The sequence below is a fragment of the Thermobia domestica genome, chromosome 11 (assembly GCF_964235325.1).
Source record: "Thermobia domestica chromosome 11, izTheDome1.hap1.1, whole genome shotgun sequence".
NCBI lineage: Eukaryota > Metazoa > Arthropoda > Insecta > Zygentoma > Lepismatidae > Thermobia > Thermobia domestica.
Window position 1 is genome coordinate 78,624,616 of NC_137464.1, and position 144,179 is coordinate 78,768,794.

Below are 144,179 nucleotides of genomic sequence, written 5' to 3' on the forward strand. Positions count from 1 at the left end.
ATAGTTCATCTGATTTTTTTTTTCAAGCACTTCAAAGCAGAACTTTATATTTAAAGAAATGTTTCCATATGTTGAAAAAAATCAAAACTGCCGGGAGGCAGATTCGAACTGCCGCCCTAGGATGTTAGACTTTCAAAAACACTACTAAACACGCTTGACCACCGAGACAATTCATGAAAGAATGTGCTGTAATAATGCTCATATATCGCTCCAAGCGCACGTTCACACCTGAAGTTTTAAATAGTAATTTTCTCCCTATATCAGTAATTTCAACTGAAGATATTGACTGATTTTGCATATTGGAACTGTGCATGAAGTGTGAATTGCATATTAAACGCAGAAATACGTAGTTGACTCTTCAGTTCATGTTTCTGTTCAATAGCTTCACATGTTAGTGAGTGTTTCCTAATACCTGTGTCATTTTCCCTCTTTTTTCCCACGGGATATTCTTCGTGTAATTATTTGACACACTAAGGTTTCATAAGATTAAAGGTTTTTTGCTTATAATTTTCTTATTTTGCTTTATTTTTTCTCTAAAATAATAAATAATTATGCATTATTACACTGCTTTGTTAAGGAAAGCACAAAGAAGCGATAATATAGTCAGAAAAGCGAGTTATTAATGAAAATGTGGAAGTTACAGTATATGCGAACTTTTTTTTGCGGATGAGGATACAAACATACCCCCATAAAACTGAATGTTTCCATTTTTTCTAAAACGAAATCAATTAAGTTGAAACGAGGCTACAAATATTCAACGTATGTTTGCAAGAGCGTCATTTCACAATTGCCTTGGAAGGAGGAGGGTACGATCCTCCACTGGCATATGAGTTTTACGTTTTTTCCATAGTATATTAGTAGACATTTGATTAAAATATATTTATTTCTCGAATTCAGATGGGCAATTGCCCCCTGAATCCCCAATGACACCCTTGTGTGTTTGGGTTTTAAAGGGTGAAAAGGAAAATATAATTGCTTACTCAGGTGTTATGCATAGCCCCCCGAAACAAAAGCCTAAATACGCCACTGAGCAAAAGGCTTTTAACTCGAAGAAAGTAATCAGTAAAATCACATAAATAAAATTCCAGTTCAACGTACAGAAAGCAGAAAAATAATTCTCCGTATGGCCTAAACCAATAGGTCAAAAATAAAGATGGCGTCGACATTCAATAGCGCCAACTTCAAATATTTTATTCACTAACTTTAAATATCAGAGGGACTCCTCCTTGTTTCTGGTTTTATGTTGCATAAGTCACTTACTATTTTTATTACTACAAGCGTCCTATTCACATGAACTTTAAAGTTTGTTTAGGCTGAGAGGCTGAGATATATTCACCTTTACAACAATTAAAAAAAAAAAAAAATGTGTAATTATCATCATACTTGCGTCTTTCTCTTCTATTATAAAGGATGGACTTCGTGGCACGACGAGCGTTTACCCTACTTCAAGGTTATGCCAGTTTTCTCAGACGGAGGAAAAACTGCTAATGATAATATCACTGTCCATGACATTGTTAACACAATGAATAAAAATCTTTGGCGCCCAGCAAATGATTGGTCATCGTCGTGTAAGCATTCTGGTAACAAAGAAGTTATTTGTCCTCAAGATAGACACGTAAAGAGCACAGGCTATTTACATGTGTTATTATTTTTGAATTTGTCGTTTTTATACATCGGTTATACATCGGTAATTTTCTTTGAAGTTCTATTATTACTATATTATTATGAAAGTACTATTCAGATAAACTATTTGAATATCTTTTCTAGAAATTAGCAAATAAAAATTTTTATCGCACAAAATGAAAACTTTCACCTTAAATTTGTCAGTGTCGACGTCACAAATTCAACTCTGGAACGATTCTTACATAAGCAAAAATAAAAAATATTAATACTGGTACTACTACTACTAATGATTATTATCATTATTATTATTGCAGGGTCCCTATTCGATTCCAGCTCGTATCAAATGGTCTGTTTTCGACAAATATCGTGTGTTTTGATTTTCTCTGGGATTTCCCGTTTCATCCCACTTTCTTCATTCCACCATTTCTTTCATTGTCATCATCATTGTCTCTCTTAATCTCGGGACGTTAAAATAATAATAATAATAATAATAATAATAATAATAATAATAATAATAATAATAATAATAATAATAATAATAATAATAATAATAATAATAATAACCCGTTTTCTAGTTGTTTAAATTCTCTGCCGGGTTATGCTTCTGTATTGATTTTACTTGTAATAGAAGTAAATTTATATAATCCATATAATTTTCTATTTCAGATATCTATAATTAAATAAACTCATATTTTTAAATGTTTCATCCGAGTTTTATTAATGTATTTCAACTTACGTTTCAAACGCACAGACTGCATTTGTCACCATACTTCTACTAAAGGAGGAATTGTTCTATAAGACTAGCCAACAAAATTTTACTTTTTTCTGTAACTGGCATGAAAACAGCTAATCTTTATGTTTTCGGGTATGCTGATAACGAAAATATTAATGAAAATGCAAGATAAGTTCTCGTTTTGAAGTTATGATAACTGTATGTTATTGCTTATATTAGCTTTTGCATGTGTTTACCTTGTTGTTATCCCTAGAAGGAAGGTAACTGAAGGCGCAAATGTTTTGCCTAGCGTTTGTAGTTTTCAGTTGGTGATTCCCTGATTAGTGTCCAGCAGTAATCGGCTAACATTGACGCACTCCACTTTCCCTGGTGTCTTATTTCCATGTTTGAAATTTTCTGGTGGAAGCACTCCCCATGCTCTTCGCTTACAGCATCACAGTTGTCAGGAAAGAAGACCAAGTGGAAATCTAAGAAGTGTAATTTTAAGGACATGTTGCACACCAGTCTGTCGTAGCAGTGCAGAAGCTTTACCACAAGATCCTTATAGTTTTCTATCTTCTTATTTCCTAGAAGTTTGTTGAAACTTGAACAAAGACATCCCAAGCTAACTTTTCATCACAAGTCAGGGTGATTTTGAAATGCTCATCCTTGTACAGTTTGCGTATCTAGAGACCCACAAAAATCTTCTTTTATTTTCGCCTCACTAATACGTGGAAATTTCCAGAGAAATGCTGCAAATAGAAAAATGCTTCCAGAATTTTGTCCATGGCCTTAACAAACTTTTTCATTAGGCAAAATTTTACATGAAGAGTAGGGAGAATTATGTTCTTGAATTCGACAAGTGCTTCGTACATAACATTTTAAGGTCTTGATTCAAGTGATTGAAACTTAGGCCCATCTTTCTGTTTATAATGAAGTGATTTGGCGCGGCTATCTTAGAGGCACAATAAGCAACAGAAGTTGGTGTAGCCTTATTGTAGCTCCTCCGATAATCTGACATTTAAACTTGTCAGTTCAATCGCAATAACAATTGTTTCATGTTATCATATGTTTCTTTCATGTAAGGTGCACACCCAATTGTAATCGATGGTAACACGTTGGCTTTATGCAGTAGTACATACTTGAGACTTATTTTGGAGGAGTGGGGCCGCGGTGGCTCAGTGGTAGAGCGTTCACCTCTGGTGCTTGGGGTCCCGGGTTCGATCCCAGCCCCCGCCAAGTGAACTTTGTGGTGGACAAACACCGTGTGCGTGGGTTTTCTCGGGGTTCTCCCGTTTCCTCCCACTTTCTTCATTCCACCATTTCATTCATTACTCATCATCACCGTCTCCTTTAGCCTAACCGGCATAACCGTGGGACGTAAAACTTAAAGATTTCATTTCATTTTTTTCATTTTTTATTTTGGAGGAACCGTTGAAAAACTTCCACTCATCACTTTTATAGTCAATGCCCATAGCTGCCATAAGTCCCTCTACATCACAAAAAACCCTTTTTTTTTTCACTTTCGAAAAATGGGAAGATGGCATATAGCGGTCACGGAAAGCAGTCACATTTTCGGTCTTATCAAGACAATTCCATTGTTCTAGTCTTGACGGCAATAGTTCAGCTTTACCTTTCGTCAGTTCCAAATCTCTCACTAGGGCATCATGTTCACACTGTGTTATTTTGTGATTCTCTGTACGCTCATCGTTACACACAATTCGGGATCTTTCAAAGGACTTGGTTTTGAAGGTGATGGTGTAGCACTAGTTTCACTACAACACTCTTCACTATCACAATCAGGTGGGACAGAAATAGGCAGTCCGTCTGGATGAGTTACTGGTCACATGGCGTAAGATATGTTAGGATATGTCAGGGAAAGCTTTTTCTTCTAGGAAATACTTTGTGTTAATGGAGTTGTCATACAAAAGTAACAATCATTCACATGGTTTGATGGTTGTCGCCAGATCATGGGCATAGCAAAGCCTTTGGAAGATCTTTCAGGATTCACCCACGAATGAAGATTTGAAACACAAGATATGCAACATACATGAAAAACCCAGGACTTGTCCTGGTCCCTGATTTCACAACCAAAGTAGAGTCTGTACCCTTTCCCAATATATGGCGCTATTGGCCAGCTTTGCAATTTCAATGTAGCCTACCCGCAAATGTAGCAAAAATTGTCAGCACTGTAAGCATTTGTAAGGCATACTGAACCACAGCAATTACAAAGACCACTTCAGTAGCACGTTCTTTAAGCCACGAATACAATACAGCTTGTAAAAAATTGAAACTATGCTTAAATGAAACATATTGCGCTCCTCCCTTCCTCTTACGTTTCCCCTTTCCTTCCCCCTGTTTACTATGAGCCCGGTCTAAATATAGCGACAAAATATATTCAGCTATTGTTGCCTGCAGGAAACTTTATCACTCCGTTTACCATGAGCGTAATTTCGTAGCCTATATGGGAAGGGATTGGCAATGAATGCTAATAATATACAGGGTGTCCGAGAAGTCCTTCCCTGATTACAGAAATTGATAACTCAGGCTAGAAATAAGATAGAAATATGAAACTGGTGTTGAATTGTTTACAAACTATAAAAGTTTTTGTCTGTGTTAGGTTTGTTCTGTTTTACCAAGTCTCAATTTTTTTTGTTTTAGGTTTGTAGTACGTAAGTAAGAAGCCCAAGAAGCCATGCCAACCAACCAGGAGAAGGCACAGTGTGTCCTGTGGTACCATGAGACACGATCACCAACCACGGTGCAGAGACAGTTCCAGACAACATTTGGGAGGACTCCACCTGATGTCAAGAGCATTAAAGCCTGGTATGAGAAGTTCAAGAACACAGGGTCGGTTGCTGACCTTCCGAGGTCTGGTCGACCAAGAATCTCAGCAGACACGGTGGAGGCTGTGCAGCAGTCTTTTCTGAGAAGTCCTAAGAAATCGGTGCGCAGGGCCTCACGTGAATTACAGATGCCAAAAAGCTCTATCCATGACATTTTACACAAACGTTTATTGTTTCGTGCCGCACCACCTCATTGGGGTTTGGACGTCCGTGCCTATCTCGATAGGACATTTCCTGGGCGATGGATTGGTCGTGATGGACCAACAGCTTGGCCTCCACGCTCTCCTGACATAACCCCATTAGACTTATTTTATGGGGTTATGTCAAGGATGAGGTCTACCGAACACGTGTGTGTACCAGATCTTGAAACCCTGCAGCAACGAATAACCACAGTCGTTGCATCGATCCCTCCAGTGATGTTGGCTAATGTGTGGATGGAAATTGAATATCGCCTAGATGTGCTACGTGCTACCAAGGGTGCTCATGTGGAAGTGTACTGATGTGACCAAAACTTTTATAGTTTGTAAACAATTCAACACCAGTTTCATATTTCTATCTTATTTCTAGCCTGAGTTATCAATTTCTGTAATCAGGGAAGGACTTCTCGGACACCCTGTATAATAATTATAATTAAATGCATCCCCTTTAACTTTAAACGAGAGCTAATTCGACTTTTTCATTATCATTTTCGTTATCAGCGTGGTCAATATAGTTAAGAAACATTTATTTCATTCCAGTTACATTTTCCCTGTTGGTTATGTAATCATTGTAGTATAATTTAAATTGCTATATTTTTATATTATATTTCAATATGAAATAACTAAATATTATTACAATACGGTTTTACGGTTTAATTCTAATTTATAATATTAACAGTTTTCTTAATAATAATAATAATAATAATAATAATAATAATAATAATAATAATAATAATAATAATAATAATAATAATAATAATAATAATAATAATTATTATTATTATTATTATTATTATTATTTTTAGGGTTGCCATATTTCTCCACTGTAAAAACAAGACTTGCCTTGCAAAAATATTACCATATTTGTAGTACGGATATACCGGTATCAAAATAGGTTTTTATAAAAACCGGAAACCGGTTTCTAGAGAAAAACGAGATCCGAAAAACCGACATTTCAGTTTTCTCCAAAACCGGTTCGGTTTTTCACCGAACCCGGTTTCGGTTTACTCCAAAAATCGGTTCGATTTTACACCGAAACCGGTTTCGGTTTTCTGCAAAACCGGTTCTGTTTTCATTGAAACTGGTTTCGGTGAAAACTTTTGGAAAACATAAAAAAACTAGTTCTGTGGAAACGAAATATTTTTCCAAAGAACAACGAAGCACTATTCTGGTCAGAAATAGAACGTTTTGGAAAAACTGAAACCAGTTTGGGAGAAAACTAAACCAGATTCGGTGAAAAACCGAACCGGTTACAGAGAAAAACCGGCTTTTTAAAAAATTCAGAAACCGGTTTCGGTTTTTCTAAAAACCGGAAACCGAAAAACCGGTTTTTGAGCCCACCATTAATTTGTAGTCGTATGCCATGAAAACATTATCACGCATGAAAATATGCCTTTCTGTTATTCAATATCGGAAATGTTTCATATCTGCAACATACACTATCACAAAAAACTGAACCACTGAAACCTCTAAAGAGTAAATTAAATCTTTAAGTTTTACGTCCCACGGTTATGCCGGTTAGGCTAAAGGAGACGGTGATGATGAGAGATGAGTGAAATGGTGGAATGAAGAAGGTGGGAGAAAACGGGAGAACCCGAGAAAACCCACGAGCACGGTGTTTGTCCACCACAAAGTTCACTTGGCGGGGGCTGGGATCGAACACGGGACCCCAAGCTTAACATCTAGTGATAAGCGAGTTCAGATTTGTATTGCCTAACTCTGTTGCTATATGTTCTAGCATTTGAGTAGTTTTTGGTTCGATTCTATTGCTATTTGCTGAGTGGTGTTTCGTCAGGAGTGGACGAATTTGCCGCGCTATGTCTGTTTGTGGTAGTGTGTGCTATGCATCTGGGTTTCAAGAAAGTGCTGAATAAACGTTTAGCTACATGCAGTGGAGTACAATGTCCCGTGTGTGTAAAAATAAAAATTACTTATTTTGTTGTTTGTGTGGTAAACATATTTAAAAGTCAAAAAACAGCCTTACACCTTTAGTTAAAAATATTTATGAATTATTCTTTGGCTATAGAGTTGGAGACCAGGATAAACTTTGGGTCCCACAAATATGTTGCCTTACCTGTTCCAAGAATTTGAGAAACTGGCTACAAGGAAATGGTAGTTCTATGAAATTTGCTGTTCCTATGATTTGGCGTGAACAAATAGATGATGTAACTAACTGTTACTTTTGTTTGACAGATGTAAAGGGCTTCTTCTCTAAATCTAAACATCAGATTCATTACCCTAATATAAAGTTGGCTATTCGACCATTTCACCATAGTGAAGATCTTGTAGTACCTAAAGCTCCAAAACATTACACTATTGATTCTGAAAAAGATACCTCAGACGTTCTAAGAACGGTAGAGGCAGAATTTCAGTCATCTACATCCCAGTCAACATCACCTCATTTGATCACACAAGAAAAGCGGAATTGCTGGGTCACCCATCTGTTCCTGTAGCATATGCGGCTCATAGAAATAAGATGTATGACGTTATGAGTGCGATATTGGATTTCATTGAGAATGTAAAAAAATCAAATTTGTGCGGGAACTTGGTATTAATTATTGGTATTCTCACAGGAATGGAACAAGGATACACCAAGTATTGTCTTTTACGTGAGTGAGATAAATGTGACAAAGCAAACCATTACGTCCGTAAATACTCGCCTCAAAGACAGGATTTCATTCCTGGCACCAAGAAAATATCTCGTACACCAATTGTGAACCCTCAAAATGTATTTGTGCAACTATTACATATCAAGTCTGGGCTACTTAAAATTTTTGTTAAAGTACTAGATAGAGAAGGTATTGCTTTCACGCACCTTAAGGAGAAAATCCCAAACTTAAGTGAGGCAAAAATTAAAGGAGGAGTTTGTTGGTCCACAGATTAAAATAGTCAAGTAGGATGAAGACTTTGAAATTAAACTCTCTGAAATTGAGAAATTAGCTTAGATGTAATTTAAATCGGTATGTATAAGTTTTCTTGGAAATGTAAAGGCGGAAAATTATGAAGCTATTGTTAGTGACATGGTGTGCGGTTTTCAGCTCATGGAATGCAACATGTCATTAAAATTACACCTTTTGCACTCACATTTTCACTTTCCCCCTCAAAATCTCGGTGCAGTAAGAGATGAACACGGATAACAGTTTAATAAGGACATTGCCACATTTGAAGAGAATTACAATGGAAAATGGACTGAGAATATGCTTGCTGAATATTGCTGGTTCATCATCACAGAGACTCCAGAAGATGTCTACAAGCGTGAGCGACCAAAGAAACTATTTTAGAGGGTAAGTCAATAAAATGTAATATTAGTAAACTGCTCCATCTGAGCTTACATTGGATAGTAAATATATATAAATAAGTGCATTTCGTATAATGTATTGTGGTCTGTCCAACAAAAACGTGACGTGATGGAACATTTTGGTGTCCACCAATGAATTCAGCACCTGCCATTTAGTTAAAATCACATAATTTCATTTGAAGGAAGAAAAAAGTTTAAATTTGTTACACAGTAAATCAGAATGGAATAGGTATTACAATGTCCGGGGAGTATGGCATATGCAATAGTGTGTCCCATCCAAAACGTAGAATGGAGTCCCTGGTTGTGTTTTGAAGGCCTGAAGAAAAAAACAGGAAATTTTGTGTAAAAATCAGTTTTTTTACAGTTTTTCCCGACTTTGGAAAAGAACGTAAAGTTTGGGAAAAAATGAAATTTTCGAATATTTTACTATAGGCCTATTATACTTTTAAAATGAAAACCGTTTTATATTTACTAGTTTACACTTAAGATCATTGAGTACCTACGTTTCTTGTATTAGTATAGGGAAATTTTGTTTCAACAGTGCACCACTCATCCAAACACTTTAAAGTTAGAATCGTGATAAAATGGAGTTATGACTACAAAATAAACTAAAATATAATCCTGGTTAGCTTACACATTTGAATTAGGGATGGCTACAAAATTCCTGTTCCGGAACCGGTTCCAGACCTTGATCCGAAAACTTGGTTCCGGAAGTGGGCTTTAAGAACCGCTTCCAGACCTGGATCCAAAATACCCCCCCCCCAAAAAGACCCATCTTGTAGTGCTTCCCAAGTTGAAGGAGGTGCTGCCGAATGTTTTCTCCACTCACACTGAGTTGTAGTCCCAGTTCTTCACATGTCTGGCCACCGTTCGCCTCAATTGCTGCCTGAAGATCGTTTCGTACATGAGTTGATTTTCCAGCACATGGTACGTCTTTGAGTGTTTCGTCACCGTCCTTAAACTTGTTAAACCACCACTGTACAGTCTACGTACTTACGACACCCTCACCAAAGGCCTGGCATATCTTCAGTCCCGCTGCAGCGGCGTTTGACCCCAGTTTGAACTCGTACAGCATACACGCTCTTATGACGCTGTGTGCAGGCCGTATGTTCACTCTGTCAGACCCATGTCTGTGCAAGTTCACGGTGTTACAGAACTGACACAGCCAGGAAGTATGTTAGATATACTCACACCAACAACTGACCTTCGCGTTATCTCCATTGGCATTCAACTCCTGGTGTGAGGGGCCAATTGAACACAGACCTCCACAAAAAAAAAAAAAAAAAAAAAACAGAACTATCTTGGTTACCTTTAAATACAGTAACTTTGTAAGGAAACAAAACATACAAGGTAGGCACCAGCAATTTTTTTTTACTGGTAACCACAAGTGACAAGTAGAGATCTACAAGTGACAAGTAGAGACATCCTAATACAAGGGTGTCACGAAATTAGGTAGCAGTGCGAATATCTTGGAAACGAATTATCGAATATAGATTCTTGTCAAAAAGTATTGGAAAAACCTTAATCTAGCAATGAATGCCTAGTTGTTGATAATGGTATGTATGCATTTCAAACATAACTGTCACTTCTACATTTATGTGATACCAGTTCTCATTCTCGATATCTGAGCATTTGAGATTAAGAAATCAACGCTTAGACCTATACCTTGTTCTGAGAGATCGTATGTTTAACCCTGTAGCTGTATTAATTTCTAAAAACAAAGATAGTTAAATTATAATTTACTATTCCTGGGTACAACTGCGTAAAATTTACTGCTTTGTCTGGGCATGACAAACTGTTCTGTGAACTTGAAATATTTTAACACTGGTTTGAAGGTTGCTCGCGAATATATAGTTAACAAATGCATATTCGGGATGGGATAATAGTATAGGTCTACATCTTGGTGCTGAAAGGGGCTGTCGAATGAATTACTCATTTATTTTAAGGTTGATTTCGAATTTAGCACTTCTATCAGCAGAGAACAGCAATATATTGCTATCATTTTTGGAGGTGTTCGCTGGATCGTTTTCAGAAGCATAGCTTATATCCACCCTTACACCTTCCATTACACCCCTGATTTAAAGTGAGTATATGCAAACTAAAAAAAAAAAAAAATATTAGGTGGATATACGCCGTATACCTTTCATTACATTCCTGGCACCAAGACTATGTGAAATGTAGCTTAACGTGAGATCGAAATCACATATATTCCCACCGGGTATAGAACCCGGGTCTCCTGTGCCGAAGGTTCGTGAGCTAACTATACAGGGTGAAAGGTAACTCCACCGAAAAGCTTTGGGAGGTGATTTCTAATATGAAATGAAAGAAAAATCTAATAAAAATAAATTGAAAAACGTTTCCTTTCAGAGTTGTAAACCGTCGAAAATTCGTAACATCACGTTTCAAAACGTCCTGACTTGAAAACTATAAAATCTATACCAAACGATTCAAGGAATTACACAAGAACTAGAACGCACTCTATACTTAAATGTAAATATCTCAGAATCCTGTAGTACCAACAAAACGAATGCAACATTAGTACTTAATGGAATATTCCCATACCCCAACTATTATGCAGTTCGTTTAGCAGATAACGGAGGATGGTAAAACGTGGATATTTAGATAGAGAGCACATACTAGTTCCTATGTAATACCTTAAACCGCTTCGATAGATGTATATTATAGTTTTAAATTTTCGACAGTTATTAACTCTGAAAGGAGGTGTTTTCCGAACTATGTTGTTAGATTTTTCTCTTTCATTTCAAATATCAATAACTTCCAGAAATTTTCCGGTGGTACCTTCGTTTGAAGGACTTTCATAATCGAATACATTCTTCAATATCAACGCATCATGAAGATATTATCGTTTCTTTATTTAGAACTTAATAAATAAACTAAGAATATGAGAAAAGAAAATAATTAACTTTTCACAATCACTTAGTGTTTGGTATTCGTTTCAACTTACACTGTTAATATAAGTATGTAAGTTAATGGTATGTAACCAAAGATTTTTAAAGAATCAACTGAAAAATCAATAGGAAGATATAAGATGAGCAATGTTTGGAATATAAATTCTTTTGCATTCCTTGAACAGTTTGCATTCTTAGTGCTGAATATAGAATTTGAAATTAAGTTCAGCAATTTCGTATGTAAGATATAATATTGAATATATGAGTATGCAATAGCAAATTCGTTGTCGTTTTTCCTGTAATATTTTTCTCTTCTTCAGAATTTAAATAATGCCTTCAAAGTGAAAAATTACCGGAGGCCCCAAAAGTGAAAGAGGAAAGCCGGTTTTACCACAACTGTCGATGTACCTTCCTAATTGCAGAGCTCTGGAGCTGCCACTGCTTTAACCCTTCATAAGATTTCAGTGAATTAGCTACCATTACATTTTGTGTTCTATCTTCTAGAGCTCTTTCTCGTTAGCATTAAAGTTTACTAATGGACGATCGGGAATTGTTTTCATATTGCTGAGCTCCTGCATAACCGTATTCTAAGTTCAAGTTACTTCTGTTTGCTTGGTCCCTTGTTGTATTCCTAATGTTAGTATTGAATTTTTTCGGAGTTAGCCTAGCATTATGAGGCAATTGAAGTATATAATTGAACTAAATAATTTACCATATAATTAAACTAAAATGAATTCTATGAATTAAATTTCCCCAAATTTGGATGTATTTAACGATTATATATCCATTCGCTTTGAACTCATCTTGTTTTTAACACTTCTAGTGTCAAGTTTTCTGTCTCCATGTTTCTTAAGTCTTTCTTCATCGTATTATTTTAATCCTAAAAGAAACTTTTTCGTATCGTTAGTATAAAGAGATTTAGGAAACCCGAGAAATATGGCACGCGATGTTTTGGATATTGAGATTATAGCCACATGAGATTTTGTTCATAAATCTAATATGACAAGTTGCATTTTATTGAGATGTTTCCATCATTATATTTACATGTACAAATGTACAGCACACTACAAAGGCAGATTTAGCCAGGCAACAAAAAAACTGAAGTTCTACTCCGACTTTGGTTTCAACTATCTATGTTTTAAACTCTGATTTACCTTTGAAATACTTATTTTTACTTTAAGTTATGAACAAAAACTAAGCTCGATTTCATCATGTAACTTAAAACATTTGAAGGGCCAGGGGGAAGAACGCTTTCAGTCCAAAAAAAAATCGATACCTCCAACACCAATTTTCTAATTTGTTGTAAAAATAAGTTTTTCTTTACATATATACAACATTTACCATGATATAAACTTAAAACTATTTTTCTAACAATGTAATTACAATGGTTATTTAATGAATAACTTGTTTTTTTACTCTCCTGAAAAATTTCATTAAATGGACTGAAAGCGTTCTTCCCCTTGACCCTTCATTTGTGTTGATGCCTTCAATTTTATTCGCGCTTCCCTTATCCTTAGGTTGTAAAGGTGAAGGACAAGGACAGTGTGTAAGGGAATGATGTATTGACAAGAAATATATATATATATTTTTTCAAAAGAACAAAATAAAGAGTGAATGCTAACTGGGTTTTGTGCAAGTATAAACTTACCGTTAAAAAAAGTGCAGAAGGTTTTAGAGATGCAGGTATATTAAGAGGAAAAAAAACAAACAAGAAATTACTAGATTGACAAAAAGTGACAAAGAAGCGAAAGAATATAAAGATTATAATAATCTCTTTGTTTTGTGCAAAGCTCCCTTGGTCGTTGCTCTTGGGGTCAACTGTTAACCTTCAGACAGAGGGTTAGCTACCTTTCTGTGCATTAAGAGAAGCATCTTTGTGTCACGCAGATTGTAGCTTAAATGTGGCGTCACTTCTCCCCAACGATGCAGTCTTGTTTCTAAGCTTCAGTTGGTTCCAAGCTCGAGAGACAGCCTCTATTCTAAAGTATATACGGTACGTATGTATACGGTATGTAGAATCAATGTTAAAACAGTTTTATAACTTATTATTGCAAGTGACGTTTCTCGAGAATAATCCCGTCAGTTTACAAGAAACATATTGTTAGAAGTTAAGAGGGAAACGCTTTCCTTATATCTAATTCTATTGTGCAAATTTATAAACTTGAGCGAAGTTTTCTTAGCTTATCATCATCATTCGGTATTCTGCCTAATTCGTTATTGGTCATTTGCTGCAACTGAGAAGCTTCCATGCTCTACGGTCTTCCGCTAACCTCTTGGTCTTCACATACGACATTTCTGTTTTAATATTGTCCATTAATTGTAGTCTCCTTCGCCCCCCTCTCTTTAATGTCCCCCGTTTCCTCTAAAACGTCCCTCATGATACAGTTCCTTCTCATCCAATGTCCCAACCAGTTTCTCTTCCTCTAATAACAATATCTAAAATTGTTATTTTCTACCCTACCATTTCTAACACTCTCTCATTCGTTTTTTGCTCGACCCAGCTAATTCGCTCCATTCTTTTCCACACCCACATTTCGAAAACTTCCAGTTGTTTCTCATCCTTTTTGCGTAATGTCCATGTTTCTGAAACATACAATGCAATACTTCACACGAAGCATTTTATAAGTCTTTTCTCAACTTTTTATTCAAGGTCTCATAAAATAGTACTTTCTCCCTCCTAAAGGCTTCTTTAGCCATTCCTATCCTTGCTTTTATTTCACATTTCACATCATTACTAATAATACTACCCAGGTATCGAAAACTAGTCACCTGTTCTATTTTCTCCTCTCCTATTTCTATATTTGACACCAATCGTACTTTTGTATTAGCTTATAGCGATAGTATTTACACTTTTACCAAAGTGATTTCCCTTAAGAACCGCCACTCAGAATTGTACAATTAAATGAGAAGTAATTCTGTTGAGTCTAAGTTTTAGTTTTTCGTGTGCATGATTCGAATTACTATTCTCAGTGGATTTTGAACCTACATCGTAAAACCCTTGGCAAGCTAAAAAAAAAAAAAAAAAAAGTTTCAAAATGTGAATGATGAAAGCTTTAAAATAGTCCTATTAGAAGTCGATGCGCTGACCACACATTACCTTCTTGTAATTTTACGACTTGGTTTGTCACAACTCGTCAAGACTTGTAGCACCAACGATTGTTAATACCACCGTGAAATAGGGAATACTTTTCAAGTAAAGTTTCTTAATATGAGAAAGGTACACGCTTAGCATTTATTTGCACCATGTATGTCAAACTCAGTACTACAGGACGGGGTGCAAATAGTCATCAGAATAGTGTGGGCCGCAAAAAAGTCAATGTTCATACTTAACAACATATTTAAAAAGTGAGTGAATGCATAAAATCTTATTTAATATTGTGGTTCTTTCAAAACAGAAGACCATTAAGAAATCTAGAAAGCAGATAGATAACTTTTGTTGATTTTTTGATATCTGTGTATCTTTTGGAGTTGATTCCCATCTTGCATATCTCTTCGTAAGCACCTATGGCTACCTCGGTATCAGTAGCGTATTTAAGGTTGGGACTTCCGGGCTTAAGCCCTCCGAAATTTTATTTACTATATTAAAGTAAATGAAATATCTTGCAGAATTTTCACATTTCCAGGAATAAAATTAGCAAATCTCCCCGAAACAAAATCATAAATACACCACTGCTCAGTACTTAAATATATTAGTAACGATTCAATGAATACGGAAATTGTTGGATTTCTCTTTATTGAAGCGAGTGTATCATTCAACTTAACCAGGATTTGTGTGTCTGTCTGTCCATTCGTCTGTCTGTTCCATGATAACTCTTGTAAACCGTTAATGCCTATCTGAATTTGGCAAAACTTGGTATGTGGCTTTATTCAACTTTTCGAAATAAAGCTATTGTTTGAGATTAAAATCCATTAAAAATAAGCGGTAAAAGAGAAAGAATTATTCCGATGTTGCAAGTTTGTACTTATGCACATAAAATAGTATAAATTATGTACAAATTATTCGACATTCATAAAGTACAGTGTGTATTTTCTTTGAGATACCGTTCTCTTGATTATCTCCATTGGTTGTGGTTGAAATAGATCAAAGATGGGAAAGGGAAGCAAGCTCTCCCAAAGTCTAAAATTTCCTTATTTAAATAATATGATAAGAAAATAATTTTTCTCGATAACTTTCACAAAAATTATTCAAATAATGGAGCTTTTTTCTTTGAGTGTTCCCAATCGTTCCCACTACTTGCGATTAAAAGTCTGTCAAAAACGAATGGGTGAATTTTACCATCTTTCCATTAAAAAAAAATTACGATAATTTAAGTAACAATATTTTAATATATTTAAGCAACATGATGCATATATTTTGAGACGTCCCATAATCTCCATTGCATAGAGTTCAAATTATTAAAGAAATAAGGAATTATTAACGGTGTCATCCCACCTCACCTAAGGTTCACCAGCCACAGACTTCTCCAAGAGAGGAAAATCCGCCATTTTTATGCGAGGTGGGAATTCCCATATTGTCTACTTTCACTTGCCTAAAATTGTGACTAGAAAATTTCTGTACTAAAGAAAAAAACTGTACTATCTTATTAACGATCAGCATTACGAAATTGTGAAATTATAGAGCAAAATTATAATCATTTACTGTTCTTTTCTTGAAGGTCTTGAAATATTGTATACTGACAATAAATAAATATTCCAAATAAAGGGCGTAACCCTTTGGGAAGTTAGCCTCCGTGCTAGCATTACACGGAGTAAAAATGAGTGCATGCATTACATTCATAATCTACATAATGCAACTGTTTGATTAGCCAGAAGAAACATATTTTAAATCACAGTTCAAAGTTAATTACAGTTTCAGGGACTAAATACAATTGGACCTATATTAAGTGTTTCTTAGCTACTTAATACCAATTTACGCTATTAGAAGCTTATTTGCTGCGGTTGAAATTAGTCCAAGATAAGCAGATACAAAGGGGTTAGTTTTCCCAAATTTGGAGGTTTCCTTATTTGAATTATATAAGACAATAGTATTTTCCATCAATAACTTCCATCAAAGTTATTCTACCCAGGTGTTTTGACGCAACATTGCGCACATTTACTCTGTGGCTTGCCAATCGTTCCCACTGCTTTGTTTTAGAATTTTCCAAGAATGAAAGGGTGAATGAAACCCTCCCCGACATTTAACAATACATTACACTTCAATTGTCGTTTATATATATATATATATATATATATATATATATATATATATATATATATATATATATATATATATATATATATATAATATTTATATAATATATATAATATATATAATATATAATAATTATATATAATATATATATATAATATTTCATTTGAGACTTTACAATCGTGCCTACTGCTAGACAGTGACAGAATAATTAACCTTCGCCACCTCGCAATCTAGGGAATATATCCCTAGGTAGTTTTCGTAATATATAGTAATAATCTGTAGGTAGAGTCAAATGACATAAACGGAAATCTTTTAGCCCTTCACCTTTTTATTATAAAGAATGTCATATAATTTTCGTACATTATTTTGTATCCTTTTATTATAAAAATGTCTTATATAAGTGTTTCTCAAAGTCTTTAAATACTCTAATACGTTTTCAATGTAGGTTATGATTAGTTCCCTTCGTTATACAATGTTGACTCAGGTAGGAAAGAAGTTTGTCTTAGCCCAGAGTGGCCTCACTCGGACGGAATACGTTATAAAGCTCATGGCAGCTTATGACAACCTTGGAAGTAGGTATTATAGGTTTATACTCCGTAGCCCATGGCGGCCTCGAAAGTAGGTACGAGTATTGTAGGTGATCGATCAGGACTGGCATTGATTATTTCTTGATCTCATCGTTCGCTTTTATACCCGTCCTTTTGGAGGGAAAACTTGTGGAGGAGTTGTCGGATTTCTTCGTGGTTCTCCGTGTTCTCTTCGTTTACTCCTGAAAGTGCATTTCCTTCTGTCGTCTGCCACTATTTGTTTATAAGTCATGAAACCACGTGTTTAAAGCAAAAACATGTGGCTTAAAGTACGTGTGGTTGCACGGATCCTTGCAATACATATCCGATTCTCGTAGAATATAGTGTAAGAGTTTTATGAGGCTTTCCCACATCCCTACTGTTTGGAGATAAAATCAGTCAATAATAAGCGATTGAATTCAACCTTCTCTTCACATTGAAGGATTTGCTCCGCGAAACATTCATAAAAATTTTATGAAATACAGTGAAAAAGATGAAAGATAAAGCGGTGAAAATCGCCAATAGTAATAAGAAAACTTTTCTATGCACCGAATTACTAGTAGTAATACAAACATAAAAAAATCGTAAGGTACTCAAAAAATTGGTCTGTCCTAAAAGGTAGACAAATGTTTTGAATGGTTTGTTCATAGTCTCCGTTATAACTCGCAAAATTTGTTAAATATCAATCAGTATATATTGCAAAATATCCCAGTCGTTCCTTCTGAACTAGAAGAGAAGGATTGATAGTGAGCAAAATTGAATTTGATATGTCAACCGACATAATTGTATCACAGTCTATATATTGAAAAGGTTTCTTATGTCTGACTGTCTGCTCGTTAGACATATTTTTGCAGCAATCCATTAGTATGTAAAGTTTTAATGGTCAAATTTTTAAGAGCTTCATGAGTTTCTATAGAGTGATTTCTCGAATTTTAGCTCTTTCTCCAAGAATAAGGGTAATATACTGTAAACTGATCATCTAAATTCGATTTACTCGAACACAATTCTAAAAACTTTATTTACATTTTTCAAATCAATCTCTCATGTTGATACTGTAGCTGATAGAAACTACCAATACAAACTACTATATCAATTTGAAATCATTTATTTTCCTTTACGATCTCCAATAGAGATTAATCATTAGACCATGACTAGTTCGCTCTAAACATTTTGTCATTGACACCTTTACAGGAAATTCTATTCTATGTTACTTCTTCTAATCTCCTACAAAGATTGATCCTACAAAATAGACTTCTTCCCCCTAAAGGCTTCTTTCGCCATTCCTATCCTTGCTTTTATTTCACGTCCACATTTCACATGATTACTAATAATACTATAAAGGTAACGAAAACTAGTCACATGTTCTATTTTCTTCCTTCCTACTTCTATATTTAAACACTGATCCGCTTCGTTTCAATTACAATGGCTTTTGTCTTTCTAACATTTATCTCCATGCCATATTCTTCACAGATCGTCTTCAAATTTTCTAACATCAAATTAATTTTCTTTTTATAATTCATTAAATTACCGTACGTAATTTGTAACTGTTAATAATTAGAGAAAATTGATCATGATCCCTTTAAGTACGTTTTAAACTTCCACTGTATAGCAACTCGGGCCTATTTAGTCATTATTTTATAACACAGTTTGTTTGAAGGATACGATTAATTAAAAAAACACTTCAAATAAAATTATTGCTGTGCGATTTACAATTTATTTATCACTCTTGGATTTTGGTTGATGCTCTACTGTAATTTGTATTTATTAAGAAGCTTTGATATAATTATTCGCTTAATTTGGAGTAATGTTATATGTTCTGATAGTACAGGTGTAAATTATAAGGCACTTAGTTCCCTTAAAACTTTGTTCATGGGCGCCCAAGTTTGGTCTTTCTCATTTTTCTTAAATGCAGTCTTTGGTGCTAGTCTCATTATCGCTAGTCGTCTGACATGAGATTCTGGGCACAGTAAAACCAAACAACAAGAGTAAGTGTTAGTTAAATACAATATCCGTGTATCTTCCTTTGGAACTTACCTGGAGCACGTAGAATTCCAATAAATTGTAACGCTGTGTAAAAGGCGACAGAAAATTCAATTCTATGAATTGTTACAAGGGTAAAACTTCAGTGTCTTAATTAATTTGGCAATTATTTGATTCATTTACGATAGCTCATTATTAGATTCTGTGAAATCCTATGAAAAAAACTCTTGTGCCTAAGACAGCAGGGGAACTAAAAGTGAAGTAACAAAATATATTAATGTTCTTCTTAAACTAAAGCAAAAGTAGTATTGAATTTTGGTAATCCTGTACACTATCATATCAATCTCACATGAAGATGAACAACATTACATTTAAAAAACATATTTCTGTTAATATTGAGATATTAAGATAATCAGTGATACATGTACCTATTATAATCTCTTTTATCCCGTCTAAAATTTACCTATGAAAAGTATGAGATTTCTTTAAAAAAGTTTTAAGACTCTACCAACCAAAACCAAGATCGAGTGTGCAATTGCAAGATCGAGATCAAGATCAGCGGCTCCAGTTCAAGACCAAGAATAATACTGCATGTGTAAGACCATTATCACCCGGATATTGGTGTTCGTCTTGCATTTGCTTATCATTAATGAAAATGTAACTCTGTAACAAATTGAAAAGATAAATAAGAAAATTTATCATTCATTTACTTTTCCAAAGGTAGATTTCTGGAATATTTCTTTGTTTCTTATGTGATTTAACTTTTGTCACAACACACCCATAAGATCGCACTTTATGAAAGGCCTCAAGCGGTCTTAAGTAAATTTTCTACTCCTGCCCTAAATGAACATTTCTGTTTCCATGATCATACAAGCTTATTTTTCATCCTCAAAATTATATCACCAATGACAGTGACATTTCTACCTTAACTTAGAGTAAGATACTAAAACGGTTGGCCTGAATCGTAAAAGTAAATAAAGTAAAAAAAAAAAACTTTGAATGGGTTCAAACTATGGTCCTCCATACTTGTAGTCGGTTATCTTAACTACTAGACCACAACCATTTCATCCTAAATACATTGTCATTGATACTATCGAATTCTATGCACCCTTCGGATCTTCAATTATATATATCTTTGTTTCATATTTGGTCTAGGAATTAATTCGTGCGGGTGGACAAGAGATGGCGCAACGAACGGAGCGTCCCACAGTTCCGTGTATCCACACATGTGTTGCAAACCCCTGTCATCGCGTATCGTTCGTAGTATAGGGCAGTGGATTAAAGCGTCAACAACACCAGTTTGTAGTTAAGTGAACATGGCGCAATTTGTGCCTGATAAAGTGTTTTTGCGGGGTGTCCTGCTGCATTACTTTAACATGCAGAAAAGTGCGACTGAAAGTCATCGTATTTTGGTGGAAGTGTATGGTGACCATGCTCTAGCTGAGCGAACGTGTCAGAAGTGGTTTGCACGGTTTAGAAGTGGTGATTTCGGCTTGGCAGACCAAGAGCGAGCTGGACAGCCAAAAAAATTCAAGACGAAGAATTGACAGCATTGCTCGAGCAGGATTCGTGTCAAACGCAGGAACAACTTGCAGCAGCATTAGGCGTTGATCAAACAACAGTCTCCAAACGCTTGAAAGCCTTGGGAATGATTCAAAAGATGTCACATTGGGTTCCACATGAATTGAAAGACAGAGACGTTGAAAGACGAAAAACCATTTGCGAATTGCTGCTTCAACGACAGCGCAGAAAGGGGTTTCTGCATCGAATTATTACGGGTGATGAGAAGTGGATCCATTACGAGAACCCTAAACGAAAAAAGGCCTGGGTGAAACCAGGTGAACCAGGTCCATCACAACCAAAACGAGATATTCACTGTGCAAAGGTTATGCTGTGCATATGGTGGGATATGAAAGGTGTGGTGTACTATGAGCTGCTGCAACCGGGTGAAACTATGAATGGAGAACGTTATCGATGACAATTAATGCGTTTGAAGCAAGCTCTGGCCAGAACACGACCAGAATGGGAGAACAGACATGATAAACTTATTGTTCAACATGATAACGCTCGCCCACATGTCGCAAAACCGGTCAAAACCTATTTAGAAAATGTCGGATGGGAAGTTTTACCCCACCCGCCGTATTCACCAGACGTTGCTCCTTCGGACTACTACTTGTTCGATTGCATGAACAACGATTTGATTGGACAGCGGTTTACTTCTTCAGAAGATATCGAAACATGGGTCTCTGACTGGATCACTTCAAAGGATGAGGACTTCTTTCGCCACGGAATCCGTACATTGCCTGACAGATGGGCGAAAGTGGTGGCTAGCGATGGACAATATTTTTCTTAATGTATTTATGTATTTTGTGTTTGTACTACAGCTTCAATGTGTGCGTACCAACCGCACGAATTCCTAGACCAAATATATTATTTCGTATATCTTTTATGTTGTCACTTATCTACACTGTGCATTATCTGTATTTACAACTTCTGTCCTCTTACATAATGTGTTTCAGAGTTTCTTTTGTCTCCCCTACAAAATTATAGTTTTGCTTAATTTAGTTTTTGCATTCGCCATTCTAGTCGGTGCAGGAATGCCGGACACAGATTTTAGAGAGCTTTTTAAAACTTACTAATTGGTATACCGTTAACTTTTTTTTTAAAAAAAAGAAAAAGGAATGAAGAATAATATCCATTCTTCTTGAAACAGGCTATACAGTATATTTCCTTTAATTTTGTTCTATTCTATATAATATATTCACGGAGCTCTGCTGTGGCTTGGCTCAGTGCTTGAGTAATAACATACTGATTACATTTTATATTTACAGGTGAGATTAACATTGAGACAATGAGATTACTGTTTCCTCTTCTCGCCCTTCTTGTCAACTTTAGACATCAAGTACAGGCTTTGGAGAGGTTGCGGATACTGCCTGAACCTTACAAGTAAGATTATTATTATTTAACTCCTGACGATTTTTTTTTATCAAGCGAAAACGGTTTCAGACCGTGTACTGACTTACTCTCATTGCCATATATATACCTTTCTTGAATGTATTATGTTTAATTATCTATATGCCGTTAGGGAGATTCGGTGGTTAATTCAGGTGGTAATCTCTAATGTGCAAGGTACCTGGTTTGGTCTCAAGTTGTGCGGTTTTATGGTGGACAATACGAGGGTATTTCCAAAAGTTTCTGTCCTAACACTAAGTATCACGACACTGGTAAAGCCGTTCGTGACATATACTGCCATCTATGGAAGAAATAATGTCAATGTCAACTGTCTAACTCCGTCAGTTCGTATCAGGCACTGTATGTAGGGCTCGCGTACAGCATGGCAACGCTCCAGTTTACATGACTGTTATTGCAAAGGATTCAGTGAAAGACTGTGGCTTCGATTTAGAACGCACTCTACAACATAGATTTAATTTAGACAGTTGAAACTGATACATTGTTTCTTCCATAGGTGGCACTATCATTACTAGTGACACGATATTTCGGTGTCAGACCGGGAATTTTTTGGATATATCATCGTATCATGTATATAATTTTTAAAAATAGACTTTCAGTTTCATTCCAGCACCATCAATTCACAGCCCTTTCATAGTCATTCAGCTACATTGGCCCTTAGTCTATATGGCATAAATTAAAGGTTTCTTTTAACCTCCTTTATTAGAACTAGATTTTTCAGAGGAATCCAAAAGAAGAAGAACAACATGGAGGACTTTCTCCGCAGAGAAGAAGTGGACATAGCCCTATTGTCAGAGACCCACCTAAAACCACACCTTACCCTAAAAATCCGCAACTACTCCACCATCCGTACCGACCGTCCCGACCGACCCCTTGGAGGAACATCAATTCTAATCAAAGACAGTATCCCGTACGACCCTCTCCCTCTACCACCTCTACAATCCCTGGAAGCTACAGGGATCACCCTCCACTCAGCTAATGGACCGATAATAATAATAGCAGCCTACAAGCCTCACAACAACAACCTCAACGCAACAGATCTGCAAGCCCTGCGACAGCTAGGACACCGGATTCTACTAGGGGGAGACCTCAACAGTAAACATCCGGCGTGGAACTCCAATGTGTCAAACGCAAACGGAAGGATCCTCCACCACGCTCTCACCACCATAGACTTCACTCCCACGGCTCCAACGGAACCCACGCATTATCCAAGAAACGGCGGGATGCCTGATGTACTGGACATGGTACTGACAGCGAACCTGGCAATCCTAGGTGTACCTCAGGTTATCCACGGCCTCGACTCGGATCATCTACCCGTTCTACAAACGATCGCAATCAGCTACCACTTCACAACTCGAACCCTTCCAACTCTGCGCACAACAGACTGGGACCACTACAGATCCTTGCTCAGCGACATGTTAGATCCACGCCGGATAATTGAAACAACGGAAGACATAGAGGCCACCACTGCGTCCCTGACCGCAGCCATCAACTCAGCCATAGCCATCGCCTCAACCACCTCAACAACGACTCATCCATCACACCAGACCACTCCAGAAGAACGACGCACCTCAGCCTTGATCCACTTGAAGCGTTGGGCCCGGAAGCAGTGGCAACGTACCAGAATTCCCCAGTTCAAAACACTTTGGAACCACCTAGTATCCAGAGTCAGGAAAAGGCTCCTTCGAATCAAAATCAGAAACTGGAACCTCCACCTCCAGGAGCTAGATGCACCCAGCAGGCAATTCTGGAAGTTAGTGAAAAACATCACAAGACCAGAAGCAAACTCCAGAACACTCACACTTCAAACTCCACAAGGAACAATACACGAACCGGAAGAACAGGCAGAACTTTTCGCCCAGACCCTGGAAACCACCTTCCAGATCAACGCTACCAGCACGCCAGCAACCACCACTGCAGCAGTACATAGATCCTACCACCTCTCCCGAATAGAAGACCCACCTCCTCCAGAAGCCCTCACAACACCACGGGAGATACAAGCAATCATCAAGAGGATCAATGCACACCGGGCTCCAGGTCAAGACCGAGTGACGCCGCAAGCACTGAAGCACCTCCCGAGAAAGGCCCTGGTCCTACTCTGTAAGTTGTGCAACGCCATTATGAGAACCGGACACTACCCAGAAGCCTGGAAAGAAGCAAAAGTCATAATGCTGGCCAAACCAGGAAAGAAAAGATCAAACCCGGCCAACTACCGCCCTATCAGCCTGCTCTCGCATACCAGCAAGGTGTTTGAAAGAGTACTGCAGAGCAGACTTCAGCAATTCATAGAAGATCATGACATCATCCCGGACCACCAGTTCGGCTTCAGGAAAGGACACTGCGCGGATCAGCAGCTGGTACGGGTGGTAGAGAAGATATGTGACAGATTCAACGAGGGAGGCCACACCTTGGGGCTTTTTCTCGACATAGAAAAAGCATTCGACAAGGTGTGGCACGAAGGTCTCTTTCACAAGATGATGCTCCAGGGCACTCCGCACTACCTTCTGAGAATCATCAAATCCTTTCTTCAAGGAAGAACCTTTCGTGTTGCCCATGCAGGACACCTAACACCCTCCAGACCTATCCTAGCAGGAGTCCCCCAAGGATCCTGCCTATCCCCAACCCTCTACGCCATGTACACGGCGGACATTCCCACAACCCCCAACACAGCGGTAGCAACATTCGCAGACGACACGGCAATCTTTGCCAGCCATGGAAACATCAGATACGCTGAACTATACCTCAGACGACACGCCGAACTTCTCCACCGATGGTCTGAAGAGTGGAAGATCAAAGTCAGCGAACAGAAGACCTCAGTAGTAAACTTCACAAGAAACAGAAGAAGGGTTCACGTCAGGATCACCATGGCTGGAACACCCCTCCAGAACCGAGATGATGCCAAATACCTCGGAATAATACTGGACAGGAAACTTACATTTGCTCACCACATACATTCCATCGCCAAGAAAGCCAGTCAACGCCATCAAGCCTTGCTACCGCTACTCCTCTCCCCATCCCTCACCCTGAAAACCAAACGCCATATATATCAGATGAGCATTCGTCCCATCCTGATGTATGCCCACCCTGCATGGCAACACGCAGCAAAAACGCACCTCAGCCAACTACAAGTCATCCAGAACAGAGTAGCCAGGGCTATCACTGGACACTCGAGAGACACTCGCCTCGAGCAAATACATGAAGATTTGGAACTCCCATTTCTACATGACTACAGAATTCACAGATCAGCCAACTTCTGGAGGACAATCAGAGCCTCACCACACCAACACATAGCCACCATAGGAACGGCCAACCCAAGAAGACGAACTTACAAGATGCCGCACCCCTAAAACGCACAACCACTAAACTGACATAGGAACAGCAAAAGAGGAGCGCGACAGTTGCGTCCTCTCTCACAACAAATACGCACGCAAAACAAACGACAGTCAACAACACAAATGGAAGGCAAGGGCCCAAGCCCGGTACTTAAATCAACCACAAAAACCGCCAAGAAATCTCTGCTCTCTGCTCTGCTCTGCTCTGCTCTTTTTCGGTTTAACATTCATGCTTATGTCCTTTAGGTTAATGAGATAAAAGATTAATGAAAGTGAATATTATTAATTAAGTTTTTGTGCTCTCCCACCGTGAATTGAACCCGGGATCACGTATACCAAAGTTACACGCGTTACCCACTGTACCAAAGTGGAGGATCTTATTGCGACTAGAGTAAGGGTTTTCTATAGAATAAAAGGTTTAACTCAGACGTCTCCCTTAGTTCCTGCCTTTCCAACTCCTTAAATTTTAAACCTTTTTGTTTCCATCTCTTCATTTATTACAGTATCAGTAAGTAAATTAACAGCTTTTTTTGAGATGGTGAGTACACCGTAAGTCAGAGATAGGCATTCTCACTCAGTTGCTCTCGTGAGTGCCTAAATATTATTTGAGGGTAATGATTAGTTTAGGAAAGTTAAGTGTGGATGAAAACATCAGTATTATTTCAGGACGAATTAAGTGAGTGTGAGGATGAGGGTAAATGAAGATTAGGAAAAAAAATTTCCATCTCTCCTATTATTGCGCCGGTATTTGAAGTCTCTTTTGGGAACTTCAGTGAAAGCAGTAGTGGGTCCAGAAGGATCATTTGGAGGAGGCGGATCGCCTCTTGGATAATGGACGTATTCTCGAAATACGGAATTTTACGGAATGAATACAAATATGCTCAGATTTAAAATGTTTTATTATACAAAAAAAGATAACAAAATGACTGTAGAGTATTCAGAGATCGTGGAAAACCTTAAGATTTTTTTTATCTTTTAAAAAGAATATTTATGTTTTAGAAAAAATATGTTAGAAAAAATAAAATCAAAATGAACATTAAGGATTGAGAATTTATCTGGATTTTCATCGTTGATGTTCCATTTTTATAAAAAACTAGCAGCGTTCACCCCGCTTCGCTGCGGTCACCCCGGAACGCAATAAACTTTGTTACTTAGATAATTTTTACTTTTTCGCTTTCAAATTGCAGTAAATGTTAAAATTATAGCGCCTGTCATTTATGTTAACCCGCCGAGTCACATGGTCATGCGGGTTGCATATAAATACGTTTATTTTTACCTATGATGAACTAATAACAAAGGATTTGTACGTATGGACACTTGAATGGTCAATTATCTCAAGACACTGGTAATTAAAAATTAAAGTGATATGATAAAAACCATCTAGGGTCCAAATCCTAATAACCCCCCAAAAATGAAAGAAATTGGTTCAGCCGTATTAGCGTGATGAGTTCACAAAGGATTTGTGCGTTCTCTTTTATATATATAGATATGGGAGAGATGTGAGCTCCTCGGAGACAGAAGAAAGTTTAAAAATTGTGTCAAATAGAGGAGCTCATTATATTGGAATCTCGGCAACCCTAGCATAACTATTCATGGTAAAAGTTATAATTAAATACATAAAAATATAAAATATAGCATCCATTCTACTGAATAAGAAAAATAACTTGTTGACAGTAGATTTGTTTGATTTGTTTATAATTTATTTAATTGTTTACTATAGCTTAGAACGATATTATGATTTTAAAAAAAAATCTAAATGAAACTATTACATTAAATCGTGTGGCTAAGTGATTATCACATTAAATTTATAAAGTCAAAAATATATGGGCATGGCCTAGATAGGGCCTAGATGGTGCAATCATAATATAGATGAAATATCTTTTTCTTTCTTTTTTCGATTTATTGTTTCTTCAGCTTATGAATTGTATTACCTATAATTGGAAAATGGATAAGTATGATAATTTTATTATCAGTAATTTATGATTTTTCGTTTCTAAGCTATATTTAAGAAACATTATGACAACACGATGTTAGTTTCTCCATGTAATAAAAACTTAGCTGACGTGTGTAAAATTAAGTATATATATATCAAATAAAACTCCCGTGATCATTAAAAATGATTTTACAATTTAGTTCCAATGTTGCTAAAAGTTAATATGATACTCTTCTCACTTACGAACAAAAGGCAGAATTCTCAAACAGCAATTGACAGGTATTTGGAATTAAAGTTTAATAGTTTTAAGTAATTATACCTCATGCATGAACTACAGAGTGTACTGTAATCTTACTAGTGTCAGGATTAAATGCTTGATGGGGTATGTTGTAGTTAGTTTCACTTTATTAGTATCGTATTATTGAGCTTGTTGTCGTTGACCAACAACAGAGACGTCCACAGAAATATATTTCGTCGGGGTCCAAAGTTTTTCGGGGTATCTACATACAATATGAGGATAAATTATAGTAAAATGTGTAAACTTACCCTTAAAATTAGACTAAATATACAGAAAAGTTAGGATTTTGGGAGGGATCTGGACCCCAGGTACCACCCCCTGCGTGCGTACGTCACTGGTTAGAAACATATAGATCTATGTTTGAGCGCCACAAAATTAGTTTCATGAGTATTTTTCATAAAACTACTGGTGTTGATTTACCTTCACATATATAGTTCGTTCAGTTCAATCAGAGCAATCGATTAGTGTATGTCTGATTTTTGGATATTTATTATTATTATTTCTCTTCCGTATTGACTATTATGAACATTTGAAGTTATTAAATAAAATAAAATTTACAATTTTTTTAAATATATAAATATAACGTCAAAAGAAAAACTATTGTCTAGGAACTATTATATATAAAACAATTCTTCTCAGAGTAGAAACACTTCGTCCAGTTCATTATTATTATTATTATTGTTATTATTATTATTATTATTATTATTATTATTATTATTATTATTATTATTATTATTATTATTATTATTATTATTATTATTATTATTATTATTACAAAAGGAAATACTATTTTGAAAAGTAACAGCTACACATTTTCAATACCAATACATTTCTATTTGCATGTAGAAATTTTAACTTCAACACTTTGCTCCTTTTTATTTTTCCTAAATCCCTTTCTTGAAACAAAATTAATTACAATCATGTATGTTCCTTGTCTGTACTTAGCTTAATTCATTCATTAGATCAGAATATTTATCTACTTTCATTCTATACAACAATATTGATAAATTTGTTTAATGAAATAAACACCTTAAAAACTTGTTAATTATTATTTTTTTTTCTTTAAAGAATGAAGAGTCCTAAATCAATGGAAGGTCCTCTGAGGAAAAATTATAATTTATGCTTAGCTGATCACTTATTTGAGGGTCTCCTTCATGGACCTGAAACCCTGGCTGTTAAAAATGGTGTCATATACACGGGAGTACAAGGTGGACTTATTGTTAAAATAGAAGGCGAAAAAATTGCTCCCATCGCAAAGATTGGTAAAGAATGTGGTAAGTGAAATGAATCTTATTGCTTGCCTGATAGCGGAAATTTTGAAAGTATAAATTTTATTTTGTACTTAATACAGAAAATTTGGAAGAAAATGCGTGTAAAAATTTTTAGTAAGTTTTCTTTTCAGAAATGTTCATTTTTTGAAGATAACGTTCCTAGTTCAGTGCACAAGAGAATCAAGTCCATCTTTTGATTATCCTGAACATATCTCATCTTTGAGATATCAATCTGCAGCTTCTCTCAGTCTTAAAAGATTCATGTCCAGATATTGTAAATAACTTTTATGATGTAAAATATAATGTCAACTTTACATGTACTTAAGTATAACGTACAAACTTTATATATATCTTTTCCTTACAACTTTGCTAACTGGAGTTGATTCCGTAGTGGTCTGAACGTCTCATACGTTGATACAATTAGTAACGAAACTCAATAACGCCCATAAAAAATTAATATATTCGAAATATGTCAAACAGTACAGCAAAAGACGGTGCCAATGTTTCACAAAATCAATCGCATAATTCAGGAATCGACAACTTGCTATCCACGAACCACATGATATCCAGAAAAGTTTTTTGTGTAACTCATAGAACGTTCTGTAACAATTATTCCAGACTTGAGGTATGCATATTTGCGAATCTGAAACTTTTTCGGAATTAAAAGAAAGCGAAACCAAGCTATGAGCTAGGGAGTGCAAAAACAGGTAGTTCGAAGAATGTTTCAATTTGATCTAGAGCTCATAGGAAAATCTTTTTTCTTCTGTCTGCACCAGTGATCGAAGTGAGACGGTATGTGGTGATATGCCATACCGCCTCTGGTTTTTCAGTAATGAGGACATACCGTCTCTGGTTTTTCAGTGATCAAGACAATATTTAAATAACAGGTATGTTGAGTCAAAATCATAATAAAACATACCGCCTCTGCTTTTTTTTTCCACTTTGAACACTGGTCTGCACTAAATCTCTGTAGAATTTCCATTTCTATTGTTTTTTCTCCTTACTGTTAAACCAGGCTTTGCTGTACACCCACGGATTTAATTGGATTAGAACCTTGATGAGATGGTAACATTGTACCTGCAAAACTTAGCAACGATGTTGCAGGTCTTGGTGTCCTGACCTAACTAATGGGTGTAATGAAGAGTTTGCAGGTTTGATTTGGTTTTTGAATATACTAAAATAATATGTAGTTATTGCTAGAGACTCACTTTGAATTCAAACGCTATAAATACTGTAAAAATTGCAATCCAGAACGTTTACATTTAACTCTTTTTGGCCCTCCAACACCACTATTAATAGTCTTAAATACCTGGGTGTAACCGTCGACAAACATTTTACTAGGAAACCTCATCTCATACATATGAAAGCTAATATCCGTCGCTGTTTGAACCTATTACGAAACCTTAAAGACACCACGTGGGGTTTCAATACAAAACTTCTATTGCTTACACATAAAATCCTTGTACGCCCAGCAATTATATACGTTAATTTCGCGTGGTTATCAGCAGCCCTAACTTTCTATGAGTGCTTCAAAGGTTTTGAAGGACATACCTTACGTCTGGCCTATTCTCTTCCTCTCGATATTTCCACTGCTGAAATACATCATTGTGCGCAATTTCCAACCCTTTTGCTGCACCTCTACCATCTACGCCAACCCCAATCCAAACATGCATTAATCTGGCACATCCAATAGTATATGAGTTCCTAGACCAGAATCCGGCTTTACCACGCTATGCCTACCCACCACTGGATCATTTTCTAGCTATATACGAATGCACTGATGCGGATCGATATAATCTAGACTGCTGTATCTACAACTGCAATCACATATACTCACATAACTTCAGTTCATTACTGCAGACATCATGCACTAAGGCAGCTCTAACAAATTATCATCATATTGTCCTCCAGTACACCTACTTCCTCACCTTATACGTTCTACGACTTCATCTCATAATCTCATATAGCCTGCAATACTACTACTACTACTACTACTACTACTACTACTACTACTACTACTACTACTACTACTACTACTACTACTACTACTAATAATAATAATAATAATAATAATAATAATAATAATAATAATAATAATAATAATAATAGCGGTGTCTGTAAACAAAAAACTTCAGATCCAACTTGAAAATGACTATGTTTGTGAGTTAATAATAACTCTTGAACCACTCAATCGATCTCAATCAAATTTTCAACATAGTTGAAGTTCAAACCTGAGAAGTTTTTTTGTTATTTCATTTTGATGGTAGAACTTAGGGAAGGGGAAGGGAGGAGGGTAATTATATGAAAATGAATTAAACTTAATAACTCTTGAACTACCCGACCGATCTCGATCAAGCTTTCAACATAGATAAGGTTTGGATCTGGAATGTTTTCATCAACTTATTTTGACGGTACAATGTAGGGGAGGAAAACGGTGGAAAAAATAAAAATAAAAGTGACAGTCTTTGTGACTTCATTACGCTTAAACCACCAAACCAATCTTAATCAAATTATCAACGTAGATGAAGTTCGGACCTGGAGTGTTTTTTGTCATATCCCTTTGACGGTAGAACTTACGGTAGGAGGAGGGGAGGGGAGATATCTATAAAAATAAATAACTCTTGAACCACTTGATATATAAATAACTTAATAACTCTTGAACCACCTGACCGATCTCGATCAAATTTTAAACATAGGTGACGTTGGAGTCTGGGGAGTTTTTTTTTTTAATATTTTCACTTTGACGGTAGAACCTAGAGGAGGGGAAGGGGAGATTAATATATAAAAAATAAATAGAACTTAACTCTTGAACCACCCAACCGATCTCGATCAAATTTTCAACATACATGACATTTGGGACTGATAATTTTTATCATGCCTTGCCCCGCAATATGGGGAGGGGAGAGGGATATGTAAAAATCACTGATAATGTCCAATATCAAAGAGCGCTGTCGTAATAGTGAAAACGGAACATATTACTATTTTTCCTTAATTTAACCCAGCGAAATCGATGTGCGTCTTAGATTCGAGGACGAGTAATTATCGAAAAATTCTTAATTAAAAATGTTATTAACGTGTTATTAAAACTACTTTGCTAGCCATAAATATTTTTAATTTTGTATCATATGCGATCATCCATTCAACAATAGTGTTCTGCGCTTGAGCAGTAAGTGGGTTTGCTAGTTATTATTATTATTATTATTATTATTATTATTATTATTATTATTATTATTATTATTATTATTATTAGTAGTAGTAGTAGTAGTAGTAGTAGTAGTAGTAGTAGTAGTAGTAGTAGTAGTAGTAGTAGTAGTAGTAGTAGTAGTAGTAGTAGTAGTAGTAATAGAAATTTCAACTATGAAATATTATATTCCAAGTGCTAACAAGTACAGATATTCTTGTTAGTTGCTGCTTAAACAAAGGGTTATGAAAATAATAAAAACAAGACAGCCGAGGTAAGGCATTGGAGTGGAAACGATAGAAAATTGCAGCTGATATTTAAGCGCAAAAGATTAATGTTCTGTGTATTTTCCTGCTTGTACAAAGTATAATGTGTTCTAAAGAAACACGCAAACAAGTATAACTTTTTTTTCTTTTTATGTGTATAGAAGGACCATGGGAGGAAGAAATTTGCGGACGACCATTAGGATTGGATTTCGATAAGGAAGGAAATTTAATAGTAGCTGACGCTTATTATGGACTGTACAAAGTTAATGCAGAGACTGGTAAGTAATATTTTTATATAGAATACAGCTAGGGATAATTACTAGAATGAAAACATAATACTAAAGTGAATAATAAAGTTAACTAATAAGTGCACTTTCATTTTTTAACCGACTTATAAAAGGGAGGTTCTCAGTTTGACCTCTGTGTGTATGTATATTTGTAGGATTTTTTGTGATTATATTGAGAATTGCTGACCACGTTTCGATGTGGTTCTCACTAGTCGATAAGCTATTTCCACGGAAGGTTTTTACGTATATTTTTTAAATAGTAATTAATTATTTTTTTAAAAAAAAAATCATAATTCACTAAACTCCTGAGAAAAATAATTTAGCCTGCAATATGCTGCAACCAGAAATTCATCAATGTAAAATGGGTTACATATAACCAAGGGGTTGAGAACCCATTTTAGCAAGCTTTTTGCAAATAGTTTAACATTGTTTGGTGATGGATGTTTATGTCAATAGAGATATCATGACGGGTTACATGCCTGTCTTGTTCAACATTTGTCAGAATATTATCTACTTTTTCTGAAATCGGTCGGCACTGCGAGGAGTATCTTGGACATCGAATCTTCAAGAGCGAAAGTGCATAAACGCTTTCGGCTGTTGCTTTTGACAACATATCTTCCCCCTAAATAGGACAACTTTTTAATGAGCCCACGCAGCGTTTGCACCTATATCTCAGTGGCGTATTTAGGGGGCTTCCGGGCTTAAGCCCCCCCCCGAAATCTTACTTACTATAGTACAGTATATGAAATATCTTGCAAAATTTTCACATTTTCAGGCAAAGCCCCCTCCCCGAAAGTTAGCAAAGCCCCTTCCGAAACAAAATGGTAAATACGCCACTGCTAAATATAAAAATTAAGTGTAGACAATAAAAAATTACAGGAAAATAACCTACTTCAAAAACGTACTTAAGAACCAAAAATTAAATCCTTAAAAAATCATGAAGACTTCAAAAAAAAATAATAAAAATAAAAATAAAAGATAAAAGAACAAATAAAAGAAAGAAGGAATTAAAGGGCAGAAAATGTCACAAGTGCTAGAAAGCAGACAATAATAATAATAAAGCGCTTGAAAGAAGAAACATTATGAATTACTATTATCCATAATATTTTATTGAAGTCGTGCCAAGCCAAACATATTAATGTCTCACAAAATTACCATCGAAATAATTTATATTAGGGTCATTTATGGACATTTCGACGCATTAAGAAACAACTCGACATTATTCGGAAAGTTACTATAATTTTATTCTGCAAAAGCGATATTATTTGACAATAATCCTTGCCCTAGCTATAAAACACAAAATCTTGCCCGTGAATGCAGTACTTAAAAATGCAAGAGCACGCAAAAGGAATGGTGCGGATCAGTAGATTATGGAAGACTTGCGGGAGAACTCGACACTTACTATGGAAGATGTCACACTATATAAACAATGAAATCCTTCACATCTTTGAAAACAGTGTCCCTTACAACAAACATAAAACGCAATGAAATACTAGATGTAAGGTTTTTACTATCAACACATGACCTGCTTGCAAATTTTGCTGCAATTCATTACAACTAAGTTGAAATACAATAATACTGAAACAATGTAACAAATTTTGTTTTCAATCTGTTTTGCAACATATTGTATTTCAATATTTCAAAACGTCTAGTAATCAATAATCGAAAATGACAAGTTAACACAATCTTTTTTGGAATCCATATGCGAAGAATCCAACAGCGGCTGATTTCTTCCAGCTGAAACTGACTTTCTCATAGTCTTCTTTCACAACATTTTGCCACGGTTTCCACAAAGAAAATTGTAAGATAAGTTGAAATTGTATTTCAAACTGCGGGAGAAAGATACATTAAGAATTGACAATTTTGAGTACTATGTAGTGGAAGCATTAGAAGCTTTCTTTAATATAGCAGGATCTTTGATACATGTTCTGTGCTAATCTAAAACCAAAGGTACTTTACCATTAGGTTTATACCGGTATAAATGACTCAGAAGCTGAAAAAGCGTTTTTTATGTAACATAAACCTATGATGTAAACACTAAGATAAACCAGACGATGGTTCTTTTGTCTGATGACTTATCTTACAACAAAGGAACTACATGTTGAAATCTTCCTACAATACTATCGATTTATCCCCTAAATGCTTTGATCAACAAAAGCTTTCACGAGTTGTCACTGTAACAAGCCATGTGTCAGCCTGACACACATGCAAAGGGAATACTCTATCATAATACCAATCCTTTGCCTCCTTTCATCAACATATTTTACCGCTATACCTTATTTTTGACTTACTGAAACTTATAACATGGATATTTGTTTTCTTAAATATCCTTTATGTATGCACGACTCCAAAAGTGCATTACCACCTACAATTCTCCTTTTCTTGCAATAGTAGGTAACCCAGAAAGCTCGGCCGTTCTGTTGGTTGAGAATTCGAAAGGCGTTGGAACAAACCACAATTCTCTTAGAAATACATCAGTGTGGCAAACTGCCAAAAAGGAAATAAAGTAAATTGTTAAGAATGACGGTTTTATTATGGTGAGGGAAACAGATAACACAAAAAGTTACAAAATGATCTTACTTAAGCAGTCGAAACAAGGTGAGTGGTAAGAAATAGATATAAGAGGAAAGCAGTTTCTTTACTTTAAAAAAAACTCGGAAATAAGAAAATAGGTTACATAATGTAAAGGTTTAATATAAACGCCTAACAGCACAGGAAACGGAGAGACAAACACAGACTAATGGACACCGTTAGCGTAGTAGATTTGCGGGCCTCCCATGCAAGATAAACAGACGGGACCCTCTTGTAAACCCAATTGTTATATTATTATTATTATTATTATTATTATTATTATTATTATTATTATTATTATTATTATTATTATTATTATTATTATTATTATTATTATTCGCATTCGTACTAGTATTATTGAAAACACGTTTCCTTTCCCAATCTCTGATTCTGCCTAAGAGCATGTCTGCATATAGCGGTCACGTATGGACTTTCTGTCAATGAGCGGTCTCAAGGGTCAAATTGGATGATAATCTCCCAGAGAGCGGAACAAAAACACATTCTTATGATAAATTCTAAGTCAAAGTTCGAAGCATTTGTTTTTGACAGGTGCTTTTTTCTTTCTTTCTTTTTCGGGAAAGGAAAAGTTTTGGCGCCTAAGAAATTACAGTATATAATATTGCACATTTGCAAGTGGATTTATTTACATTGCTATTTGTGGTAATAAAGAAATTGTTATTGGAAGACATTATTGTAAAAATTAAGTTTTGTTTCGTCACCCATCGCAAGTCTTAGGAGCCCCTTATAGCTCGCCTCCCAAAGATTTATATCGAAAATATAGGATATGGATATTTCGATGTTGATATATTTACGATATCCAATGTTCATATGTGTCAATATCAACATCGACGATATCGATATGTCGACATATCGCACAGGCCTAGATCCGAGAAATGATGCTTGAAATATACTGGAATCAATAAGCAAAATTTAAATATGTTCTTGCATTCCGTATCCAACATTGAGGGGGAAGATGTGAATCCGAACAAATATTTTAAGCCAAAAAATAGTTAAAATTAAAGTAGTTGTACTTCTCCCTTAATAGAAAATTATTACTGTAAATTATCTTTTACTTCTGTTTTTGATTGTCATCAGAAATCAGCGACAGTACACATACTTTGCATAGTATAGTAATATACTCTATAATTTTTCACAACTAAGCAAACCGGAAGATGAAATTCTTGTGATAATAAAGCGGAATGTTCTGCAAAGTAATTATAATTCATTGTCCTGATTTCTGTCACTAATTTTGACACAAACTCAGAACTACAAAATTAATTCAACTAGAAATGAAAGATTTAATTCCTTTTTTCTCTCTCATCAAAAGACATCTGCATTTTGTTGAGATTCTCATTTTTTAATATATAAGTCCCCTATCCTGGGCTAATTCTGGCTACCGGGGTTTCGAGGTAATGGGTACCGGAAAGTGTAAAGTTTGTTGACTCTTCAGACTATTAACGAAAACTGAACAACAAAAAAGATAAAAAGAAAATACAAAAAATACAGAAAGAAAAATTGAATGAGTTCTATTTTACTGCTAAATTTCTATCAGAAAGAGTCTACATTAAAAGTCCAAATTTTATCATTATGTAGTTACAAATATTTAAAAGGAAAATTGGTTCCTTGTAGACGTAGCAAATATTGATAGCGTTGCATATTTCGCATTTCATACGTGGATGAAACAAATTGAAGAATTATAGGATGGAAACGAATTTTGTGTGAAATTAATATAAATAAAATCTCTCTTGAAATAACCCAAAAGGGGGCCATTTTCTAGTCATTTCTGAGCATTTGTCTGTTTCGAATATCTACTATCGATTCCACCTATTGCGGATATAACATTGTAATTCGCATTGGTAGAATGAACACGCTAGAGCTGAAACGGGTGATCGGGGAGACACAGTGATGCGATTGAGACACGTTAACCCACAGAAAAAAGAGACTTTGCGAATTTCCTTGACATAGATTGTTTATTTGTTGTGTGAGAGACGGAGATAGAAGAGAAAGATACAAGACATGATAAGGAAACGTCAAGAAAGATGGGTAGAGAGAGATATGTACGTATGCTATATATTGTATGTGCAATTTGTAAATTATGCAATAACAAAGTTATTTCTTTCAGTTATGGTCAATAAAAAAGAAGAAAATAGAAATGAGGTAGTTAGCCAGAACTCAGGTCCAATAAAACCCACCCCTACCTAAATAGGGAAGGATAATACTGCAAGGGAGAGAGATCTGGAAAATAGGAGAGAGATTATTCAGAATGGGCAGTTGCGTCTGCCGATAAGACCAAAATATTTGGCAAAGGCAGGGTTAGTGGATTGAAACAATAGAGAGAGAAAGAGGGACGAATATAAATATGAAAACTACTTAGAATTCTCGCCTTGTAACTTCTCTAACCAAAGTTGGTAGCGAATGTTTTATGAGAAAAGCATAGTACCTGATGGGATTCAAACCGACATTTTCCGTTTGAAAGTCTAGAACGGTACTAATACATGAACGGTTACTCTACCCGAAGCATACTTAACCAAAGGTATAGTGTTTCTTTCTAAGAACAATAACATGGAAAGTGGATACTACAGACCAATTAAGTGTTTCGGATTGTCCTAGAGCCCCCATAGGTATTATTTGCCCTTTCCCACCTAACATTTGTAATTCGTCTCTATCATGATATAGCTGTTTGCTTCCACATTCGTACGGATTGCTCGTTTAGTATCAGAAGTTACACTTCGATTCTTTATGATCACTTTGTGAAAAAAGATGACCTTTGTCTTGACCAGGATTCGAACCTGTACTTTGAACCTATACTATTTGTGAGTACATTGCGGTACCTCTACCCTATGCTGCGACCTAAAACTATAAGTCAAATCTCTACTAAGTTCAGTTCTGCTGTTTGGAATCAACCGGCTTCTTCCTCTAAGGTTATCTATACCAAAGTGCGAACCGAAATTCATTCATTCGAGGACCTGGAGACAAATTAGTGCCCAATAATAAGCGAAATAACATAAAATCCTTGGAAAATTACAGAAATAATAACGTACTATGCAGTAATTACGCCGTGCAAATTCAAACTCCATGCCGTAAACGTCGCCACCACCTAGTGGCCCATTTGCTGGTAAATGTCGATCGTTGTTTTAGCGACGTGTCGAAGGTTTGCCGCTAGTGTACCACTGGCGGAAGGGTTTCGTCGGGTCGGAAGAGATATCTAGAGTCGAGGTATTAAAGTTACCACCGCGTAGCAGCGAAGACTTAATTTTAGTCCGCATTCCTTCGATTCGTTGCGGAGAATCGAAAAGGTACCAACACGAACTATCACCAGTCATATGCATGCGTTATTATGATATAATAGCTGAATATACTCATTCTTCGCACGGGGGCAGTATTTGGAAGTCAACTCCTTTGGGAGTGTCACCATTCATTTCAGCGACCGCGAAAAGTATAGATTTGACACTAATATCGATCATTTTGCTCTCTTTTTACATGTCTCAGTATCCTCCCCTCATTGCCAACGACCAGCATACAATGTTAGGTGAATTTGCAAGTCATCGCTAATGGAAGTGTCACCATTGATCTCTGCGACCGCGAAAATTATGGATTTGACACTTAATATCAGTCATTTTGGATTACTTTTACATGTCCAGCCCGCAGCCAAATAGGGTGAATTTGGAAGTTAATACAATCGGAGATTCGTCATTGATTTCAGCGACCGAGAAAATTATGAATTTGACAGTAATATCGGTCATTTTCTACTACTTTTACATATCCCGATAAACGTCACCCCTCAGACCCCCGTGTTTCGAATTTTAACAAAAGTACTTCGCCTTATTCTGGGGCTTGGACTAAGGTATCCGTGACCGAAATTTGGTAAATCTAGTTCAACTGTCTCGTCCCCAGATCGGTCCCGGTAAACGCCCCCCGTGAGGCCTCTCTGGTTCGGATTTTGATAAAAAATGCTTCGCATTGGTCTTGGGCCTGGACCAAGGTATGCGTTTTGAAAATCTCTGGTCAACTCTCGGTCAACTTGTATGGTTCCCAGGACGGTCCCGGTAAACGCCTACCTCCCCTGAATCCCTTTTTTAACCCTTTGCATCTCTGGTTCCCCCCCTGTTTTGACACTGACATCGGAACAAAAAATCTGGCAAATACTACTCGGTGGACTGAATGTGCAAAATTTCAATCTTCTACGTGAAAAAATAGGCCCGCCAGAAAAAATTTCCCTACCATGCCCCACTTTTACCCTATACAGAAGTATATTTGGATAAAAATTCACTGAGACGGCCCTAATTACCCTAGAGTAATAATTCGACCGTCGTTCTCTTCAGAATGGAACTGCCTTTCAGACGGTATGACTCACGTGGTTCTATCATGTATGTAAGGCGGGAAAATGACGAAAAACGGGATTTTGGGGGTAAAAATCCCTTTTTTACCCCTTTGCCCCCTCTGGTCCCCCCCCTGTTTTAGCACTGACATCGGAACAAAAAATCTGGTAAATACTACTCGGTGGACTGAATGTTTGTGCAAAATTTCAATCTTCTACGTAGAAAAATAAGCCCGCCAAAAAATATTGAACATAGGCTTAGAAAATGAGAAAAGAAATTTTTGACTTATGACGTCATCACCTCCTATGTCTGGACGCAGGACGGTTTGAAACCATACTTAATGTCTTTTACAAGGCCTCTGGACTTGGAAAACAAACAAAAACCCGGACGAAAAAGCTCAAATAGAAGAGAAATAACGCAATGTACCATGAAAAACGCGTATGGTACAAATTGTACCATAGGATCCCCAAAGGCCTAATCTTCAAAGAACGTTCGTTAGATTGACTCCGTATATTGATATTATTTCTTAGAAACGACAACTACACAGTGAAGCTGAACATTTATTATTATTATTATTATTATTATTATTATTATTATTATTATTATTATTATTATTATTATTATTATTATTATTATTATAATAAGCGTACTTTCCACATGCCGTAAGCGTCGGTGGACCACCGATGGGCAACTAGCGACATCTCGTCAAAATTGTCGGCCCCGCAGCGACGATCCGTCGTGGACCCACTTCCGTTTTGAAAATTATACCACCAGCGGCAGAGATGCCATGAAACGCTAATGAACAACAAAAAAAATCTCCCCAAGATATGTTAAATCCCATATGTGCATAATTTGTTTACATTAAAGTGAGTAAAAAACACTTTTAAAAAGTAAAAAAAAATCCTACGGTAGGCGCGAACCACCAGTCCTTTGATTGCAAGGCGAGCCTTTCGACTTGGCCACTGTTCGCGCTCTAGCGTGTAAATTGAAGGAAGGAAAAATTTGGCGAAAAGTGATTTTCTGAATTTTTTAAAGTACAAGGTCCCACTTCCCCTGGAAAATGACATTTAAATAAAAATTAATGAAGTAAAAACTATAAATAAAAAATTGTCATAAAAGATGTGTGGTGGCAGAGAGATTCAAACCGGGCCTACCACTCACCGCGCTGGCGTTTTACCCCTGGGTACGGATTTCTGCTTGGAAATAGCGTTCTTTGGATTGTATTATAGGGGTGCAGCCTGTATACCGCCTCGCTTTATTAAGTATTTTTGTCATAATAAAACGTTGCGGGTCACTTTTTCATTCTATTATGCAACAACTATTCACAATAAGACAAAATCAAGTTATCACCTCTAGCAGTAAGCCAGAGCTCTTAATCTAAAAATTACCCAAACTAATTTAACCTAAATTTAGGGAATTATTGCTGTATCGCAGGGCCAATTTGAAAATCAAAAAAAAAAATGTACCAAAACGTACTCCAATCGGTTATATTTGGTTGGATTAGATTAAGTTACATTTGATTACGTTACATTAGGTTAGGTTAGGGGCGTAAAAACTACAGTGCAAAAAACACAAACCAACCTGTGCTATTTGGCCACTAAAAAGCACGAATGCTATATAACTCAGTCAGGGCAGGGTGACGCTGGTGGTCCCGCGTGGTAGCGCGGGGATGTGTTCGAAGGGAGCAGGTGCGTCAGCGACGGCGGGTATATGCGTAAGCGAGGGTAGTGAAAACATGTAGGCTTTGGTAATCATACATATTTCAATAGGGATGCATTCGAGTCGAGTCGAGTCGAGATTTAAGCCTGTCTCGACTCGTCTCGAGAAAATGTTGTCTCAACTCGTGTCTCGACTCGAAAATATGTTTCTGTCTCGACTCGTGTCTCGACTCGACAGTCTCTGTCTCGACTCGACTCGAATTCGAGTCGAGACGTCTCGAAATTCGAGTCGAGACAAAATGTACGAGTTAAAATATACGCACACATCAGCCAGACCATCATGACTACCTACCTAATTGTCAGTATGTCGACTTTTGGCATGGATAAAAACGGCGACACGTCTTGGCATACACGCAATGATCCTTGATAGGTCGCTGGAGAGAGCTGGCACCACATGTGCTCACTCAGGTCACCTAATTCCCGTAAATTCCGGGAAGGGGGGCGATGTGTTCTGACGTCACGTTCAATCACATCCCACAAGGGACATCACTCAAATGTACGGCTCCAATTTCAATGAAACTTTTTTTGCTGATAGAAGGCATGTATGCATCATTACTTGTGATGACAAATTTTTGCCATGGTGCATGTTTTCTATTTTTTTAAATAACTTTTAAGAGTTGTGATGTGGTTATTAGAGATTACTACAGAAGTCCCTTACTACCCTTTGTAAACGGAGCGTTAATGAAGAAAAGTGAAGAAAAACCATGTGGATACATATAAGTCCTGGGGGAAGTCGTATGGTAGATATGACCTTGATGACAGCCATCTTGAAATCCGCCATTTTGAATTAAGGTCAAGTTTTCAAAATGGGAATAGGGTAATATGATACATAATTTCGGGCTAGAATTTAATTAGAAAAATAATGGTGAGGTTAGTTTTAAGATACACCCATTTGGGGGAAAGTTACAGGCATATTAATTGTTTTTACTTACTGTGTGCGTAAGTCCCTTCTTACTTTCGTCTCAAGACCTGTAAATCGATCGCAACGGCAGAGCCCGGTTTCGCACTAGTGTTTAAAAATCTCTAAACTCACTTGAGGCAATATTTGTTGATTATTGTATTGTATTTTGCCTTTAATTAAATTTGAACCCACTTCATGATCTTGTGTAAAGTATCATTAAAAGAGAATTTCTGTTTTTATGGAGAACGTAAGCATAGCAATTATAAAAGGTGAGTAAGGTGCGTATGTATTTATAAGAAAGTTTATTTTACGAGTCTTTTGTGGTTCCGCCAACCTATTCTTTAGTTGTTTTTTTTTTAAATACTCATATCTCATAAATAAAAGAGCTATTATAAAATCTCTTACCACTATTCTTTAATACTTATAAAATTTTATTTATTGTAAAAGCACTGGCGAAATATTTCTTATCGCCCACTAAAATTATGGTGGAGCTCCTTCGTGGCTAACGGTTAGTATACTTGCCTTTGGCGTGGGAAACCTGGGCTTGATTCCCGGTGGGAGTTCATGTGGTTCGGATTCCACGTTAATCAGTAGGTCCACGTCTCACATAGCCTCGCTGCTGAACGGGACGTTACATTGACTACATTATAAAATTGTAATTTGTGACGACTAAAATATCAGAAATTAAAGATTATTCTTTGGGTTTTGGAACATTTTGAAAAACGTGAAAAACTGGTACTGCACCGATACAACACACCTTTTGGATTTGTCATTGTGTAAAGTGATACAAACTAAAGAAGAATTACAACTTTATGAAATTGTATTAGGACTTATTTAGAAATAAACACCAAATAAGTGTAATAGTTCATATCCGTATCAAATACCAAGTTTATGATGAATCAACTACACAACGTAGGATCCAAAAACGCTCATTGCAATTTGTTCCATCCTTCAGTCGAACCAGGAACTGAAACATAAAGAGTGACATTTTCTTTTTAAAGATACTTTGTCCAGCTAAGTATTGTGAAGGTTTATGTCAGTAGAAGGAATTGCATTCCATTATACAAGCGCAATTTCACAACTTTATGTACACATTACTAAATATCGAACACCCTTGTCCATATGATTAGCGTACGCATCTTTGGTGCGGGAGACCTAGGTTCGATTTCCGATGGGAACTCCTATGGTTCTGAACCCACGTTAATTTGTAAGTTCACGTCTCATATAGCCTTGATGCTGAAAGGGACACTAAACTCTAATCTAATACTAAATACAAATATTTAAAGAAAAATGATGACGAACCAAGATGACGTGAATTTGGCTATCAAATCCATTTTGTGTTTTCAGTTATTTTCTAGTAGTATTTTTTCTAGGCATCCTTTCAAAAGACAGTGATGCAAATTTCGTAACTGCGAATTCCTTTTAGAAGCCATGAAATTATCCGATTAGATGCAAAATTTCCCGTCCACTAAAATAGATACCGTAAATTTACAATATCTAACAATAAATAATTTTGAAAGATATCGCTTTCGAGGGAAAAAATGAAGTGAAATCTTTGAGTTTTACGTCCCACGATTATGCCGGTTAGGCTAAAGGAGAGGGGTGATGATGAGAAATTAGTGAAATCGTGGAATGAAGAAAGTGGGAGGAACGGAAGAACCCCGAGGAAACCCATGCACACGGTGTTTGTCCACCACAAAGTTCACTTGGTGCGAGCTGGGATCGAACCAGGGTCCCCAAGCACCAGAGGTGAACGATCTACCACTGAGCCACCGCGGCCCCGCTTTAGAGGGGCCATGACGTATAGTTGAACTCATTCTCGTAGTATGAAAGGCATTATTTATAATTATGCATGATAGGATCACAAACAAAATTTAAAAATATTATGTGCACTTTCTTTTAACAAACATTATATTGTCTTTTATGGTGTGGAAGGGAATGTTATGTTCGAAAAAAAAAGTCCTTAACACGATTCTTGTTGCTACACACTGCATGTTCCTAGCCACAGAAAAGATGCAGCGATAGGTAGGCTATTTTTCAATTGCTTTACATTAGTTTGATGTTTCAAGTCTTTTGTGTGTTTCTGAAGTTCACTTTTACCACAAAAGAGCTCAATATTGACATGTCTTACATAGCTTTGGTTCAATTCTCAACATGGACTGCAACTACCCGTTAAATTGTGCATCCGAAAGGCACTCTTTGTTAAACCTCGCTTATCACCGCTCATCTTAATAATATATATATAACTTCACCGCGAAGCAAATGTTGCATTTCTCTCTTTCATCCTAACACAAAACAAAACTAACCACAGCTGTGACACGAAGGAGCTATTTCGAAAAGAAACAAGCTGTGCTTCATAGAGATGTGTACCAAATGATAGAAGTATAAAGTATTGTTTTCTTTCCTGTTTATTGATATCAGTTGGTGTTCTTAATGAGTTTACTCATTAGTTTAGAAATAGTATATATGGAATTTGGACATATGTTGTACGTATTTTCCTGAGAAATTGATGAGACCAGAAAAATTATAAGGACAGATGGAATACGTTTAAGCCCATCTACGTGACTTTATCAAATATTTATTCTCCATAATGGTACCACGCGGAAAACTTGGTATACTATAATCTTTGCCTCCCTCTGTTAGCTGTTTCGTATCATATATATTGGATGGTTTTGATATTTCTTCTGATCATTAAAATATAGCAATGGTACCTGTGTGCGTGCAGAAATGCAAAAGCACAAGATAACTTCCTATTTGTTTTGGAAACAACAACACCCATTTCACGTGTGCGAGAGAAATTGAGCACAGCGAGATCGGGTGTTTATGTTTACTCACGGTCAGTTCGCAGCAGGAGTCCATGGTAAAAGATTTGGCGAATTATCTCTTCATATTGACGTGAAAACACTCGCAAAACCCTACAAATACAAAAGAATGCGCTTCAAAGAAAGTTTAGACACAGATGTTTCAATTTTCTCTTAGCATCTTTCTTCAGCAAAAGAGTCGGTTCATTGTATTCGAAAAAGGGAAGGGAGAAAGGGTGAATTTATATTTTATGGGGGGGGGTAACATTGTAAGTAGTATAAACAATACATACCGCTTCCGACTCGACCCTCATCCTACCTCAAGTTGTAAAGTAGAAACTACTAGAAAGGGACAGAAGTATTCAACATGACTGCGACTTGAGTTTCAGTTCACAATACTAAAACCAGTGAGCAAGTAAACAGTCTTTTGTGGGATCGTGTTTTACTTCTTGAATTTATTTTTGAACATTTCTGTGAATTCAACAACAGAACGCAGTAGAAATACGGACTAGTTTTTACTTCAACCATTACTTTCGCTCCAACCCAGGGATGCCACATTTATGATTTCGTATAATACTAGATTTAGTGATTTTACTATTGAACTAGTGATCTAGTACGTACTTTGGGTAAATAGGCACATTCTAGTGATTTTTTTGCATTTTCTTCTGATGCAGACAAATGACAAGGAAATGGTTCTTAAAATAAAAGGAAGAAGTATATTGCAGTTCAAAACAAATGTAGAAACTTTAAATTATTTTTTTTTTCTCTCTGACTGAGTGAAACCCCTGCTGTGTAACGACCTTAGGTAAACAACGGCTATCTTTGGTCCGCTACCTCCTTTTGTTAGCCGACATGAGATGGGTTACTTTTTTTTTTTTTTTTTGAAGAAAGTGAAGAAATAATTATCCAGGACATTTACGTTTTGTCAGGCACACAGGCGCAGTCTGTTCTTGTTTCCTAACGAATTTTAGCAACATAACATAAATGAAACATATGTACCAGAAAATAGAGGCAGTACAAACGGAAATTTTCATCTGTGACACATTTGATGAGAAATATAGTTAGATGTCACGTGCAAGCACTCTAAACATGTCCTATCCTTTAATTCTATTCGTATGTTTATGTAGGTGAGACTGAGAAGTCAAGAAACAATAATAACTGGTTTTCTTCCAGGGCAAAAATCTAAATGTGAAGGGGTGTTACACTGGGACTTTAATTGCGTCCTTTGTACAAGATTGACAAGTAATCGCAATTTTACAAGATTAACAAGTAATCGCAATTTTTTAATTTATTAGTTCTTGGGGAGAGGAAAATGGAAGCGAACCCTCGTAAGGACCTCTGCAAGAAAACATGAATACTATCCGCCACTGTTTATTACATTACACAAAATAGTTATATATATACAGGGGCGGATCCAGGATATGATCAAGGGAGGGGCTAAACCATATTTTTCCGTTTTATCCAGTGTAAAGCAGGATTGAAGTCCATTTTATCCAGTGTATACCCGAGCGTCAAGGGGGGGGGCTATAGCCCCTATAGCCCCCCTTAGATCCGCCACTATATATATATATATATATATATATATATATATATATATATATATATATATATAATATTGAGTTTTAGTCAGGGTTTTCATTCTGCAGGAGAGGGGAGGATAGTAATACCTGGCGAACATTTTCTATTCTCAGAGTGTTGCAAATGATAGCATTTCCTTCATTATAGCTTGGCCAAGCTAGTTGCATTATATATAAGGATTAAGTTAGCCTAAAAAGCTTAAATTTTTATGGCAGTTTTACTCTGTAGCCATGTTTCTCATTTTCGGTCTACGGGACTCTGTGTCCGGAAATTTTCGATGGCTTCCAAGTCGGAAAATAAGTGTATCAAAGGCATATATATTATATGTATGGTTATATGAGGCATGGATCTACAGTTTAAAGTGGAATACCGGTAACAACTTCATGAGCTTCCACCGTAAATCGAACCAGAGTCTCCCGCGATCAAGGTGTATGTGTTAACCATACAGCCACGAGGAAATTCACATAAGCACACACACATATATATTGTTGAGTTGATTTTGACTTTACCGTCTCTTTCAGCAGCGAGGATATATGAAGTGTAGACCTACTGATTAACGTGGAATCCGAACTACATGAGCTCGCGCCGGGAATTGAACCCGAGTCTTCCACGACAAAGACGCGTACACTAGCCACGGAGTTCACACACACACACACACAGAATCAGAGTCCTCACACACCAAGGGTGAAAGCTGTGCCACTGAGTCACAGCAGCCACGAGGCTAGGTCGAGTCCACTTTACGTTCATAGTTTCTTAGTACATAAATGTTACGATTATGAAATAGATTTTCCTTAATGAGCTGCATATAAACAAAAGCTTTCGAAATGTATTAAACAATTAGCTCGATTTGAGTGTGAACTTAAAGTTATATCAGAGTGTAAATACGGATACGCACCAAAGCTCGAAAACTTAATACACTATTTCTCCTATATAGTCAGCATGTACAAAGCAATCGTTCAGCTTTCATTTGAGAGGATGGAAATCGAAGGCTTCTGAACAACTATGTTACTAATGTGCGGAATGTATTTATCTTACAGTGAACTGCTTCGATGCCAAGTGGCCTAACTCCAAAATTGAAATTTTCCAGGAGTGAAAGTTAAAGTTCAATATCTCATGAACAATTCATATTTCTTTTATGTTGGGAACCAAAACCATAACTACTGTATGTAGTTCATTGTTTTATAATTTAGTGTTTACAAAAATCCTTTTAAAAAATACCTATTCACAGAAGTGAAAGGTACTTATCTGTACTAGTTCTTGGCATCCAAGCAGTCCATTTACTGTAATACTAGCTTAATATACCCATTCTTAGCATGGGGGCTGTATTTGGAAGTCAACACCTGTGGAAGTATCACCATTCATTTCAGCGACCGCGAAAACTATGGATTTGACACTAGTATCAATCAATATGGGCTATTTATACATGTCTCGGTATTCCTCACCCGCTGACACCCGGCCCGCGTACAGTGGTAGCTGAATTTGCAAGTCATCGCTGATGGAAGTGTCACCATTGATCTCAGCGACCGTGAAAACTATGGATTTGACACTAATGTCGATCAATTTGGATACTTTTACTACATGTCTCGGTAAACGCGCCCCTGAGACCCCCCTGGTTACAATTTTGACAAAAACGCTTTGCTTTAGACTGGGACCTGGACCAAGGTATCCGTGACCAAAATTTGGTAACTCTCGGTCAACTTGTCTGGTCCTCAGGTCGGTCCCAGTAAACGTCCCCTCCGAGACCCCCCTGGTTCGAAATTTAAAAATAAACGCTTCGTCTTGATCTGGGGCATGGACCAAGGTACCCGTGACCAAATTTTGGGAACTCTCGGTCCACTCGTCTGGTCCCCAGGTCGCACACAAACAGAGAGACAAACTCACAAACAAACTCTTTATTTTATTTATATTAGATAAGATATACTATGTAAAATAGTCTCGTATCACAATATGTGATGTACAACAAATGTTTCATTATATATTATCCGTAGCTCTTGATATGCTGCAACATATTAAAGCCTGAGAATAGTTGGGCAAGCGAATAATCCAGAAGTTACGTAACCCTATTGCGTTCATGGGAACGAAAACAATAATTATAACTATGCTAAATTACTATAGACTATCAACTGCTCATTCAGAGAATTTATGAAGTCCACTTTATCGCAATAGTTTTATACAAACTAGATTTAAACTACGGATAATCGTTTTATACAAACTAGATAATCAATTATTATTATTATCATTATATTTGCAGTACAACCAAATGCAACAACATTAACTATTAGTTCTAATTAACTGAATTGAGCTGAAAATTAAATCTTGATCTTTAAAGATTAATTATTAATTTTATGCGTTCTGTACCTTTCTGAAGGAATAAAAGCTGGAATTGGTTTCAAGGCTGTTTCTGAGTGAATACTTTCTTCAAAATAATATTAAAAATTATAGAAAAATTTTCGAGACATTCGAGTCGAGTCGAGATTTTTAAGAGCCGTCTCGACTCGACTCGTGTCTCGACTCGAAAATTCGAGTCGAGAAATACGTTTGTCTCGACTCGTCTCGAATTTTACAAAGTGTGTCTCGACTCGAATCTCGACTCGAATTCGAGTCGAGTCGAGTCGAGATTCGAGACATGTCTCGAGTCGAGCGCATCCCTAAATTTCAATATCACTTGTTATGGTTTCATACTAGTAACGCTTCAGTTGTAAACATAAAATACAGCTTTCGTACACTGTGCAGAAATACATTGCCGTTGAGTTAGAAGCCACTTACCTCCAAAACTAAGGCTTGTAAACTTTTGCAATTTCAAGAAGAAAATCGTGTACTACAATTTCTTAACTGTCGCTCGTTATTTTTTAATAAAAAATAAAATGAAATGTTTACGTTTCACGTCCCCTGCTTATGCTAAAGGAGACGGTTAGGTTAAATTAGACGGTGATGATGAGAAATGAATGAAATGGTGAAATGAAGAAAGTGGGAGGAAACGGGAGAACCCCGAGAAAACCCTGGAGCACGGTGTTTGTTCACCACAAAGTCCACACGGCGCGAGGTGGGATCGAACTAGGGACCCCAAGTACCGAAAGTGAACGCTCTACCACTGAGTCGCCGCGCCCCTATTTTTTAATAGTTCTATATATAACACACATAATATGTCATTCCCTTGACATACACGCACCATTTCCACACTGCCTTTCGCGCCACTATATCGTAACAGGTTTACCTCTTCGCGAAATAGTATCCTCCTCCACATATAGTGAAGCTTACATCGAAAACAACCACTTTCTTAACTTACAATTCCCATTACCTGACTTTCAATCATTCTTCCTCACAAACTTAAACAATATTCTCCAATTGACCCGGAGAATTTCCTAAAATTTGTCCGGCGATACAGCAATTAACCCAAACTTTGTACCTTGGGTCACCGTCTTACCCACTTATTCTTATTGCGTGTCTTGTTCGGGCGTAGAATCAACAACACTCTTTGTTTGAAGCTGTCCCTCCGCACTGCATCACCATGTGACAAATGAAAAACGCGAATCTTGACACCGCCTGTGTTGGCGGCCTGGCCGCTGAAGTAGGAGCATATACGAGCATTAACTGCCGCAGTCGTTTCGTTCACTGTCTGCCGACCCTTTTCGGACTCCTTTTGAAAGGATCATCAGCTTACTGTATTAGCTGTGAAACTTACTTTCCATATATTGTTCCACTTGCAGGTCCTATAGTACAAAAGTTCTCTTACTAGTCGGCGAACCGCCAGCGTTTTGGCGCTTGTCCGAGCATCTTTGCCGTGGTCGGTCCTACAGCTGTATGCCGACTTTCTGCCGACTCTGTTTTCACAAGACATATTTAATAGAATTAGTGTCCACCCACATGAAAAACCTTCGGACGGTTTCAATTTTTGCTTAATCATTAAAGAAGACGTCGTTTTTTTAGAAACTGCCGGGTCTGCCGCCTGTTTCGAGAAAGCATTATACGAGGGAAATATAAGAACTAATTCGTATTTTACAGCAATAATTTAAATTCCACCTCTCTTTGTTTTCTTTTGGTGAACGACTCCGTTTTTGCTCGTCGCGGTCGACAATCGCGCGGAAAGACCCCGGTGCCCGACGCCGGCAATCCGACCGCGGCATCTGGTCTGCATGGACAAATTGTCCGACTGTCAGCAGCAGGATCCTGATGGGGCCGATAGTTCGTGTTGGTACCATCGCGACACTCCGCGACGAATCAAAGGAATGAGGACTAAAATTAAGTCTTCGCTACTACGCGGTGGTAACTTTAATATCCCGACTCTAAATATCTCTTTCGATTCGACGAAATCTTTCCGTCAGTGGCACGCTAGCGCCAATCCTTCGACGCGTCGCTAAAGCAACGATCGACATTTACCAGCAAGTGGGTCACTAAGTATTGGCGACGTTTACGGCGTGGGGTCAGAACTTGCAGTATGTTAGTATGTTATTATTTCTGTAATTTTTCCCGGATTTTATGTTATTTCGTTTACTATTGGGCACTAACTTGTCTCCAGGTTCTTGAATAAATTAATTTCGGCTCGCACTCCGGTGTAAATAACTTTACAGAAAGAAGCAAGTTCGTTTCAAAGAGCAGAACTGAACTTAGTAAGATTTGAGTTAAAGTTTCAGGTGGCAGCGTAGGGCACTGGTAGGGTAATGGACTCACTCAAAGCGTAGGTTCGAATCCTGGTCAAGACAATGATTTTTATTCACAAAGTGATCGTGAAGAATCGAAGAGTAACTTCTGATACTAAACGAGCAATCCGTAAGAATGTGGAAGCAAACACCTGTATGATTTTGGTTGGGAAAGGGCAAATAACTATGGGGGCTCTAGGGCAATCCGAAACACTTAATTGATCTGTAGTATCCACTTTTCATGTTAATGTTCTTAGGAAGAAACACTATACTTTTTGTTAAATATGTTTCGGATAGAGTAACCGTTGATGTATTGGTACCGTTCTAGACTTTCAAACGGAAAATGTCGGTTTGAATCCCATCAGGTACTATATTTTTTCTCATAAAACATTCGCTACCAACTTTGGTTGGAGAAGTTACAAGGCGAGAATCCGAATAAACCATGTATGCAGTCTTCATCATACAGAGTAATGATAAGTAGTTTTCATATGTATATTCGTCCCTCTTTCTCTCTCTCTATTTTTTCAATCCACTACCCCTGTCTTTGCCAAATATTTGGTCTTATCGGCAGACGCAACTGCCCATTCTGAATAATCTCTCTCCTATTTTCCAGATCTCTCTCCCTTGCAGTATTATCCTTCCCTATTTAGGTAGCGGTGGGTTTTATTGGACCTGAGTTTTGGCTAACTACCTCATTTCTATTTTCTTCTTTTTTATTGACCATAACTGAAAGAAATAACTTTGTTATTGCATGATTTACAAATCATACATACAATACATAACATACATACGTACATATCTCTCTCTATCCATCTTTCTTGACGTTTCCTTATCATGTCTTGTATCTTTCTCTTCTATCTCTCTCTCACACACAACAAATAAACAATTTATGTCAAGGAAATTCGCAAAGTCTCTTTTTTCTGTGGGTTAACGTGTCTCAATCGAATCACTGTGTCACCCCTGCTCACTGTGCCTCATTCGAATCACGAAAAGCATAACTTATAATATGTATATAGCACAATTCTTGGAAAATTCTGTTTAACTGCAAGTTTAACGTACTGTATTAACAGTGGCGTATTTAGGATTTTGTTTCGAAAGGCGCTATGCAGAACATGTGAATAAGCTTATATCTTTCCTTTAGTGTGCCGACAAATTTTAATGAAGTTGCTCATATTTAAAAATAATATTTCGGGGGGGGGGTTGAGCCCGATATCCACCCCCCCTGATACGCCACTGTGTATTGATATTTTTTAAAACCAATATTTACATTGCAAAATCATTCAGAACATAACAATGCAACAATGAAAAGCATATTTTTATTTCTGTAAACATTTCGGTATAATCCTTTGATATGGAGAAAAAAAAAGAAGAGAAGAAGAAAACTTTACGCCAACAATGACTAGAACAGAACTTAACACTATATTGTTATGTTTACCTCTTGAACTTGAGCACCTTCTGTACTTTTTGGTGGCATCTTTTACTTTCCCTTTCTGTACATATGCACCTAGTAAATACTATACGTTATACAGGTAAAACAATGATTGAAATTAGAAATAATGCATAATTTGAAAAAAATAAAGCATAATTACACAAAAAATAAAGCATAATGTGGGTTGCTCTAGTTATTATGATTAGCATGACTATTTGTTATTATGATTAATGTGACTATTTGTTATTATGATTAGCGTGAGTATTTGTTATTATGATTAGCGTGAGTATTTGCTATTATGAGTAGTATGACTATTTGTTATTATGATTAACGTGACTATTTGTTATTATGCTTAGCGTGACGTAGAGACCGACATGTTTTCCACTTATTATTAGGACTAACAAGTGAAGAATGGAAAACAATCAAATTATTTTTCATTAATACCACAGAAAAGGAAAACAATAAGCTTACATAAGTATATTAAAAGGTGAATAATATTAGCTATAATTTTTATTTAGTGAATGTAATGTCTAATGGTTTGACTAATTCTAGAACCCAACAATTATTGACGACATACAGTTAAAGTCATAAGTATTCGTACACCGGCTGCAAGCTGTGAATAAATGCCTGTAGCTCCGACTTTGTTGGAGATAGAGCATTGGAACAAACGGTACTGCATTCTCCATTAAGTTTTTTTTATTATTTACAAAACTAACTTTCCGTGAGTGCGAAAACATAGACAAATAATGGCAAAAGAAACGAAAATGAACATGGTTTTGATCTGTCAAAAGTATTCGTACACTGAAATTAAAGACAAAAACGTCCAGCTGTTCGAGCTGTTGTTGACATAAAATGCCCTCTGGAGGTTTGCAAAGCTAAATACAATTACAGGAGAGCGAAAATCATTCAAGTTCAAAGAGTTATTCAAGACGGAAGACGTAATGGGTCAAAAAGGGACGGAGACAACCAGGCCCGCAACTAGGGTTTCTGTCACCCGGGGCAAACACATAATTCGGCGCCCCCCGCAAGGTTTAGTCGAAAAGTATCACTTATGGATTGCAACTGTAAATAACATTCTTAATGAAACCAGTTATATCGATTTTTAAGTACTTTAACCCTCCAATACGCGCGCGGGCTACAATTGTAGCCCAGCGTTTTTATTTTCCTTGCCGCAAAGTAATTCAAGATGATAACTCAAAGAGTGTCTGTGTACCTTTCTATCAACTATCATTCTGCGTGTTTAGGGTGTGGTCAAACGTAAAATCGAAAGGATCTCATTGTTATTCTGCTTTAAAGTTTCATGGGCTACATCTGTAACCCGCGCGACTATTGATGTCACGGGTGTTCCAAAGCGTCAAAGTTTTTTCATTATAGTTTGGGTGTTGATCAGATGGTCAATGAGTTTGCAAAATGCCAATTCTGATGAGAAATGTTTTTAAAACCAATATTTACGATCCAAAATCATTGAGAACATAACAATGCAACAATAAAAAGCTTATTTTTATTTCTGTAAATTTTTCGGTGTAATCCTTTGATGTGGAGAAAAGAAGAAAACTTTCCATCAATAATGAAGCACACAAGAACTCCACACTATATTGTTATGTGTACCTCTCGAACTTGAGAACTTTCTGTACCTTTTGGGCACCTTTCTGTATACTTTCTCTTTCTGTATATATGCACCTCTAAGGTGCACACAAGTGATAGAAAAAACTGATTCGAGCAAAGCATCTCTCTTTACAGTGCATTAACTAGAAAGTTCATTAAATATGAAAGAAACTGCTTCATAAAATATTAATAAATAGATCAAGATATTTAGATTATTTAATGTATAGTAGATATTATACATTATACACGATTAATGTAAAAAAATGTTTGAAATTAACAATAAAGCATAATAAAGCATAAGTTGGACTGATAGATAACAATTCAAAATGCCTCGAAAAGCTCTCAAGCAAAACTAATAGATAAAGCTTCATACAGCCTTCACTCCCAAAATCTCTTGGTAGGCGTACAAGAAACAATTAAATACACCGAGGCGTGTAAATTATCTTTTCCGCCACAAAACTGCCCTCTAGTTTAAAAACATTACAGCAATTGCGTAACATTGCAGGGTGCGCGTCTGAGCTAAACTCTTAAACCACCAGCAAGCAACAAAAATCGGGAACTTTTCGCCCCGCCCCTATTGATAACAGCGTTTTAAACTTCAGAGCTGTTTTCAATGGAATTATACAAACAAACAGCTCCTTGTGGTAGGAAAAGAAAGGGGGGGCGGATTCTCTGTGGTCGCCCAAGGGAACAAATGCATGCAATATTAGGTTTTTAATGTATGACATTACACCTATTTAGATGAGACTCTCTCTCTCTCTCTCTCTCTCTCTCTCTAAATATATATATATATATATATATATATATATATATATATATATGTACCGTGTCATGCTAAAACGAACTAAGCGCCACTTTCATACTTTTAAGAAAATTACGTTTAAAGGTTGATGTCCAGCATTAAGGTAGCCGTAATCTAAGGTGAAATTATGTTTCTTTTTTTGGAAAGGTGTTGGTTTTCCTCTCTTTTCGATTGTGCAAAACGTTCTAATGCTTATCAGGAACCAATCGTCGCATTTACGTGGATTTTCAAAATTTGGCGCTTAGTTCACTTTTGCATAACACGGTACATATATATATATATATATAATCAACGAAAAGAGGTCCCATGGAAAAGGCCAAGTAAACTTTTGATTTCTTTTAACCTCTAGAATAAGTTCCTCAAGGGAAAGGGTGCGATTTTTAAAACAGTTGATATATCTTCTTTCCGGCGCCCCCTCCAACCACGCGCCCGGGGCACGTGCCCCCTCTGCCCCCCCCTAGTTGCGGCCCTGGAGACAACTGATGGAGAAAGTAAAATAGTTATAAGGCTTCATAACGATCTACCATTGACTGCAAATTTGTACGGGAGATATAAGATGTTATCGGACGACCACATTCGACCGTGCAGCCAATCATAGATAGCTTCTGCGAAACAAACACAGTCAAAAACATGCCGCGATGTGGACGTCCACGGAAGATCTTTGGACGATGTGAGCGCATACTGCTGAATGAAATTAAGAAGAACCCAAGAATCAGTGCTCCACAGATGCTGGCAGAAGCAGGCAAATCAGGTATGTTAGTTTCGGAAGGCACTGTGCGTCGTGCGTGAAATAAACAAGGCTATAATGGGCGCGTTGCTTGAAAGAAATTTTTTGCTTCCGAAATGAATAGGAAGAAGCGGCTCCGGTTTGCGAAAGCTTATGTGAACAAAGATGAAGCTTTCTGAGAAAAAGTGATATTCTCAGATGATAGTAAATTTAATGTGTTTGGTTCCGACGGTAGAAAAATAATGTGGCGGGAACCAAATGCAGAGATGAACCCGAAATATCTGCAGCAAACCGTCAAGCATTGAGGTGGAGAAGTGCTAGTTTGGAGGCGCATGTGTGCTTCGGGAATGCGAAAGTTGAAAATTATCGACGGTATTATATACCAGGATACGTATACTGATATCTTGAAGAAAAATCTACGTCCTGTGTGCTGATCAAATGGGCCTGCACGACCACTTTATATGTCAACAGGATAATGATTCCAAATATACGGCACACAATACAAGGCTCTGGTTACTATACAATGTGCCAAAGCAACTGGCAACTCCTCATCAATGGCCTGACCTCAATCCGATTGATTATTATGGTACTGACTCGAAAAGAAACTCCGCAATCGCAGCATTACGAGTAAACGTTCTTTGCAAACTGCACTTGAAGAGGAATGAGTTTCTATAACAGTCAAAGATTCCCGACATTTGACCCACTCGATGCCGAAGCTCCTTCTAGCTGTAATTAGGGCCAAAGGGTACACATCAATGTATTGAATCATGCACAATCATTTTCTTAATGCGAATGCAGAGCCGTTTGTTTCAATGCTCTATCTCCAAGGAAATCAGAGCTACAGGCATTTATTCATAGTTTGCAGTCGGTGTACGAATACTTATGACTTTCACTGTATCTTGAGTAGAAAGAAGCCAAATGAAAATAACAATATTGTGTTTTCTTTGATGTTCTCTTTATGACAGGTAATGTGACTGAGCTCGTATCAGCATCCACCCGAATTGGGAAATCCAACGTAAAGCCTGGTTTAGCCAACAGTGTCAGTGTGTCAAATGATGGCTTCGCGTACTGGACAGATTCAACTACAAATGGAAACTTTAGACACGCATCGTTAGAGTTCCTTGGAGATCCTAGTGGAAGGCATGATTTGTTTTTACTTTATTGATTACTTGAATCGCCGATTTGAGAAACGTCATAAGTCAGCGATGTGCCGAAAATGAGTTTACATGCAGCTTTAAATCTTGAAGTGTAGCTACACCGTTGGTTTGCGATATGTCAGAAGTCACGCTAATAGTTCGTTCAATATTGAGCTTGAACAAGTGTTCCTGAGCTGATAAACGTCGCAAAACATTGACTTAAGTCAATATTGACATTATTGACTTATGATGTTTCTCAAATCAGCGATTCATTTGCATTAATGGTTTGCTTTATTATTAAAGTTCGTTTTAAATACTGTTTTCACTCTTCCCTAGTTGTTTGTCTTATCTGGAGGTCAAAATAATAACTTAACTTTGTTATATAGTTAATAAACCTGAATTATTAGACAGTCGTAAGTGATTCAAAGTAAGGAAATAAACTATTTGACAAACTGCATAGAGTTAATTTTATGGATTCAGTGTTTGCTATCTAAGTTTTGATTTTAAAAAATGGTGTGTGCATCATAAGAAAATCTAACAAGAAGAAATGGAAATCTGCTGCTTAACACGCTATATCTTTTCATAGTGTATATAAAATGAATAAAAGTCTTCTAGAGGCGAATAAAACCTATCAATAGCATCAGACTGGCAACCAATAACATGGCATACTATTTTAACGCCATAAAAATGGCTTTTCTCGAGTTTCTCGAAAAATACACACGTGAAAGTGCTCTCAAACACATTTTGTTCAGGATTAGAAGGATTAAGAATTAGGTTGGTGGGCTTCCGGCATCGATGGTGATTTAGCCTGTTACATTTGAGGGATAACGTCACTCGGCGAGCACACTATCCGGGGAAAGGGAAGGAAGTGGCCTGGGACCTATAAGTTAGGTATCACCTCGGCATTTGTCTCGTGAAAATGAGGAAAACCCAGGAAAATCTCATTCAGAGAGGCTGGCGTGAAAAAGCGTTTCACATTTTTTCGACCGAGTGCCCCCATCCGGAATTGAACCCGGGACGGTTCCCACCGAAGGCGAGAGCGTTAGCGACTAAGCTACGCGGGGCCACTCATATTGTTCAGGCCAATATGATCAGTTGGTTAATGTTATATCCTATATTTGGACAATATAATAATGAAACAAAAGTTAAAATTTAAGACTTTCATCATTCGGAGCTATACTTCATCTACCATCATCTTATTAATGTAATAACGAGGAACTTAGGGATAGGCACGAGCGAGTTCGAGCAAGTTTTCTTTGAAACTCGACTCGACTCGAAACAGACATCTCTGAGCTCGACTCGAGAACTCAGTTCGAAAAATTTACTCCAACTCGACTCGAAACTCGACTTGAATTCTGGTCGAGTTTCGAGTCGAGTCGAGCCAAAGCGAGCAAAATCCTGTGTATAGTTTCAAGTATTCTACATAGACAATATACTTATCAACGATACTACTTCTAATACAACTTATTATTATTATTATTATTATTATTATTATTATTATTATTATTATTATTATTATTATTATTATTATTATTATTATTATTATTCAGATAACCAAGAAAGTTCTGTCACTTTTACTTGAGGTCTGTGTTCAATTGGCTCTCTCACCGTGAGATGAATGCGAATAGAGATAAGGTGAAGGTCAGTTGTTGGTGTGGGTATATCCAACATAGTACCTAGTTGTGTCAGTTCAGTTACACCGTGAACTTGTGCAAGTGAACATGGGACCTTCACTGAGTGTAATAAGGGCGTGTAAGATGTACGAGTTCAAACTGGGATCAAACGCTGCTGCAGCGGAGCAGAAGATATGCCAGGTCTTTGATGAGGGTGTCGTGACTATGCGGACAGTGCAGCTGTGGTTTAACAAGTTTAAGGACGGTGACGAAAAACTCGAAGGTACACTACGTGCTGCAAGACCAACACATGTCCAAGATGAAGATTTTCAGGCAGCAATTGAGGCGAACAGTGGCAGACATGAGGAACTGGAACTAAAATTTAGTGTGAATGGAGGAACCATTCGGTAGCACCTCTATCGACTTGAAAAGCAATACAAGTTGCGTCCAATGGTTCCACATGATTTGACTCCGGGCCAGAAGGCAACGCGAGCAGACACCTGTGTTTCTTTGATGTCTCGTCTGAGGAAAGAGCCGTTTCTGGACAGGGTGTTGAGTAGAGAGGGTCCTATAATGAGAAGGGTAATGAGAAGTGGGTCCTATACGTAGCTCCACAGTGCCACCGTGATCATTGGTTAGCATCCCCTGAACCTGTTCCAAAACAGCCGAAACCAGTACTGCACCAGAAGGACCTTCTGTGTGTTTGGTGGACTGTTTGCGGCATCATACATTGGGGACTGTTATCAGCTGGTCAGAGCATCAATGTAGCTGTGACTGTTAGCAGTTGAGCCGTGTTCAAGAAAAACTCAAAACTCTGAAGCCAGCATTTCTGAATCGCAAGAGAGTCCTCCTGTTACAGGACAGCGCTAAGCCCGACGTGGCAGGGATTACCCGGGACACCATTGTACGCCTTGGATGGGAAACACTATTTCATCCGTCATACTCCCCGGACATTGCACCGTTCGATTATCACCTTAGAGGACGCCAATTCAAATCCTTAGTAGAGGTGCAAAGTGCACTTGATACCTTCTTCACTTCACGACCCACCAAATTCTACCACGATGGATCCATGGCCCTACAGAACGTTAGCAGAAAGTCATCGATGCTGATGGGGACTATTTTTTGATCTTCCAGGTACGTCTTAGCTGACATATCGATATTCGAAAATGGTAGATGAAAAAACGACAGAACTTTCTTGGTTACCTTTATATTATAACAACACCGTATATAACCATAAATGATATGCAGTTTGTATCATAATAGTAAAAACTAGTTGACTGCCGATCTCGATTGTCAAGAAGTCTTCAGGAGGCAATGACACTGTTCACAAGGTTTTGGGTTTGAGTTCCGTTGGAGCAAGAATTCGAGCTTGAGGCAAACATTTTTGGAAGTTATAAGACACCTCAAAAAATGTTCGAAACTCCTCGGCCCGGGTTTAGGGTTGTCAACGGATCAAGCGGCTAGGCTTAAAGCTCACTCACTATCGAGCCGAACCGAGAAATGAGTCGAGCCAACAGGTCTTGCAATCGAGCCGACTCGAACTGATGACTCACGCGAGCCGAATCCAACTTATCAGATGGCTCACCTCAACCGAGCCAGTTCGAGTAATCGGCTCAGTTAAGCCGAGTCGAACCGAGCCGGCTAGAGCTGTTCGGTCCGATGAACCAAGCCGAGCCTGTTAATATCACTACCCAGGCTGGGCTTGTGCTTGGGCTCAAAAATTCGACAGTGCAGGTCTCAGCCTTGATGGTAAGAACTACAGTATATACTTATATTGGTGGTCACTCACAACATCTGAGGTTGTCTCATTATAAAAATATATTGTTGTTTCCTTATCGAGACGAGAGGAGTTGTGAATAGTGTCCCCTGTAGTGAGCAACACTAAAAATATTCCACATTACTGCTTACATTTCTCATTGCTTTAGCTTTCCAGTCTAATCAGGTTATGATATAAAAACGAGCTAAAACGAGCTGAACGAGCGAGCCATCTGTCAAACTCGACCTCGAAAACAGTGACTCGGCTCGGAACTCGACTCGAGAAAACTACCTTTGTCTCGACTCAAAATTCGAGTTTGATTCGAGTCGAGTTTTAGCTCGACTCCTGCCCATCCGCACAGGAACTTGATGATGATAGAGGCCTACTAGGTTACCACCTGTCCCGAATGGGTCAAGAACAAAACGAAAAAAAAAAGTCAGTAGTCCAAATTTCAAAACTTTCAAATCTCCCATTAATATTCGTCCAACGCCCAACAGTTGCCAACGTCAGAGTGCAAAATTATTAATTTTCGTCTTTAAAATTATCGTATATTACAAAAGAAAATATCGTATCTTCGTTATCCACGTGATAATTACAGAAATAAGTATAATAGTACTAATAATAGCAATAATATATAATAAACTTATCTGGAAATCTTAAGTTGCGAACTCCAAATCAGCACCACTGTCCGCACTATTTAAAAATATCCTTATTATCACCACTCTGAACAACATTAATATTTTCATTTCTCGTAATCGTAATTGAATTTAAAGAATGGATGCAGGGTGGTCATTTGCCAATTCTCAAATCGTTACTGATTTACTTTTAGCAGGGATTACTGCAAGGGCGCCGATTTCTCTGTAAATTTGGAGGCGACTGATCATTCAGATGCAGAAAGCATATATGAGGATGTTTAAAATAAATTGCATTCAAATTATGCCAAATATTATAAATTTACAAATACTGTAAGGGGGTCCACATGAGCTTTGAGGGGTTCCCTTGACCCCTGGGAGCGGCGCCTTTGAGTGACTTAGAAACCTCAGTGTGTGTGTTTTATAACTGTTTACTACACATCTACAATTTATTTACACATTCAAAAACTGCCAAAAAGTGTTCATTCTAAAATTATCGTATACTCACCTATTATCGCAAGGGCATTATCGTATATAGTATTAAGACTTAAATTATCACATATAACGATAAATTATCGTACAGTTGGCAAGCCTGACGCCTACAAAAAACTGTGAAAACGTAGAAATACAGAAATGTTCAAGCAATAGCCTCGTAAACTGAGATCTGGAAACAGACGATCTTTATCGGATGAGTGTGACAGCATCTGGTTAGCACAACCGCATACAACGAATCGAGTTTATAAGTTTCTGCATAGTATTTTTTAACATTTACAGTACAAGTTTCGCACTATATATTTTATTTATATATAAGTCATAGCATATGCAATATTCGATTTTAATATATTGCTATATAACGCATATCATAGTATTGAGGTTATTTTATAAAATAATATATAGATAAAGATACGTAACTCAATATACTATACAATTCTGACATTCTTTTTCCATTATTGGTATATGTTAAGGTACACAATATTTCCATTCGTCGTCTGAGAACCAGGGAAATGTAACTCGATTTCCGTTGGTTTACAGGAGAGAGGGAAAACGTTATTACATAGCGGACAAGTCAATGAGAAAGTCAACTTCAATAACACTAAAATAACACCAAGTGGGGCTTTCAGAATTATGTTCATAATCCAACCAAACGAAAATTCCATTCTTGGAGTTACGTTCCCTTGGTTCTCATACAACGATATATTATTACATATGAATTGAAGAATTTCATCCACATACCTAAGCTACAGTTTACATTAAATTTTCACACTTCTGATATTAAGTCACAGAAGTCACAGAAGTTCAAAAACGCAGGTATTATGATCAGTATTTCTTTCAGAAAAAAATGTTCCGGAGGGATGGCTCACTTAGTACTCGGGGGCATATATTATTTTCACAGGGTATTATTCTATTTATTATTATTATTATATTATAGTCGTATTATTTTGATGTCCTCCGAAGAGCACTCTCAGAGCTCCAGGGGGCACAGCCCTCCAAAAACATGTCTGAAAGAAACTCTGATTATTTATTTCCGCTCGTTATGCAAGGGAAAAGCCGGAGGGGAAAGCTTGGATGATAGTAACAATGGAATATTGTATTGTCGCCCAACTTATGTTGCTATGCAAAATTCGTATTACTGTATGATGTTTGGGAATTAGTTCAAACAAGGTTGCCAGGCTTGAAGACACGGTTGAACACACTGTACGTTAAAGAAAAGCATGTCAAAATGGGAAAATCTCATAGATTACGTATTGCTTTATTGGTATACTTATTGAAAGTTAACACGCCGTTAACATAAGGTATGGCTAAGTAACTGTTTTAATAATACTAATATGCGGAGGTTAATTTTCAAAATAGGCTATTAAGTCTTTGTCAAAGAATTATTTCTTTAGTGCAGGATTTGATATTTGCACCCGAAAACCCTGTTATTCATTGAATCAAAACGGGATCACTTCCAGAATCTGCCGTAGAACTGACAGTTCAGTTCGTAATGAATAGCAATGTTGCCGGGTGCATGTAAGTAAAAATTTTATCTTGATAATTTCAAAGTTTCTTTTTCATTGTTTTCAGGAATTACATAATGTGGACAGATCCTTAACACACCTTTTGATGCACTGAAACATCAGCACTGTTACCAATTCAGAATATTAATTTATGAAAACCACGTTTTCCCTAGTAACTTCTTACAGAGGCCTCATCCGATCAGTTATCGGTGGAAATGAAACATTCTTTCTTCCATTCCATAGTTTCCAAGCTACTCCAACTATAGAAACTGAAAGTTAACGACTCTATATAGCCTATATATGGGTTATGAGTCAATTCACGTGACTTGTAAAAAAAAATTGATTTACACCTTCGGTTACATCTGGCAACGCTGTGTGGTTCCTAGTGTACTTCAATCGTTGCTCCCTAGTTTAGAAATATATGCATGAACAAGGTTTCATTTTGGTATAGCCATTATTTGTGTACCGCTTCCGGTTTAAAGGTTCTACTATCCAAAACTCCGGGTTGAATTGTATATTGGACACCCTGTACAATACCACTAAATTGTATAGATACAGTAAAATTTAAAGACTTTTTTTTTTTTTTATAAAATTTTATATCTAAACCGTTCCAAGTGCACAGACATTTGTTAGAATAAACTCTCCCAAAAAATTAATGTTCCCTTGAATATAAATTGCCGTAATATTTTTCTCTGCTCCTTTATTTAACCTAAAAGCTCCAAGATCGAGTAAAAACGACCAACTCAATCAGATATGTTAATTTTTGAATATTAATTACTCTACAGAAGTTGAAATTTTATGTATTCCTCATGTACACTCATGTCCAAAATGATTGTCGAATATCTATAACTGTCTCCTTGTAAGAATATAATTTGATAATGATTTTGCAGGGTACTTTTAATACTGATATTATGTCTATAATCGGGAAATGTATATTTGTGGTAAATTTCATAGAAAAAGAATCATAAATACGAAAATTAGAATGAATAAAACAAAATGTTGCTAAATGGACAAGAAAGAATTAGTTTCGTTTTATTGTTCTTATTTACTGCTCTTTTGACATGAAATTTGCCACATACATGTCTTTGCCGATTATACACATACTAACATTATAAGAAATACCGGTCGAATTCGTTATCAAATTATATTCCTCCAACAACACATTTATAGACATGCGATAATAATTTTGGACACTAGTGTACCTTTCAGATATCGTCATAAGAAGATAGCGTTTGCACAAGAAAGAGTTACTTTGGAAATTGGAATATCATCAATGTAGTGCCGAATACAATCAGATCTTAATGCTTTGTGTAGTTTCAAGCTTCAGGAATCTTGCGAAACAATCGATCTTAAGCTCCAGCTATTGGATAATAATAATGATTTATGTAAACTTAAGTTCTTTATTTATTTACTCGTGATATCTAAAACAGTATCGAACATTTCTGTAACTAAAAGAGAAATTTTATATTTCCTAAGCTTAATTTACCTGGCGTTGTTAATATGAAAATAGATACAGTAAAACCTGTCAACTTGAACACCTCTCTAAGTTGGCCACCTGCTCATCTTAGCCTGGTTCGTTTTGAACCTGCATTTTCCCATAAGACATTCGTTACTTATTACTTTGTAAGTTGGCCACCTGTCTATCTTGGAAGTTGGAAGCATTGAAGCAATCTTTACCCTATGATGATAATGAAATATTTACGTGCGTATCTTGGCCACGCAAAATAACGTTTTGTTAGTTTTTTTTAACTCTTTCATACTCCCAAATGAGAGGCAGATGTCCTGTGTTTATGACTGGAGATAAAGAAGCATGGATTCTCACGATTTGGTCTTGAAAATCAATTGCCAGAATATTACCCTGATAAAGGAGTGGTAATGGATAATGTGAATATGAAAAAGCACTTACAGGAATTCAGGAAATGGTTGTATGTATTTATTTACCCTGTCTGTTTTGATAAAACTATTAACTATATCGTCTCGTTTCATCAGTGGGAACTTTACTAATTCTGGAAAATTCCAAGATTAAAGCTAAAAATCTCAATTGTCAACTATTGGCACCTGATGGCTTGTCGAAAGATAGCAGAGGTTTTGAGATATGAATTCCCTTAAGATTTTCTCAAAACATCTTTTGCTCCGAGGGAAACACCTGTAGCTCATTAACAAGAGGTAGACGATACTATACAAAAACTACAAAATGAGTAAGTGCGTATGTGCCGTTACTCCACATACCGGTACAGTTTTTCAAAAATAGTTGTCGTCTCATTGCTTATTAAAATTTTACAATCAAATAATACTAGAAATCCAATTCTAAAAATACACCAATCACACTTATTTTCTGTAAGTTGGCCACCTGTCTAAGTTGGCCACTTTTCAATGCAACCGATAGTGAAGAACATAGACAGGTTTTACTGTATCTAGCGATTGTATGCATATCCTTGTATTTCTGAAAAACAATCTTCTTAAGTTAAGAGAAAAATACGCAGGTTAAGAATGACCAGATATTGACGTTTTGCGGGATAGAATTAATCTTGGCCTATTAAATCAGTGAAAAACAAAAGGAATGAGGATAAAATGTAACAAGTATTTGAAAATTGTACGTTTGAACAGTTCAGAATTTCATTCATAAACCAAGAGAGAATATGGATGTCAAAACTTCTGGTAAACCTACAACAGCTGAAGCTCAGATTAACATGTTACTGTTACGAAAATAAATATTTATCAACACTTTCCGAATAGCAGTGAGACTTACATAATTTAGCAATAGCAATGGGATTTATAGAACCACATATGAAAAATATTGGGCAATATAAAGGAATAACATGAGAGCACGAAGTATTAGTGAATCAATAGAATAATATAATACTGTGATTTTTTTACTTAATGAAACATTGACACGCTTACAAATATATCATTATCATAAGAAATTAGATGTTCAGAATTTCTCAACCTGAATCTCTTAACAAAACATAAGACAGTTAAGACATGCCAGTAAAGAGAGTAAAGCGAAGCTTCCCATGTCGCTTCGAAGGTACGCTTCGCATTACTTATTCCCTTAGGTTGCATCATATTGTAGAAGTTATGTGACTATGCGAAATATACAATTATAAATGAATGGGATATGGATAGCTACCATTAAAGTCTTCGTTACCTATTTATCTGTTGCAAAAAAGAAACGGAATTCAAAAGTTGGCTTTCGTCCATGAGTTATAGTGTAAAGTAATGGATAGATGGACGTACTAAGCTTATACTTAAATCACATTGTAAGATCTTAAAAATTGAAAATACATGAAAAATTGCATGAATAGTCATATATTAGTGATAGATCCCTTTATTCGTCCAAAGATTTGTCTACTTTGCCCCAAAGAATATCCATAATTGTTAAATTAATGACAGTTTACTCAAACAATGAGCAAAAATATAAATGAATAAATTGTGCCAATAATATCTTGAATGCAAAGTTTCCATACGTCAAATACCCCAAGACAATAGCAACTTCCCAAGCAATTTATAGAAGACTATTGAAGAAATTTTGAAAATAATAATAATAAATGTACATAGCTTGAACATCATTGTATATGTTTATGAGTTCGAAAGTTCAAGGTATCTTGCTTTATTTTGAGGCGATCTCCTAGGTTGTCTAGGAGTTTATAAGCATGCTCATAAACTTTCTTCCGTGAATTGTGATAGAGTTCTTGTACCTTAACGATCTGTATCATTTTATTTGATAGCACCAGCCACCTTTGGAAAGTATTTCAAACTGTCTTTATCTACAAAAAGTTTATAACAGGATTTTAGTTTTGCACCTAGGATTACACTTAAGAGGAATGCATTACATGGCGGGACGCCAGAATACTTTGAACAATTAGAGAAATTCTTAGTGGCATTTGTAAATTTCGACTTACTATGTGTAACTATGGTTATTATAAGATATCGATATGGTTCTATCGCTAGGATACGATTTTTCGTATCGACAACGGTGAAATTATGGCTAATGATGTTACTGTTTTACCGATTCAGAAGATCAAGATTTCTGTTCAACTGACCACCAACAACCTGACGCTACAAGGTTTCTGTTTCTGTTTCGTGTATTTCTTGTTGAAACTTTCAGTGTAATTTTCATTCATGAATAAATGCATTTCTTTCTATTATATTCATAGTTAATAATTAGTTCCATTGATAAAATATATTAAAAAACGGCGATCTGCATATGTTTGGTAAGTATATCCTGCTTTAGGCTTACGAAAAATGGCAACCCTAGGGTAATATTTCAGTATCAGTCTTTTTTAATTATTAGGTGATGTGATTTATCGAAAGCTACATCATCAATTTTTAGGTTTCTAAAACTATTCGTTTCTTTCACTTTTCTCCAAAACTATGCTGAATATTTATATCATATTACCCATACCATTTTTTCACTTCACATCCATAGGTTGATATAGGTCTCAAAATATTTTCTATTAAACGCGGACAATATTGTGGAATAATAATATTATTTTGAATTCTTGTTTTCATCTAAACTAGTTCATTCAAAGGTTATGCTGATTCTATCATTTCATGACTCTTCGAGCAACTTTTGATATTTGTATTGCTGTCTGTGAGTTAGAAAATACTCGTAAACCATCAAGTTTACTTAAATGATAATGGCCATCCAATTGTAAAGAATACAAGCAGAATCTCTGCGACTAGAAGGTAGAAAATAGTTTTCCATGGTCTCAGAGACCAGTAGCATTTGTGATTAAAGGTCACATAGGTCACAGTATTTCTCTTAAGTTGACCACTTAGTAGGACATATTATAATATATGCTTATGTTTTACAGGCTTTTGAGATACAACTTGCAAACAAGGATAAATGAAGAGGTTGTTACGGGACTGAGATTTCCTGACGGCATTCAAATATCCCCTGATGGAACATATATTCTTATCGCAGAAACAGGAAAAAGTCGCATTCTGAAGTAAGTGGGATTATTTTATAATAAGTGTTTTATTCTTTAAATAAGTAAAATTAAACTAAATATTTGAAAGTGCTGCAATACTTTTATTATCTTGCAATTTTACTCTATGCTAAATGTTGCAATTAACTTTTACCCTGCCTACAAGAATATTCCCTCTACCCTTAAAATAATGATCAGTCAATCGTGTCACTACAAAAATGACTGAATAACATGACTGTATCATATACCGTTCCAACTACAATTGAAAGTTACTCATAGTGATCAGTGGTTTCTACATTCAAAATTAACGAGTCTTGATAACCCGTTTTCTTTATAATAATATCAGGTCCTTGCGAGCTTGCTGTTTTATTATTGATGAAATTCACAATATAATAATGTTATAATCTCCAACCACACCATCTTTCTACTTTTCCTTTCGGTAATAAACTGATAAGAGCTTAATCTAACTGAGAAAGTAGGTCATTCATAACATTATAATGACTGTTTTGAATTGTCCAAAAATTCTTACCGCATTTGATCTCTCTTTTAAAAAATCTACAACATTGTATTCTAATTTTCATTGGTTTTTGATTCACCATTATTCTGAAGGAGGCAAAGTCAATTATCGATGATACGTCAACCTAAAAATTGATATAATATAAAGGAGAAGAACCCTATAAACACCAAATTGTACCAAACCCATTATAGAACATATATGTGCTCTTGAGATGTAAAGGAAGCAAAAGCTTCTCTAATATTCTGACACCCTCTGTAACTACCCGAATAACTACATTCTCTATCCTTTGTTTCTTTCCAATACACATCTTTAAACGGTGTCTGCACTCAGGATTTACACCCATTCCTGATCTTAATGTCTATTTTTCATGCATAACATATTGAATGATAACAATTCATGTATCATACGATCTGAGAATGTGCTCCTCTATGTAGTAGAGACTCTTTAATTATTATCTATTAATCATTATCATAGAGATTCTACCATTAGTGGCAGATCGCTTTCTGCAACTGAGATTCCAAGCTCCACGATCTTCAGATATTCTCATCATCTTCACGTAGCTACGATTCTTCTGTTTTGATACCGTTCATTAACTGCAGCCTCGTGAAGAAAGAGACCTGGTCGTGATTGGGAAAGTGAAGAAGTAAGTGATGATCCCTTCTTGAGTCGCCAACTTGAACTTCGATTTGTTAATTCAGTAAATAAACTAGAATAATTTTCATTTTTGCTGTTCTACATATGTTCCGGAGAGAAAATTAAGTGAATCTATTGACCGCGTCTATAGCGACAACTCCCAGTCACGACCTCTCTTTAGTTTTATTTTAAAAGTAGGAAAGATTGAGAAAGAGATACAGAAAAGTCGAGAGGAAGATAGAAGATAAAGAAGAAGGAGAATAAGCGTAGAAGGATAGGAAGAGAGTTGGAAAGGTTTCTAAAGAAAGGTATTATGTTAGAGGTCGGGAGAGACGAGAAGAAAAACGCTGCAGAGAAGGAATGTTGGATATTCTATGGTTAATAGAGAAGAAGATAAAAGAGGAAGAGAAAGAAGAAATTAGAAATGAAGCAATACTAGATAATTATGGAAATATAGTAAGAAAGCTTAAATAAACTTTAAAACATGTTTCATATCCGGATTTTATTATTCGAGAATCAATTCCGAATTGCTCCTGATGAGACACATGTTCCGTCATACTACTCTGACCTGGATCCAGGTAACTGCATAAGTTGGAGTTACCTTGACAAACCCCAGATGATGAGAAGTGTTAATTTAATCGTTTATCTATTATTTTTGAGGATTAAATAACTTTTATCCAGTAACTAATTATACATGATGATGGTCGAACGCATTTGAGTTAGCCAAGGAAAGAAAAAATTCACAACGATGCACATATTTTCCACAAATCAGAGTTCTCGAGATTCTTGAAAAGACTGTCCTTATCCCAGCTCATTCCGTTGTTTCAGCTTGCCTTTCAGAGCCGATTTATATTAATTTAGAATTAGTTATCCTTCATGACCTCGGTCGTGAATCAATATACACATGTTATAGTTATATACATACATAAGAAATGTTATTATTCTAGACCAACACTAGAGATTACCACTTAAAGCTGAAGTTATCACTCATTCAAGCGCACAAACATACAGGACAATGTATTGGTACAGGTGAGTAGGTAATATTTGCTTGGAAGGAAACTATTGATTAACTACAGTTTAGTAACATGTATTACAGCTATTAGAAATAAGCATGAAGAAAATATTAACTACATTCAAATAAGTATACATATTAGTATATCATTATACATCAGATGTTGAATTATGTCAATATAGATTTAATGCTATAAATGGAAAGAAAAAAACAAAATAAAATATATAGATTAGACATTAGAAACATCAGGTTGTATCTCGTATAATAATAAGGTACACATTTTTTTTTTTTCGAACGAGTCCTTTCTCGTCGTTTCTGATAATATTTTGTTTCACGTGTCCACACTGCACCTCTTTGGAGTCCATTCACGTAATTCACATCTATTCGGATATGCAATGAAATAATACTTATTTATGTGCAACTATCACACATTCAGTCTATGGATTTACTTATTTATATAATTTATCCACTCATAAATTAATAACGACAAAATCTTTTGTTATTGGCTTTTGATTTCACCAAATCATTTAATCCATTACTTCGTCTGGTATTTGTTAACAATATCTCTCAACTTATCGTCATATTATATGTTATTGCACACACTCACACTCGCAGTCATATTAGGATGATTTCAAGGAACCAAGATTTCATGAACTCGTGGAGATTATGTTATCAATGTCGAAAGATAATCAGTATGAGGTTACAGAAGTTGTTAGTCGACTTCGCACCAAGATCACAATCACTAAGTCAGAAAACACTATTTGCGTTTGAAGGTCTATATATGACAGAGAAATGGATACAGCTGTATGGGAAGATTTCAGGTTTATGGGCTTAACGATAAATTTGATGGTAGCTTTACAGTTACGATAACCTGCCTGGTTTTACATGCAAAATGCAATTAGTACGACAATATGATATGTTAATATACACAGATACAAGTTAACCACATTACAAGGTTAAAGATGGTGTTTAACATAGGGCGATATATTCTAAAGTTACGCTTTACAATTGTCGAATTTATGAAAATACGGCAACAAAACGCAACCGTTCGGGGTAGGTGATAAGACCCTTTTATTCATATTTATCAACGCATTTCAACATTATACGCTTTTTCTTCAATATCACATTTACATTCATTACGCATTCCCACTTTAATATGCATATCTTTAATCATTATTTTACCATTTTAAATTAATTACCCCGCTCAATAAAATTTTTAGGTTGCAACAATACTTACAATAAAATAAATTCGACTAGACGATGAACAAATAACTGTTAAATAATGTAAACACTTACAACCTCGATGATTTCAGAACTAACATTCAAGATTTTGGAGCAGGTACGTGAACCGAACTCCGATATAAAAGAAATTATCTGACAGTTTGTCATCTAAATGAAAAACCTCAAAATTTAGCAAACACTTATGGGATCAAACATCTACAGGAAAATTAATCTGTATTGCACATGGTATAAACAAAAATGGAGGGAATGACTAGCACAACGGTAAACTTCAATCAGAAAATGGTAAAGGAAGACGAAAGTAAAGTTAGATTGTATACTATGCGATCGATCACGACTACAGTGGGTCAAATTATGATGGAAACGGTCCCTAGATGTCTAACGAGTGTAAATAACTCCACGAATTTTATCTCGCAATATCTCAATTGAATATTTAGGTTCGGGAAAGGTATGTTAAAAAATTAAGCATTGTCAAGTTAAAACTGGCGGAGAAAGGTTGAAAAAATATCTTAGAGAAGAGAAATAGAAAGATAGGTAAAGAGGAACAGCGGCTTGTCAAAGGAAATAAACTAGAACACTAAATAAAACAAAGATAAGTGGTCGAATTTAAACACATGACAATCGTCAATCTCACAGCCAAATATTCTTTTCAATATGCCGAAACTGGTGATCTACTAAATGCGTGGCCTAAGATATATCTCTAAGTGCGAGAGAAGCCCTGCCCAGAATGAGATCTTCACAAAGATAAGGGCTTTATGGAAATCTCACTACTCACCGTATCCAGTCAACACCATTGCAGCCCCGGGAACTACCGGAAGGATGGTGTGGTCTCTTAATTTAGAATCTCAAATAAAAATATTATCCGACCGCTCAGTAAACTGAGAAGAGTTCAGATTAAAGTATGGAAAATAGCGTAGGAGTCGATAAAATAAAGAAAATCCTAACTGGGGTTTGCCAAAATTAAAAAGAAATTTAAAAAATAATTTTTTACTAGCAAGTTGTTTGCCAAATTCTTACTAGAGCTCCCAATCCGCAAGGGCGCTAACCTTGAGGCGTCAACTAATTTCAAACACTATGTCTCTAAAAATAAAAGTGATGATTCATGGTCATTAGCATTCTTTGACGTTCTGGTACGGGATAATGGGACTCTACTGTAATAAATCTACTATACTATTTACCCTTATCCATTCTTTGACCTCCATAAACAGTGATGAACACAACTTAGTAAGGTAACATCGAAGAAAGACAAAAATCTCAAGGTAACCAAGTACTATGGCGAGTATAAGACTGGACGCGTACACTTAAACTGTACCAATTATGGAAACGGCTATATGTTTTGTAGTTACTTTTAAACTATCCGGAACCATTTACTACATAGACACTACTCACATCGTCAGATCAGATGGTCAGTTTGTACACACGTTTACGGTTGGATGTCAAGCCACGAAGTGAAACATAGTCGGTCATTTTCACATGACACATTCCCCATACGAAATTCTAATTTACGGTCAGTGCTCGAATATCTATCATTATGTAGAAACAGTCAATACCTTGTAGCAAAGAATGCACTGGGCTCATATATTTATAGGTGTCCTATCATTTAATCAAACTCTCTCTCTCTCTCTCTCTCTCTCTCTATATATATATATATATATATATATATATATATATATATATATATATATATATATATATATATATATATATATATATATATATATATATATAGACCCTATATATATATATATATATATATATATATATATATATATATATATATATATATATATATATATATATTACTCATTTATATTCATTCCCATTTTATAATAGAGACTCATTTTAGACACCCTATTCTTTGATTATACCCAAGAGTGTTCCAAGCAGTCACATTATATACTTTAAAATTTACATATCACTCAAGGAACTTATCGCGCATTGATCGGTACATGAGAACTCGCATGAACCAAAACTCAACTCTTACAATACAATCCACTATCCACACTTGACAGTTTAAAAAGTTCTATATACGTAAGTAAAATTCAACATTATTTACTGTATACTCCCATAAATATATGCTTGCATTCTGACAACAACAATGAGATTAATCACTGAAAGCGAAGAAAGGAAAAATTTGAAATTACAATCTGGCAATGGAATAGCGTCATATGTTCTGGCTTATGTTTAAGCACGAATGTAAAGTTCGTTTTTGTTAATTATTTAATTATCAAACTACATAATGTTTTATACTTTTCATTATAGTTAATTTGCAATGAATTTTATTAGTTGGAATACTGACGTTCACCGGTGCTACTAGATATTTTTTTAATAATCAAGAGAAATAAATGTTTTCAAGAGTGACTATTCTCTTAAATGTTTATGATAACAAAACACTAACGACGAGTGCTTATTTACTTGACGTTAGATGGCGCTAGAAGGTGACAACAAACTTTGTGCTGGAAAAGTGTGTTTTGTGCTCTGTTATAAGCTACCCCAATTTGTTTTCGGTTAAGAAACTATTATTTATAGCCTCAGACGGACATATCAAAACTAGTAAAGGAGGAAAAGTCCCTTTCCTGAAGGGAAAAGAACCTTTACGAAATTATTCAACCCATGATGTGTTGACAATTTAAGAGTAAATAGGAGTCCCTGACATAGTGAAAATTAACTAACTAACTAACTCTATGGCATATGGAACTCGGAGGTTCAATGTCGCGTTCACAAAAGCTCTCCACTGACTTCTATCCTTAGCCAATTGGACTTCTATCCAGTTTCTAATTTGTATTACTATCTCTGCGAGATCCATCTTAATATTGTCCTCCCATCTGCGCCTTTTTCTTCCTAATGGTCGTTTTCCGATTGTCTTCCAGTTAAGACTTTGAAAGTGTTCCTACTTTCTTCCATTCTAGCTACATGACCTGCCCACCTAAGCCTCCTAGTCTTGATGACCCTAACAATGTTGGGTAAACCGTATAAATTATGTAGTTCCTCGTTACGAAGTTTTCGCCATAACCCATTCCCGTTCCTCTTGGGACCGAATATTCGTCTCAGGATCTTGTTCTCAAATACTTTCAGTCTATGTTCTTCCCTCAGAGTAAGCGACAACGTTTCTCAACCATACAGAACAACAGGCATGATTATCGTTTTATATATTTTAAGCTTCAAATTGCTTGACAGAAGTCGCGACGACAAGATATTTTGAAACGAATTCCCGGCTTTTAGTCGACATTTAATTTCTTCGTGAATATGATTTTCGTCAGTTAATATTGATCCTAGTTATTTGAACTTATCCACTTTATCAAAAGTATTATTTAATATTTTAACGCATCCATAATCTGCCGGGAACTATTGCGGCAAGTTTACAAGGAACTATTGCTAGGTGTACCACTTACTCCGGAACCTATATTACTAGATGGGACACTTGGATACGTGCAAGTCAGTTTTACAATGATCATTTTCAAAAAGTCAGATCTGTGCTTCACTCATTTTCAGTGGATTCAGCTGTATCTGTATGCATATATATATACAGGGTGCGGAAAAAGTCCCGGAACGGTTCAATATCTCGAGAAATATAAAGATCAGCAAACAAAAAATAAAACATGAGTTAAATAGTTTTGAAAAAGCCATCCAATGATACCAAACGCAACTCCCTATTACCACCCGTTCGGGGGTACAGGGGGTAACTTTAAAATTTTAAATGGAAATCCCCACTGTTTATTGCACTTTTGGATTCTCCAGAAAAAGTGTCAGTGATTTGACCCAAAATTGAAAACAGTACCTTCACGGATGGCATTTGAATCGACACAAAAAAGGGGGCGGCAAAACGTTGTGAAAATGTGGCCTAACAGTATTGTACTCTGTGGCCATACGATTAGCGTACTGGACTGCAGATTCACAGATCGTAAGTTCGAGTCCCCCGCACTGTAAAATTTTTATGTAAACTTTTTATACCCAAATAATGAATTCAAATATTTTAACTTTGATAAAAATAATATATTTGTCCATATTTATTAATTTGCAAGAAAATACAAATAGCGACAAAATGGTTTATTTTTGTTGTAAATAACCCTATGAACTCTAATAACCCTAACTCTAGTGACACTATTACTAAGAACTACTTCATAAAGCTAGTTTACAAAACAATTATCGAGATTTCTATTCTATGTAACTTCAAAAAAGTACTAATTGAAATTAAAACGTATGGAATTTATTTGGGGAAATAAAAGAAAAAAAGGTTGCCTTGAACAGGGATCAAACCCAGAACCTCTACCTCAGTGACCCAATACGCTAACCTTACGGCCAGAGAGCACGGGACTGGCTATCAGCATTTTCGTAACTTTTGCTGCAACGCCTTTTTTTGTGTGTCGATTCAAGCGCCATCTGCGAAGATACTGTTTTCAATTTTGGGTCAAATCACTGTCACTTTTTCTGGAGAATCCAAATGTGCAATAGGAAACAGGGATTCCCACTTAAAATTTTAAAGTTACCCCCGTATTACCGAAGGGGGTGGGGATGACTTTGGTATCATTGAATAGCTATTCCAAAACTATTTAACATGTGTTATTTTTGTTTTGTTGATCTTTATACTTCGCGAGATATTGGACCGTTCCGGGACTTTCTCCGCAATATATATATGTGATTATACAGGAAAGAAACTGGCTGTTGTCGGAGGAGATGTGGGAGAGAATTCGAAGAAAATTTAACGCAGTGACTGAAAGTAACCCAGGTTACAACAGCTTATTGACAGTGAGCCGCGTTCTTAATAATGAAACAGTTAACTCTCCGAATGATATTTCTCCCAAACATATTCACCTCCTCAAGTGCGCTCCGGTTACTTCTTGCAACGTAAAGAGGTTTCTCTAAGTACAAGAACACATTGTCTGATCAACGACGAACATTCACTTCTAAATATTTGGAAATGTACACAGTGACATATTGTAAGTTAAATAATTGAATATATTCAAACAGTGCCTATCTCAAGATTAAAGCTAACTTGGATATTTGTAAATGCTTTTTGACTGAAAAATTTGGACAACGAACATTTACTTCTAAACATTTTGAAATGTACCTGGTGATGACATATTGTAAATTAAATAATTAAACACATGTATATTTAAACTGTGGTTAATATATAAATGTACATTGCAGAAGATCAAGAACATTTAAAGTAAGCACTCTAATATTGTAACTTGAATTTTTGTAAGTAATGTTAAAATGAACATATCCCTTTGTGCGGAAAGGAATTTATAAGAAAATAAGCATTAATGTTAAAAATAAGCACTTGTAGTACATAATTCATTACGAATTTCAATTTTTTACGTACGTGTTTCAGACATTTTATTACACTCATGTACACTCATGTCCAAAATGATTGTCGCATATCTATAACTGTCTTTTGTAAGAATATAATTTGATAATGATTTTGTAGGGTACTTTTAATACTGATGTTATGTGTATAATCGGAAAATGTATATTTGTGGTAAATTTCATAGGAAAAGAATTATAAATACGAAAATTAGAGTGAGTAAAACAAAATGTTGCTAAATGGACAAGAAAGTTTTAATTTCGTTTTATTGTTCTTATTTACGTTCTTTTGACATGAAATTTGCCACATACATGTCTTTACCGATTATACACATACTAACATTATAAGAAATACCGGGCGAGTTCGTTTATTTATAGACATGCGACAATAATTTTGGACATGAGTGTACATATTTATGTAGGAGTTGATAGTACATAAAAATCCAGGCTCAATAAATCAGTTTGCTAAAAACTATATGTTTAATACTATAAATTACGTACTTTTCTTTTAAGGTATTATATTAGTGGTGAAGATCAAGGAAAGTTGAGCGTATTCTCTGACCGTTTACCTGGAGCTCCATCTGGAATCAAACCTAACGGAGAGGGTGGTTATTTTGTTAGTTTGTTCTCTCCAAGGAATCCTTCAAGAAAACCAATAGCACAGATGCTTGGGCCTTACCGACTGGTTAGAGGATTTCTCTATTTTATGAACAGAATTGCTAATGGAATTGCTAATTTCAACAGGAGATTTGGAGATACTACGTGGAAGCAGCTGCTTCATGAAGTGAGTATACTTACATGTTTTGAAGTTGACCAGTCAATTCGAAATTACCGTATTTACTCGCGTAATTTTCGCACTTTTTTAGACGAAAAAAGTTGTTTTGAAACAAGGGTGCGTAAATTATGAGGGGGAAAAAATTAGACACAGTCAAAATAATACGAAAGGAGTATGTTTAGTACAAGGGGTCCAGAAGCACGTAAAAAACAAAATTTACAGGAGAAATGAGTGATGCAAGTACTTAGACGTAACATAACGTAACCAAATCTAAGCTAACCTAACATAAACCAACGTAAGCTAACCTGAACTAACCTAAACTAACGTAATATTAGTAGAAATAAGCGAAATTCTATCATTTTTTGGAAAATTATGCGGGACTCCTACACTAATATAACATACACTAAACAACCTAACGTAACCTAAACTAGCCTAACCTAACTTAAACTAACCAACTCTACCCTAAAATAACCGAATGTGAACAGAAATTACCAAAATAGTAACAATTTTAGAGAAAAGAGCTGGACCCCTTCTGCTAAACATAGGCCATACGAAAATACCGGTACACATTTTCTTTGTAGGAAGAATTGACAACAAACAACTAACTCTAAATTTGTAGAAAAATAACATTAAAAAATTGATTAAGAAGTCGTGTGGTTTCTTACCTTACAACAATGGCTTTGCTGCGTTGCCAATTGTTCATTAGCTACCGAAATTGATTCCAGGAAAAATGCTGTTTCACAAAAAGTTTCCGCGTGCGCAAATTAGGCGAGGAAAATAAAATATACAGAAAATGCCCTTCAAAATTGGGATGCGAAAATTATGCGAGGGCGAAAATTACGCGCGTATTTACGGTATTTCAGATACTTTTATAAACAACAATGACGGATATATTGAAAATTATTTTATTAAGGTCTATTTCATTAATAATTAATGAATGGTGTCTGGTAAACAGTGATCGAGTTCTCATACATAGAGGAACGCAGTTATAGTCATGTGTTGTACTGGCGTTACGTTTCAATATAAAATAAGATCCATTTATCTGTAAACATACATGCATACATAGAGAGGCCCATACTAAGATTAAAGTTATATTGTAAATGAATAAAGATGCAAGGACAGTTCAAATTAGGCTCATTATAAATTATAGAAGCTAACATTTACAACATGAGTATTCAATGTGTTTTCTGTCCATCTCAATGATTTTAGGCAATATTATTTAATTGGACGGCATCTTCTTGAGAAAGCAGGAAGAAGTGACTAAAATTTCACTCTGGATATATGTTTCAGTTTGCCCAAAGGGTTAGGGTTGGTGTGATTGATATGGTCCTTTACGTGACCCAAGAAATCTAATGGATTGTGGTCAGATAATGTTTTGATAATCCAATGTCACGGCATTTTGAACGAAGTTTAAATATAGCAGGTATAGGATGAGGACATGCTCTATCTTGCATAAACCAATGCTTTCTGAGTTCAGTCCAGTATAATCCTTTAATGAGAAACATCTAGTGTACCTCAGGGATGATACATTTCCCTGCAAGAGCACTTGTTTCATAACCCCAACCGGAGAAAGGACATATAACACAGTCACATGTTTCTGTTTAAGAGTTTGCAATTGCAACATGGGGATTCTCTGATCTCCATATTCGCTAACTCTTTTGGTTCACAAAACCGTTCATCCGAAAATATGCCTCATTTGAAAACCAGAGGACACATGGTTCTCCCACCTGGAGTTCGGTGAACGTTGTCTTCCCAAACTGTCTCATGTACTCCATGTGTACTCCATGTACTCTACGGTAATAGTTGTTGGATCTGAACTTTGTACGCAAAAAATGAAATGTTGCCTTCAAAATGCTTCCTACAGTTCTGTGTGCATCCAAAACTTCAGAGATGAACGCGTTATGAACTATGTTAAGCTTTTCCCCGTGGTTTCATGGACTATGGCAATATTCTCTTGGCATCTTCATGTGGATAGATGATTATATACAGGGTTTTCATAAAGTATGGACGGATTTAATTCGCTTATAATTTACATAAAAAATGCTCATATTGAAATCAAATAAAGTGCAAACGGTAGCGGAAGGATTAAATTTTTTACCTGTAATCTGCACCAGCTCAGTTCATTCACCGCCACACCTCCAACTGGGCGCCATTTACGTCCACACATTCGCGTAGGCGGCGCTGGAATCCACTCACAGCTTTCCGCCGTGTTTGATCCGAAATGCCAGCCACAGACGCCCTGATTTTGTCATTTAAGTTCTCCAAACCACTTGGCTTCTTTGCATAAACTTCCGTTTTCACATGACCCCAAAGCCAGAAGTCGCAGGGGGTAAGGTCGGGTGATCTTGGCGGCCAAGCGTTCGGGCCACCGCGGCCAATCCATCGGTTAGGGAATTTCTCGTCAAGGAACTGTCTCACCTTGATTGCATAGTGAGTGGGTGCCCCGTCCTGTTGGAGCACGATGTCGTTCTGGATTCCACATGCCTCCAGTTCCGGAATGAGGTATTTTCTGCAACATATCCAGGTACGAATCTCCATTCACGGTCTCCTCTTCTTCTTTGATACGGTAAAAAAATAGTCTTCTCAGAGGGGTTTTTCATTTATTTATTTCTTTAAAAGACACACACACCAATACAGCTTACAACTTACTTTTAACAGTCAACATTGAAATAACAATGAAAACAACAATGGACGGAATTTGGTAAGAAACTGACCCTTGCCCTCCCTCTCCCTCTCTCAACGTGTTCAGAGTTGCCGCTTATCTAACAGTGTTGCCAACTAAAAATTTAATCCTTCCGCTACCGTTTACACTTTATTTGATTTCATTATGAGCATTTTTATCAAAATTATAAGCAAATTAAATCCGTCCAGACTTTATGAAAACCCTGTATATGGAGAGAGAGAGAGAGAGAGAGAGAGAGCGAGAGAGAGAATTTTACTCTTAAACTTCATGTGGAGTGCTTATCGCACTCGGTCCGGATTTTCGGTTGCCTGAATTTAGTCTTCGATTATGTGTACTCTATTTAATGATGTAGGTGTCCATTTATTATGAAGGATAGTTTATCTATATGTACAACCTTGTTGTTGTCCCCTTTCTGAAAAATTCTGCTTTTTATCCATAAATCGAATTAAATCAATCAAAATATACAAATCTTCTTTGGGCAGTTGAGAAATTGATATTTATTCAAATTATTATTCAAAGCATTATTGTTTCTACGCACGTTTTCGAAGGTAGGTTATTTTATGAGCCACACTGGAGATTGTAAAATTTTATATGCACATATATAGGGGCTACTGTATTCCAAAATTGTTCATAATGCAGGTACTTAAAGAATCTTAAAAATAAATACAAGTGTTTGATTGCATTGGAAGAAGAAGATTTCTTTTAAAAAATTCAAGGATCAATGATTAAGATCACCAAAGAAATTGTTTTATTTTTCAAAAATAAATACCATTGTATGATGATTGAATTTTAATCAAGAGCTCCATCCAGAATCTTCAGAAATTTTCTCAAGTAATAAACAAATCTTTAATGTAACTGCAAAATTTCTACTAAAAATTTCAGACAAAAAGGCAAATTCAAAAATACAGTTTCAGCGAATCGCATTTGAAGCTGGATAAGCAAGGAGTTAAATTTTACCAACACATTATAGAAGTCTAACGTTTCTTAAAATACATTTTCACTTTATTAAGTATTAGTCATTTCTATAATTTGCTTGTTAACCTTCAAACACCATTTCCCAAAATTACAGTACGTTTCACAGGTTGTTTTTCTTCTCTAAGCTCATGTTGCAAAAACACCGCTAATGACGTGTGTTGTTAAGAATTTATTATTATATGGCATTCAGTATTATTAGCTTTAAGTTCCTTTTAACTAATCATTACCTTTGTTTTCTTAAACGAAATTAGGTGGATCACACTGAGATGGCCGCAAGGTACGACTTGTCTAGAAGTGTCATCGTTGAGTTGAATGAACAAGGTGATATTATTCACAGCTTCCAGTGTCCTCCAGGAGACATCAAGTATATCTCAGAGATGGTTCGCATTGGAGATTATTACTACCTGGCCTCACCCTTTAATAACTACTTGGGACGCGTCAAAGTACCTCATTCTGATTAGGAACGAAACAATTTTCATTCTCAATCAATTTCAACAAAGGTATAAAATAAGTGGTACAGAATTCATTGTAAAAACTGTTCACCTACTTTCAAATGACAGAAATTAAAATAAAAAAGAACAGCTTTTGTATGCAATGTAAAATGTTTAATTTAATTTAACTTAGCCTTGATGAACGTTTACAGGTGGTATGTGTGTCACTATTAATAGAATAGATGCAATTTGCTAGCTAATAATATACAGGGTGAACCTAAAAGATGTGCACATACTCCGGGAGGTGAGTCATGACATCAAAAGAAGACAAAAAGTCCTCTTGCATGTTGTCGAATTTCGCGTCGTGTAATGGTGACAGAGGTACACGACGCGGAATTCGACAATATGCAAGAGGATTTTTTGTCTTCTTTTGATGTTACGAATCACTTCCTGGAGTTTGTGCACATCTTTCAGGTTCACCCTGCATATTTTCAGATATAGTACATAGGTAAATTAACAAATAAACAATCTATTCCAGCAGAATAAAAGCTGTCAACTGCATCATACCAGCGACGAAGGACATCGTACTTTTTAAAGCCATAAAATTTTGTTTTTATCACCTCTTCAGAAAACTGAGCCTACGAATTTACTTTCAAACGTTTTGTTCAGTTTTATGTTGTCTTAATACTTGTTCAATGTAATATCTTTTGCCAACATTACAGTTAAACAAAGATTAGAGATTTAATCATGATTTTAAACTATAGCCTACTGTCACCTTGCTATAGTCTTATAATGCCAATGCTATAGTACTAGCTTCATCTTAATACGTAATCTGGTGGTCATATCAATTTTTAGGTTCACAAAAAAGAATAGTTTTTTTTATTTTCTCCAAGACCATACATGACGATTTACACTAACTACTGACTGATCCTTGAGGGGCAATGGAGAAGCAATACTCTCCCTTCCCCAAAGTTTGCTCGGGTGTTCCTTTTTATATATTAAAATTTACATTTTGTAGACAACACCTCACAACGAGACAGATACATTAATGAGTCCCCCAAAGTTATGCAGAAATCGGCGCTACTGATACTCGCCCATACAATTTTGTTCAGCTGAATAAGATCTATCAAGTGGTGTGTCCCGTCTTTGACATTTTTCCCTGTTCAACAGTAATAAAATTGTAAAATTTTCGTTTTATACAATAAGTAAATAAATAAATGACATACATAAGGTATAAAGACTTTTCTGTTTGGTAGCTAGATCTCGTATTTAGTTTCTCCAATTTATACCAATCTCTATCATTTATATTGAGCTTTTCAACTAGTTAAAGACGACTTCTTATTTATAATAAGTATTGATAGCATTAACTACAAGTTGTCATACGCAAAACGTCCCAAGTAAAACGGATCTGGAAAGGTCAGCCAGTGCATCTAAGTTGTAAGACGGACTTCCCGTGGCCAACTACTTGACAAACCAGGTGCAATCTCTCATGGTTAAGAGTTGGGTACAAAGCCGAAAAACTCTACCCAGGATAAAAGAAAAATATCATAAGCATCAGGCAAAAACATCCTTGTTTATGAAACCTCCTATAGTATTCATGACGTAAAACAATCCCTATTCAGGTTCCAGTGGATTCACGGGTCTCACAGGTCATTTCTTTTGTCCGGGTTACTCGGGTTAGATTATGATTTCTCAGGTCCATTCTCTTTCTGTGATCCAGTGACCCCGAAGTAGCCTAATAGTGTGGGCGCACCAGGTGAAAAATATAGGTTCAACCTAGAAGTAATTGGTATAAAGCTGACTTTGGTCTCATTTGACGCAGAATCCATCCAAGATTGTCGCATTAAAAGCCCACCGCTATCCAAGTTGGTATAATGTATACAAAGTTATTGAAATTATCATATAAAGTATATAAAATGATATTGTGTAGAATAACTTATGTAGTAAAAAATACTCAGATGAGGACTTTCATCCTTTCAAAGTGGAAGACTGAACAGTTTTACATGTATATGGATCCTTTTTTAGTCTCAAGTCTACGCGTACATACAGGGTGGTACAAAATGTTATTGTTCCTTCACGTAATACAAGCAAATATATAACAATATACATTCTGCTCATAATATAAAACGATTCTAAACATTATAATTCCAGAGAAGTATCATATTTGAAACATTTTGCAGCATGAAAGAAATGCATGCTTCTCAATGTATAATTAAGCGTGAGAGCTACTACCATACGAATTAAATCAGATGAAACGAAAATACATAAGTGAAAATAAACTAATATCTGATCTTTTATAAATAAACAAGCTGAATTGCGACTGAAATTCAGCACAACGTACACATTTTAAGTAAATTTAATTACATATTGAATTCATTAAAAATATGGGAGACAAGGGCAAGAAAGAATTGTTCCGACTCTGCAATGAAATATATGAAACAAAAGAGTGTCCGAAAGACTTCTTTAAGACGATCATGATACCGATGGCTAACCCAAAGAGATGTGAAGTTTATAGAACTATTAGTCTCATATCTCATGCAGCTAAAATTCTGCTCCGAATACTGAACAGAAAGTTGTATGGAAGAACAAACGAAACGGTTGAGGAGGAACAGTTTGCGTTCAGGAGAGGTAAGAGCACAAGAGATGCAATTGGGCTATTAAATGTGATCGGTGAAATGTTTATAGAAAAAGGGAAAGAGGTGAATGGTGCATTTATTGCTCTGGAAAATTATTTTGACCGCGTGAATTGGGAATTGTCGTTGGGAGTTCTAAAAAAGATTGGATTAGAATGGGAAGATCGAAGAATAATTACATGCTTTGGTCCGGCGATTGATCGCGTGAAACAAAAGTGCCGAATTTTGTTTAAATATGTGTCAGGGTCTCCACCATAATGAATCGACAGTATTGTTATGCCGATTCCAGGGACATCAGCATGCTTACTGGACAAGTCAGGAGTGAACTATTTAACTCTCTTACCTTCTGTGAACTTCGAAATTTGTTATGTGTATTAAGTTTTCCAATACCAGAAGGTGCAGATATAGTATCACATCCACTGTTGACATGAATCGTCAGTAGATTTGACGACATAGACGGGTTATATTACTACATATTTCACAGACACTCACATGTGTGCGCTAGCTACTCTTGATTCTACCCACCTACCTAGCTAGCTAACTCTATGGCCTATAGAACCCGAAGGTTCAATGTCGTGTTCATAAACGCTCTCCCTGACTTCTATCCTTGCTCTTGACTCTACCTATATAAATATTTAAATACATCACACATTTCAGGTTTGAAGTGAAATACTAACAGAATAACGATGTCTGTGTCATCAGCAACACAATAACAATGTCAAAATTACCCAAGGCAGCATGTATTAGAGCCGTTTGGACAATTAAGTAGTAGGCATCTCCACTGGACTGGGCAATATCATGAGCATCTAATGATAATGAATAAGGAAGACAAGCGATACATTTGTCCCTGTGGTATTGGATAAAAATATTTCCTCGCTAATGCAGATGTCTATGGAGGAGTCAAAAACCACATCTGGTGGATAACTCTAGCATTTACGTCTTTCGTGTTCATGACTCTTCGTTCTTGGAGAATCATATCCATCAAATGCAATGGAAAATTCACGTTCGGAAGTCAATACGAATAAGCGCTATTGATTGGCAATAACATTCACTCGCATTCCACCGAACTCGAATAAGTACTCCACCGTTCAGAACGAACATAATCCTACATTTTGCATGAGGATATCGTGTAACAAACTTTGTAATCACTGTGGCAAGGTTTTCTTTGTCTGGTTTTTGCATGAACTCCTCTTTAAACAATAATGTTGGCGTAAGGATAAGCTCATACGTAACCATGTTGATGTTATGATCAATGTTGTCTGCGGCCCACTGAAGGAAATCTCCACTATAGATCGCTTTCAAGATATTGTCACCACTATCAGAAGCAACTGCCGACTGCTTGTAATGCATGGCTTCGTTGTAAGCCACTGAAAATACGAGTTGGTACTGTTCTTCGGTCAGCCAACTAGTTCCAAATGCATGATTCATTTGCATTCCGACACCAAGTGTTGTTGGGCCAATCGTAGATCTCGGTCTGCAAACATATATGATTGCATGACCAAGTGGCACCTATTTCGTCGCAGAAGCAATTAGGTGCTGGAGCAATGTTTGCAATAATGTAGGAAACCATAAAGTGCCTAAATTGGGATCTCGCGTCTCTTTCATTTCTGGGTAAGTATTAACATTTTGCACGTGCTCACGAATCTTCTCCTTTATAATCTTTGCTCTTAATGTCTTTGCTCTTAATAACGAATTTTCTCATCGTCATAATGTTCTGTGCATTTTCGTACCAGTTCTTTTGAATGGTACTTCACCACTTTATTCAAACATACAATTTCTGGCTTACCAGGAACGGAACTAAAACACAGATGATCACCATAAGTTTTTTCCTTAAACATTTCACGGAATAAATTTCACCATGTTGCTCTGTTACTGTCGTAAACTTAGAGTCTGATTTATTTTGCAGCCACTTACACAACAAAATAAATGCTTCACCTTTCTTACGCTTGCTATTCACTTTCGAGTCCAGGCGTATGCTGCATTGGATTGCTCGTTTTCCTACTTTCTGTAGACGTTTGCACAGGACGTTGTTTGTTCAGTCGAAATTTGTCATGGAAGAGCTTCAGCTGCAACCGGGCTTCAGCTTCAGCACAAGTATGAACCTCTTTCCTACTTCTACACCCCTATGTAACATTTCTGCTGCTGCAGTGCAAAAGAATGTTTTCCCGAATCTGTAGAGTTTCAGCCATGAAAAAATTTTGACGCTCTGGGTTATGAAAGTCAATTCTTTCACATCAAAACAAGCAACTCGTCTTTCAGTTGTACTCTGACACAGAAAGGAGGCGTTTCTTTTTAAGAGTGATATTTGTAGCCCTTCCTCACATTCATTATTTCTCTTACTGTTGGAGTAGTCACGGTGACAGTCTTTGTGTACTATCGCAAAACCATTAAGTTCCTGGGTAGCAATGATTCTATTCTGAGTGCCATGATCATTTCGACGTTTGAGAAATGTTAAAGGTGTTAAGTCCTTCGGATTAAACTTTCTGAACACTACTAATTTTGTTAGTACCCGGACTGCAACTTATGAGACATATGTCCACCTGTGGGCTAACATCTGAATATTCTCGCCAGGTAGCCATTTCATACGACAGATATTAATTTACAGCATATTCTAAAAAGACGGAAATACATTTGTAATTTCTGTGAAGGTTGGGTTTCAAGCTTTATATATATATATATATATATATATATATATATATATATATATATATATATATATATATATATATATAGCTTGAAACCCAACCTTCACAGAAGTTACAAATGCGTGCGTAGTCCTGCCCCCCCCACCATCACGCAATTCTTCGAAAACAATTTCAATCGTTTGTACTTCGTTTGCTCCCATTTGCTCCGCAGTAGCTCCGTTTGCTCCCTTACCGTTCCCGAAAAAATGGAACCTTAAAGTGGGGGGACCAGAACAACGTCGTCCCAGCCCCCCCACCCAATAGCAGAGAGGAACGGATGGTGACATTCGTTTGTACTTCGTTTGCTCCCATTTGCTCCGCAGTTTCTTCGTTATCTCCACTACCGTTCTCGATAAAATAGAAATTTAAACTGAGGGCCAGAAAAAGGTGGTCCTAGACCCTCGAATTGAAAACAGTCAGAGATAGAAACAGATGGTCGCAATCGTTTGTACTTCGTTTGCTCCCATTTGCTCCGCAGTAGCTCCGTTTTCTCGCTTACCGTTCCCGAGAAAATGGAACCTTAAAGTGTGGGGGGGGGCAGAACAACGTCGTCCCAGCCCCCCCACCCAACGAAAAATAATCGCTAAGGGGAACTGATGGTGGCATTCGTTTGTACTTCGTTTGCTCCCAGTTGCTCCGTAGTTTCTCAATTTGCTCCCCAGCTGTTCCCAAGAAAATGGAACATTAAACTGGTGGTTTAGGAAAATGTAGTCCCAAAACCTCGAATTGAAAATAATTTCAAAGAGGAACGGATGGCGACATTCATTTGTACTTGGTTTGCTTCGCGGTAGCTACGTTTACTCCGTTACCATTCCCGAGGAAATGGAACTTTAAAGTGGAGACTAGAACAAAATTGTCTCAGCATCCCACTCAAATAATCATAATATCATAGGGGAGCGGATGGTGGCATTATTTTGTACTTCGTTAACTTCGATTCGCTTCTCAGTTGCCTGGGTTGCTCTCCTAGCGACGTCCATTTAGACAGCCCCCCCACCTTTTCAGATTTAATCGGAAATGGTCTCAATCGTTTGTACATCGTTTGTACAGAAATGTGCAGGCGAAATTTTCGTTTGTACACAATTAGGGGCGCCGCCAGAACAAAAACAAAGTGGGGGGGGCTGTCTAAATGGTAGCCCCCCCACCTCTTCAGATTCAAGCGGAAATGGTCTCAATCGTTTGTACATCGTTTGTACAGAAATGTGCAGGCGAAATTTTCGTTTGTACACAATTAGGGGCGCCGCCAGAACGAAAACAAAGTGGGGGGCTGTCTAAATGGTAGCCCCCCACCTTTTCAGATTCAAGCGGAAATGGTCTCAATCGTTTGTACATCGTTTGTACAGAAATGTGCAGGCGAAATTTTCGTTTGTACACAATTAGGGGCGCCGCCAGAACGAAAACAAAGTGGGGAGCTACCATTTAGACAGCCCCCCCACCTTTTCAGATTCAATCGGAAATGGTCTCAATCGTTTGTACATCGTTTGTACAGAAATGTGCAGGCGAAATTTTTGTTTGTACACAATTAGGGGCGCCGCCAGAACGAAAACAAAGTGGGGAGCTACCATTTAGACAGCCCCCCCCCCCACCTTTTCAGATTCAATCGGAAATGGTCTCAATCGTTTGTACATCGTTTGTACAGAAATGTGCAGGCGAAATTTTTGTTTGTACACAATTAGGGGCGCCGCCAGAACGAAAACAAAGTGGGGAGCTACCATTTAGACAGCCCCCCCACCTTTTCAGATTCAATCGGAAATGGTCTCAATCGTTTGTACATCGTTTGTACAGAAATGTGCAGGCGAAATTTTCGTTTGTACACAATTAGGGGCGCCGCCAGAACGAAAACAAAGTGGGGAGCTACCATTTAGACAGCCCCCCCACCTTTTCAGATTCAATCGGAAATGGTCTCAATCGTTTGTACATCGTTTGTACAGAAATGTGCAGGCGAAATTTTTGTTTGTAAACAATTAGGGGCGTCGCCAGAACGGAAACAAAGTGGGGAGCTATACCATTTAGACAGCCCCCCCACCTTTTCAGATTCAATCGGAAATGGTCTCAATCGTTTGTACATCGTTTGTACAGAAATGTGCAGGCAAAAGTTTCGTTTTTCACAATTAGCGGCGCCGCCAGAACGAAAACAAACTGGGGGCTGCCTAAATGGTAGACCTCCCACCATGTCGAATTCAATGACAAACTGTCGCACTTGTTTGTACGTCTTTGTACAGAAATGTGCAGGCGTAATTTTCTTTTGCACACAATTAGGGATGCCGCCAAAACGATAACAAAGTATATGCTGCCTAATTGGTAACCCCTCCCCACGTCCGATTCAAAAGAAAATTATCTCAATTTTTTGTTCATCATTTGTACAGTAATGCAAAGTCGAAAGTTTTGTTTCTACGCGATCGCGACAGAACGAACACACATGGGAGCTGTCTAAGTGGTAACCCCACCATGTTCGATTGAACCACAAATTGTCGCGATCGTTTATACATCGTTTGTGCAAAAATGTGCAGGTAAAATTTTCGTTTGTACTAAATAATATACGGATGTGAGTATTTTTAATGTTTGACCTAGAATGGAAGGAAAGGAATGGGGATTGCAATTATTATAATTATGTATATATCTCAGGATTTGCTCAAAGTTAGAGATATGAAAGTTGTTATTTCGACTTCTCATTTGAAATGTTAAACCAGTGTATCGTGTTTTAACGTTTTTTGATATTTAGCCTAGAAAGTAAGAAAGGGGATTGGGCTAAAGCTGTGTATTACTGTTTTTGCAGTTTAGCGATCAACGTTAACCGGTTGAATAACGATTGCTGAGATTGAAAATGGTACCTATTATTAGAACGCTAGATTGCAAAACACCAGTTCTCGCTATCTCCTATTCCGATAATCGTCAATATACTGTAAATGTATTAAGTGTAGTGGGTGAAACACGTACGGACTTTAGAAATACCGTAGTTGGAAAGAGTAGAAGCTGGGGGACAGTCTGTGAACCGAACTCAGAAGCTCTCGATTTGCAAAGCGTGAAACACAAACTGTGTTGGTCCTTATTATTCCCATTTAAACATTAATTTGATTATTTCTATATGTCACTCTATGTCGATAACGGCTGAACTTGAACTTAAAACGGCATTGAATCTGTCACTATTCATCTCAGTCATCCTGGAAACTGTTCCTTCGACACTAATATCGTCTGTTTTCGATTATTCCTCCCTCTGAACCCCCATGACGGTGAGGGCTAAAATGGTATTTAAATGACATCAGAAGTATCACTATTCTTTTCAGACCCTCTGAACTATGGATCCGACACATTACTTTTACATGTAACCCCCATCACTCCTCGGAGGTCAGAGATTGTTCGCAGAATATAGCGATCTTTATTAATTAGACGATAGGTTACCTAATCACCAAATTTGATTTAGATCTGAAATTACCAAGAAATAGAGTATCGCATACACACATATCAGCACCCATAGAAGGGTCAGAGGAAGTACCAAATATAGCTATATTCTATTGACTTGCTCACGAAATTTAGTTCAGATCCGATCAGTATTTACGGAGAAATAAAACATCACATTCACACAGAGAGAAAGAGAGAGATAGACAAACCTACAAAACATCTGGTAGGAATCTATAAGCTCCCATATTCATACGGCGGGAGCTAAAAATTATTCTTAATATTTACGTCATTGCTTATCCATATCAATTTCTATCTATTTATTAAATTGTGTTCATATTGTACATCTATGAATGTAGTACATTCATTTAATCGAACATGGAGCAAAAATTCACTAAGACATTCTTTTAAGTTACAATAAATTTGAAGCAACAATTATTCAATTGAATATTATTTCCATATATTTTCCTTCACATTATACCTTGTTATCATTTTTACTAAATTTCAAATTCAAGAATAAAAGTTACAGGGGATGGACAAAAATATGGATTCCCTTCATGCACATTACCTTCACTAAGAGCAAGTAGGACCGTGTGCAGAACGCCCTGTAGTCGATGGGGAATGGAGAAATACAGGTCGCGTATGGTTGTCAAAGAGACGTTATACCATTCTTCCGCCAAAGTAGCGGAACGTTGTTATAGAGAGGACGGTGGTGGGTAGCGGGTATCCAAAACTGACCACAAGGACCCGATGATATTGAGGTGTGGCGATTCTGGGGGCCATGGAAGTTGCGACACTTCATATTTGTGCTCATCGAACCAGTTCTGGACGATGTGAGCTGTATGAGCAGGGACTCTGTCATCTTGGAACATGGCATTACCATCTGGAAATAAGATTTGCATCGTGGAATGCAGCTGGTTACTCAAAATGGTTACTTGGTCCTTGGCAGTGACATGTTCATGCAAGGTGATAATGAGTCTGGCAGAATACCAGCATATGGCTGCCCAAATCATCACTGGACCACCAAAACTGCCGAAATCATCACTATTGGTAACAGAAGTCTGTATTGTACGCTTGTGCCGGCGTTTTCCACACGTAAACTCGACCAGTATTTGGAAACAATGTAAAGGAAGACTCATCCGACCAGATGCCAGTCTTCCACCTCTCCATTGTCCAGTTTTTATCGGCGTTGCACCACTGTCTCCGTATAGCAGCATAGTCAATAGTAACGAGTGGTATGGAAATGCAAAATCTGCCATAAATTCCTTACTTGTGGAGTTCTCTTCTGACTGTTTTAACACTAACAGGCTCTGTAAGCACAGTATTCAGCTCAGCATTGACTTTTCGCGCCATGGTGATCTGCTTCGTCACAATCCTACCCAATGTGCGTGTCTCTGTCACGCAACGCACACTTGCGCCCACGCTGGTGCTTCGCTGAAACGGTTTTTCCGAAACATTCGTAGGCAAACATGATCTTCGAGACTGTACCTCTTGATACACTAAAAATTTCCGCTACTTTCGTTACGGAAACTCCCACAATACGTACACAAATAATTTCCCCTCTTTGAAACTATCAGTTCAGACATGATTCACGATAACCTGCACGGACTGGTCGTTGAACTGTAATTGGCCCTTCTGTTCGATTGGCCAGGCTGTTTACCTCAAGGGATGTGCCGGTGACCACAGCGACACCATCATGTTCAGACTCAAATCGTGTTTGAAATGGCTCAATCTTTTATACCAGGTGTTTCCACTCTTTTTGTACATCCCCTGTATTTGCATCCCATGTCTTGTTAGTAAATACTCCATAGTATATGACACATTTTTTAATGTTCCACTAACCAGTACTTTCAAAGTTAATTGCTTCTACTATATTATTATTATTATTATTATTATTATTATTATTATTATTATTATTATTATTATTATTATTATTATTATTATTATTATTATTATTATCTTAGGACTAGCAGATGGTCCAACGTGCTACTGTGCGCAATATTTTGTCTTCATCCTGAGTCTTTAATATAGAATTAATCCAAAATCCAAAATCGCGAATTTCGTGAGCATTTTAGTGAACCCCCTTTCTTACATTTTAGGTTAAGTATCAGAAAACGTTAAACCATGATACACTGGTTTAACATTTGAAATGTGAAGTCGAAATAACAACTTTCATATCTCTAAATTTGAGCAATCCCGAGATATATACATAATTATAGTAACTGCAATCCCCAACCCTTTTCTTCAATTCTAGGTCAAATATTAAAAATACTCACATCCGTATATTATTTAGTACAAACGAAAATTTTACCTGCACATTTTTGCACAAACGATGTATAAACGATCGCGACAATTTGTGGTTCAATCGAACATGGTGGGGCTACCACTTAGACAGCTCCCATGTGTGTTCGTTCTGTCGACGCCCCTGATAGCGTAGAAACAAAACTTTCGCCTGCGCATTACTGTACAAATGATGTACAAAAAATTGAGATAATTTTCTTTTGAATCGGACGTGGGGAGGGGCTACCAATTAGGCAGAATATACTTTATTATCGTTTTGGCGGCGCCCCATTTGTGTGCAAACGAAAATTTCGCCTTCACATTTCTGTACAAACGATTGAGACCATTTCGGATTGAATCTGAAAAGGTGGGGGGGCTACCATTTAGACAGCCCCCACTTTGTTTTCGTTCTGGCGGCGCCCCTAATTGTGTACAAACGAAAATTTCGCCTGCACATTTCTGTACAAACGATGTACAAACGATTGAGACCATTTCCGATTGAATCTGAAAAGGTGGGGGGCTACCATTTAGACAGCCCCCCCACTTTGTTTTCGTTCTGGCGGCGCCCCTAATTGTGTACAAACGAAAATTTCGCCTGCACATTTCTGTACAAACGATGTACAAACGATTGAGACCATTTCCGATTGAATCTGAAAAGGTGGGGGGGCTACCATTTAGACAGCCCCCCCCACTTTGTTTTCGTTCTGGCGGCGCCCCTAATTGTGTACAAACGAAAATTTCGCCTGCACATTTCTGTACAAACGATGTACAAACGATTGAGACCATTTCCGATTGAATCTGAAAAGGTGGGGGGGCTACCATTTAGACAGCCCCCCCACTTTGTTTTCGTTCTGGCGGCGCCCCTAATTGTGTACAAACGAAAATTTCGCCTGCACATTTCTGTACAAACGATGTACAAACGATTGAGACCATTTCTGATTGAATCTGAAAAGGTGGGGGGGCTGTCTAAATGGACGTCTCCTAGCGTTCTCGAGTAAACAGAACTTAAACACGTGATCTCAGCCACCCTCCCAACTAATTTGATCGCTGAGGGGAGTGAGTGTTGGCTATATCCCGTTTGCTCATATTTGCTCAACGATTGCTCTGAGTACTCGTCTACTCCGATTGTTGTTAAGAAAGAGGAATTTTAAAGCGGTTGGTCTGTTAATGTAATCCCAGTCCTCAAGCTCCTAAAAATTGTAGTAAGAAATAATTGTTTGCGTGATTTGCCCCGAATTGCTCTGAAATTATTTCACTTTCTTCCCTACTGTTCCCTGTAAAATGCTCTTTCAAAGTGGGAGGTGGAACAACATTGACCCAAGCCCCTCGTTACTAAAATTAATCGCAGATGAGAATAGAAAGTGGTGTTTCTTTGTACTGCCTTCGCTTCGATTTAGAGTACATTTCCTCTTTTTTTGCCTTATAGTTCTCCAAAGAATGCAATTTTAAATTTCTTCTAGAATAAGATATTCTGAGCCCTCCCCTTATCTCACTACATGTAGATCAAAAATAATGGAAGCTGGTGTTTGTTTTTGCTGCGTATCCTCAGATTTGCACCGAAGTTGTTTGTGTTTTCCTTTAATGTTCCCAAGAAAATGCAATTTTATGTTACTACTCTATATGCAAAGCAACTGGTAACTATTGATCTTGTGTTTATTTTGTTTTTGTAGGCGGCCGCGGTAGTTCAGTGGTAGAGCGTTCAACTCTGGTGCTTGGGTCCCTGGTTCGATCCCAGCTCCCGCCAAGTGAACTTTATGACGGACAAACACCGTGTATGTGGTTTTCCTCGGGGTTCTCCCGTTTCCTTCCACTTCCTTCATTCCACCATTTCATTCATTACTCATCATCACCGTCTCCTTTAGCCTAACCGGCATAAACGTGGGACGTAAAACTTTTCATTTCATTTTTGATTTTAGTAGTTTGTGTTTTATGGCCGTTGATGGCAGCGATTGTCATGGGATATGAAATATTAATGACATACCTGTACATGTATTATTTCAACTTGAGTTTTGACTCCAAAATATTGAAAAATACACAGCTAAAGAGGGTATTTTCCTGAAGGTTAGGAATGTATTGTCCGCCATTTTGTGTTCGTTCCCTCAAAAAAAAAAAAAAAAAAAAAAAATCAGCCTTGAATCCTAAAAGACATGTCACAGGAACCTATGTACCATAGCTCTACGGTGGATGCCTCCTTCTATTTCAATTCTTTATAATCTTACGACAAAATAAAAATTAAGAGAAATGTACAATCTGGAAAATCAGTAGTTTTGAAAACACGTCAGTCTATGAAAACGGAAGATGGCGCTCTATGCATACGAACTACGATTCAACCATTTTGTTTTGCGCCATTTTGAAAATATTCAGAATTAAATAGTTTATAGAAACAAGTTTCTTTCCTAAAGAAGTCGACATTTCATATGAAAATATTAAAAACTCATTAAAGAAAAAGAATAGTTTTTACATATATGCAAATTTCGTGTTCACCATCTTGCTTTCCGCCATTATGAAAATCTTCAGAGTAGAGCAAGTGATATGTGCGAATAGCTCGCATCCGGAAACCCTAAGTTTGGTGTCAAAATATTGGAAATCCACCTCAAAAAATGGAAGTTCTTGTATAGAATAAGAATTTCGAGTCCGCCATTTTGTTTTCACCATTTTAGGCACTTTCTCCCAAAAATTCAGCCTGGCATGCGGCAAGGCGTGTTACAGGGATCAATGTACCATAACCCTACGGTGGATACCTTCTCCTAACACACAAATGCCATCCGTTCATTTTTTTTATTGTATTTCCGAGGCTTGGCTGGCTGACTAAAAAGGTAAAGTACATAATTTTCAGAAACCTCTTGCAAGTGTGACAACGTGCAACAAAATTCGTTAACATTATCCGCTGCAACAATAACTATAAAAATATCCTTTGCACTAAAACTAAGTCACTGGTTCTAAATGAGTATTAAACAAAATTCTACCTTCTCTATATGTATGTCATTAATATTATTTTCATATATCATGACAATCATTGCCATCAACTGTCATAACACCCAAACTACTAAAAACAAAATATTAATGGAGCGCAACCCAGGCAACTGAGAAGCAAATCGAAGTTAACGAAGTACAAAATAATGCCACCATCCGCTCTCCTATGACATTATGATTATTTGAGTGGGATGCTGAGACAATTTTGTTCTAGTCTCCACTTTAAAGTTTCATTTCCTCGGGAATGATAAGGGACTAAACGTAGCTACCGCGAAGCAAACCAAGTACAAATGAATGTCGCCATCCGTTCCTCTTTGAAATTATTTTCAATTCGAGGTGCTGGGACTACGTTTTCCTAAATCACCAGTTTAATGTTCCATTTTCTTGGGAACAGCTGGGCAGCAAATTGAGAAACTTCGGAGCAAATGGGAGCAAACGAAGTACAAACGAATGCCACCATCAGTTCCTCTGTACCATTGGATGGGGGGCTTAAACCATGTTGTTCCTGCTCCTCCTCTTTAAAATTCTGTTTTCTCGCGAACGGTAGGGGAGCAAACGTAGAAACTGCGGAGCAAATGGGAGCAAACGAAGTACAAACGAATGCCACCATCAGTTCTCCTCAGCGATTATTTTTCGTTGGGTGGGGGGCTGGGACGACGTTGTTCTGCCCCCCCCCTCACTTTAAGGTTCCATTTTCTCAGGAACGGTAAGGGAGCAAACGGAGCTACTGCGGAGCAAATGGGAGCAAACGAAGTACAAACGAATGCGACCATCTGTTTCTATCTCTGACTGTTTTCAATTCGAGGGTCTAGGACCACCTTTTTCTGGCCCCTCAGTTTAAATTTCTATTTTATCGAGAACGGTAGTGGAGATAACGAAGAAACTGCGGAGCAAATGGGAGCAAACGAAGTACAAACGAATGCCACCATCCGTTCCTCTCTGCTATTGGGTGGGGGGTTGGGACCATGTTGTTCTGGCCCCCCACTTTGAATTTCTATTTTTTCGGGAACGGTAGGGGAGCGAACGTAGAAACTGCGGAGCAAATGGGAGCAAACGAAGTACAAACGAATGCCACCATCAGTTCCCCTCAGCGATTATTTTTCGTTGGGTGGGGGGGCTGGGACGACGTTGTTCTGCCCCCCCCCCCACTTTAAGGTTCCATTTTCTCGGGAACGGTAAGGGAGCAAACGGAGCTACTGCGGAGCAAATGGGAGCAAACGAAGTACAAACGATTGAAATTGTTTTCGAAGAATTGCGTGATGGTGGGGGAGGGGGCCAGGACTACGCACGTTTTACAAATTTATTTCCGTCTTTTTAGAATATGCTGTAAATTAATATCTGTCATAATATGAAATGGCTACCTGGCGAGAATATATATATATATATATATAAGATAGACGTAGAGCGTTCGAGGTAATAGTGACTGTTTTTGTTAAAAGAACAATGTCATTTTTTGGTGTCACCCTGTATATGTACATGGATGCGATTTTAAAGGAACGAAAAGAGCGTGTAAATGTACTTGTGTAAAACTGTGCGGTCTTCGACTTCAAAGGGATTAAAGTTCTAATGTAAATCAAATTGTTTACTACATAAAATTATATATACAATATCATTTTATGCACTTTACTTTAATTTCAGCATCTTTGGACCACCCTGTATACAGGAGGCCGCTGTATACAGTATCCCAACCTGGATAGCGGTGGGCTTTGAATGTATCAATCTTGGATGGATTCTGCATCAAATGAGACCCAAGTCAGCTTGATACCAATTACTTGTACCTCGAATGCTAGTACGCCCACACTATAAATAACATCAGGTCTATAGCATTACTGCAGAATTTTGTAGTAGATTAAGGGTGTCGAATATTCGCGTATTTGGTTCCCATTGTCTACTTGCATCCATTTCTCTGTAACTTGGCTTCAATTGAGATTTCCCAACGTACTTCTACAACATACAACGATTGCTTACTAGTAGTCGACTCAATGTTTCTTTTGGGCAAGTGCTTAGTGTTTTCACTTTCAAGGCAATAGAACTAAGTTCGATTCCGATAGGGTATTTTTTTATTTTATTAACGAGCGTCATTTGTTTCAAAATCTTTCATTCATCGTGTGAAAGAGCAACGGGTAAGGAGAATAACCATGTGTTAATGTTGCTTAGAGAAGATATTGAAATTCATACCATCAAAAAAGTAAATATAATTATAAAGAAAAGAAAAGAAAAGAGAAAAGCAAACGGGTAAACAATAAAAAATGTAAAAGAAATTAATACAAATACACAAAAGAATTATGCTAATAAACCTAAAGTTGTGAGGGAAAACGTCCACTTGCTATTGTTCTATTTTCAATGGCAGAAGTTATTTTTCTAATTATGTTTAGAGCATTACATTACGGGAAATTAGTCAACAACAGCTGTCAATGCTGCTAGTTCTAATCTATTTTGAACGTCAGGAGGTCGCAGTTCTTCTGCTCCGCTTCCCTTCTATACTGCTCACAGAGTAGTCTATCATGGTTGCAGCCCTGTTGTGTAGTGTGATTATGAAATGCATCAAGGAATAAAGCAAGCGGAGAGTATCTAACTTTAAAGAAATAAAAGGACCGAAACGGCAATATAATAATATTATAAATATTATTAAATATCTTATGGAGCAACAAACAGCGTACAATATTTGGAGGTTCACGTGCTGTTGTGAACTGCATAAGTCGACGCCACTGCTGGTGAATCCTTAAAACTTACTCGTGAGAAACATTAACAGTTTTTCCCCCCAGACATTGTTTTCAGAAATTTAATGAGTCTTCTACTATCTAATAGAAGTGGAGAGCAATCAACCAGTGTTTTAAAGAGAATTAAAATTGCTCTTAGAAATTCAATATCTGATGGCAAAATTTCTACTTTGGTATCATCCATGGCTAATGCTATGTCCTGCAAGAAGTTGAGTTTGAGAATTTTATACAGCAATTTTTGCGGTCAGATAAACAAGAAGAAAGACTTACAGGTGAGGTTTCTTTCACATCAAAAATGTATTTTATTTTACAGTGTATTTTTATTTTATAGAATATTCAATTCACAACTTCAAACTGCTGTAGAAACAAAAAAAAAAAAATAATAATAATAATAATTTTTCTTTAAAATTTTCCCATGTAATGATCAGGTGCAAGATACATGAGAATACGAGGCTTAAGTACTACTACTACTACTACTACTACTACTCTACTACTACTACTACTACTACTACTACTACTACTACTACTACTACTACTAATAATAATAATAATAATAATAATAATAATAATAATAATAATAATAATAATAATAATAATAATAATAATAAAGACCCTAAAATGGAGACTTGCTCAGCAGCCTAAACTTCATAAATCCCCACTATTTCTACACCAGATGAGAAGTGGCCCTCAGTGGCGAAATCGACTTTGGGGCCCAAAATTATTATCTTATATACTTATATTTTCATTTAGTGTTCTCTCTTATCTTCTTTCTCTTTTCCGCCCCTGTTTTCTTTCTTTACTCCTGTATCTTTCCTTCTTGTTCTCAGATGGAGAGAAAGCCGCACAGTTCCAACCGGAGAACTACTTATATATAAAAATCAATTCAAAAGGGGTGTTTCTATGGCTTCTAACAGGGGCGGACTGGCCATAGTGCAGTTGTGGAGCTTTCCGCAGGGGCCGGTTCGTTACAATTTCAAGGGGCCGGTAGATCTAAAAGACTCAAAAAGTACAGTATGACCAAATCAAAAGATGTAGGCTATATCTGTAAAACATTTTTAAAATGAAGGCCTATTGAACAGTCAAAATAAATAATTTCTTAATTTCCAGTTCAAAAATTGATTCCTTTCCTGAGGTAATAGGCCTCCACTTCATAAAACTTGCTAAAATATACAACAGCCAGCCAACTTCCAAAATTCTGTTTTGTATGAAGTTGAATATAAAAAGCTAAATATACAAAAAGGCTTTCTCTTAAAACAGTAGAATTCCTATACTATTGTGACGATTGTGTGCTAAAGGAACATTGAGAATACTAACAGTAAGCACGAAGAATACCTATCTCGAATTGAATATAGTTTCATTTACAAGAGCGTATATTCCTCAATTTATAAAGGATCAATTTTAAAATATAAAATTATAAAAATTATTATTGGATAACAAAAATAGAGGCTACTTTTTTTTCTTGAAAGGGGTCGGTTGGTGGAACTGTTAGATAGTGAAATTTTCACCCCAGTCCGCCTCTTTCTTCTAACTTCAACTATTATCTAGGGACTATCTTAACTCGCTGATGGGGGACCCAACAAGCACCCTCATACATCTGGACCTACTCACTGATTGAGCTTCCCAAATACAGTAATGCTTCAGTGCCAATTGAGTATTTGTGGGTCACAAATGCATTGCTGCACAACAGCTTCAACAGATTTGTTATAACCCTGACACATTCTGGGATGTAATTAGATTGAGCATTCTGGTTATTTGCTAATTTGTTTCCAAAAATAAGAAGTAAACAGATTATGATACACGAAAAAAAAAAAAGAAAGGTTACTAGTAAACAAATAAAAGGTAGACAGTAACCAAGTTAGTTTGTCATCATATGGACAAATAAGTCGTGTGTCCCAGCAACCATGTTTAAAAGGTTAACGAGAGAAGGTGATCGCAACCTTGTGTTACAGGTTAGGCCTAATATTACTAGGTTACAGTGTAATAACTTACAGGGTTACGCTAACTGATCACGTAGTTACCACTACCAATCGTAGCTTGTAACCGGTAATCTAGTTAGGATCTGAGAACAACCGACTGCTCGGTTAACGAAACAGGACGCATCAACTTCCTAACAACGTATTTTGATTAACATAACATATTCACTTAATTGGAGTAAATGGTAATAATCTTCCAATCACATCTCTGAGTGATAAAATAAAAAAAAATGCAATATTAAAATACGTAACAACTGTCTAAGTTTATTGTACAGTTGTACTTAAAATATTTTTTTGTGCTAGCCATAGGCTAGCTTCCTTTTGGAGGGCTACACCCTCTCTGAGGTGAGAGAAGTGGAGGAATTGTGGTAGAGGAGTAGGGCATGGCTGGGCTAAGAAGAATTTATTTAATTTTATTTATTTGTTTCCAGAACTAGGAAATTATGATTTTTTCGATCATAATCATATATAAATGGTAGGAGTATATTTACATTAACAAATTAAGATAACATAAATAACATAACATATAATTGGACACAACATAAATAAAGAAGTGATAGAAATATACATAAATGAGATAATAGAGCAAATCATGAGTACAATTTAAGCACAGAGATTTAGATGAGATAAAGTATATAAGTAGACAAAGAGAGAAACGTTACTATACAGGATTATTGATTAAATGAAGTGATTCTGCAAAGGTAGACTAAAAAAAATTGAACGAATTTAGAATGATAGATGGGGCGATGTGCGATACAGAGGACAACACAAGGTACGTTAGTAAGACAAATGTGTGTTATATTCTGTCTAGGGGCATCTCTAGGCTGATGAAGACGGAGGCAGAGCTGTTAAAAACAAGACGTGTCACTGTGCAGTGAAGGATGGAAAGATGTGAGGTAGATGAGCATGAAGTTGGTAGTCTTCGAGCAGATACAAATCCGAAAGATCAGGTGGTAGAGTGTAGAGGTATAAAGCGAAAAGCAGACTGACTGAAGAATAGGCATAGCGAGTACGGACAGGATGGAGTTCATGATAGTGCATAGTATCCATGAATAAAGGATGGTGAGAGGTATATCGGACAGTGATGAATTTCAGCCTAAGAGATTCAATATGGTGTGTGATGCTTGGAAAAGTGATAAGATCATAGAGTGCTCGGGTCGGACTGGGAAGCTGTATGCGGTGTGCAATTCGGAATACATGGCGTTCTAAAATGCGTAGTTTTTCGTAGAAGTTGGGTGGTGTGGTAATCCAAGCAGGAAAACCGTACGTAAGGACTGGGCACAAGAAAGCTTTGTACGTATTGAGAGCTGTATGTGGTTTGAGGCCCCAGGTAGTGCCGGTGAGGCGCTTGAGAAAGTTCAAACGTTGGTAGGCTTTGGCCGCGACTTTCTGAAGATAGGGGTTCCATGTAAGATGTGTGTCATAGATTATGCCAAGATAGGTAACTGTGCGAGTAGGAACTATGGGAGTATCATGGACGTGAGGAGAAAGCAATGATGGGTTTCTGTGGACTTTGGAGCGTTTGCGTGGTGGAATGAAAGTGATGGCTTGTGGTTGGGTCGTGTTAATAGAGAGACTCCACTTAGTACACCAGCGAGTGAAACAATTAATAGCTTCCTACAGGTCCTGATTAATCTGGCGAACAGTGTTTCCTAAGGCGAGCAATGCAGTGTCATCAGTATATTGAAAAAGATATATATCAGGAGGTAGCGGAGGAAAATCTGCTACAAAAAGTATATACAAAAAAGGTGAGAGAGCTGAACCTTGGGGTACATCGAACAAAAGAAAAATAGGATAACTGACCATTAATGGAGACGTAGGAGATGCGACCCACCAGAAAGTGATAGATGAAACGAATATAAACAACGGGAAGTTTGAGATGTATGAGCTAGTAGAGAAACGGCAGATGCCAAACTTTGTCAAAGGCTTTTTCCAGGTCAAACAACAGAAGGCAAGAAGGTTTGATGGAATTATAATGTGAGGTGATGAGACTGGTGAGGCGAAAAAGCTGATCATTAATTGAATATGAAGGACTGAATCCTGCTTGGTGAATGGGAAGATGTTTAGTTTCGAGATATGGATGTAATCTTTTAACGATGATGCGCTCCAGGACTTTACTAAAAGTGGATGTCAACTGAATAGGATTGTAAGATGATGTAGCAGTAGGAGGCTTGTTAGGCTTCAGAAACATGAGTGTTTTGGAAGCATTCCAGTCTGTCGGGAAAAAGCCGGTTCGAAGGTGCAAGCAGATTGAGAAACAATAATGGACCTTCTTAATGTGGCTACATGTAATATTATCAAAGCCTGGGGCGGAATTTCTTTTGCGATTTACAACAGTCATGATTTCATCGGTAGTAACAAATGGAGTGGTACATTATTATGAAGAGGGTAAGAAGGCTTACTGTATTTGCCACAGAGAGCATGGAATCGTTTCCAGAATTTGGTTGGGTGGCGGGTTTCGTTGAGATCATTGCAGGTCTAAACCCAATTCCGCAGTTTGTACCCACATAAGCAAAAAAAAAAAAAAAAAAGGGCGTATACTGTAACTCACGATTTTTCGCATTTATTCCATTTTCCTTACGTTTATGAGAAAAATTCAGTTATTAGTATGTGGATATAATAGAAAGCTATCCATCTAAGGAGATATTTCCAAAAAATATAATGAAATAATAAAAATATAAGCATAACTAAAATGATGTTGGTTTTGTGTATGCTAGCAATTATGCTTTCGAGGGATTTTTCAGTAGTAGAGCACGATTGCGAAGGGAAATTGACAATAGGCAGTGAACAAGCTTGCGGAAAGAACTGAAAAGTGGAGTAAAATATTGAATAAATTGGTTTAAACCTAATATCTAGATGGTTTGCCAAACATAAATTAGTTTCTGTAACTAAGATGTCGTACGAAAATATAGGATTAAACAGAAAGACTCTTATCTTAAGATTCGAAGCGATACGCACCATGGTTATGAAGATTATTTGTTAAGAAAAAAGAGAAAACAAAACGTAGCCTCCGTGATTAGGTGGATAGAGTGGCGGACTAGTAGTTATTCTATTATTTTGTCACCACATCGAATCCCATCCCATCCCATATATTTTTTTACAAAACATTATAGGAAGTATAATTTTGATGTTAATAAGAGCCGAAACAATATAATAAGGAAATAACTTATTGATAGTATCTTTTTATCGACGTATTTATTCACTAATAGAATACATGTACTATTGGAAAGAGATATTGTTTTCAATTTATGGTCTTGTATGTTACACCTCCCCTGCCCGTTCTTGGACAGCAGACAATTTACTTCGGATTTGTGTGTCAGGAATAGGAAAAAGAACATACGTGACCTTAATAGTTTCTCCAGTCTTACCCTTTGTTAGATCGGCATGACGTTACATCGAATGAAGCTTGTTGTCATGAAAAAAGGAAGAAAGGAAAAACCTGATGTCAAATTATCGTTTATGTGTGTGTGCACGCGTTTTTTCTTTTTAGAGTATTGACTTTCTATCTTTTTTTTATATCCACAAGTGCAAGAAATGCAATCATAAGTCTACATAAGGAATAAAAATGTTTTCATGGAACGAAACTATATTATACAGATCTATGTACGCGGAACACTAATATTTCCAAAAGATAGCATGAATATGAATGATAATCATACCATATTTCTACATTATATAGTAGCGTGAAACACTGATAATAAAATTATATAACAAACAGGCATAAGCTTTTTTCTAGCATGGCAACACATTAAATTTTGGGGATTACAAATTATCACCTTACATATCGATGTATTCCTATTTGTTTTCACGTTGAAAGAAGAAATTGTAGTGATAGTGATAAAAATCGAATTCGAGATTTCAATGAATTCAAGTTTCACGCCCCCACATATCGAAAAAGTGATTTTGATGTCTGTCCATCTGTTCGTCTGTCGGTTCGTTACGCTTTTGCATGCATTCAAATAGAGGCCATACTGTTCGACGTATCTGGACCGACATGAAGTTTTACACTTTATCGTTTCGAATTCTATATCCTCCGACACCTAAACATAAGGGTAGTTTACTGAAGGATGAAAATTTAAAATAATTAAATTGTCTCAAAAACAGCTGTAAAGATTTCGCTTATTTTTTTACAAATATATATTTTATTAATAACCCTTCACCGTAGTATGAATCATTGCGCTGAAAAAATACATAAGATATAATTTACAGTATGGGATGCGTTTTTAGAACAATTTTCTCAATCACATTTCATAAATAAATGTATCGTTAATAACCTAACAATATGACACAACTCGTTCGTGCTGTAAACTTTCAGAAGGAGTAGTTTACTCTTCTCCGACGATTTTCCCATTAACCTCTGACGCAATTTTGTTGATATTTCATAAATAAATGTTACATAAATAATCTAACGATATGGTATAATTCCATCATCCTAAAAAGCTAGAAGTGGTATATTACATTTCGGAGTAAGTTTTACCCCACGAATTTGTCGAGAACGACTCAGGCAATTTTGTTCGTATTTCATAAAAGCATAATTCGTTTGTCCTGAAAAGATACACAAGGGATATTTTATTCTTGGGGATGACTTTTTTGACGATTTTCTCAGAAAGTACTGCGACGCTTTTGCTCATAGTTCACATACAATTATTTCCCTAATAATTCTAATATATGGCATAAGTTATTTTAAGCAGAAATATGACTAATGGGTACTTTACATTTGGACGTAAGTTGCTTCGATCAAAGTTTTCCAAAACACATTAGTTTATTCGCATTTCCCAAATAAATGTTTCAGTAATAGCTGCAGCCTAACACGAGTCAGTTTAAGAAATTCGAGCGAGAAAATTCAGTGCGTTTCATCCGTACCCATTCTTATATTTTTAAATATTACTCCTAATCACAATTTTCCTAACAAACTCGAAATTTCTTTTTAAATGTGCCTTGTTGTGGCCAAATTGTTCAAGTGCATTGGTTCTGGATTTGATTCCCGGTGAGAGCTAGTGTATTTTTTATCCAACTTTAAGGTATAGGTAATAAGTAGGTGCAAAGATAAAAGTGTTTAAACAAGCCTAACCAAGCTAATGAATAATACAAAGAAATAATACAATATTACGAAATTATAGAAGAAACGTTGTTAATATTAGATATTTGGGTGTGAAATGTCCAACCGATGACTGTCAACTCCAAAGGAAAGAAAGTGAAACATCCAATACGAGATTAATCAGTGGTCTCTAGGTAATGCTATCCTAGTAGGAAGTGATTGAGATACCAAAAAATGTTGTAATCGCTGGTAGACATGTTAGGGGAATACATTGGGTGAGAGAGTTTAACACTGCAATTCACGAATAGTCTGCACCTTCGTTGAGTATTGAAGTGCGTAGGCCTATATAGGTTTGCATTGAAATGAGCATTAATACACAATATCTGTTGAACATTACAGGGGGCTATTGCGGACAGGTTTGCAGTGCATTTCACGGGGTTCGATACTGTAACGATCCTAGCGAACTCCTGAGCCTTCCCCACTGTACACTATAAGTTAAATTCGTGCTTAATTAAAACTCTATTTGCTTAAATTTAACGCTGTTAACCGTTATCACCTGTGCACTACGGGCTACAATCCGCCAGTAATTCTTTATTTTTGCCCTTTGTTTTAGCGCCATAAATGTCTTTGTTTATAAATTTCTTTGCCTATGGTGTTGCATATACCTAGGGTGGACATTAAATTTTGATTTCTACGCCATATGCATCTAATTACAAACTCACCTTTAGAACGAACACAACAAACTTGGAATATATAGTTTGTGTATGGAAAATCATACACGAGGCGCTGTACGGGAGAGTCGTGTGCATATATGGCAGTCAACTTCCTAAGAAATTTATTATAATAATAATAATAATAATAATAATAATAATAATAATAATAATAACAAACAGAAAACGAAACAGTTATTTACATAATTTATTTATTTAAGCATATAAGTGACCTCTCTTTCTTTGAAAGCAACTATCCTTAGGATGCCAAGACGTAGAAAAGGACTTGTTGCACTCACGACTATAGGGTGGTGTGTGTTTGGCACATCGGGTTCCTTTGTTGTTAGTCCCAGCTTTCTAGACCGGATGCAGTCATTCCCGGTAGAAAATACAAGAAAATATACCTTTCTATTACTATTAAAGTAATTAATTACACTCGTTCCCTCAATGTGATACTTGTTTGTTTAACTGTATACAGACAGCTGATCTGTGGAAGAATCGTTGGTAATAATAAATAAAATAAACTCGACAAAAAATTCTTGTAAATAATAGGTAAAAGCTTGCGTCACACTGTTTATTTTGCTGGGCACGACAGTATGCCGTGTGATCCGGTTGTGGCACACTGGAATATAGGGTATGGCTTTCTAATTTTCCAAACTATTTTAACTGCTTCAATTGAAATGAATCTATAATAATAAGAGAGTGAATTTAAACTTCTTACCCTTCGATTTAGAAATAAGGTCCTCTAGAATTGTATATATAACAAGTAATAATACTCAGAATTTTATAGAGTAGTTTATTTTATTCAAAATGACATACTTCCTGCAATGTTTGGGTTGGAATTATTTGAAATCAAATCTTTAAGTTTTACGACCCACGATTATACCGGCTAGGCTAAAGGAGACTGTGATGATTAGAAATGAATGAAATGGTGTAAGGAAGAAAGTGGGAGAAAACGAGAGAACCCCGAGAAAACGCACGCACATGGTGTTTGTCCACCACAAAATTCACTTGGTGCGAGCTGGGGCGAACCAAGGACCCCATGCACCAAAAGCGAACGCTTTATCACTGAGCCACCGCGGCCCCTCTGAAATTATTTATAGGAGAGAGTGACTACTTTATGAAAACTTGATACCGAACACATTTGTTTAAAAATATCAGCTTTTTGTGAAATATTGCTTAATATTCAGGAAAACCTAAGTCAATAATAATAATAATAATAATAATAATAATAATAATAATAATAATAATAATAATAATAATAATAATAATAATAATCTTAAATTAAAAACTCTCTGGACCTAGTGCATTGGCACAATTCCACGAATGAAAAAGAATTTGTTTACTTCTCATGTAAGTATAGAAGGATCCCTGTTGCTTTCAATATACGAAGAAAGTGTCCAACTGTCAAATGATATGCTATATAAAATGTCCTATGCAACATAATGTAGCATAGAGTCATCATTTCAGGTTGTCTAGAGAACACTTTTGTTTTAGCAAGAAAGGAAGAAAATAAAAAATGCTCAGTTTTTACCTAGTAGAAAGTTTGCTGATTTAAGGGAAAAATTCACAGAGTTGTTGGATATTAAAAGTAGTTCGGATTAATGGAGTAAGACACCGTAAATAGTTTATTGTTTGAAATATACTGGGATAACCAAGCCATTACCTATGAAATATCGAAAGAGATACGTTGGTCTTGTTAGTTGCAAACTGTTGTAGAAATGAAAAATTTAAGGAAATATCTAAAACTCTGAAATCACAAATCCAAATTGACTGACTGTTAAGTAAAACTGCTAAATCTGACTAAAACAAAAAAAAAAGTATTAATGACCTGTGTTACAGTTTCAGACATATCATTCTCATATAAAAACTACGATAGAAGTAAAGTATGAATAAAGGTAAATTTACAGTTCTGGAATACCAACAAATGAATTCGCTAAATGTAAATTTTGGGAAAACTTTTTTATAAAGCTTTAGATTTATTTATTGGTTTGTTTGTTTATTAGCTTCCCCATGCCGCAAACGTCGCCAACACCTAGTGGCCCACGTGCCGGTAAATGACGATCGTCCTTATAGCGACGCCTCTAAGGATTGCTGTTAGTGTGCCACTAGTGGCAGGGATTCGTCGAGTCGAAGCAGATATCTAGAAAAGGTGGTATTGAAGTTACCACCGCGTAACAGCGAGGACGTCATTTTGATCCGCGCTCCTTTGATTTGTCACGGAGAATCGCAAAGGGACCAACACGAACTATCGCCAGTCATGTGCATGCGGTTATTATTATATATTATTTTTCTCTGACGAATTGTTATTATAAGGACAATACTTGAGCTCCGGGGGCCAAGAGTAACTCCTGCCTTTACATCATGAAGTGAAAAATCTTGAGATCGGTGCGTATAATTGTATGAATTTAGATGGCAACTGTCGCCGATCACTACCAAGTGAATATGGGAGAACTATGAAAAAAGTAAATAGACGCTTGCCATTTTGTTATAAAATTACATGACGAGTGCATTTGATCTGATTCCAAACAGTTATCGTCAAATATACACTGTTAAAGGAGCACTCTGGTTAGAAATATTAAAAAGACTTCAACGATTTATCACTCTACAAGGTGTTTTGATAATCGCCTCCGTGGGGAATTCGGAGTAACACGCAACTAGTAACCCTAAGGTTGGTGGTTTGCACCCAGCTCAGGGCACTTTTTTTTAGTTTTTAAAAAAATGTTTTTTTGACTCACCTTAATGCAAACAAATTACGCATATAGGCGATTTAACGTATTCTAGGGGAATAATTTTGTGTTTCGTTGGCGTTCCGTCGCTTCTCTACCGCTGGTGGTATAATTTTCAAAACGGAAGTGGGACCAAATTTTGGCTGCGGAACCGCCAATTTTTGGGAACATGTCACTAGTTGCCTATCGGTGGTCCACCGACGCTTACGGCATGGGGTTGTTCCCTCACAAGTGAGGCAGATTGCAATCGACCAAGAGTGTTTTGGAAAAATGGGGAACATCTTCCGACTTAGACTTCTGAATAATCCGTTTGAGATCAAGTCTAGTCAAGGCTGCCCCACGGGAAGGTAGAACAATTGAGGAAATCGTTCCAAGCACTACGATCGAGAGCCTCCATTACATTCAATACTTAGACTCTTCAGGAAAAGTAACAAGTTTATTACTTGTAATTTATTCTTTGATTCAAAGTATTTTGCAATAAACCATCGTTTTGTAAGACATTTTTACGATTGTATACTATTAATTTCCAAAATTGTACTCATAATATAGACCCATCATGAATTTGAAAAAAATCAAAGTTCGAACAAAGAAAGATCTCCGATCCACATGTCTCTTCATGTTTGATATGGAAGTCTCAATTTCATTATAGATCCTTATTTTATTTTAGTCCTAGGCAACGAGAATCGACGGGATGGCTCTAAGTGAAAACATTCATTTAGATGGGTAAGTAATCTGGAAATTCCTGCTGTTATTTCACGAAACACAACAGATCTTGAGGGAGAAAACAATTTTGCTTACCATGGGGAGGGAGTAAATTATTCTGCTTACGTTTGCTTAAGTAGGGAGAAGGCAAGAGCGCCGATCCTGGGGGCGGCCCCCCCAAAGATCATGTGGCCCCCATTGTATTTATGAATATACAATATTTGGCATAATTTGACTGCAATTTGTCTTAAAATCCTCATATATATATATATATATATATATATATATCTTCTGCATTTGAATGCCCACCTTCAAATTTACAGAGAAATCGGCTTCCTTGGAAGAAGATCTAGTGAAATAAATAAAAATCTGATAACGTAATACTTGAACAACTCCATCTAATGGAGGAAAGTAAATTAGTATTCAACACTTCTTTCAATTTTAAGCATTTCAAAGATTCTCGTAATTTAGTATCGTCCCGGATTTCCATTTTTGAAGTACAGGAACCCTATCTATACCTTAACGTGGGAATCGGTTTCGGACCATGCACTTAAGCCGCTTTGCCACAAGAGGCACATAGGATTTTTTCTTTTGATTTCCTTAGGAATATTGCGAATGGTATGTCTTTTAAAACTATGTTTAAACAAGAATACATTTCGACATAATAAGATGATAATCTGATACCTAGGAAATATATTTAATTGTTTTTAATTTGTTCTCACGCTACCAAAACAGTACTTGTGCTTTTTTCAAATTCCAGTCTTCTAATATAAGCATTTCACACTATTGCCTGTTCTAGGACGATACAATTCTAGTTCATGTATATGCTAGCTTTGGAAATACAGTAGAGTTTCGCTTAACCGACATAAACGGGCAGGCAGAACGCTGGATAATATGGATGTGTTAAGAAAAGACATATTAATAGTAAAACTTATGATATAATTTTATATATTACACATCTAATAATCATGTTTTATAACAAATAACTGCACTGCACTGAATCAGGTTCGTATCCAGCATGAGGGCCTGAGGGTTCTCCCCCTCCGAAACTCAAGCACTTTTTAATAAACTTGCTTTTACCCTTCTGAGGTTCTTTTATATCAGTTTACTTGGAGTCAGTGTCAAAACTTTGTGCAATGTGCTGTTGTCTTGTTATAATTCTAAGAACATACCATAATGCCATTATACCAGGCGGAATTAAAGAACAGCTTAAATAGGATTAGCATTTCGTTTCAGTTTTCTGTTTTTAACTTTAATATATTACAACGATACACTGGTCTTCTTGCTATTTTTGTAATGTGATATACGTAGCAGACAGTTTTCTATAGTTGTATTTCTCTCGAAAATATGTTTCATTTTGTTTGTGCTATAATGCAGTTTCCAAAGTAAACCGGTTTATAAATGAAAAGTAGGAAAGAGTTTAAGAGAAGTATAGAACTGTTGCATTATTATTATTATTATTATTATTATTATTATTATTATTATTATTATTATTATTATTATTATTGATATTGATATTTTTAAAACATTAGAATTGCGTGCTTACGAGGATTCGTGTTGGGCCCACTAAGAATAGAAAACCTGGATACGTGTCCACACTGAATGATAGACGTAAGAATCAAGGTGTAGACGGGCGCGGTAGGCGATAGACTCCAGAGCATGGAAAATAGATTAAGACCACAACTTGCAGTTCTTCTTGGCGATTGGTGCTATCTGCAATGATATATCGGATCATACGATATGTGGAGCAAAGGGTGGTCGGATAAGCGAGACCATGATGTATTGGTGTTTCACGCGCCTAAACCTGTAAAATGTTTGTATAAACAATTATCTTTCACTCCCTAGCTAAATTTGTGGGTATGATCACACACCTTGCCTCATAAAGTATAATCTTATAAATAAAATAAATTAGGTAAAAGCTAAAGAGAAGCCTACGTCAATAATTTAGTTTTATTAAAAAAAATAATGGCAAACTAGTCCATTTCATCACGATAAATCACGTTTGGCACTACACTCTGACCGTATATATACTTCACACTTTGTTGGAGACAAAATTGTTCTTTTCCCAAGACAACAGGATGAGAGAAGCTATACAACATCATGAACTGAAAACAAAAGCTATTACCAATAGTACTTTAATCCTGGATAAATACGTCATTACAGCAAAATATCAATAAGTTATGTCCTTATTATATTGCTTCGGTTCTTATTTACATGAAAATTATAGTGTTAAAAAAAGAGAATGGGATGAGATCGGATTCGATCTAGTGTCAAAATAGTGTAAGAACTACTAATCCACCACGCTACCCACCTAACCACTTAAACTACTCTTTGGTTGTTCTCTTTTTCTTAACAAATAAAGGCTAATATCCATACGCATGTCATTTCCAACCTCATGACAGTTTTCCTCTTTGTTTCTATATTTCCGTACATCTTGGTTGCAGAAGCTAATTTATATTTGGCAGACAATCTACACACTAGGTTTTAACCAATAAATGCAACATTTTACTCCACTATCCAGTTCCTTGATCTAACTCCTCGACTCCCCTACTGAATTCCCTCCGCAATCGTGCTCTGCTGCTGAAAAATCCCCAGAAATCATTGTTACCAGTATACACAAAACCGAGCGTAATTTTGTTTTTTGCTTATATTTTTATTATTTTATTATATTTTTTGGAAATATCTCCTTAGATGGATTGCTTTCTATTATCTCCACATACTAATTGAATTTTACCCATAAACGTAAGAAAAATGGAATAAATGCGAAAAATCGTGAGTTACAGTACACGCGTAATTTTTATTTCGCATGGGAGTACGCTTTGATGTAATTGAGAACAGTGCGCTGTAGTTGAGTGTGATGATGGAGAGTTTCAGAGTTCCTAGTACGGAGGTAATCACGGTATAACTGACGGGAGCGATGAATCATGGATAAGTATTGAGGTGGAAGATGTGGCTTATAGGGAGTAGAGTAAGTAGTTGGAATATACAGTTCGGAGGCACGACTGAGAGTCGAGTTTATGGTAGTGATGCTGTCGGACAATTGCTCCTCTGTAGCAGGTCGTGTGTGATGTTATAAAGACTGAGAAATGTAGTGACGGTATTTTTGCCAATCAGCTTTATCGAATCGAAGTGTTGGCCGTGGATGTGGTAGATTAGCATATTTAGTGGCCTGGGTATGGCGATACGTCAGCTTAATAGGTGCGTGGTCGCTGCCAAGTAGTGCTAGCACGTCAACGGTGCAATGGGAGGCAAGAGTATTGGAAGTAATGAATATATCGGGAGTTTTCTGAGAAATAGGGCGAGATGGGTATGGTAAAGCGCGAATGATGCCTGTTGTATTTGAAGCAACAAATTACGTGAACATGGTAAGTTTGTTGTCTGTACGACTATGAAGATTGATATCTGCCATGATGATGTAATGCTTATATGTATTGGATATATCTTGTAGAAAATTAAATGGAATCGAATTACCTGGCCTGACGTAAATGTTAATGAGTTTGATGGCTATGTTCGGGAATTGCAATGTAATACAATGTAGTTATTACGTACTCAGGGAGATTGGGAATTGGGTTAGAATGATGTCTATATGGAAGGTTGTGGTGAAAATCAATTACTGCCCCACTGTTTGCTGAGTGTTGTCACAACGGGTGATGTTATAGCGTGCGATATAGCTAGTATCCGATCGTTTGAAAATGTTTCATTGAGTAGAAATGCATTTACTTTTTCATCGAGTAGAAACGTTTCGAAAAGAAGTTTGTTTTTGTAAAATGATCGGATATTAAGAAATAGAAACACTAAAGCCATGATGATATGCTGTAAGAGTTGGCTGTTAGGAATCAGACGGGAGATGTGACGTATGAAAATGAGCATCGGTATTAGAGTATGTTGCGTTGAAAGAGACGTGAAAAATGATACGGGCTGCGTGAATGATTTGTTGGAGGATGTGTGGACGGATAAAGGGGTGGATGTTTGGCAAGGCAAGTGTAGTAAAAGCGAGAAGTGTATCTATAGTAACAGGAGTGGAATCAATGGGGAAATACGTGTTGGTAGAAGAATCATGGGTGCAACTAATTCAGGTCGAGTACTTTCAGGTTGAGGTTTGCCTTTGCACTTGTAACTGTAACTGGAGTGTTGTTAGTTACAGGTAGCACAACGGGGTGGAAGTTCTAAATCTGGACAAGTGCGGGTAGGGTGGGTGCGTGTGCAGTAGCCACATATGGTAGTGTTGCGACAGTTGGCAGTGGTGTGCTGATTGTATGCTTGGCGCCTTTCGCAACGAATTGGAAGTGGCGGTGATGATCGGGAGGGTTTTACACGATGATGTTTTTATACATCATGGCGCCATGTGCGTGCATGCTGTCAATTGTTTCTTGTGATGTGGTTAAGACTCGCATCATGCAAGGGGGTCCATGATCATTCCGGATGCGGAGTACTTTGGTGATAGTGAAACCTTCTAGTTTCAGCTCGTCAGAAATTTCCTCATCCGTGTATGTGGGATCAACGCCCCTGATAACAACGGAGAGAAGAGGTGGCTTTTTCGGAGGTGGTGGTGGTTTTCGGCGAGAGGAACTGAGAGTGTCAATTTTGGTTGTTTTCCCAAAGATTTCGAAATATGCCTTGTTTCGTACAGTAGTAGCAAAATGTGGGTCTGTAGATTTCAGGATTATCCCATTGCGGGATTTGACAACTTGAATAAGATTAATACCTGGTAGATATTTACGAAGTTGAAGAACTACGTAAGAACCTGAAGCCCGACAAGCAATTTACTGTCAGGAACTGACAACATACCGTTCAGACCGACAAGGACCCATGGGGGTATGGTCATTCTCATAAAGTCGCACATTGCCCACGACCCTCTCCCCACGCCGGTGCTAAAAGCACTTAAAACAATAAGAGTCAGGGTCCATTCCCAAGACGGCCGTGGGACGAGGTGATTTCCGTTTACAAACCTCTTAATGGGCCTCTTCACCCGCCAGACCTCACTCTTCTCAGGACTCTGGGACACCGAGTGCTGGTTGATGGAGACTTAAACAGCAGAAACGGACACTGGAACTCAAGAATCTTCACCCGAAAAGGCCGCATTCTCCATCAGGCTCTCCGTGGCGTATACTTTCTGCCTTCCGCGCCCACAGAACCCACGCACTTTCCCCGGAATGGCGGACAGCCCGATATCTTGGGCATGCTGCTAAGCACAAACATCGCCTTGACGGATGGCCCCATGGTCTCATGGCTAGCTCAGACCATATCCCCATCAAGCTAACAGTGGCCCTTCGCACACATGTTCCTGCAAGGCAACTACCTACACTGCGACAGACCAACTGGCAGCAATACACGGACCTTCTGGGAGCGTAGGTGGACCCTCGTGTCCCTTTACGCACTCCTGAAGACATCAACGCAGTAGTAGAATCCTTAACCTCCAACATTCTCACTGCGATGGATATGACCACCACCACCACCAGCAACCAGACCCGGCAGAGGCCCAAACATCAGCACTCATCCACCTGAAACGAACAGCACGAAAACTTTGGCAGCGAACATGAGACCCAGTATACAAGCGTGTATGGAACTCCCTTTCCATAAGAATAAAGAAGAGGATGCTACTCAGCCGTCTGTAGAAGTGGAATAACAACCTACAGGAGATGGACACACCTTCACGTGACTTTTGGCGACTAGTCAGAACACTTGCCCGACCAACTGGCCCACCACGTGCGCAACCCCTCACAGGTCCACAAGGATTGCTGTACAAACCGGAAGAGCAAGACACCCTCTTTGCGGAATATCTGGAAGGTGTTTTTCATCCGAATGATATACAACCTGACGCCGAGACGCTGGAGGCAGTTCAGCACTCCATCCACACTGCCAATCACCTTCAACTGTTGAACCACCCCCCACTGGTACGCCCAAGAGAAGTGGAACAAATTGTAAAGCATCTCCCGATCCACCGTGCCGCTGGACCGGATCGCATCCCACCCCAAGCGCTCAAACACACCAAAAAAAGTCATAGTGCTCCTTTGCCGTTTGATCAACGCCATCTTCAACACACGAGACTTCTCTCCAGCCTGGAAGGACGCAAGAGTCATGCTTATCCCTAAGACGCTGGGGAACAGATCAGAACTCAAAAACAACCGCCCTATCAGTTTGTTATCTCACCTTAGCAAACTTGTGGAAAGGGTCATCCATCGGCGGCTGCAGCAGCATATCACAGCCCAGAACATCCTCCCGCCGCATCAATTTGGTTTTTGACCAGGACACGGCACGACAGTCCAACTGGTGCGAGTGGCAGATGATATCACCTTCTGATTTAACGAACGTGAAAACTATTACAAAGTAAAACCCGTTCCTAAACGGCTAACAGTTAACTAGTAGGAAAGTATTTAAAACGGGGGAAAATTAATAGGCACTATTTGTAAAATATTCATGAGATGGAGTTTATTTGCCTTACCCAATTAAACATTGCACTTGTCATAATTAATCGTATACTTCGATGTTATTAGCAAGATAACTTTCAATAGCATAATATTTTTCTGATAATGATTTTAACATATCATTTCATCATGCCCGTATATCATGAATATCCTTGCACCAGGGACGTTGCTAAGGGGAAGCACGGGGGCACCGGCCTCCACAAATCTTGGTTTGGACCACTCAAATATTTATTTAAAATTATATGTTACAAATTGTTTTTATCCGACAATAAATGAAAAAATTATCCACAGTAAACTAAAATTATTCATACTTCTAAGAAAAGGTTACTTTTAAAATCCATTCACAGGCTATTCCTTAAACGTTAAATGAATAGTAATAAGAGTATAAGATCAGCAACTTTGGGGGCCGAGCGTCATCTTCGTCATATAGCGAGGTTCTTCCTGCGCTTAGTGATTAGAACCTTAGTCGTCTTGAGGTACTAAGGGCTAAAAAAAATCTATGCGAATGCACTTTTTGTAACCGACTAAGACAAAATTGAAAGGTCGATTCGACTCAGAGGCTAGGAGGATGTTCTTCATTGCTTGTTTATGCAACATAGTACTTTGTTTTAATTGTTTTACGAGAAGGTATTGAATGTAGATTTACTTTCTTGTTTTTATTATGTTCAACAACGATTCTGGCAAAACAGAATAGAATGTCAAATATTTAGACTCTGTGCTGGGAACACTGCAACTGAGCGGGGAAAAAGTCCGCAAATTATCAGAAGTACACTCTATATATACGTATATATTGTGATGCCCCAGCTTTCGCTTTTACATCACAATTTTCAGGTCACTGATATTTAATGGGGCTTATATATATTTGACCTGCACACTTATGTTTGTTATTTGCGCTTCAATGGTATTTGTTGGTTTAAATATATTTTGTATTACCTGAGGTAATCTGAATCTGCACCGAGGATTACAGAATGGTAATTGGCAGTGAGAAATAATTTTGGTGCCAATGTATATTTGTTAAAAGAAGAAGAAATTGTAATTATTACTATAATATATGTGAAATCTCCTACAAGAGAAAGGAAATTTAACAACTTAATTTTCAATCAAATTTCCTGGATTTTGAGTAGTTTCTTGCAGCCAGAAAACGAACAAAACTCTGAGTAAGTATTTAGGATAATTAAAGTAAAATTACTTTGGTATTTGTTGGCAGTGTTGAATTCAGACATTTTCACCCGGGGGGGAATGTCAACTCCTCGGGGGGGAGGGTTGTTTTTCTGTATTTTTGCAAGAAAGCAGCATATTTAACAATTCCATTCATATCCACATCTTACCTAATACTGAGACTAATTCAGGGTGCGAATTGGCGGGGGGAATGCCAGGGATTTCCCCCCTGACAAAAATCTTTCCCACCCTGCAGAAGAAAAATTTTATCCCTGGCAGGGATAAATTTTCCCCCTCTGGAGTATTTTTAAGTGGACATAAAGATAAGTAGGTCTACTTTGCTTTGCGTAGCTAACCTAAATATTACTTGAGTGAAAATTTATGAAAGATCTCACATCTCAACTGTTTTGTACTTGTTAGTGTGTATATATATATATGGGGGGAGGACTGGGTGCGCATATGGGTGAAATTCATCCCCCCCTGGGAAAATTTTTCAATTCGCACACTGGACTAATTGCTGCTAAATATTCAATGAGAGATTATAATTAAAAAAAAACAATCGTTTAATTTTATCTAAAACATTAAATAAAGACTGGGAAAAATATTTTACATTAAACTTTAACTGCTATTTACAGTAACTATTTTTATTATTATTTCCTATATTCAGTAGTTACTGTTTGTTACCAATATAGAAGTTTTTAAAAATATTTAAATTAACTGAAATATTTTTTGTCCTAAAACAAACATACATAGGAATATCTTAACAAAAAGTTACCATCCTTTCTCATACTTCTGATTCTAAATCAAGCATATTAGCCTTGGTTTCTTCACTGCATCAATAGTTTAGTTTACGAAATCTTCAGTAGGATTAGTGCCGTGTCGTGGAAATTCAGCGCTTGGCGCGAGAGTATACGATGGCACCCGTATATATGAGTGAGGTCGACAGACCAGCCGTGAAACATGAGAAAATTTTAAAAAGTAAACTCTGCTTTTCCCTGATTTTGAGCACTTTTCATTACTTTTTTCCTTTCATTTTATATATGTGCACGTGTTTCATTCCTGTTTTTCTTTTCTCCTTTTCTTTTCTGTTTCCCTCCCGAATTTTACAGCCCCATTACTTCATTACTTCGGCGCCCGGGACCGTCGCCCCGCTTGCCCCTCCCCCATGGCACGGCACTGAGCAGGATCTTCAACACCTTCAATAGCAATTTTACTCATATACTACTATCATATTGATAAATTCTCTATAAATCTCTAACCAAGGAGGGATAACTGTTCCTTCCTGATCCCTCTAAATGACGCACTCTGAATCTCACCCTTTAACTGAATTATTTTTAATTAAAGAAAAGTGTGTTTACTTTAACAATCGTAAAAACATTTACGTCTGTTACTTCCGATGGGAGAAATGGGATTTAGGCGCTCTATTTCAAATAATGCAAGAACTGTACATTTTCAAGAACTGAAGTCTGCTGACATCACAAATCATATGGAATGATCGAAAGATCTTCCCTATCTTTCCTTTCCTATCTCAATCTGTGCTAGTGCTACCTACTAATATATAATATAGGGCGAGAGTATAGTACCTACTAAAATACAAACCTTTCTTCAACAGTTAACAATTTCATGTTCTGCCAAACTCCGTTATAGAGTTAAGAAATACAAGTTTTACTGACTATTTGGTGTTCTATCTTAGATGTTACATGTTTAATATTTATATATAATGGTTCTGCGTCATTTATATGTATATTGAGAGATCGGATTTCGTCTGCACGTACACGGAAATAAAGCAAATAATTGGGTGAAGTAATTTCTACATATTGTGACCGAAATTTTTTGAGTTTCTCCGGGGGGGAATGAATTTTCTTCGGGGGAGAGATTCCCCCCGGGCTACCCCCTGAATTCAACCCTGTTTGTTGGTATAAATAAAAGTAATAATGATGCATGAGCAACTAAGCATCTCTGGCAGGAATATCCTGCCACAGCTAAATTCTCCCAAATGTTCTGCATAATGTGTTAAATCAAATCTTGAAGCCAAATTAAATTCTTGTGTAAAATCAGTTATTAAATCTGGAAATTAACTGTGTTTTTTAGTAATCCAAATATTAAAATTTCGATAATCACTTCATTAAATGCGTAGCTGTTTGTGTCTGGTGTTACTCATAGTTTATGAATAATGATCATTACGGTAATTGGTAACTTGAGAATCAACACAAAATCGATGGCACGACTTTAATGTGGATTTTAATGAATTTTTGGAAGAAATGAGGGCGAGTTTAATTGGGTTAAGTTCCAAAGTTGGGCGTCCGTTTTCAGCAAAAGTTTTAAAATTTACAGGAAAGATATGGATAATTTGATCGTTTGTGTGCTTGATAATATATAAGTGTCTCGAAAAATCTGTTTATTTGTTATATATAAGCGGTTTTAAACATGGGACTATACGGCGAGCGGAGGGAACTACTTGGCGCAAGGTGACAAAACAGTTGCATTGTGGGAAAGAAACGAGCATATATGTTATCAACATGGCGAATGTACAAGGGCAATGAAGTAACAGTTTTAACATTTGTGAAGCAATATGTTGATAACGAACAAGATCTTCTAAAAGTTTGTGAAGAGCACGGATTAAAGAACCTAGTTAACAAATTGCAGAAAGTGTGCAAAGGTGATAACAGAGAAAAAACTTGGCGAAAGCGGACGCCGAACTTCGGAATAAATGCCGTTTAATTGCTTGGTCCATTTTTGTAGCCATAAGTGAGATATGAAAGGCGACATTTTTGAATAAGTATAAAAAATAAAATAAGAAAATAATAAATATTTAATATGAAATAAATAAATAGGGTCTAAATAAATAATGGAGCTACGTATGAAGAAATAAATACATAAATAAGAGAATCATAGAAGTGAGTAAATAAATAATCTAAATAATATGTATTAGGCTACAATCTAACCAGCGCAATTATAATTCACAATTAATTACAAAGACTAGCTGAATGCTGTGCATAAAAATCTAAAAAACACTTCATACAGGACACCTAAGTTTGACCCTCCACTGTACAACACGTGTTGCGGTTGTCGATCGTTTTTTGTTTTCAGTGTGTCATGCGGACCTTCCTCTTCCGTCAGTAGTAACCAGTTCACCTGTCTGTGTCGTGGTGTAAAAGTGATGCGGTAAAATGGGCGACCTGACAGACTTCCAAAGAGGCATGATCGTTGGTGCCCGTCTGGTTGAAGCTTCAGTGGCAACAGTGGCGAACACAGTTGGAATATCGAAAGACACTGTGTCCATTGTCACGAGGGCATACACAATTCATAGGCAAACGACATTTGCAAAGCACAACAGTGGTCGAAAGACAATCCTGTCAGATAGGGACCGGAGGACATTAAAACGGACTGTAACAGCTAAAACGAAGACCACTGCAATGAAAATTACATCTGAACTCAATTTCGGCCAAAAGAACCTGGTTTCATCGAAAACAGTGCGACGGGAACTTCATAAAATGAAAATTAAAGGCAGGGCTGCTATCGCCAAACCCCTGGTCACACCAGTAAATGGGAAGAGGCGTATCCAGTGATGCAGGGACCACAAGGCGTGGGCTCGTGAGCAGTGGAAACACGTAATGTGGTCTGATGAATCGACCTTCACCTTGTTTCCAACAACCGTTCGTGTTTATGTATGGAAAACACCGTCGCAGGCCTATGATACAGACTGTGTACAACTGTAAAGCATGGGGGTGGTTCTGTTACAGTATGGGCAGTGATATCGTTGTTTTCCGCAGGTCCCGTCATAGCCCTGCATGGAATGATGAAAGCTAAGGTGTATGAGGCCATTTTGGGGGACCAGGTTCTACCCATGGCCCAAATATTGTTCCATGATGGTGATAACATCTACCAAGATGATTTAGCACTCTGTCACGCTTGAAAAACGGTGAAATCATGGTTTGAGGAGCATGACCAGGAGCTATCACACCTCCCCAGGGTCCACAATCACCAGATTTGAACATCATTAAGCCATTGTGGTCTGAGTTAGAAAGGCGTGTTCGGTCTCATTACCCACCACCAGCATCCCTTAAGGAAATGGCGCATGTTTTGGAGGAACAGAACAAAATTCCACACACCATGATTCAGGAGCTGTATACGTCCACTCCACGTCGGGTCCAAGCTGTTTTGGACGCAAAAGGAGGCCCCACATCATAATAGTTATGATTTTCACTTTTGCAAATGTTTAAGATTTTTTGTCTCGCCCTGTATATAATGCAAGGTTTCTATTATTTGATGCCTACAATATAGACCTATATTATGGTCTTAAAGCCATCCATTGTATAATGCAGCCGGATTCTCCTGAATATGTTACTACTTAAACAGATGTAATCAAAGAAAAGCCAACTATTGTCACGAGCAGCATCTTAGCAAATTGAAGTTTGATTTTGATAATGGAATTATACCATCATATGTAATATCTTCGTTAACGCAAAGAATAATTCGGTTGTTGTTATTGATTCTTTGACACTTTTATTTTGAACAAAATATAAACCATAAAAAATTAAATCAGCTGTTATTTACATGTTTAAGTAGTGGTTGTGCAGAAATAGTTATTTTCTTATATTACAATTTTAAATCTATAACATTCACATGCAAAGGTCTGGAAAATCCTAGGTTACGTCGACTCTCTGGGGTAAGGTCAACTCATTCAACGAATCTGGATGCGTTGAAGTATTTTCTAGAACATTGTTTCTAGTGGCGACTCGAGAGGCTTAGGAAGTGTCACCTATCGCCGGTCATAATGATCACGAATGATAGCGTGACATTACTGTGCTGGTAAAAAAAATAAAAGTCACGTTTACCTGCTGGTGGGGTACCTAAGCACCCCTAGTGAAAATTAACTTTATTAATATAACAGAATGTTCATTGTACATAATATATACAGAAAATGTTACACACGACCGGGGCAAACATAATGATAACGGTCCTTGCAGATACTTTTGTGGCATTTGTTACAAAACACTTTTGTTTTTCTGTCCAGTGAACGCGGGCAAAATGCGCAGCTCCTTACCTTTTTACTTGCATTTTCTTCCGCTGCTGTCTCTTCGGGTTTCTTACGTTTCTCCCCGCTCATTCTTCTTACAAGTTCTTGTAATTCCCTAGGTAAATATCTTGTTTCTCTTCTGGAAATCTGAGGTTTCACTAGGGCGATACATACCTAGGTCCTTCAAGAAGTTTCTTCTTTCAGTCGGAGATGACTCATTTCCGAAATAAGTTCCATTTGTTTTAGAAACTACTTGACTGTTTACTGCGGCAGTTCAGAATAGCATGAAATATAACCATTGGCCATCTTCTGGTTCCACGGGACGTTGAATAGTTTGCGCATAATTCCTCCAAGGTGTCCACACCTCCTTTTGTTCTATTATAATCGAGTATCATATCCTCGGAATCTTCCTCGTTTCTGCATCAATTGCTTGATCAAAATGCATACTTGAAAGCAGAACAACAGCTTTCCCTTTTTTAGGAACATAAGAGCAAAGCGTATAATCTTTCGAGTGTCCAAAGATCGTTGTCTCAACTGGTCGCTTAGTGTATGCTTTGAACTCCTGCGGAATCTGGGGTTTATTTTGTTTCATTGTTCCTAACATGGTTACCTTTTTCTCCCTCAATTTATCTGCAAGTTCAATCGAAGTGAACCAGTTGTCCACAGTTATATTTCTGTTCGTTCCCTCGATTGGTGATATCAGGTTCAGAACAGCTTCTGTTGGAACACTAATATCTTGATTTCTGTCAGGATTCTTTCCCACGTACACGAATCCGTTAACCATATAAAAAGTTTTTGAATCACAAAGTGCTATAATTTTTATTCCGTGTTTGGCGGGTTTCTTGGGAATGTACATTTTGAAATTGCATTTCCCACGGAAAGCCACAAGCATCTCATCAATAGTGACGTTGTCACTGGGAACAAAATATGTCTGACAGTTACGCACAAACGAATTCCACACATCTCTTATTGCAGCAAGTTTATCATCTTGTTTACGTTGTTCTCTTGTTTCCGCACAATCAAAGCGTAAACACTAAAGTATGAAAAGAAATCTCGACATACTCATAGTAAAACGAAAATTATCCCTTCCAGTTCCATCTGAAGCAAATAAATCTGTCACATCCTCGTATCCTGATTTCATCAGTCCTGATAAGTAGAGAAGGTCTATGAACGATTAAAGCTCTATCATGTTAATGTCATTTGTGTACGAAGGTTTGGGATCACGAAATTTCCGCCGTTTTTCTTGGATCTTCACATTTGTGTTTTCCAAAATACACCGTAACATATCTTGTGAACAAAACAGTTCCCAACTACCAACAGTATCTTCTGAAGTAACATTTTTTTGCACAGCCTTTTGTTCGAGGTAAATGCAAAATGATATTGCAAGACATGGTACGTTTCTTTACAAGAGCACTTTTATTCCATTTAAAACATTTATTTTTTCCATAGAAGAAATCTGAAACATCGTCGTTATCATCATTCGATGACGTACTGTCTTCGCTTTGTTCTGAACTAGATGAATGCCCGCTTTCGATATTAAACTCACCATCTGCATTTGCTTCAACATCAGGTTCTAATTCGTTCTGCAGAATAGCAGTGATTTCGTCTTCACCCAAGGATTTACTATTGCTAAGCCAGAAGCCAGAACTTGTTGTACCCATACGCTCTGTCGACACTCCAACACCGCCAGCAAATTCGCTGCACCATCCAATAACTGCTGGAGACCTATCACGCTTCCTCACTTTCTCTACAAAATATCCAACCTTTTCATCGCAATCATATCCTGAATCAGATCATGTATGCAGCCAAATTACTGTTAAACTTACAACTTCATGCTAGAACCTACAGTTCACTTTCAAATTCAACCAATCGAAGCCTACGTTTAATATGAGTACTTCTACATACCCTAGTATAATACGTATCATTATGGCTTATAACTTACTTTTTCTTAACATTCGATCAGTCTTAACACATCACGCGCTCTTTACACAACTTCTTCAAGAAGAACAAATTGCAGCCCTTGCACTTAACGAAACGTACCTCGCACCACACTTGAACTGTTACTTTCCGAAATATCACTTACTCCGACATGATGCTCCATCTAGTCCAAGAGTCTACGGAAGTACAGCTATAGGTGTTAGCCAACGCATTCCTTATCTAGCAGTAACTGTTCCACTCCAGCTCACACACCATCTTCCTGAGCATAATGTCACGACTATTTATTTTCGAGGCCGTACTGTCACCTTCTCCACCATATATTTTCGTCCAGACAAAGCAATCCACTATGACTTCTCTCGATACATCGATTCTATCTTTCGCCACTACATTATCATGGCGAATCTAAACATAGCGGGTCACAGCGGGACAAAACTAACTTTCTTGGCTTTCTTCACACTGAAACAGTTGGCGAGTTCCATGTGTTACCGAAGCCTACACGTCCCGTCAGCAATACTACTCCTGACGTTGAAATCACATCAACATCTTTCTCGCAAAGTATACATATCGATGTGCTTGATTCTATAGGTAGTGATCATGTACCTTTCAAACTTGCACTTCACTGCTCTCCTCGCTCCCAACCTAAGCTACCTCCTCAGAAAGTAATCTCTTACAAACGAACTAATTGGGAACAACATCGCACCGATCTGGATAATGCTACTAAAACCCTACTCCTGCCTACTACACAATATGATCTTTATAACACAATAGCTGCGCTTACTGAATCTATTCAAGATACAGCACACCGTTCCATTCCAACAACAGAAGTACAATTACATTAACCAAAATTGCCTCCGCACTATTTACCTTTCATATCTGCTTCTCGTCGAGCAGATCGTTATTATCTCGCAACGGGTAATCTTGAAGCGCTTCGACTTCATCGCCAATACCTTAGAATTACGCACAATTATATTGTTGCATATAAGAAACGCCATTGGATTCAAACTTGCAACACACTTGCAAGTGAATTTAACCCTAATAAGTATTGGCGCAAATTCCATCAACTTACCGGGACAGTATCCGGCACACCATACCCCATTGTCCAGAATAACCAGGCAGTTATTATTGATATGGACAAAGATAATACGTTTGCTTAATTTTTTCAAGATATTTTTACACCTCTCCCTGGTTGGCATACACCGCAGCCAGTATAAAATTCAATAAATTGACGTACAGATCCAAAAACTGCTTCTCTGCACCCATCTACCAACCACTCTTTAGAACCCAATAATCAACTTAAGGCTCCGATTCAACCAGACGATATTCGCCAAATATTATTCCGTAAACGCAACACTGCCTCAGGCTTTGATTCTGTTACCTATGTTCTCATTAGGCAAGCATCACCTGCTTTTCTACTTTTTCTCAGCTCCATTTATACTTTCATCCTGCGCACTGGATTTTATCCAATTGACTGGAAATACTCAAAAGTTCTTCTATTTCCCAAACCTAAAAACCTCCATCTGACGTACAGTCTTATCGCCCTATTCACTTCACCAGTTGCCTTTGCAAAATATTGGAACGCATTCTAGTCCATCGCATGCACGCTTATCTTGCAACTCATAACCTCCTTCCTATTCATCAAGCCGGTTTTCGACTTCATTTTAGTACGCAGGATCAGTTTTTACGACTATCCACGGCTGTTTACAATCAACACAACACAGGTTCTCCTTCTTGTTTGGTAGCCTTTGACCTAGAAAAAGGTTTTGACAAAGTCTGGCACCCTGCTTTACTATACAAACTTCATAACTATATCTCAGATTCATCCATTCGTTCTTATTAGGGCGGCTAGAATATATCTCATGAATGGAACACTTTCTCATCCGATCTTCATCTAATCTGGCGTTACTCAAGGCTCGTCACTGTCTCCTTTATTATACCTGCTGTTTGTTGCCGATCTTGTTCCAAACAACATCAACATATTTCAGTTTGCTTTTTCACTACACCGTCTTTTTCACGATGGCCAGCAGTGTGCAATCCATCAGTAAAACCATGCAAACGGCAATTGACGCATTCGTTCACTGGTGTAATATATGGCGGTTAAGTATTAGTTCTACGAAAACTCGATCTATTGTTTTCCTGCCACGTAGACGTCGTTCACGAATATACAGGAATCCAAGTCGATTAAACCTCCAAGTAGATCATACATATGTCCTGGCGTCAAAAACTCTCACTTATCTTGGTATCATATTTGACTCAAAACTTGTTGGATTCCACACATCTCACTAATTTCATACGCCAAGCACAAAATCGGTTCAACCGGTTCAACCTCCTCAAGCGATTAGTCGGTACAACCTGGGGGCTAAAAGCATTAACATTCCTTAATACATATAAGCCCTTTATGCGCAGTACACTAACATAGGACACACTGCCTGGACATCCGCACCGCCAAACTTCTATCAGAAATTGGCTATACTAAAGCGTCATGTTGTACGCTTAGCACATCGCATCCGACACCATTACTTTACGAACTGATTGATTTTCCACCTTTATTACATCATCTCGAAGAGCTTCGTACTCGGTACGTTTGTAAGCGAATTGAACAGCAGCATCCCACAGTTCATGCTGACATAGGGAGTTCAAGTGAGAATACATAAATCGTACCAATTTTGTACGCACCGCTCCCTGACAAACCTGAAAGTACACTCATTCCAAAATTATTGTCGCATAACTGTCTTCTTGTAAGAATATAATTTGATAATGATTTTGCAGAGTACTTTTAATACTGATACTATGTGTATAATCAGGAAATGTATATTTGTGGTAAATTTCATAGGAAAAAATATAAATACGAAAATCATAATGAATGAAATAAAATGTAACTAAATGGACAGGAAAATTTTATTTTCCTTTCATTCTTCTTATTTACTGCTCTTTTGACATGAAATTTACCACATACTTGTCTTTGCCGATTATACACATACTAACATTTTAAGAAATACCGGGCGAATTCGTTATCAAATTATATTACCAGAACAACATATTTATAGCCATACGACAATAATTTTGGACATGAGTGTACATACAGAGACCTGTTTACTTTTGTTAGGAGTTGGTCTGAACAACACCATCCTAAGGTTAATTACGTTTCTTTCATGCTTCTTGGCGTCCGGTAATGTTACGTCTAGCAACTTTCTGTCAGGCTCGTGGCAGTCATCACGCCATCGTGGCAATCAGCACCTTGATATTGGCAATCAGCGGCTGTCGTGGCAATCAGCACCAATAATTGGCTGTAGCAGTCAGCACCCGTGTCAGTCAGCACCCCACCCATCTTCATACCAAGCCGAGCGGTCTGCGGCGATAGATCATCGGCTTGAAGGCCCCGGGTTGAGTCCCGGAAGGGTCATGTGTATGGATTTTAACAGCATTTGTTTTTTTTATTGTCTTAGGGGGAAAATCGTACGGGATAAAAGGATTTCAGTCTGAAAAAATTGGAGAGAATATCCTAACCAGGATACTTTAATGGGAGTGGGAATTAGTAAAAATATAGGATATACATTTTATAGCAGGTTTAAAAATATGGCTTGGGTATCCTATTTCTTTTCTGTTAATTATGTTCTTTAGTGTTCGAATTTTGATCATTCTCATGATATTTTCTGCTTTCAACAGAGTTCCATGAATATTATGCCAAATGTTCTTCACACTCTGCAAGAAACCATTTCTGAAGATAATTCAGGTCCTAATGAATATTATTCACTAGGAAAGGGAAGTATTTCCCTTCTCTCAACATGAAAGCAGAGGGCAATTTCGCACTTTGGTCAGATTAAACATTTCCGCGTAACAAAACGAAGGTCCCCCTGTAAAACCTCTTCACCTAAAGTATTATTATTAGTATCATAAATTTGCTGAAAGCAAACAATTTGAAGGGTTCGTCGATAATATCTTTGCTGTCTTTGTCCTTCGCCCGCCTTCCAAACAAAGAGGTGAATTTTAGAACATGACTGCTGTATAATAAGCGAGCGATTGGTAAAATGGTAAAAGTGTGTTTTTGTGTGTATGTGTGTATGTATGTGTGTATGTATGTGTGTGTGTGTGTGAGAGAGAGAGAGAGAGAGAGAGAGAGAAGACAAAATTTTAGTTGCAAGATGACATACTTCAATTGCCGTTTTCGATTCATATAGCAAAAAGAATACCGCCACCAAAGAATAAAGACAAGTGTAGTCTGTTCTGTTCTCTTCCACCATCTCAGCAAGAACTTTCAACTACAGCCTGTAATGAGTATAGACCTTACCCAGTTTTCAAATTGAATAGAGGGTGGTGGTAGTTTGGTTTCTTGTACTTGTAAAAATCATTCCTGTATTTGATTTTGTTTGTCATCATTCCAGCCAGAAATGAAAAAAATGAGAATTACTCAGTTTACAGCAAGGGGAATTGGGGAGAAGACATTAAGGTTGAAGCTCATGTATCACGATTGTTTCATTCAATAGACAGAGGACACTTTTCTATGAAGGCTTTTCAACATGTTTTCTCACAAAGGGAATTTTCCTTTTGCAATCTATATGACCACTGGCAATTTCAATCTTGGCCATTCCCGCCAGCGTTTTCATTTTCGAGACACGAGACGAGACGAGACATTTCACGAGACGTCCCGTCTCGTCTAAAAGGGTTTGCCCCGTCTCATGTCTCGTCTCGTGGCAACACTACATAGAATACAGTTAGCGGGTATGCCTATCGCAACACGTAATGAACCAAAATAGGGACACCCTATAATATATATATATATATATATATATATATATATATATATATATATATATATATATATATATATATATATATATATATATATATATATATATATAAATGATCATTCCGAAACACAGTGCTGAAACATTTCTTTAGCTATATTGCTAGATCTACCCTGACGCTCCCTCTCCTCCTCTCGCAGAAAGTTGTAGAGTTGAATTGATTTTAAGTTCAACGTCCCGTTCACCAGCGAGGCTATATGAGATGTGGATCTACTAATTAACATGGAATCCGAACTACATGAGCTCCCACTGGGAATCGAACCCAGGTCCCCTACAGCAAAGGCACTTATGCTAGCCGCTTAGCAATGAATGAGCTCTCCAAAACTTGTGGAGTGAGAAGGGACAGAAACATCCAAAATAACCGGGCACTCAGGTTTCAATTTATAACACTAAACTAGTGGTAAGTAAATAGTCTTCTGTAGGATCACGCTTTATTTCTTCAATTTATTGTTGAACATTTCTGAAACCCTAACAGCGCAATTACATAACAGGCATATGGCTATCATGTTCCCTCAGGTACATGGGAATGTGTCCAGTACGTGCCTTATGTACCTCTGAGAGAGAAATCACATGGATGGTAAGTGATAGTCACAGTCTATGTCCGCCCTAGGCACATGCTTGACATATATTTGGGGAACGTGCCTAGTATGTTTAGGTATGTTCCCTATGCCGTACGCGTCAATGAACCACAAAATTACTCCCCCAAAATATGTTAAATCGCCTATATGCGTAATGTGTTAGAGGGCGAAACTGAGCGAGGTGTATAAATGCCATATTTGTGGTACATAGTTGGAAATATCAATTAGGTGGAAATAAAATTATAGGTAGCTGAAGTACATACTTAACACATGAATATCATATGTGCCAAGTGTCGGGTACCTAAAAAATAGCTGGGACCCCTAAATACCACATGCCTAGCACATCTTGTGCTGTTAGGGATTTCAACAACACATCGTAAATAGGTACTGATTTTATTACCCCAATCATCCAAAAGGGATAGATGCTGACGATGGTTGAACTGTCAACATCTTCATTTTCCTTCTTCTTTTTCCCATTCTCGAGAGGAAAGAATGAAATTATACTAGATTTGACCAAGATGCTAGATGCTAAGTGCGTGCGAATTATACTAGATTTAGCACCAAGTTTCTAGATATTGCTTCACTGTCTGCAATTCGATATTAGATATACACTAAAGTTTACTTTAAAACAAGTATGTGCAAGTTGGAGGAGGAGCTGGGCCAATCACAGAGCACTTACTGGCGTCGAGGGCCCTATGAGAGAATATTAACATTTTCCCAAGAATGGAATAGTCATATTTAATGGAGAAACTCGTTCATCGTTAGGGTTGCCATATGTCCGTATTTTGTACGGACTGTTTGTATTTTGGGTCCGTGTCCGTATCGTACAAAGCATGAAATAGGAAAATGTCCATATTTGACAGTTTTTGAAGGTGTCCGAAAACTTCCGAGCCGGGAATAGCTAAAATCTCGGGCGGAAAGAATTGTGTTTTCATCGTATATTTTAGTTACTATTAATAAAGTAGGTTATGTTTTTGAAAAGTGTCTCATTTTTCCACTCCAGGGTTATTTTGGTTAAATTTAATGTGTTTGTAATTTAATGGCATAATTTATTATATTTGTGTTAATGAAAAAAAATATAAAAATATGATAGTTTCCAATAATGTTTTAAGTATTACAGTAAACAATTGTATCATAACCCCAAAAGGTGATTTTTAGGTAAGAAATTTCAAAATATTTGTGTTTGGGCGCCGTATCTTTAATAGGTCGTCGTTTTAAGGCCTGTCCGTATTTTGGATCAAAAAATTATGGCAACCCTATTCATCGCACACTAACATCACATGAACACAAAAACTCTTATAACGGCAACCAAAATATTCATATTCATATTCATATTCTGAATTTAACTCTTCTCTTGTTCCAACGCGGAGGAAATTTTCAAAAGTGAACATCAGTTATCCTAGAAATATTTTCAATTGAATTTAAGATAATGTAATAAATTTTCAATAAAGGTTTAATGAGCCAGTACAGGTCGGGCTCCAGCTCTTGCACGTGGCTACTATAAACCCTACTCAATGGTACCTTATACAATTTAACAATGCGACTTAATTAGTCGCATTTTCCAAAAAGTACGAAGAAGAAGAATGGAGATTCAACTAAGAAGAAGGAAGAGTTATCAAGTCTCTCGATGCTATTCGATTGGACTACATATTGGATCGCGAGAATATTTTAATAATCTGCTTTCTTGTATCATAAAACTCGTTATTTAATACATGCTTTTGCATAGTACTTAAATACATTATTATCTTCATACAGCAGTATAAATAATTGTTCTAAATAAACACATTCATAAACATCTGCTTCATACAATACAATAGTAACTGTGCTGCCATCTTTGGACGTTTTATTTAAGTAAGTGAAAATCAGAAATCAATCTTGCTTATTATACTTATTCATTCGGAACTGAAATTTTGTATATTTTTATATATAGAGAGAGAGGCTTGGTCGTTTTTCTAAACACTACTAATTATTTACATCTTGTGATTAAGCTTGATTACTCTTTCGGGACAAGTAAGCACCAGACTACAACTGAGTTCCTTTAATTATTTTATCTTTTACTTTGCGTTTTAACCCTTATAATCAAGGTAATCAATCTGATTTTATGGCAGTTTCTATGAGGTCCTTCCTTCTGGAGAATCTTTGTCCTAATTTTGATTGTGCGTTCTGCGTCCTGACACGTTTTATGAGGGAAAAAAAAAACCAAAGAAAAAGGAATTGCTCTAAAATGAATAAATAGAAATAAAATGAATAAATAGATGTACTATTACGAGCTTTACTTTTTTTTTTTTTTTTGTTAAAAAATTTGTATTTGAGGGAATGTTACGTAAGTTCCATTAATTTCCTACTTTTCATTACATGAATTTTATTTGGTGCAATTGACTTTACAATAGAAAGATATAGGACTGAATATTAAGCTTGAATCTTATTAATATATACAGTATTGTATCATAGGATTCACTGATTTATTATATAAAGGAACGATAAATAACCGACAACTTATGGGAAAAAAATTGTGCTTCGAATAGGCCTACAGCTAAAGAGAGGTTTAAGGGGCTAGCTCCCCCAAAATTTTCGTTGCTCACCCTAGATCATAACTTGTCATTATGTGCTATATTAACACAAAAAATAGACTACAATTTAGATATTTGTAAGCATGGGCGGCGATTAGGGGGGGGGCAAGAGGGAGCAGTTGCCCCCCACTTTTTTGAAGCGCCCTAATTTATATAATTTCATTTGGAAATGTAAACAGGGTGTCCATACAATTTCGAGAAAAGATCTCTGACTTTTCCCTGACTTTCCATGACAAAAGTTGCAGATTTCCTTGACCCCTGAATAACTTAAAAGTATCTATAGAAAAAAGAAACCCCAGCCTCCACATTCCCCATAGTTGGCCTTGTTCTATTCCACTTCTGTTTATTTTTCAATTTTCTTTCCAAAGGAATGAAAATTTACAAATATGTGCATTAGGCCATTATTGATTAGGCCTACATATTACACAAAATGTAGTTACAAACGAAAGTGTGCAGTATACAGAGTACTTAAGGTATGAAAAAATTACACATTATAATACCAATTACACAGCATTATAATATTGCCTATAGCAATAAACAGTTCATACATGATTTTACTGATTATTAAAAAAAAAAAGAAAAAAGAAAACACACATTATGTAACACGTACTTTTGCTCGTGCAGTTGTTAAATGCAACAAATTTAGAAATTTGTTTTCATATTTTCTCGCAAAGTTTTCTTCTCATTGATCTGAATGTCCTTGTCTTCGCAGGTTAATTTTCTCTGCTTCCTCCAGCTCCTTTAGTTGTTGCTGAATCTTCTGTTTCTCTCTCCTCTTCTCGTCTCCAGCATTTATTTCTCTTTTCTTTTCCAAATACATCTGATATTATCTCATTGAACTTCTCACTTAATTTATCATACGTCTTGTAATTATTAATCCTGATGATCCACCTATTCTCATCACAGAATCATATATGATCCGTTGAGCCACCAGAGATTCTTCTTGTAAGTTGTCAACAATGAGAATTTTATTGATTGTGAAACAACTTTCAAAAAATGCGCTTCCGTGAAAGAAGATAAAACACATTTCATAACTGATCATAAGTCAACGAAGTTATTCCCATTTCCTAAGACTAAGTAAAAAAAAAAAAAAAAAAAAAACTCATCAAGTCTAATACCATCTCTGTCATGCTGCTATGAATTCATTCGAGTGTTCCTTAAATTCTTCAGTCTGAGCTTTCACTATGAGCTGGAGATACTATTTCTTCGCGTTCTCAGCCACTTGTCCAGATATCCATGTGGCACCATGCAATTCTTCCAGAACAGTGTCGACCCTTTTGAGCAAATATGCCAGGATGTAGTTAGATGTGTTTTTCGCAGAAAATTAGTTTCAACGACTATATCAGAGAACACTGACTCCCTCAATATCATCATTGAGAACACCACATTTTGCATCCAGTAACAGTAAAGAATCAACCCTATTTCATAAATTCAATAATTGAACAATGGACCTAAATCGATTTTCTCCTGACTTTCCCTGACCGATCTGCAATTTCCCTGACTTCACCTGATACATTTTTACTTCCCTGACCTTTCCCTGACTTGCACTTATTTTCCAGAATGTGGACACCCTAGTAAAGGTTTTGTATGTATTACTGTTTCATAGAAAAAAAATGGTACCATATGATATTTGCCGTTGCGTGAGTACATATTGGTTATTTGTCTTCCCATAGAGTTAAGAAAGCAAAGGAATTGCGTTTTAATTGCAATTCAAAGCAATTAATATTGCAATTGCATATTTCTTTAAATGTCACAGCATATGTTTGTAGTACTTACTGTATTTCATTTTCGAAGACTAAAAACATTCATGGCATGTGTGGAATTAAAAGTATAAATTCTTCATTAATTCCCAGTTTCAATATAACTTGTGCAAAACAAGCGTAATTATTCATTACTATTGTGATTAATATTATCAATTCTATTTATTTATTTTGCAAATTTATTAAATAATCTGATCACACAATTTTCCAAACTGAATTTTAAGATGTTCATGAGCAATAACTCAAATCTCTTCTTACACTTTCGTTGTTTAAGAGTATAAAGGGCTAGTACCTACCTGTACTGATCTTATGAATTTACTTAATAAAATAGAAATAAGATATACGGCATTTTAAGTGAAAAAGATAGTATCCTATTAGTTACACAACCTTTCATGAAACAGTGTTAGAAACAATCAGGAAATCTAACATTGATATACAATTGTTCAGATCATGTCTTGCCCCCCCCCCACTTCTAACCTCCAACCGCCGCCACTGTTTGTAAGAGATGGTGTATTTTAAATTTATTTAAAACCCGTTAAGAAAATTCGACACAGAGAAATGTAGAAAACAGCTAAGAACGAATGATAGATAGAGATGCGTATTTTTCAATGATTTTTATGTCAAATTTCTTGATATTTCCTCAATGATACAATAAATAAAATGTAGTAAGCGGCAGTCTAGAAAAGATCGAAGCCAGGAAGACTACAAAGCAAGCTTCAAAACCTGTACGTTCTGACTGCAGTTTGTATGTTCTTTGCATGACTGAGTAGGTATCTAGGAGCTACCGAGAGGATGAAATTGACACTCAATGAGAAGCAAGAGGGAAGATACTGTATATTTTTCAATACAGCGTTTGTATAAAGCTCATTATAGAAGAACAAATATTCCATCATATATTGTATCAAATATTTAATCAAAGTGGAATTTCAACGTGTACGATACCAAGTTGTATGGAACTTTTGAGTTGGTTACATTTGATGCAACTGTTCTAAATTAGAACTTGTTCTATTTCTATCCAACATTGTATCAAAGAAAACAAATGAAAATCGCTATGCGGTGACACTAAAATCGACTGTGACGTGAACACGGAAAGCAGTTGAAATTCCTACAGCAATAATCTGTTTTGTATAACTATAAAATTAAAGAATATTAGGGCTAAGTACCGCAGGTGACTTCCCAAACTTGATGTAGATTAAGAATATTCCGTGAAATATATATATATATATATATATATATATATATATATATATATATATATATATATATATATATATATATATATATATATATATATATATATATATATATATATGAAACAAAGATTTCCCTTCACTTTTCTCGATTTCTTATGACGTTGTTATTACTTTGGCACATGTTCAGATAATCGCATATAGATTGATAATATGCATGTATAAGATGTATCTGGAATGATTATGTTATCTTATTATATGTAATTATTTCTTCACGAAATTCATTCGTAATGTCTTAAAAATGGTTTCTTAGAGTAGGAGTTGCATTCATGAGTGCAGATTCACTTTACGAGGACTTTGTTTAAGGTATAAATATGCGTCGGACGAATATTATTAAAAAAAAAAAAGACTGCAGAAAAATCAACTTACGTTAGGTGGCCATTAAAAGCGAGGATGGTATTTAACCGATTCAAAGCAGAAGCACAGCATGGGACCCACGAGTTAGCATAGGGCTGGGTTCGCAAGAGGCAGGGGTATCAGTGGCTGAGGGTGGGCACGTAAATGAGGATAGTGCGATAAACACTTGATGTTGCATAAAATCACATAGATTAGAGCACGTGTTATATTTTCGCATTGCTAAATATAAATTAGTGGTTTCCTACACTGTGAAAAATTCCTCCCGAATTTAATAACCTACAGAATCCTCTTTAACATGAACTCTCTCATTTTAACTGTAAAACCTAATACTTTTTTTTACGGACTATTTATTCTTAATCAGTGCCCCAAAGTTGCAAAAGTTACTCGAAACAGTAAGTACGCCAGAAATTTTTACTTAGGGGGGTGTTCAAAATAAAAGGGGGTGTGTGCTCTCAGAATAGTGATATAATTTTTAAACAAACTCAAACAAGAAAACAGTATATTTTTTTACGCAACTATTGCAATACTATAATAATAATAATAATAATAATAATAATAATAATAATAATAATAATTATTATTATTATTATTATTATTATTATTATTATTATTATTATTATTACTACTACTACTACTACTACTAATAATAATAATAATAATAATAATAATAATAATAATAATAATAATAATAATAATAATAATAATAATAATAATAATAATAATAATAATAATAAGATCAACTCTTTGCAGTGGTAGGTTCAATAAAGTAAGTTCACACATTTGAGCATTTATTATTATTATTAAACTAAGTAATAAAGTGAAACCTCTCAAAACGGACATCGGTGGGACCGATTATTTGTCCGTAAATGAGAGGTGTCGCTAAAAGGAAGGGTTCTCTCTCATAACACCACATCACACATATTTATGGCATTGAAAAATAAGAAAGTTTGTCCTCTTACGAAGATGTCCACTATTGAGAGATGCCCGTTAAGAGAGATTTCACTGTATTAGGAATTAACCTCCACAATTTTACCTAGTAATTGCATGTGAATTGATTACGGTACATACGAATTAATGTAGTCTAATTATTTCGCAAAATTCTGCTATTATTTCAATCTATTCACCCCAGCCAATTTTAGTGGGTGATTTTTTTTTTAAATATATATTAATTGGGAATAAATTCCCTCGTCCCAGGCTGAAACCACATTCGTTTAGTAATTAATACTGTACATAGTTCCAATTTCATTTCATTTAATATTCTAACCCTGTTGTTAACGTAATTGTAATATTATTTGATCTCTTAATCTCCGTTTCCGCCCCTTCCTGGCTACGTTATTGGCTCTGAATATCTTTCATAAGAAAATTATTCATTGATTTAGTTGTTTTCCAGAAATCCAGTTTTTCAGTTTACAAATATGTTGTATCTTTCTGTTTTGTCTGCTTTAATATACCCTAATTTAAATAATCCTAGGGCACATAGTGGTCTGATCTCTTGTAAATAGTGGAAAAGTGACCAAAAAATGGCTAAAAGCACACAAAAAAGTGACCAAAATCTCATCATGCCCCTTTTTTTCCTTTGTCAATTTCTCCATCACCTCTCTCGGCGTGGGAGACCCGGGTTCATTCCCGGCGGGAGCTCATGTGGTTCGGATTCCACGTTAATCAGTAGGTCCACGTCTCATATAGCCTCGCTGCTGAAAGGGACGCTAAACTAAAAATCACCTCACCTCACCTCCATCACCTCTCTCTTTGTTTGTTCTTTTGTTTCTTCTTTACTTCTTTTTGAGCTTCCTCCTTTCTTAGGTTTTCAAAGTATGCTTTGTAGTTACAGCAGGTGTAAAAAGCTTCTGAGTAAGTGGAACCAGTTGTGGCCTATTTCCGAATTTCTTCATCCGAGACATTATACACTGAGAAAAAAAATGTAGGTGGCATACTTAAAAACGTAGGTTACATTCGTAATTCCTGTAGTTTCTGGACTTAACGTACAACCGTATATAGCATCCTGCAGCAAACGTATACCTGAAAAAGTATGTATTATACGTACTGTCTACATAAGTGCAATGACGTCATTCGCGTGACGTCATCTACAGTAACAAGTATATACGGAGGTAATATCTAGCTTTGTGACGTCAGGATCGTATGTAGCATGTGGGTTAATAATGACGATACTCACTGACTATCAGGACGGAGCATAATTTCAAGAAGTATGCAATATACGTTCTGTACGTGTGTTTCTTGCGTTACACCCCGAGACAGCATCTATATTGTACTTGTGCCCCGTACGTACAACTAGATACAGTGTACGTATTGTACCTATGTATTATACAGATTTTCCTTATGTCGCACACAGCTTGTCCCGATACAGCATACAGAATATCCGTATGCACCATACAGAGTGCACATATGCAGCTTACAGACTGGCTGCATGCGGCATATAGATTACACGTATGTCGCGTACAGGCTGGCCATGTGTAATGTATGGATTGGATGTATGTAGCTTATAGATTGTCCATATGAAATATACGGATTTTACCTGTATCGCATACGTATTGCCTTGTTGTAATATATGAATTGGACATATTCAGGATCTACATTGTACGTATAGTGCACCATTATTGAAGTGCTGCAACATACTGAGAAATGCATGATACATTCTTACTGTAATGTTGCCACATATTGTTTTTCTCTGTATGGAAACAAAAATAGCTTAAAATATGATTGATCTCCTTTGTGCCAATAATAATAAAATTAAAAATACTACACTTTTCAATCTTAGTTTGGAGCAGTGAAACTGTCCAGAGAAATGTATTTATCTGCAGGGTGTAAGTTTGGACTTCCTGCTAATTCTTTGGAAAGCTACTGCAAAGCCAAGTGTTGAAAAGTGGCACAAGAGTTAATTTTAAAATTATTGGCACAAAGGAGGGTAACCACATGTTAAACTATTTTAGTTTTCATACAGAGTAAATCAATATGTGACAATATTACTGTAAGAATTTATCATACCTTTTGCAATAACTTAGTTGCAGCACTTCAATAATAATGCAAAATGCACAACCATGTACAATCCTATGTTCAAACTCAAAAAAGACTTACGTACAGTCATTTATTAAGCCGTTATCATCCATTGCTTGTACAGTCACGAAAGAAAATATTCTTCAGTTGACAAAATTTGTTTTCCTAAAAACTCAACAATAAATTAACCTATCAGAGTACCGACTTTGGCAGGTTGTCAAGTTATAACTATTCGAAGAATAACAACAAAAAGATCCAAATTAATTAATTTGTTGCCGAGCTATTGGCAAAAGAAAATTTGTCAACTGTCAAATACTTTCTTTTCCGTGTGTACTATATAAAGACGACTTTACCTCATTCTTTTCCTTAATAATATCCTCTTCCAAAATGCAGAAGTTGTTACCACAAGAGGCGTGAATAGGATTTTCCAGAAATAACTTCTCTGCACATTTTAATTAACAGATAAGTTATTTTTTAAATGACGCTATAATTAAAAACATGGTGTCAGCTGAAAAAGTTTTCCCTCACAAGATGATTCCTAAACAGTACTCGCCATTAAAAATGAAACTTCAAGGAGACAGGGTAGCTACGCCAAAGTTCCCAAGCCGATATCTAATAGTAAGTGTCGAATATGCTTAACCCTTAACATACCAAGCGGGGTACTCTAGGGACCCCAGAGAGTAATATTTGGTGATACTGCCGCAATTATAAGAATCAATTTATTCTCGATTTTTATATGTATTCTGCAACCCTTTGAGATATCAATTACATGATTAGATCAACGATGCGTTTCTTTAAAAAATACAAAAAATAAAAACACACTTCAAAATGTAAAAACTCCATTGTTAAACCTGTGTTTCAGATTTACGAACACAAAAGTATGAAATTGTATGAAGAACTGAATAGTGTTCAAATATACATAATATTTGACGTCAACAATGTTCATTTAACTTAAGTATGCTTCTAGACATCCAAAAAATAATAGTTGGAGTACCCTCTGCAATACTATGTTGAGAAATTAAAATAATACTTGGGGTCCCCAGAAGACTCCAGCTTGGTAAACAACTTTGACGACTTAGGCTTGGTACGTTAAGGGTTAAACTTACCGCTGTATTCGCTGTGTGACAACGTGGTGATAGCAGAGCAGAACTGACCCAACATTGACAACCAGAACGACTGTAACACAGCGAGACATCGAGAGGATGTTCTCTTCTGGTATGGTAAGCCATGCGTCTTACGATCCAATGCCACAGCTCACCAACTGTAGCTGGCGGAGTTCACAGGTATAAGAAGCTGTGCAGCCATCGACCAAACATATTTATCCTTCCCTGCTCTACACATTCTGCAAATTTGGACTTTCCTGGATGTATCCTTCTTAGTTCAACATTTTAAGTAACGAGCAGTGTAATAGTCTCATACATTATTTAAAGAAAGAGCGATGATTCTCAGAATTACTCGGAAGTTTCTAGTTTACAATTATATACATATATAGATAGATAGATAGATATAGATAGATAGATAGATGTACAATAATTTAAAACTGTTATATCAAAGTTTGCATTCAGAGCACAAAAAGAAGTATAGCTCTCGGAACATTGATTTTAGCCAGATAATACCACTAGTAAACTCAACCACACTCAGTACCGTTAGTTGCTTGGTATTGTCTATGAGGCAAAGATCATCGTATCTCATTGCGTGTAGATTTTTGTATTTGTTTAACACTAAAAATTGTTTGTCGCTAATCGAACCCAGTAACATATATACCGACAGGACGTACGTTAGTCACAAGGTTACATGAGTGAAACACTAAATTATTCGATTGACACTTGTGGCCTTGTCAACACTAGAGAAAGGTACAAAAGTGATTAAATAAATACGAAACATAGTACATACAAAATATAGCGATGTATGAAGTCTCCTTTTCATACGATTTGGAGAAAGGATACATCTGTAGAGAGCAACATAAATGATTTCTCTGGATAATTTGGATTAGTACAGAATTCGAACAAAAATAATTTTGAAATTCGTTAAGTCCAACATTTTTTCTTTCTTTCTTCAGATTCTCAATAAAGTTGACTACTGAAAAGCTGAGTTACAGATTTTATGTTAAAACATATTCACTATACCATTGCCTTATTCACAGAACAATACATTAGTTATTAATGTATGACTGAAATAATAGTGCTTCGTGCAGATTTACTTTATCCAATCGGAATTGCACAATGATAAAAAAAAATGTTGCAAGGTATAATGTTCTTATTTACAGAGAAAAAGAGTTGAAAGGACTTAACGCTAACAAACATTTTCTTTAAACAGACATACATTTATTCTAATTTATGGAAGAAAGAAATAATTTGCGGAGCAGTATATTTATTAAGGTTACATATTTGTACAAAAGAATGTAAATACAATCGGGTCTGTCTTCAGAAAGGACGTGCTTTTAGCCACAAATTACACTGCTTCTTTTCGCTGTCTTTCATGCAGAATCCTGGTTTTGTTTTGATGCATGAAATACCTGAAACAAAAATCCAAAAATATTTAAAATGTTACATTTTAAAATATTTAAAATTTTTTAGATTAAATGGACAAAATCTGTTCGGTCAGGTATGGACTTTTGGGTTTCTGGTAGAAAAATGATAAATTAAAAAAAAGTGTTTGTTGATGCTGAACAACTCGAAATGTATTACTATGCAAAAGTAAGTGGGTACCCACTGGCGTTCGAGGTACCATGGGTACCTAATATGTCTGCATTTTTAGATATGTGGAAATATATGTCTCTAAAATGTAAAGAACTGATATCTGTTTAGTACAGAAAACCGCAACTCGGTAAGCCTTATGGATACCGAGGTATGGGAAAATAAAGGATAACACCATAGAAGTGTGAGTTTTGCGTACTAGATTGTGCAGTTTCGAAAACGTAATTACTGAGGGCTAACAACAACCTCAAAAGTAGTTTCAATTCAATATACTACACACATGTCCTTATGGGGGTTTTCGGGTACTATGGCATTCGCAGACCTCCCATTTCTAAACATTCTATAATATATCTTAATAAACTTATAAAGAACGTTACAGGTGTGTGTTTACCGAAACCGCAAGTCGGTACGTTTAACAGTTACCGAAATATGGTGAAATAAATAGGAACACCATAGGTATGTGGAGCTTCCATACTTGACAGTAGTTTAGAAAATTAATGAAAATATGACTAATGGCTATCAAGATATTGTCAAATAAAGGGAGGACCCACACAGTTATGGGGTTTTCGTGTTAGGTGGTAAAATTTCCGAAACCGATCATGAAATCTGAATAAGCACCAGTAGCAATTTCATCCTAAAGTAACTGGGTATTTTCATGGGGTTTTAGAACATCATGGGTCTAAAAAGATTAAGTTTTAAAAGCTTTGGAAAATATAATTTGACATTTGTAAAGAGTATTAGAAAAGAGAATAGAGTTACCCAAAACTTCCAGCCAGTACATCTTACAGCTAGAGAGAGACCGTGAAATAAAAGAGTTTTAGATCTTGAAATTTCATAAAACAACTTTTGATCTTAATAAAAGTTAAATAAGATGGTACTTATATGGGTGAAGTGAGTACCTCACACTCGTCAGGGCAATTCCGATCGAAAGATTAATTCAGCTCGAAGTTTTCTTCGGGTAAATCCAAGCGTGATAATTCCTAGCGTACAAAAAGAATGAAAATTCTTTGTCAATATCTAATATAGCGACCGAGATATAAGTAATTATGTATTTTACGACGTCGTAAAAATGGAGACCCACATGGATTTGTACTGTTGAGTCTTTGCTGTAAGAAGAAGAAATTTCAGAAAACTACCGTATATACCTTAATAGACAATTAAATGGGTGGAGGCACGGTGGCTTAGTGGTAGAGTGCGTACCTTTGGTGTATTGGGTCCCTGGTTTGATCCGTGTCCAAGTCAGTTTGTAGTCGACATTGTATTCGTGGGTATTCTCGGGGTACTCCCGTTTCCTCCCACCTTTACACTCCATCAATTCTATCATCAACATTCACTTGCCTTAATTTCATTTTAAAATTAAATGGGCAGTTAAGTGTGATCGTATCTCTGTGGATTAAGAGAATACTCCAGTGTAGTTTCTGCAAAACATACTAGGTACACACCCCACCACTAAGTTACTGTGTCCTCACTGATTTAATTGTATATTAAGGTATATACAGTAGGTTTTTGAATTTCTTTCTTATAGCAAAGACCCAGAAGTACAAATCCTTAAAGATCTCTATTTTTATGTCATAAAATAAATGACTCGTTATATTTTGGTTACTATATTAGATATTCACAGGGAATTTTCACTCTTTTACACAGCTCGATGAACCTTTGGAACTGCCTGAAGAAAACCTAGAACTAATCTTTCCATCGAAATTGTACTGAGGTACTCACTTAACCCATAGAAATACCATCTTATTTAATTTTGTTGGGACCAATAATTTTTCCGAAGTTTCAACATCTCATACTCTTTTATTTCACGGTGTTTCTCTATATGTTAGATGTACTAGCTGCAAGTTTTAGGTAAATACATATTTCTAATACTCTTTACAAATGTCAAGTTATATTTTCAAAAGCTTTTAAAATTTAATCTTGGTAGACTGTAAGATGTTCTAACACCCCATGGAAATATCTAATTACTTGAAGATGGAATTGCTACTGGTGTTTATTAACTTTCCATGACCGGTTTCGGAAATTTTATCATCTAATACGAAACTCCCATACCTGTATTGGTCCTCTCTTTATTTGACAATATCTTGATAGCCGTTAGTCATATTTGAATTCATTTTCCAAATTGTACCTTCAAGTATGCAAGCCCCACATACATATCGTGTCGCTCTTTATTTTCCCATATCTCGGTATCCGTAAGGCTTACCGAGTTGCAGTTTTCGGTAAACAAATATCAGTTCTTTACATTTTAGACACATGTATTTCCATATATCTAAAATGCAGAAATTAGGTACCGCATAGTACCCCTCTACCCCATTGGGGTACCCACTTACTTTTGCATACCAGGGCAAAAACACCAGTGGTCGTTACTTTAAGGTTGAAAACATACTCTTTTGTCTCTTCTGTGAGCACCGTGAATCGGTCGGAGCTGTACCATAGTTGGAAAGAGACACTGATCCTTCCTATATATGACCATGTAGTCAGAATTCAAAATCGAATAGCCGTTGAAGGAAAAACAATATTTTAAAATCCCTTGTATTGCACCGGTAGTAGTCATCTCAAAATCGAAATGTTCCAGTGGTAGTTAGGGTTTTGTACCAGTGTTCGTCACTCAAATAACTTGACATAATTTATTCAGAAACGCACTGTTTATCAGTTTAAAATTAAGAATAGAGTATAAAGTACTAATCTTAATAACTGTGCATCACTTTTGGCACTCAAGAAAGAAAATAAAAAAGTTTTTACATACCTTTTAAAGCAATTTCAGTAAGAAAAATGTTAACTGAATTCAAAAGTTAACTGTATATTATTTTAACATTAAGAGTACAATATTAATTCTATATTTAATAACTATAGTGACTTTAAGCACTCAAGAATGAAAATAAACATGTTTGTACATACATTTTTAATACAATTTGAGAAACAAAATAAGTTAACCGAATTCAAAACTTAATTATATATCACCTTAAGATTAAGAATGGACTATAAAATACTGAGGTTAATAATAATGCATTACTGAAGAATGAAAACAAAAATGTTTTTAACTCCCTATATTGTATTTACATGTTGTTATTTCTCATTAACATGCTTTTTGATAACGCACGATATGGGCTAGGGGACGCACGAGAAATGATTTGAGACTGTCACCTCTCGCAAAGGTGTCGCGAAAGTTGTCTCGTCTCGAAAACTGTATCTGTTTCTA

At 36.7% G+C, this 144,179-nt stretch overlaps 1 protein-coding gene across 1 annotated transcript; it reads left to right on the plus strand.

Moving 5' to 3' along the window:
- Positions 1-13,467: 13,467 nt before the first annotated feature.
- Positions 13,468-81,753, plus strand: LOC145663605 (adipocyte plasma membrane-associated protein Hemomucin-like). The gene is made up of 8 exons (XM_081729715.1): positions 13,468-13,578; positions 22,154-22,268; positions 28,924-29,129; positions 32,735-32,851; positions 56,914-57,088; positions 67,900-68,034; positions 77,232-77,502; positions 81,403-81,753. The coding sequence occupies exons 2-8, from the start codon at positions 22,174-22,176 to the stop codon at positions 81,610-81,612; spliced, it is 1,209 nt and encodes a 402-aa protein (XP_081585841.1). The 5' UTR covers positions 13,468-13,578; positions 22,154-22,173; the 3' UTR covers positions 81,613-81,753.
- The last annotated feature ends 62,426 nt before the right edge of the window (positions 81,754-144,179 follow it).

Excerpts from the sequence above, each read along its gene's own strand:
- LOC145663605 (XM_081729715.1), top strand. The coding sequence starts at position 22,174 with ATGAGATTACTGTTTCCTCTTCTCGCCCTTCTTGTCAACTTTAGACAT. Across the intron at positions 29,130-32,734 it reads AAAGATTGGTAAAGAATGTG|AAGGACCATGGGAGGAAGAA; the intron begins GTAAGTGAAATG and ends TTATGTGTATAG. Across the intron at positions 77,503-81,402 it reads GGAAGCAGCTGCTTCATGAA|GTGGATCACACTGAGATGGC; the intron begins GTGAGTATACTT and ends AAACGAAATTAG.